The sequence below is a fragment of the Lepus europaeus genome, chromosome 6, assembly GCF_033115175.1.
Source record: "Lepus europaeus isolate LE1 chromosome 6, mLepTim1.pri, whole genome shotgun sequence".
Lineage (NCBI taxonomy): Eukaryota > Metazoa > Chordata > Mammalia > Lagomorpha > Leporidae > Lepus > Lepus europaeus.
In genome coordinates, this window is record NC_084832.1 from 14,725,915 (window position 1) to 14,870,093 (window position 144,179).

Here is a 144,179-nt window from a genome sequence, read left to right on the forward strand (position 1 = left end):
AGTGGGGGAAGGACTTTCTTCTAGGTATTCCTATATGTGATGTGGGATTCCAAGTGGTGGCTTAACCTATTGCATCACAGTGCTCAACCCTATGAACTGGTGCTTTAACTGCTAGGCTAAATGCCTTTCTCCACATCCTGGCTCTTCTTAGCTACTCTGGATATCAACTATTTGTATGCTCATTCATTCATTCATGAATGCCTACTGTGTGCCCAACACTGTCTCCTGACAGGTACATTGGTGAGCAAACTAGAACAATCTCTGTTCCCATCCAGCTTGCATTCTCATACAGGGAGACTGTCACAAGACAACATGAACCATAAAGACGCTGGATTATTAATTTTTATGATTGACATATGGTGTTGCTGGTGCTGCTCTCTTCTGAATGGAGCATAAGAATCCTCCACATACTCCCGAGTCACCTCTTGGGTTGACAATGCTTCATTACACTGTAGCTAAACAGCATCTGCTGAAGTTGACTATGGCAAAAATAATCATATTACCATTTGGCGTTCTGATATGACTAGTAAACTGGTCATAAAATAGATTCAGGATGTGATTGTGCATATCCATGAGAGTACGGATTCTAAGACATATCGTTGGACTTTGAAAAATTGATAACAAATGATATCAAATAAAAAGGCATTTTTATAGGAAAATTTGATTGAAGTTCCCTGGTTAGTCATTTAAACCAAATTTACTCCAAAAAATAGCAGTCTGGATGGTTAATGGGTCTGGTATGGTATGGTTAGGAGGAAAACCTCCAGTGTTCTCTAGCGGGATCTGGTTATGGCTGACAACAATTCACTGACTATTTCAAAGCAGCTAATAGAGAAGCTTCTTAATGTTCCCAACATGAAGGAATGATTAGTGCCTAAGGGGAAAGCTATGCCTGACTTGATTCTTGCACAATGCATACATGTGTGGAATGTGTCATTGTACCTTACATGTATGTGTAATTGCTATGTGTCCAATAAAAACAAAAATGTATTAAAACACACAATTCTTTGGAAAATATAAAATTTAATAAAGAAATGCATAACGTTACTAGTTAAGAATTATAATAATGAGTCTGTGTTTTGATGTGTCACTGTTGACAGTTTTTAAGCTGCAGCTCACCCTCTACCCTTGAACCCTACATCCAGGCAATCCGATGAGAAAGCCCAGCGTTCCCTCCCTTGGTGCTGGCCGGAGGATCCAGCCAGCTCCTCACTCCAGCCCCATTTCCTGCTACAATAAAAACCGTATCTCCCTTCTGGCCCTCTGAGGCTACTCTTGGGCCAACTTGGAAGGCCCACCCTGCTCAGCCCAGAAAGCCTCCCAATGTAAGAGACCTTTTCATGCCCTCTTGGCGTGTGTATGGCATCACTATTCTTGACATCCAAACCAAATTTGGGTGGGCATACAGCTTTTGTCTCTAGAGTGGCTACAAGAATTTTCCAGAGATCTGCAGATGAAATCGCCTCCCTATTGTTTACACTGTATGGAGGCCAACTAATATTTGGCGTAATGGCTTATTTGTAGCAACTCTGGCAGGAAAATAGTTATCGCAACTGTCTGCCAGCCATTTCCTCTCCAGCCTCACCCCTGGAGCAGCGATGTGCTTGGCTAAGCCATATGCATGCGTCTGTTTCTTGAGGTCCAGACCTCCCTTTAGTCCTGCCAAGAATATCCAATCCATGTACGGCCTCAACTTCTCTCCTGAACCAGAAGTTTGATCCTGTGGCCTCGGCCTCACCACTGCCGGGATGGTGGGGCGATGGCCTTCTATGACAAGAAGCACCGGAAGCGAGTTTTGGTGAACACGTCCTCTTATTAACAATCAAGCCCACTTTTTAAAGGGCAGGCAGAGGGGGCGTAGCTGGTTCAGGGCAACATGAATTCTATAGGGTTAAGCCAGTATTGGCACTGCTATGCTTCTCCAATCAGCTTGAAGGTCATGTAGCCTACGTAGCTTTCCAGGTGATCCTAATGGGCCTGGGCCCCACCAGGAGCTGTTTACCTGATTGGTAATTACAAGGCCTTTCAACAGGGAGCAGGGGTGGGGGAAATGTGCCTGCAGCTCCTGCTGCCTGGCAGCAGTCGGGCCATCCCGGGAGACATGGTGTGCCATGCCCTCCTAATCTCCTGCATGTGCTAGGCAGGCAGTCTCCCAGCCAGGCGCAGGATCACCCACATGATCCAAAGCCTTCTTTTATTGGAGAAGGGAGTTTAAATTTTCCCAAGTTGTGTTCTTCTCCTCATTGCTCTAAGAACACATTGGGTGTTTGTTCATGGAATGATTGCCTAAGTGCATGGTCCCTGGCCAGATGTTGTCATCTCACCTTTCAGAAAAAAACCTCCCTGGACGTTGATGTCTGTCCCAAGCAAGCATGGCCACCATGTGCCTTTGGGCACAGCAAGCTGGACTTACCCTACCTAGAGTCCAGGTCTACATTTTTGCAACTTCCTCAGCCTCAACTTTCTCTGTATTGGTTTCTGGATATCTCCTGTCCTCACACGTGGACACCCCCTGCCCCAGCCCCCCGAAAGCACCCATGAACATAGACACTTCATTGTAGCTGTGTTGCCCTTATCTTAGTGTGCCTCCTCATTATGTCTGATAAGCATTTTATGTATGGATTGAGAATTTTTTTTGTTGTTTCTCTTGACTAATTCCTTATGTCATGATTCTGCAATATGTTTACCTACTAGTTGGTTAAAGCATTGCCAAAATATACTTCCTCATCAAAGTTGTCTCCATGCTGGATGTTTTCCTTAGTGTATGCCAGTGGGGCTTGTCTCTTGAGGGGTATGATACTAAGAGCCCTTGTAGGGTCCCAAATGTTCCCTAACTTCCCCAGAGTGTGCCATTATTGCGTTGTCATTCATATTGAATACGTATTGCTGTGTAACTAATTATCCCATGACTTAGAGATATCACTCAGTAGGTGTTTATCACCTCATAAAGTTTCTGGTGTGCAGAAATTCAGAACAGCTTAGCTGGGTGTCCCTGGTTCAGCATCCTCCTTTGCTTAAAATTTGACCAGTGCATATGCCAGAGTCTGCCCCTGGAAGCTCTTCTTTTCCACCCAAGCCATGCCACAGGCTGCAGTAGAACTGAAGGATTAGCTACCCTGGACTTGCCAGTCAGCTATGATGAGCTGGGGGTGGGATCCTGGGTTGTAGGTGACGGGGTGTGGGCCAGACTATTTTCTAACAGGAAAGACATCTCCAGAATTTCTCTGAATCCACTAGGATGGTCTTTGAAGGGATAACATAAGAGAGATAGGATGGAAGAAAGAAACAAACTAGACTATTTGACTTTTTCTTTGAAGCCCAGTGGGACCTCCACCTTCACAGTTGGTGGACATCTGGATTGCAGCACCAGACTATGGCCAGAAGAGGGCAGGCTTCTGTGAGCCAGACACCGACAGTTAACAGAATAGAGGAGGAACACAGAATCAAAACTTCAGAGTTGAAAGGAATCTGAAAAAGATAGCAATTAAAATTTTCTTATTTCACAGATGATAAAACCGAGACCCAGAGCAGTGAAAGTGGCTTGTCCAAGTTCTCTCAGCCTGCTGGTGCAGAGTTGGGATTTGAACTCCTAGCAACCTCTCTACTTTTTTCATTACATTATTTTTTAAAAACCAGAATTGCTTGAGAAGTTAGTCAAGGCTCTTAGCTTGTTGGCTTATCCCATTGCACTATATTTTTAAATTCTTTTTTCACCTTAAAAATTCCACAGCCATTGTTTGTTATAAAGCTGAAAGCTGAGCCCGGTGATGAGCTCATCGGTAGGATTTCTGGTAGTGAGCATGGGCACCAGGGCCCCCAAACTCTCTGGACTCCCAGTGGTGGGGGTCGGCTACCAGCAGGGTCTGGTCGTACTGGGTGAGGGTGGCTTTGGTCTCCTTCCTGGAAGCCTCACCCGCATGCTTCTGTTTATGGGCCATCAGGGCTTTGGAGATGGACTGGTGGACAATGTGGATCTGAGGTATGGGATCACTGCTCTTCACTAGGATACAGATGACCAGGCCAGCAAACTGCTGCAGTCCCAGAAGCAGAATGATTTCCAGTAGCTTGTACTGCAGCGTGGGCAGCTCAGTGACCTCCAGGGATCTGGCATTTAAGGCTGTTGTCCAGTTGGCCGTCTGTTGTCCAGACGGCTGTGGCTGTCTCCTTGTATCTGAAGACCAGCACAGAGGGTAGCTGGCCCTCGGACCTCATGACTGCAGATGTAGGCCAGAGATCCTCACCACAAGGGGCTGCAACCAGAAAGGCTGGTTCACTTCATGTTAAAAGATTAGGTTGATTTCATTATTTCTTACATCTGAGAACAAGGATAATACAATTTTTGATATTTTGACTGAAGTAATTTTAAAACGCTATTATTTTGCTTAAATATACACAAACATTAAGCTAGAGATGACATTTTTATGTTTATAGGTCTTCTAAAATGATTCATTAAAATGAAATTCTCAAATGATTCATTAAAATGAAATTCATTAAAATGACACAGAAGTTGGCAAGCTGACATCAGTTGGATCTGGGAGATGGTGTTGTTTGCTACAACTACATTGCTATTCACCACTTGAAATTGGTAATAAGTTTACCATGCCTATAACTCCGTAGGCTGTGTGGTTAATCAAATTTCCCGGCATTTTATTCTTCCCAAGCCATGACAAACCTCCATTTGCATAGTGAGTCGATTTGGTACAGTTTATTCTCATTTAGTGGTAATACTTCATTTACACACTAATCTCATTATCCTCATAAGCTGGATAGTTCTACTTTATCCCCAACATAACTGTAAACATAAATGCAGGGGTTGGTGTTGTGGCACAGTAGGTTAAACTATTGCCTGCAGCACCAGCATCTCGAATGCCAGTTCAAGTCCTGGCTGCGCCACTTCTGATCCAGGTCCCTGTTAATGTGCCTGAGAAAGCAGCAGAAGATGGCCCAAAGTACTTGGGTCCCTGCCTCCATGCGGTACTTGGATGGAGTTCCAGGCTCCTGATCTTGTCCTGGTGCAGTACCAGTCATTGTGGCCATTTGGGGGACTGAACCAACAGAGGGAAGATTGCTCTCTCTCTCTCTCTCTCTCTCTCCCCCTCTTTCTCTGTAATTCTGCTTTTCAAATAAGTCAGTAAATCTTAAAAAAACCACAAATGCAAGCACAATGAGATCTGATTGATTATAAGATTGATTAATCGAAGCACTGACATGAACTCTCTACCTGCCTTCCAAAATCAGAATTTGCAGCTCCATGAAAATAGATTTACAAACCCTTGGGCATCCTCAGGTTGCAATTGGAGGGACTGCTGCTAATGTGCTTGGCTTTAGTCCTGGTAGTATGTTCTAGACAGAATGTTGTATGTTGTTTGAACAAGTCTTACCTTCATTGCAAATGGAATGAGAAGGCCCATTAACATTTGTGCAACCATCAGTGGAACAGCTCATTAACAAATGCACAGAGAACAACAGCCATCATCTTTTCAGCTTTTCTCATGTCGCCCAGGCTTAGGGCATACATTGTAGTAAGCAGCAAACTCCCGACAGCAGGCTGGGTCTCCCAGACAGCTCAACTGCAGGCTGGAGTGTTTGGCACAGGGCACTGGCTTTGACCTTGTAGTGACTCAGCCCAGCTGGGAAACTGAATATGAAGTATGACTTGATTCCAACCAGATGCTCAGTGTGACCTGTGCTTCAAGCCCAGCGAGCTGTAGTTAATAATCGATGCCTTTCAGATGAACCTAACTGCAAGTGTCCAGCCTGAGTAGACTTGCAAGACTTGGTGTAAGCTAATTATTGGTATAAAAACATCAGGCTGCAAGAGCTGTGTCCACCTCCAGGCCACACGTCAAGAACAGAATCTAGGAAACCAACGGCAACTTGGTTCCCCTTGACCAGAAACCATCATTTTACAGTGTATAGGCGTATCAGAACATCAAATGGGAAAGCTTAACTTCTTTATCAGCAACACCTCAACAAATCTGGTTATTATTATTATTATTATTATTTTACAAAAAAAATCGGAATGGGATTTGTGCCTAAGCCTGATTATGGTCCTTCTGCTGGAAGCTGGGATGATGCCTTGACCAACCAGTGGGTGGAAGCAGGAACATAACGTCTCCATCTCCTTGTAACTTTGGTGGAGAAAAGAGGCAAATAAGGGGTTGAAATGGAATTAATTAAGCACAACACATTTCAGTGGACAATTTAAAGGCATGAAAGTTTGAGAAGTTTAGAGGAACACTTTAGATATACACCCTATCTCTGCCTATTGAAATCTTTTGCCTCCTTTTGGGCTTATCTCCAAAGCTACTTTTCTGTGATGCCTTCCAGATTCCCATCAGGTAGGTCTCAGCCATCCCCCAAGTCCCTTGACCTTGACCTCCCTTGAGTCACTGCTTTGCTTTGTGCTATGTTTACCAGGTGACATCCTCCTGAAATGCTTTACAGTTGTCCCCTCTTATCTGCAATTTTGCTTCATGTGTTTCAGTTACTTGTGGTCAGCCATGATCCTAAAACATTAAATAGAAGTTTCCAGAAAGAAGCAATTCGTAAGTTTTAAGTGACTTGCGTTATACTATACTGTTATACTGTTCTGTTTTCATATCACTTATTAATATTATTCTTTTACTGTCCAATTTATGAATTAAATTGTTAAAAAAGCTATTTATTTATTTATTTCAAAGTCAGAGTTACAGAGAGAGAGATAGGGAGAGACAGAGATCTTTCACCTGGCGGTTCACTTACCAGATGGCCGCAATAGCTAGGGCTCAGCCAAATACAAGCCAGGAGTCAAGAGCTTCATCCAGGTCTCCAACATGGGTGGCAGGGACCCAACACTTGAACCATTTTCTGCTGCTTTTCCCAGACCATTAGCAGGGAGCTGGATCAGAAGTAGAGCAGCCAGCACTTGAACTGGTGCGTGAATGGGATGCTGGTATTGCAGGCAGTGACTTTACCCACTATGCCCCAATTTCAGCTCCACGAATTATTATTATTATTTTATCATAAATGAGCATGTATGGGTGATCACAGAGCACAGCTAGGGTTTGGTGCTATCCACAGTATTATGTATCCATTGGTGGTCTTGGGATGTATCCCCTGGAGAGAAGGGGGACCTGCTCTATATTTCTTACGAGGCATCACTTATCATCAGAGTGCTTTGCAGGTGACAGGAACTTGAGAACTGATTAGATCACATGAAACTAAATAATTGCCAAATGTTTGTGACAAAATAACCTCAGCCAGGGATAGTTTCGTTTTCTTAGTGAGGTTCAGAAATGAGATATCGTCCCAGATGGTGTTGGGCTCTCAGGGCAGGCGAAAGAGGAAACAGTTTCAGTCTCTACCTGTGTGTGATGATGCAGGCAGAGAGCTGCTTCCAGGATCTATCAAGATTCTGCCAAGAAAGCTGAAAACAACGCTTTGATTTTTAGGAGCAAGGTGCACCTTGAGAAAGGATTTATCAGACATTTGGTTACAGGCTCTAGGACTGCTGGTTCCCCCCCATGACTGTCAAGGAGGGATCCTCTTTCTCTGACCAGGGACACCTGCACTTGCTTTTTGTAGTGGGTCCTCTTGGTGACAACTTCTCTGGGAATGTTGATGGACAGGGGACCTCACAGCAGCCACATCTCCAGGAGGGATGGTCCATGTCAGGACAACAAGCAGCCTGCCGTGCAACCACAAAGGCACTACCACGAGATGAAACTGACTCTCTGGATGAGCTGTGGAGTTGGAAATGATTGTTACCTTCTGATTTCTCTGCTCCTTCTGCCTCTCCATTTCTGACCTTGCAGACTTGTGAATGGAGTTAATCAAAGCTCTTGATTGCAGGAGAAGGCTCTGATTAAGATTTAATAGCCAATCACTGCTAGAGAGCTCCTTGCCAACAGGCTCTGGGCAGGCCAAGGTTCGTGCTCAATGTGTGTCACAGGCGTGACAATCTTCACAGCCAGGGTTATTACCCTCCCAGATGTCAGGTGTGCAATAATGAACACCCATTTCCTTCCAAGAAGGACTTGAAAATCAGGTAAGTGATTTTCCTGGGCAAGGGTGGGGAGTGAGAGTAGGAGGGAGAAGAAGGAAGTCTCTAGGTAGAACCTCACCAATCTGGGCACTGGCTTGGACCTTAGAGGTCCCATTCAAGTGATTCACTCATTAAGCCAATATCTGTTGACTGTCTGTCATGTGTTAGACACTGAGAATGCAACAGTGAACAAATCAGAACAAAAAAAATCAGCTCTCCTGGGGTTTATATTCTAGAAGAGGAAGACTGATGGCAAACCCATGTGCAACTAACTCATGCAATTTAACGGAAAGTGACTTGTGATATAGAAGAAATAAAATAGGAAAGGGAGCCAAGAATAGTGTGCTGGGTGTGAGAAAGGCTGCCTTTTCAGATAGGGTAGTCTTCCTGCACAAGGAGCTACACAGAACTTGTTGGACACTCTTGTGTCAGAGAACTCACAATATCATTAGGAGACCTCTTTCATTTTGGGGGGGAGGGTTTTTTGTACAAGTCTCTTATTGCATTGAATCTGCTTTTTGCATAACTGGCACCCACGTGTTCTGAGCTAGCAAAATAGTACAATGGACAGTCCGTGGAACAGTGGGGTTTCTCAGTCCATTTTCCACACCTGTAACAAAATACCTGAGGCTGAGAGTTTTATAAAGCAGGGAGGTTTATGTGGCTCACAGTTGGAGAGGCTGGCGGTTCCAGATTGTGTGGTTTGGTAGATTTGGCTTCTGGTGAGGGCTCACTTGACTGTGTCACATCATTACCAATGCCTCACAGCAGAAGCATGTGCAGGACAGAGAGATCACACGGCAGGGCAAGGAGCCTGAGACTGGGAAGTGCTCCATTTGCTCTTTTATAATAAGTTGCTTTTATGAAAGCTAACTCAGAGTCTCAAGAGAACCATCTCAACTCCACCCAAGGGCAGAGCTCCCAGTAGTCTAATGTCTCACCTCTTGAAAGTTCTTCCACCTCCCAGTGTTGCCACCCTGAGGACCAATCTTCCTATATAGGAGCCCTTGGGACACCCAGGTAAATCCCACCCAAACCAGAGCAGGGGTTAGGATCATAGGCGCTGGGCCAGATTGCCTGTGTTTGAGTCTAGTCTTGCCATTGACCATCTTGGGCAAGTTGAGGCTCTTTCGTACCTCAGTTTTCCCATGTGAATGATAATGATACCCCTATTGATAGTGGTGATGATGATGGTACTGACTGTCTCATGGGATAGGTTAGGAGGATTCCCTGAGTGGTTTAGACCAGCGTTTGACACAGAGCATGCATGGTAAAGCATCTTTTATTATCATTCTGAGAATGTTATGAAAATTAAATGACATAAAGCTTGGAAGTATCTAGCACACACCTTCATGAGGAGGGATTCACTGGATATCCTTCTTTCTCCACCCGAATCCTTAGTCTTTTCCTTTCTATCTTCTGTTCCTTTACTCCTAGACTTTCTACTTTACAAAAGGTTAGCTACCATTTCACCTCTAAGAAGCGGAAGTTGTACAGATCTTTGCAGATTTGTCAGGAAGCTAATGAAGTAGGAACTTCTAAATCCCTTGCTTGCTGAGGCCCTTCTGAAGGAAGAGCCCATCTCATGGTTGTGGTTTTGAAAAATCTGCAAAAGTAAGATGCTTCTATGTTTTTCTCTTTTTAAAGAAAACCCTCCAGCTTGTCTAAATATCAGCCCCCACAGAATCTGGTTTTATTCCTATTGTTAGGTAGTTGTTTCATATATTAAAATTTAGAAAAAAAAACCAGAAATGACCCATAACTCCAGTTTCCCAGGAAAAACATCATTAATGTTAACAAAAGGCAAAATTAAAACAATACAGGCACAAAGTTCAGACAATACAAATACTCCATGAAAACACAGTAGTCTTTCTAATCTTGCTCTGAGTCCTAGAAGGTATTGTTCTTATAAATAACTACTCATTATTTCTTATCTAAACAGCAGAAAAGCATGCATATGCTAGTGCAATTTGAATATGCACTTTAAAGCTCCTTAATTTTACTTTGCATTATTACAACACTTGCTTTTTTTGTAGCTTACATGTAGGAGACATCTCCACCTTTGTAAATATAAACATGGAGCAGCCTCATTCTCTTTATCACCTGCTTGTGTTTCATGTTGTAATTTATTAAATCCATGATTGACTGAGGTAGAAATCATTTTCATTTCTCCTATTAAAATAATGATGTAGTGGATATTTTTTACTAAGTTGTAAATTCATAAGGTAGAGAAGCATGAAAATCTAACCCATAAGGAGAAAAAAAAATCAATTAATTGAAACTAACCCTGAACTGACATAAATGTTAAATTTAGCAGACGAGAGCATTAAAATAGTTGAAATTGTGTCCCACACGTTCAAGGAGCTAAGGGAAGGATTGGATGTGTTAAATTGAGACCTGTGAAAGATAAACAGATACAAATCAAAATATCTGGAGATGGAAATGACCACCTCTGAGACCACCTCCTCGGCAGACACTGAGGAATTAACTTGAGATAACACAAGGACAAACCTAAGGAGTCTGAAGACAGCACAGAATGCAGGCTGAGGAACGTGCAGACTGGAATAAGATAGCAGACAGTTAACAAACTGGGGGGCAACTTCATAAACTCATAGTAATGCACCTGGAGTCTCTAAAGGAAAAATAGGAATGTCTATGTGTCTGTCTGTGCGTGTGTTTGTGTGTAAATATTTAAAGAAAAATGGCTGAAAAATTTCCAAATTTGATGCAAACTACTAAACTAGAGATTCAAGTTGCTCACTAAACTCCAAGCATGAGAAACATGAAAACTATATTAAGAAGCATCATAAAAGGTACAGAACAGATGATAAAGAGACAATCCTGAAAGCAATCAGAGGGCAGAGGATGACGTTTTATGCACGGAAGAACAAAGACATCAGCATATCGTCCTCAGAAACAAAGTGGTGGATTTGGTGGAGCAACAACAATAAAGCAGTGAAAGAGCAAAACAGATTTCACTTTGGAATTTTATCCCCAGAAAATAGTTTTTCATGAATGAAGGCAAAATGAAGCATTTTTGAGACAAGCCAAAGCTGAAAGACTTCATGAGCTGCCGACTTCACCTTCAAGGAATGTGAAAGGGAGTCCTTCAAGCAGAAGGGCAATGCTGCCAGAGAGGACATGGAAGCCGAGACCTACATAAAGGCGAAGAAAGCTCTGACATGATGACGACGTGGGTGCAAACACAACAATCCTCCCTCCTCCTCCCCCCCCCTTCTTCAGATTTATTTATTTATTTGAAAGTCAGAGTTACACACAGAGAGAAGGAGAGGCGGGGAGGGGGAGAGAGAGAGAGAGAGAGAGAGAGAGAAAGGTCTTCCGTCCACTGGTTCACTCCCCAATTGGCTGCAAGGCCAGAGCTGCACTGATCTGAAGCCAGGAGCCAGGAGCTTCTTTTATGGGTCTCCTACATGGGTTCAGGGGCCCAAAGTCTTGGGCCATCTTCTATTGCTTTCTCAGGCCACACTAGAGAGCTAGATTGGAAGTGGAGCAGCCAGAAGTCGAACTGGTGCCCATATGGGATGCCAGCACTGCAGGCGGCAGCTTTACCTGCTACGCTACAGCAGGTAGCCCAAATCCTCTCTTATTTAAATCTCTTCAGGATATAATTTCTAGTTTAAGGAAAAATATTAACAATGTACATTTTTTAAAGAATGGGTAGAAAAAACTATATGAGAGAAGTAGCACAGTCCAGGAGAGGGAAAAATGTAAGCGTCTGTTGTTGCAAGGTCCTCATAACACTTCTGAAGTGGCACAATATTAAGATTATTTTTAAAAAGATTGTGATAAGCCCTAGTCCAAGTGATCAATTTCAGTTCACAATTGATCACACTGATAGGTCTAAGAGTCAAAGGGATCACACAAACAAGACTAATGTCTGCTAATACTAACTGATAAAATCAAAAAGGGAGAGAATGATCCAATATGGGAAGTGGGAGACACAGCAGACTCATAGAATGGCAAATGTCCTAAATAGCACTCTGGCCTCAGAATCAGCCCTTAAGGCATTCGGATCTGGCTGAAGAGCCTATGAGAGTATTTTAGGCATGGAAAGCCAGACACTCTGGAACAACAACAACAAAAAAATCCTAAATGAAAGATCTCAGCGAGTGTGATCCCAGTGGAAAGAACGGGGCCATCAAAGAAGGAAGTACCTTTCTCTGAAGGGAGGAGAGAACTTCCACTTTGACTATGACCCTGTTGGAATAAGATTGAAGTCGGCGAACCCTAAAGGCTTCCATAGCCTCGGCAACTCATGACTAGAGCCTAGGGAGATTACTGACGCCATAAACAAGAGTGTTAAATTGTTAAATCAACATAAAGAGTCACTGTGTACTTACGTCCCATGTGGGATCTGTCCTTAATGGGTTGTCCAATGTGAAGTAATGATATAGCTAGTACTGAAACAGTGGGTGCAAACTGATGAAATCTTTACTTAGTATATACTGAATCGATCTTCTGTATATAAAGATAATTGAAAATGAAAAAAAAAAAAAAACCTTGGGGTTAAATTGGAAATTACATAGAAAATTAATCAATTTTTTAAAAAAAATATCATGTAGGATCTCTGTCATTAATGTGCTGTACACTGTTATTTAATGCTATAACTAGTACTCCAACAGTATTTTTCACTTTGTGTTGCTATGTGAGGGCAAACTGTTGAAATCTTTGCATTATATATACTAAATTGATTTTCTGTATATAAAGAGAATTGAAAATGAATCTTGATGTGAATGGAAGGGGAGAGCGAGCGGGAAAGGGGAGGGTTGTGGGTGGGAGGGAAGTTATGGGGGGGGAGCCATTGTAATCCATAAGCTGTACTTTGGAAATTTATATTCATTAAATAAAAGATAAAAAAGATTGTGATAAGCCAAAAACATACATACTATAAATCCTTAAAGTAATGGCTAAAATCACAAAACAAAGATCTATAGCTAATAAGCAAATAAAAGAGCAAAAGTAATAAAGATAAATAAAGAGGAAAACAGAAATAGGAAATAATTAATAGATCAAATAGAAAGCAAATAGCGAGATGGGAGATTAAAACTAATCATATAAAGAAGCACATTAAATATAATGTTTAATCTCCAATTAAAAGGCAGATCTTTTCAGATTAGTTTAGAGAAAACCCACAAACTCCATCAGTATTTAGACAAGGCCATAAGCAAAGAGGAAGTTCTCTCCTCCCTTCAGAAATAAGTAAATTCTTTTTTGATGGCCACTTCTTTCCACTGGGGTCTGACTCACCGACACTCTTCATGTAGGACATTTTTTTTTTTGCCAGAATGTCTTGGCTTTCCATGCCTGAAATGCTCTTGTGGGCTTTTCAGCCAGACCAGGAAGCCTTAAGGGGTGATTCTGAGTTCTTATACTCAAATAAACTTATCCTTTAATTCCATTTTTCCATGAAAAAAAATTTTTTTAGTTTAAAAACTTTGTATGTATGTATGTATTTTCATTTTATTTGAGAGGCAGAGAGAGTCAGAGACAGATCCATCATCTGCTGTTTTACTCCCCAAATGCCCTCAACAGTCAAGGCTGGTCCAGGCCCAACCAGGAGGCAGGAACTCCATTCAGGTCTCCCATAGGTACTTGCGCCATCATCAGCTGCCTTTCCACCATGCCCATTCTCATGAAGCTGGATAGCAAGTGAAGCTGGGACTTTAACCATGCATCCAACAGGATATGAGCATCCCAAGAGGCATCTCAATTACTGCACCAACCATCTACTCTCCATGACCTTGTTGAAGTACCCACATTTGAAAAACATATATAGCTAGCATTTAAAAAATTATTTGAGGGGCTGAGAGAGATAGTAGAGAGAGCAAGTGCCATCTCCCATCCAGTGGATTACTTCCCAAATGCCAGCAATGGCTGAGTCAGGCTGAAACTAGGAGCCAAGAACTCAGTCCAGCTCTCCCAAGTGGATGACAGGAACCCAATTAGTAATCAATCACAGCTTCCTTCCAGGGTCTGTATTAGCAGGAAACTGGAGTCAGGAGCCAAAACTAGGTATTGTACTCTAACAATCTGGGACATGGGCATCCTAACTGCTGTCTTAATCAGCCAGCTGAATGCCCACTCCTAACCATCACTGTTGATGGAGAGGATTCAGTGTTTCTCCTTAAGAGAAGGAAAAGACACATGTCTGCTGCCATCACATCTTTTCAATATTTTGTTGGGATCTAGCCAGTGCAATCAGACAAGAAAAAAAGGCACTAGATTGTTGCTGTGGATTCTTTCTGAGAGGAGGAGCATGGAGGGGGCAAGAAGCACAGAGTCACCACACAGACCCCAGGAGTAGAGTAGGGTGAAAGCGGGCCAGAGGCGAGCAGCCTGCAGACTCGTTTATTTCAGTTGGTACAGCAGCTTATATAGCGAAAGCAGCCAATCCAGTCAAGGGGCAGTTTGTGCCCTAACCAATCACAGCCCATTGACAGGCAGGCTCGGTTGCCAGGTGGTTTTCCAGGTGGTTTTCAAAGCCATTCCTGAGTAACTGATGCTCACTTGCCAGCGGCCATCTTGGCATGGCCTTCTCATTGCACCACAGTAGATTAGAAGGGAAAAAGTAAAACTCTTTGTTTGCAAATGATATGGTCATTTATGTAAAAACTTCTTAGAATGTACAAAACAGCTACTAGAACTAATAGAACTAATAGAAAAGTTGTACAAGATCAATATATGAAAATTAACTGTATTTCTCTAAACTAAGAATGAATAATCCCAAACTGAGACATAAAATAAATTAGAATAAAAATGTTAAATACTTAGAGATAAATATGACAAAAGACATGAAAAGTATACCATGTTCCTGAGAAACATAATTAAAGGAGACCTCCATAAATGTGTATGTGGCTCACCAGATGCAATATTAGGATGTCAGTTCCTGCCAAATTTACCTATAGATTTAACACAATCCCAAACAAATAACAGCATCATTTAAAAAAAAGGTTTGCTTATTTGAACGTCAGACTTACAAAGAGAAAGGGAGAGAGGGAGAGAGGGAGAGATGGAGAGAGGGAGAGAGGGAGGGAGGGAGAGAGAGAGATCCTCCATCCACTGGTTCACTTCCCAGATGGTCACAACAGCCAGAGCTGGGCAGGCCAAATCCAGGAGTCAGGTCTTCCAAGTGGATGGCAGAGGCCCAAGCACTTGAGCCATCTTCTGCTTTCCCCAGGCCATCAGCAGGGAGCTGATTACAGATGGGACATCTGGGTCTTGAGCCCATATAGGATGCTGGCATTGCAGGTGGTGGCTTTAACCCGCTATACCACAACTCTGGCCCTGGCATGATTTTTTATAGGAATATACAGCCTGATTCTAAGATTTTTATGCAAAGGATCTAAAATAGGCAGAGTGACTCTGACAAAGAACAAAGGTAGAAGGGTAGTGCCACCTGATTCAAGAGTTATTATAAAATTATGGCACAGAGTCAGTGAGAACTGATGCAAAGATAGGGAAATCAAAACAATAGAAGAGGGAGTCCAGAATTAGATCCCTATCCACATGGACATTTGTTAGCAAGGAGAGTGCAAACGCGAACCAGAGCAGAGAAGGTAATGTTGCCAAGATTTGGTGTTGCACAGCAGACTCATAGAATAGCAGATGTCCTAAACAGCACTCTGGCCTCAGAATCAGCCCTTCAGGCATTCGGATCTGGCTGAAGAGACCATGAGAGTATTTTAGGCGTGGAAAGCCAAGACACTCTGGCAAAAAAAAAAAAAAAAAAGGGACCTAAATGAAAGATCTCTGTGAGTGAGATCTCAGTGGAAAGAATGGGCCATCAAAGAAGGAGGTACCTTTCATGAAGGGAGGATTGAACCTCCACTTTGACTATGACCTTGTCTAAATAAGATCGAAGTTGGCGAACTCAAAAGGCTTCCATAGCCTTGGCAACTCATGACAAGAGCCTAGGGAGATTACTGACGCCATAAACAAGAGTGTCAGTTTGTTAAGTCAACAACAGGAGTCACTGTGCACTTACTCTTCATGTAGGATCTCTGTCCTAAATGTGTTGTTCAATGTGAATTAATGCTATAACTTGTACTAAAACATTATTTTACAATTTATGTTCTGTGTGGGTGCAAACTGTTGAAATCTTTACTTAATATATACTGAATTGATCTTCTGTATAAAAAGATAATTGAAAATGAATCTTGATGTGAATGGAATGGGAGAGGGAGCGGGAGATGGGAGGGTTGCGGGCAGGAGGGAAGTTAACGGGGGTGGGGAGAAAGCCACTGACAAAGAAAAGAAAGGTCTGGTGTTGCAACACTTGCGTATCTGTGGATTAAAACTGAATTTCTCCCCTTAGCCCTGTGCATGCTCCCACAAGCTCTGACCACCTTGGTCTCCCTGGGCTGTCTCCTCAGTTAAGGGAGGCCACTGGGTTCCACCTGTCTCACTCTCCCTACACTGGAGCTGGGGACTTTCTCCCGGCTGGAAGCGAGGCCACCTCCAGGCTCATTTAATTTTCTCCCCTGCTGCCATGGACCAATGCCTTTCCAAGCTTTCTGTCCAGTGTCTTGAAAACTATTGTTATGTATTTTGTCTCCTTCCTTTTCTAGTTTTAAGTTAGAAGAGGTGATAGCTATGTGCAGTGTTACTTCACTATGGTCAAAAGTAGAAGTCTTTTTTTTTCTTTTTTTTTTTCTTTTTAAAGATGATTTAGGAGGGTCAGCACTGTGGCGCAGTGGGTTAAAGCCCCAGCCTGCAGTGCCAGCATCCTATATGGGCGCCGGTTCTAGTCCTGGCTGCTCCTCTTCCGATCCATCTCTCTGCTATGACCTAGGAAAGCAGTAGAAGATGGCCCAAGTCCTTGGGCCCCTGCACCCATGTAGGAAACCTGGAAGAAGCTCCCGGCTCCTGGTTTCGGATCAGTGCAGCTCTGGCTGTTGCGGCAATCTGGGGAGTGAACCAGCGGATGGAAGACCTCTGTCTCTGTCTCTACCTCTCTCTGTAACTCTTTCAAATAAATAAAAAGAAATATTTTTAAAAAATAAAAGATGATTTAGGGGCTGGTGCTGTGGCTCAGCAGGTTAAGTAGCTGCCTGCAGTGCTGGCATCCCATATTGGGGCCAGTTCAAATCCTGGCTGCTCCACTTCTGATCCAGCTCCCTGCTAATGCACCTGGGAAAGCAGTAGAAGATGGCCCAAGTGCTTGGGCCCCTGCACCCATATGGGAGACCCAGAAGAAGCCCCTGGTTTCAGACAGGTTTAGCCCTGGCTGCTGTGGACATTTGGGGAGTGAACCAGCAGATGGAAGATTCCCTCTCCTTCTCTCCCTCTCTCTGTAACTGCCTTTCAAATAAATAAATCTTTTACAAAAAACATAATTCAAAAATGTTCCTACCGTATTCTCTTGAAAGGTAAAAATACTATTGGAATTCAACCTTTGAAAATGGTAAAGAATTCTCCTTGGAAACCCCCAGGATTGGCGCTTTTTCCAGGAAGAGTCAGTTCGATCCCCACAAAAATTAGCTTACTCAATGATATGGTGTTGTAAATGCAATATTTCTATCTGTAACAACATCAGTTTTGGTAACTTCAGTTTCTCATGTGTGCACACACTTCACCAATGTTTTCTTTTTTTATTAGTTTTTATTTTTTTAAGAAAACTTTTATTTAATAAATACAAATTTTGAAAGTACAACTTTTGGATTATAGCAGTTTTTCCCCCCATATCCACCCTCCCACCTGCAATCCATCCCATCTCCTACTCCCTCTCCCACCCATTTTTCACTAAGATTAATTTTTAATTATCTTTATATACAGAAGATCAACTTAGTATAACTAAGTAAAGATTTCAACAGATTGCACCCACAAAGACACACAAAGTATGAAGTACTGTTTGAGTACTAGTTTTACTGTTAATTTGTGTAGTGCAACACATTAAGGACAGAGATCCTACATGGGGAGTAGGTGCAAAGTGAATCCTGTTGTCGATTTAACAATTGGTATTCTTATTTATGACAGTAGTAATCACTCGAGACTCTTGTCATGAGCTGCTGAGGCTATGGAAGCCTCTTGAATTCACACACTCCGACCTTATTTAGACAAGGCCATAATCAAAGTGGAAGTTCTCTCCTCCCTTCAGAGAAAGGTACCTCATTTGATGGCCCATTCTTTCCATTGGGATCTCACTCACAGAGATCTTTCATTTAGGTTATTATTTGACACAGTGTCTTGGCTTTCCATACATGAGAAACTCTCATGGACTTTTTAGCCAGATTGGAATGCCTTAAGGGCTAATTTTGAGGCCAGAGTGCTGTTTAGGGCATTTGCCATTCTCTGAGTCTGCTGTGTATCCTGCTTCCCATGTTGGGTTGTTCTCTCCTTTTTAATTCTATCAATTTTTATTAGCGGACATTTTTGGTCTTATTTATGTGATCCCTTTGACACTTAATCCTATCTTTGTGATCAATTATGAACTGAAACTGATCACTTTAACTAGTAAGATGGCATTGGTACATGCCAACATAATGGGATTTGGAGTCTCATGGCATGTTTCTAGCTCTACCTTTAGGGGTAAGACCAAGTGAGTGTGTGCTGAACTGTACATCACCTCCCTCTCTTATTACCATTCTTATTTTTAAGAGGGATTAATTTTCAGTTAACTTTAAACTCCTAAGAATAATTGTGTGTTGATTAAAGAGGTCAACCAATAGTATTAAGTAGAACAAAAAAATAGTAAAAGGTATAAAGTAGTAAGTTGTTCCCCTACAGGACAAGGGCTGATCATGTTTTTCAAAGTGTCAGTTTCACTTCTACAGGTTTCCTTTTAGGTGCTCAGTTAGTTGTCAAAGATCAGGGAGAACATATGATATTTGTCCCTTTGGGACTGGCTTTTTCACTCAGCATGATGTTTTCCAGATTCCTCCATTTTGTTGCAAATGACTGAGTTTCATTTTTTTTAACCACTGTGTAGTATTCTATAGAGTACATATCCCATAATTCCTTTATCCAGTCTTCAGTTGATGGGCATTTAGGTGGTTTCCATGTCTTAGCTATCGTGAATTGAGATGCAATAAATATTTAGGTGCAGACAGCTCTTTTATCTGCCAATTTAATTTCCCTTGGGTAAATTCCGAGGAGTGGGATGGCTGGGTCATGTGGTAGGGCTATATTCAGGTTTCTGAGGAATCTCCAAACTGTCTTCCATAGCGGTTTTACCAGTGTGCATTTCCACCAACAGTGAATTAGTGTGCCTGTTCCCCACAACCTCGCCAGCATCTGTTGTTAGTTGATTTCTGTATGTAAGCTATTCTAACTGGGATTCACCCATGTTTTAAAATTTACCTTGACAATAGAGAGTTAAGCACTAACTAAAGACTTTAAAGTCTTTATTTTTTTTCTGTGTCTGTGGTTCCAATTCTCTTTTTTTCTTTCTTTCCTCTTTTTCCTTTTATTAAAAAAAAAAAACCCAAATTAGGGGCAGATGCTACAGCACAGCGATTTAAACCCCAGCTTGGGGCACTTGCATCCCATGTCAGAGCACTGGCTTGATTCCTGGCTACTCTGCTTCTGATCCAGCTCTACTAATGTGCCTGGGAAGTACTTGAGTCCCTGCTACCCAAGTGGGTGACTCAGCTGGAATTCCTGGCTCCTGGCTTTGGACAGCCTACCCCTGGCTGCTGTGGGTATTTGGGGAGTGAATCAGGGGTATATTTCTCTCTGTCCCTCCCTCGCTCTTACTCTGCCTTTAAAATAAATAAATAAATGTTTAAAACATTTAGCCAAATTAGTGCTTTATTTTTATTAAAGGAAATCATAGCTCTTGCATATGTTTATTAATTATGATTTATGTCTTTTATAATTTATTATTTCATGTTTTTATTATTTTTTCTTTTTGCATTGCCTTGCTTTTTAAAAAATAGCTTCTTGTGTCAAATTCTTAATTTATTTGTTTATGTTCTTTCTTGTTTACTAGGTATGTCTTTCCAATATCAATATATGCATGGTGCAAATGAGTGCTAAAACAAGAAGTAATTTGCTCACAGCTATCAGATTTGCCAAAAGTGCCATTCAAGTTTGGCATAATTAAATGCATATGTTAAGATTTCTTCCTTCAGGATTTCAGAGCCAAAGAATCTACAAACAAAACAAATGTATGAAGCATATAACCCAATTTGATGTAAAGCAGGATTTGTTGCTGTAAAAATTAAGAGCACTCATACCATTATTATTATTTTTGTGTCTACAAGAGTCTTTTAGGTATCTTGGAGTCGAGTTACTCTTTTGTAAGGGAAGTAATTTATGTGTGTGGCTAAATCCATAGGCATTTCTCTGGGAAGAGTTTTGGAAGGTCCTTTTATTTTAGACTGTCTAGTGAGCCAGAGCCTTAGGGAAAGAGATTGAAGTAATTTATGTAAAGAAATCAATGCTCTCCTGGGTGGTAAGGAATTGGGATCTCAACACTTTGCCTTGTGGATTAGTTTGCTAAGGTTGCTATAACAAAGCACCACGTACTAGGTCACTTCAATAGCAGACAACTAGGGCACTTCTCCTGTCTAGAGGCCGGAAGTCTGGTACCAAGGCGTTGGCAGGTGCATACTGTGGGAGAATCCATTCTATGCCTCTGGTGCTGTGGGAGAATCCATTCTATGCCTCTGGTGCTGTGGGAGAATCCATTCTATGCCTCTCTCTTAGATGCTGGTGATTTGCTGGAAAATTTCAGCAATCCTTGGCTAATCAGAGCATCATTCTTTGTCTTTATTGATCTTATCAGCACCTTATCTTCACACAGCTTTCACTCTGTGTGAATCTGCCCAAATTTCTCCTTTCTCTGAGGGTACCATACAGGCTGGATGAGGGGCTCACCTTACTTCAGTATGACCTCATCATGAGTGAGTACATCTTCAATGATCTATTTCCAAATAAGATCTCTTTCTGTGGTACTTGGGGTTGTAATTTCAATACATGAATTTTTGGGGGACAAAATTCAACTGACAATACCCTAGGAGTCAGAGTTCAGAGGAAACTTTTGCAGTAGCAGCAATGTTTGAGGCCCATCTTCAGGATAGGCTCTGGTAATAAAGTTATTACAAGGGAAGAAACAGAGGACTAGTGGAATGATGACATCCCAGAGTGGGAAAGAGAAAAGGGAGGACAGTGGCCCTGGGCTGGAGGTGTAAATGTTGACAGGTTCTGACCTCAATTTCCTGAAACCAAGCCCATGTTCAAAGTCCTATTGTGACTTGAAAAAGCTGTCAACTCACTAGAAATTCCCGGCTAATTTGGCGCTTGGGTCCGTGCATTGCTCCCGTGGTAGCAGTTACATAGGAGAGACTTAGGCATGGTTATGCATCACCCTTGGAGAGGAAGTGTACTTTCACCACTCACTTGCTAAAACTCTGTCACAAGCCACCCCAAAAGTTACTTCATGACTCTTTGGCTTGTTAGGTTGGCCAGGGCTCATTTGGAAGATTCTTCTGCCTGGTCTTTCCTGTGTTATTTGATGTTCTTTGTTATTATTTTTTACTTAGGGCATACAAGTTTCATGTATTTCACATACACAGATTTAGGAGCATAGTGACGCTTCCCACTGTACCCCCCCCGCCCCGCGCATGCTCCCACACTTCTTCCTCCTCCCTCTCCTATTCCCACTCTTTATAAAGATCTATTTTCAGTTGACTTTAAGGATTGCCTTCCTCCAGTTTCCAATGCTATTTTCTTCATTTCCATGTGAGACCTCATCAGAGTGGCCTTTACTGTCCATATTTCTACGAAATTTCTGTTCACAACTACCCAGATGTTCTATAGGCAGATGGGGCTTCCTCTAATAGCTCCCTTGTTCTGAGCTTTCTGCAACATCTTACGTGTTTATGTGGTCCTTTGCTGGCATGCACTCCAAAACCCTTCAGCCTCTACCCATTACTCATTTCCAAAGCTTCCGCCACATTTTTAGGTGCTTATTATAGAAACACTGCCATTCTCCTACATCAATTTTCGTCTTAGCCCATCCAGGCTGCTATAACAAAAGTATTATAAACTGGATGGTTTATAAACAATAGAAATGTATTTCCCACACTTCTAGAGGATAAGAAGCCAGAGATCAAGGCATCAGCAGATTTAGTGTCCGGTGATTTAGTGTCCTAACTGGTGCCTTGTTGTGTGCTCACATGGTGTAAGGGGCTAGCTCGCTTTCTGAGGTCTCTTTTACATGGGCATTGATCCCTTCCTGAGTGCTTCACCTTCATGAAGGAACCAGCTCCCGAGGGTCTCACCTCTTAATACTTCCGCATTAAGAGTCAACAAATGAATTTAGGGAGGACTCAAACATTCACAGCACAACAGCATGGGTCAGCTGGTCTCACATGGTCTCACATGGTCTTTCTTTTTTTAAATTAGTATAAAAATTTATTTTCTGTTATTTGTGATTTGACAAACATGGTAGTTCTCATTCCAATACTTTTTTGAAGAGGGAAATAAGAAACTTCCTGTTAGATCAAAATTTCACGAACCATTAATTTGCTTTCCAGCACCAATATTTCAGTACATCTTTTTGTTAGATATTCCCAGCTTTTTGTACTCAGGAACAGTATTTCAAAGTAACACAAGAAATAGGATATGAGTATGCCCTACATACATGGATGGAAGGCTACATAGAAAGGAGAACTTGTTTGCAAATTACACACGGTCTTTTTTAATGATGGTTTGCTCTAGTAACGCAGGCAATTGAGCTATGTTTGTCCAGCATCTGACCAGCTTTCCCAGGCTCTCTGGGAACTGTGTTTCGGATGCAGCAAGAAATGACAAAGCCAAATAAGAAAGTACTTTTTAGGTATCCACTGCATCTGTGAACCAAAGACTCACACAGCCAAGGCCAGATTCAAGGGATGGAGAAATACTGAGTCTATCCCATTTATGGGAAGAGATGCAAGGAATTCGTGGCCAATATTCATAATTTAACCCAAGTTTGTTTAGCAGAGCATGCTGATGGGAGTGAGCCCTGAACCAGGGAAGGGTTAGTGTTCTCATGACTGAAGATAACACTGGTTATTTATTACCAAGGTCGTTCATCTGAAGCCATTTAGGGGAGTTTGGGGACCATTTTCCCCCAAACCTTCAGATCCTCTATACCTCTTAGGAATCTGTGAGCAACTGGGGGAGTGATCCGTGCCACCTACAGAGTCACCCCACCCCCATCCCTTGTGACGTTTTTCAGAAATTGCTCTTTTCCTCCCAACTCCTCGATTCTTCCCTGGTTCTTCTGCTGTCTGTAGCTGCATCTCTTTCATTGGGGATGTTTTGCAGCTTTGATGTGAGGCCTCAGAAAGAGACACCACTATTGATGGATGCAGAGGCGTCCAGACTAAGAACACATCTACCTGCTTGCCTAGGGGAAATGCCATAGCTTTCCATCTTTCTAGACTCCTACAGGAGCAAGAAAAACATCACAAATTAATATCTCAATAAATTATCCTGCTACATTTGTTTACCCATTAAATGTTGGAACTGTTTGTCTTCCTTTTAAATTACTCCTGAGCTCTATAGAACACAGTATTTTGTCTTATAAAATTTATCATCATGAAATTGCTTGTCGCTGCTCTTCCAGAAATGTCAGGTTTCTGAGTTGGCAAATGGAGTACCACAATAGAACAACTTTTCTTTATGATGTATGTAGAACTCTATTATTTGGATGAAATATCCATTAGTAAACACAGGTGCCTACACAGACACATAAACATTAAAGAATGCTTTTAATGTTTTGATGGAAAATACAAAGGGAGTTTCAGTTTATATCCTTTTATATATGATTTTTTCCCCTGTAAATCTAGAGATACTACCATACATACTCTTCAAAATCCAGAGCAAGTCCCAATCCCCTTCTCTTGGATTCTAGCTGTGCAAAGTGTTTATAGTGGGCAGGGCCACCATGAGCAGGTGCAGGTCTCCGAGTCTGCAGGGGTTGTCTTTCAGGATGGATGGATGTACTTTTTTAATTCTCCAGTGTTAGCTGAGAGAGGTAGAAATTGGGTCAAACAAGTGAGTGTTTGCAGGTTTATGAATTTATATTTGTGTGTTCAATACAGCTGGATTTTTTGGGCTGGTATCAATGCCCAATTCTCTTCTCTTTGCAGGGTGAATGTTAAGAGAGTTGGGACAGTGTCTCATTAAGCACTGTGCCTGCAGGCTGCTCAGTCAATGAACCACCATTCAGAACACTAAGCTGGACCCTGTGTGTTATGTGGGCATGCAGTGTAAATAGAGCAGCTATCACCAACAGGCTAATGACAATCTATTGATTGGTATCAAAACCATAGCTGGCCAGGTACCATCCTCATCAGTGCGGGCTATCAGTCTCCTTAGTAAAGACCTCCCTCCCTCGCTGCTTCTTCCCTCTCTACCTCCTCTTTACCCTCTCATGATCCCTCCATTCTTCTTCTCCATGCAAAGGTCACATCAAAACAAATCCTCAGGAAGGAAGTATTTGAGAATCCTCCACTGGGACTTACAATCCAGTGAAGAGGTTTGAGCCTGTTGGGTTCCTTGTCAACACACAAACCACTGCCAACAGATATCTAGGAGCTTGCACAGTCAGATACTTAAATGAATCAGACCCACCTAGCTTCTGACAAGGTCTAAGATGCATTGGAAAGGCAGAATATGCCAGTGCATGTCTGAAGGACGTCACAAGGTTTTGTGTCTTGGAGCTTGCGTTATTGAAAAAAACGCAATATAAAAATATTAATCTGCACAGATACATAGTCTGTCTTGTGTCATGGGCTCAGTGTTTTTGAGCTTTGGCAGACAACTCTTCCTGTGAACTATTCTAAAATAGCAACTCATAGGGCGGGTTTTTGGCACAGCAGCTAAGATGCTGTTTGGAACACCCACATCCCATATTGGAGTGCTGGGTTGGAGTCTCGGCTCTGTTCCTGATTCCAGCTTCTTGCTAATGTGTACCCTGGGAGGCAGCAGGTGATGGCTCAAGAAATTGCATTCCTGCCACCCATATCGGTGATCTGGAGTGAGTTCGCAGCTCTTAGTTTGGGCCTGGCTTCATTCCAGATATTGTGGGCATTTGGGTAATGAACCTGTGTAATTTGGATCTAGGTGAATAAACGTGTATTTGGGAGAGAGAGTGAAAAACTTGTCTATTTGTTGGCTTTTTTGGCACTACTATGAAATACCTAAAGCACTAACTTTTTAAAGAGAAAAGCTTTATTTATCTTACAGTTTTGCAAGTTCCTGTTCAAGACTGGTGGCCCCAATGGTTTGCCTCTGTAAGGGTGGTAGATGGTGGAGTATATGCAGAGGAAGGATCACAGGGTGAGCAGGAGGCAGAGAGAGTGGTTGGCCTCAAATTGAGGCTTTTACAACAACCCTCTTTTTTTTTTTAAATTTATTTGACATATAGTTAGACAGTGAGAGACAGAGAGAAAGATCTTCCTTCCATTGGTTTACTCCCCAAGTGGCCGCTAAGGCTGGAACTATGCCAATCCAAAGCCAGGAGCCAGGTGCTTCCTCCTGGTCTCCCATGCAGGTGCAGGCGCCCAAGCACTTGGGCCATCCTCCACTGCCCTCCTGGGCCATAGCAGAGAGCTGGACTGGAAGAGGAGCAGCCGGGACTAGAACCTGGTGTCCATATGGAATGCCAGCGCTTCAGGCTGAGGATTAACCAAGTGAGCCACGGCGCTGGCTCCACAACAACCCTCTTATGAGAACAACTTCCTGACACCTCATTGGGGAATGACCTAAGGACCTCCCATCAGGCACACCTCTGAAACACCATAATCTGATTAAGGGATTAAAGTTCCATCTTCTTGGAACCGTTAGAGTATGACTTTGAGGTTTAAAGGCCTATGTGAGTTTGGGAGCCAAGTCCTATTCAAAATACAGTGCTGTGGGTTGGTTCTTGAGCCATTTCTTCCCTCCCCTTGCTGGTAGTGCAGTCTCCGAAAGAATACTTCCTCTCCCACCCATTTCTTCTCCCTTCCCTGCCCTGATTGCTTTTGCTTCTTCTCATTTTCCTATCTAACACCCTCTCCAGCTCTCAATGACCTTTAATTGCTTTTCCCCATGAGTGGGAAGTGTGATCAGAGTTGCATAAGGTGGTGGGGGAAACCTGTGTGCTTTGTCCCTTAAGGAGAGTCCATGGTTGCCTTTCCACCAGGCAAATACACTGTCAGCAGGTGGGGCACCCACAGCCCTCCCCACCTCCCCGCCCAAACTTTTGGATTCAGATGTAGAAAAGATGAGAAGTTCTGGTCTCCAATCTCAGGCTAGTTAAGTTCTGGAGAGTGAAGGAAGCTCTGGGTAAGGCAGTGCTGGGGAAGGTTCTCTGGGGAGGGCACATTTGAGCAGAGTGCAATGTGTCATCAGATACTGAGTTAAGCTTCAAACATTGTTTATACCTTGTCTGGTGACCAGAGATCACTGATCATCTATGAGCTCACTTTCTGTCAAAGAGGAAGAGGAGAGTAGTAACTCACTTAAGGCTCCACTGGGAGGAAGTAGCAGAACAGTTAGAACACAGACCTTATCAGCGTGATTTCTGGACTCAGCCTCAGGGTTTCCGTTGCTCCAGGGTTAGTTCATCCAGTCCTTTGACTTTTGAAGTGCAGGGAAGGTTCAAACTGGAGCGCTGTTTCCATCAATGCCTTCACTCCTGGGGAACTCAGAGCAACACGGGCGCTCATGGCATGATTCTTCTTCTCAAAATTTAATTTGCCTGGGTGCATTTATTAAAAACACTTGTGGTGATCAGGGGTCAGTCTTTAATTTCAAAAAGCAAACACACATGCACATATGTTAGATCTCCTTTCTTGCATCTGCCGTGTTGAGTCAGGTGCAGTGTGTTGGCCCTGCCAACAGAGAAAAAGAAAAACGCTGGGGGCTGCAAGTAGCAAAGGTAAGGACCTCAACATAACCAAGCATGGGCCAAAATAAACACTCATTCAGAGATCACAGAGCTTTTGAAAATATTCTAGACACCTATGAGGATATAGGAGACCAAAACAAGCTCAAACTGAGTTTCTTTCTCTACCATCAGGATGTACTTTTGACACCAGGTGTGTGTGCACACCCTCCCTCCCCCCAAGCAGGTAACGCTGCAGCAGTGGACAGCAGCTCTGTGTTTCCTAATTTGGTTCACCCCTCTCTCCCTGGGGATGGCAACAGATCCCTCAGTCTCCAAGATCGCTCCGCCTTTTAGATACCAAGTCCCAGGTTGTTTGACCTGTCCTTCTGACTGGTTATAAATCAAGATGCCTGTGACCTCCTCCTTGGATTTGCTGGAGCAACTCAAACACATTTCCTGGTTTCTTACAAAGGACACAGATAAAGTGGGAAGGGGTGTTGGGCTTCCATGTCCTCTAGCCCACATCACCCTGCAGGAACTTGCACATGCTCAGCTATCCAAAGGCTCTCAGAAGTTGATCCTTTTGGGTTTTCTGGAGGCTTCGTTATAATGACAAGGTGGATTACATCATTGACCATTGGTGATCAACTGAAACTCCTACTAATCTTGATCTTTCTGGTGAGCAGCTCTATCCTGAAGCTACTAGGGGTTGCCAGCCAATAGCCAACTCATGAGCATCCAAAAAGACATTTGCTTCAGAGCACCCAAGGATTATATATATACCAGGAAATGGGGACTAAGAATATATATATATATATATATATATATATATATATATATATTATAAGCATCATAATCTATAAAACAAATGTCATAGGAATGAATGAGCTTGAGAGTTCTAGCCACATGTGAGGGTCAGTTAAGCAGCCATGCCCCACAGTGGCTAGGTCTAAGATCTCAGAATTTGCTGTGTAAATGATTGAGGTAAGAGTTGGGAAATCATTATGGAACAGTAATTTCTAAGCAATACAGGGGGTGGTGGTGGTCATCTGGGCAGCACTTTCTGAGAGTGCTTCCCTTCCTGCCCAAACGTTCACTGGGAGGGACCCAGCAAAGCAGAAAGCGCCACAGGGTAGCACCTTGCAGTGCACGGAAATAGGACCGGGCATCAGTGCAGCCCACAGTTCTCTTCATTTTCTACTGGTTGGAGTGAGACAGAGAGAGGATTAAAAGGGGTAAAACCAGAAAGAGAGAAGGAAAAGATCTGGTTCTCAGCTGACAAACACTTAGGAGGAACTGGCAGTAAAGCATAGTTTTACCTACATATCATGTGTTCAGTATATAAGCCAACACAAAAACACATGTTTAAATTGTCTCTGAAATCTGTGCTCAGTTTATTCATAACATTTTGGATCTTCTCAGTAATCATATTCTTTCATTCTTAATTCATTCGTTCAGTTCCTAGATGTTCCAGTCATTCTAGTGGGCATTGGATGTATAAAGATCCTACAACACAGAGCCATCTGCAAGAAGCCCATAGAACAGTGGAGGAAACAGTTCTTTGAACAAGCAGTCATAAGGCAATCACAGGACCACGAAAGACCCAGAATGGACAAAGTGGTACTGACCTAAGTGAATGAATGAATGAATGAATGAAGCTGGAAGCATCAGAGTACCTGATTGCAAAGCATGCTTCAAAGTCATAGTAATTAAAACATCTGGTGGTGTCATAAAAACTGACACATAGATCAATGGAACAGAATGGGAAACACAGCAATTAATCCACACACAAATAGTCAACTGACGTTTGACAAAAGTGCCAAAAATATACACTGGAGAAAGGAGAGTCTTTTCAATAAATGGTGAAACTGGATCTACATATATAGAAGACTGAAATTCAATTCCTCCCTTTCACCAGTTAGAAAAATAAGCTCAAGATGGATCAAAAACCTAAATGTAAGGCCTGAAGCTATGAAATTGCTAGAAGAAAACATAAGGGAACCACTTCAGTGTAGGTAATAATTTTCTTCATAAGACTCCAAAAGCACAGGCAGCAAAAACAAAACTGGACAAACGGGATTCTATCAAACTCAGAAGCTTCTTTACAACAAAGGAAACAATCAATAGAGTGAAGAGACATCTGAGAAAATGGGATAAAATAGTTGCAAGCTATTTATCAGAGAAGGATTAAAATCCGGATTGTATTGGCAACACAAAAAAGCTCAACAACAACAACAAAAATCAAACTAATTCAGTTAATAAATGAGCAATCGACTTGAATGGACAGTTCTCAAAAGAGGAAATACAAGTGGTCAAAAAATAATGAAAAAATGCTTAATATCACTAGCTGTCAGGGGAAATGAAAACCATATTCACAATGAGATATTGCATCATCCTGTGAGAGTGCCTGTTAAAAAAGGCAGAAAGTAACAAGTACTGGCTTTCGTGGAGAAAGGCAAGCTCGTATATATTGTTAGTGGGAATGTTAGATAGTACGGCCACTAAGGAAAGCAGTATGGAGAGTTATTAAATAAAATAAATAGGGGCTGGTGTTGGGGTGCAGCAGGCTAAACTGCAGCTTGCAAAGCTGGCATCCATATCTGAGTCCCCGTTCAAGTCCTGGCCACTCTGCTTCTGATCCAATTTCCTGGTAAGATGCCTGGGAAGACAGTGGAAGATGGCCCATGCACTTGGGCCCCTGCTACCCACATGGGAGATCAGGAGGGAGTTCCTGGTTCCTGGTTTTGGCCTGGCGCAGCTCTGTATATTGTGGTCATTTGGGGGAGTGAACCAGTGGATAGAAAAATCTCTCTCCCTCTCTATCACTCTGCTTTTCATCCATGCTGCCACAAGAACCACACAAAGAATCCATGCAGTCCTTGGTGTGAACACGTATTCTGCAGCAATGACCCTCACCAGGGAATCAGGGAGCCCTGAGCATGTGGAGCCACTTCCAGTGACTGCCTAAAGTCCCAGCCACACCCTGCACTTTCCCACTCAGCCACAGTATTTTCACAGTCATGGCACACGAGGCTCCCACAGTCACGAGTATCTAGTCCCCTGTCAATTCTCCTAGCCAGACTCAGGCATTTCTTCTCAGCTGGTTGCTAAGTGTGCAGACATGAGCTGGCCTAGCTGCTACTTATGTTCAAAATGGTGCCCACCCCCCTCAGCTAGTTACAGGATGCTGGTGCTGGATGGTCAGGGAAAGCAAAATGTGTCCTCTTTTTTCCCCTTTAGTTTGGCAGGTACACTGTCCCTACAGGGCTTCAAGCCAGGTCCATGCCAGATTCTTCCCATGGCTTTATCACCAGTGGCTTGGGTGCTACAGTCTGGTCTCATCTCACTCCAAAGCTGGCGCTGAGGCTCTCGGTTGCTGGGGTCCTGAGCTTCGCACGTCCACACCCTCTACGTAAGTCCACAGTGTCCCCCCAATTAGTGTGGAGTTTCCCCTGCTGTTGCCGTTTTCTCCATAACCCTTCCCTGCGATTGCACTCTCTCCACTTTTTAAAAACTATCTTCCCCTAGACTAGAGCAGTCAGCTCACACTCTACTCTGCCATCTTGAGAAACCCACCAGCACAGAAACGAACTTAAAAGACTGAATAGCAAGCTGCCAGGTGAAAGGGGTGGGTTATCAAAATGGCATTTTCAGTGGTGGATGGACAGCAAATGTATCAAGATGAGAAGCAGCTAGTGAGTGAGCCATTGGGTGAGGCTTGACAGAAGAGCTTGAAGCCAGAACTAGAGAGATGGATCTACTATGACATGACTAGCAGAGGGCTTGGGGATGCATACTAACTCACAGAGACAAACCAGCTAGGTGTCCTGTTTTCCTGCAGAGTAAAACCACTTCAGTTCCAAGCTTGAACATCTGAGAGGAACAAATAACCTAGTGTCTCTACCCTGTCCCTGACTGCCTTGAGCTCTGATGGTGGGGCCAGTGACTTTGTTTCATGAAATTGGTCTCTTGATTGGGAGGAACCCCTGTTCTGCCTAGAGAGATGCACCCTGCTTCTGGGCTGCTCAAGTTTCCTCCTTGAGAAATTGAAGGTAGATCTATACTCTAAGATTTCTCCTTTTTAAAGGAAAATGGTTTTGTCTCCTTCATCCTTACATGAAAGTTCACAGCCAATGCTAATTACAGAGAATATTTAAGCATCATCGAAGGTCATAATCATGTCCTGTTGCCTGGAAATTTTTGTATCTTTGAATTTTCTCACAGTAGGAACTTTGCTAATGAAAAGACCATCACTCAGCCACTTTGTTGTATAAAATCTGGCTTGGAAGGTAAGAAGCACATAAAAGCTTCCTGGTGTTCCATGCTCAGTCATCAGAAGGTCTGGCACACTTTTGTATAAAGTTTTCCACTCTAGGTGGATATTTCAAAAAGCTCTTTTAAAGGGGGAGGCTGTCCCAGAAGTGTGTGGCCAGAAACATGCAATGATTTATTCTGGCTAATTAAGAAGATTTTGTTTTAATGTACACTCACCTTTTACATAACCTTTACAAACTCTGGTGCTTCTAGGCCAGATGTCATCCTGGGAGGATCTTTAAATTGAAGAATATGTGTAACCTCTTTCTTTTAGGTTTATTTAAAATTAAGCTTGAAGTAAAATATTATAGCTGAATGACACTAAAATTTAATGATCCTTGTGTTCACATAACTGATTTAAAATGAGATTTGAACTATATGTTAAATATCCTAATTATAAATACCATACATCTTTTTCTGAGGACAGAAGAACTGGCTTGTGATCCAGGTAGTCTTCTCCATATTTTTTTGTGTTTCAAAAATTATATTATTGTATCTGTATGAAGGCAGCATTTATATTTAGAGTCTAGTACCCCATATTCAGAAGAATTAAGTGGCCCATACACATATGTAGTTGGAAATACGTAAGATTTTCTCTTGGGCCTGAGAATAGTTGATGACAAAGGTCGCATAAGACACCAGCACCCCCATTTCTGCAGCACACTTTACTGCCATTTACCTTCATGTAGCACCTGCCGGGGCGGAGCTGAGCTCTCAGCACTGGAGGAGAGTCTGCTGAGTTTGAATGCGTCCCTCCAAAATTCATGTTGTTTAGGCTCAACTCTGGTGGTATTAAGAGGCTGGGCTTTGGGGGAAGTGATTTAGTCATGATTAATGACTGTCAGAGGGCAGAAGGAAGTTGCAGTCACTGCCTTCTTGTCATGTGGGGCTGCTGATATGAGAAGACACCATCGAAGCAGCAGGTCCTCACCAGACACCAACCTGTGGGTGCCTTCATCTCAGACTTCCCCAGCCCCTAGGACTGTGAGAAATGAAGTTCTAGTCCTTAAAAATTACTGTCTCTTGGGTATTTTATTGCATCAGCACTGTTGAACTAAGGCAGTTGGCTACTACTCATGAGGAACCACGAGTCTAATGGCAGAGACAAGTGTATAAGTATGGTAAATGCTGGAACAGGGGTATGAAGAGGGTGCTGGGACAGCTCAGCAGAGAAGCTTGAGAAATATTCTTTAAAACCATTTTAATCTGGAATCTGGAGGGTGAGCAAGAACTCACAGTGAAGAAGAAAAAGAAGCCTATTGCAGTAGAAGAAAACCTTGGATAAAGGAAGACGTGAGGTCTGAATGCAGGCAGCACTTCTGAGGACAGCTGGAAGCTCAGTATGATCAGAGCATGATACTCAGTGGCAATGGCTGGGATTAGACCAGAGTGGTAGGTGAGGGATGGATGGGGAAGAATTCCGCTTGAACAATGTGTGTAATCAGTGTAGGTATCTTGATCAGATCTGTTGGTTTGGATCATAGGGAAAATATTCGAGAAAAAGAGCTCCAGGAAGGCCACAAGAAGTGGTTCAGGAAAGACACAAGAGGAGCCTGAAATGGAAATGTAATGATGGCAATGGAAAAAAAAGAATGGGCCAAAGAGAACTAGGACCAGAAACCCATAACTGGGATTTTCAGCTGGATTTGGGGGGAAAAATTCAAGGATGAGACCTCCTTTGGGGCATGGTATCTCAGGAGAATGAATTGTGTTCTCCACCTTCCACCAAACTTTTATGTTGAAACCATGATGTGCAACATAACTGTATTTAAAAGTAAGTCCTTCAGGAGGTAACTGAAGAAAAATGAAGTCATAAGTATGGGATCCTAATTCAACAAGATTAGTGTCTTTACAAGAAGAGACATTGGAAGACTCCTCCCTCACCCCAACCATGTGAGGACACAACGAGAAGGCAACAGCCTGCAAGGCAGCCAGAGAGCTCTCACCAGAAGCCAAACTGGTTGGCACTTGATTTTGACTTCCTAGCCTCCAGCACTATAAGAAAAATAATTTCTGTTGTTTAAGGCACCCAGCCCATGATATTTCATAGTGACCATTCAAGCTGACTAACGAAGACTTTGATACCAAGAGATAGGATGCTGCTGTAATAAATACTAAGAAATATGGCAGTGCCTTTGGAACTGAGTAATGGGTAGAAATTGGAGAAGCTTTTGAGATGTATGATAAGATAAAATTATATTTCTATAAACAGAATATTAGCAGTAATGTAGACATTAAATGCCATTCTTGTAAAGCCTCCAATGGGAATAAGAAAAGGGTATTGGAAACTGGAGGAAAGATAAACCTTGTGAGAAAGTAGCAAAGATCTCAACTAAATTGTGCTCTAGTATTTATGGAAGGTAGAACTTGCAAATGATGGAACTGGCTCTTTAGTTGAGAAGATTGCTAAGCAAAGTGTTAAAGGAATGACTTCGCTCATCCCGGCGGCTTGTAGTAAAATATAAGAGAAAGATGAATTGAAGAAGCAATTGTTGAACAAAGTGGAACCAGAATATACAGATTTCAAAAATCCTCAGTGCATCCATACAGCAAAATGTCAGGAAGCCTATTCTGGAGAGAACATTAAGGGTGTGACTGGGCAATCACTCCATAAAAATGTTATCCAGTATAGTGGTGGTAATTAGCCATCTCAGCAGAAGTCGGGAATGGAGATGGGGTTATAACAGCAGAAACATTACCAGTTCAAACAATGCATGGCAGAGAAGGTGGAACAGAGTGAACAAAGGCTGTCAGGTTTCTTAGGACACGACTACAAAGCTTCCTAGCTATGAATGTGTGCTATTCAAGAAAAGGGAAGAATGTCCCCAAAGCTGAATGAAACATCAGCAGTGCTGCCACCCCACCACAGGGCCAGGGAACAAGCCTCTTATTTCCTTGGTTTCAGGGTGCAGGACCCTTGCAGAGAGCCACAGGGGCTGGCCAACTGCACAGAAGTGTGGGGGTGATGCTCTCACCTAGCAATCCTGGAAGGGAAGACATTGGCCAAAGAGGTCTTGTGAAATTTGCCTTGCTAGGTCTCAGATTTGCCTGGGAACTTGTCCCTTTCTTATTTCCTATTTATTTCTTCTGGAATGTTAATGCCTACCCTATCACTGTCCTGTTATTGTATTTTGAAAGCACAAAACTTTTTGGATTCACAGTTAATAACTGAAGAAGAATTTTGCCTCAAGATAAGTTGGACCCCAAGTATCTCTCATACTTGATAAAGATGAGACTTCAGTCATTTAATCTTTATTTATTCTATTTGCTTCATGGCACACACATGGGCAGAGGAACGAGAGACAGAGAATGAGAGAGAGGCAAAAGAGACAAACAGATTTTCCATCATGGTTCACTCCCCAAACACCTGCAACTGCCAGGGCTGGGCCAGGCTGAAGCCAGGAGCCAAAAATACAGTCTGGGTCTCTCATGTGGGAATCAGCAACACAAGTACTTGAGCTATCATCTGCCACATCCCAAGAGAGCACATTGGCAGGAAGCTGGAATCAGAAGCAGTGCTTGACCCCAGGCACTGCAATACAGGATGTGGGGTGTCTCAAGTGGTGTCTTAATCTTTACACAAAATACCTGCCACTGGACTTCAGATTGTAGAGTTGATGCTGGAAAGAGTTAAGACTTTGGACACTAGCCTATTTGAATGAATGGATTTTGCATATGAGAGGGACATAAATTTGGGGAGCTATGGGAAGAATACTGTGGACTGTGTCCCCCAGATTCGTGTGTTAAAGCCATAAGCTTTAATGTGATATATTTAGAGATGGGCCTTCAGGAAGTAATTAAGGTGAAATGAGATCATAGGGGTGGAACCCTCATCTGAAAGCCTTCATGTCCTTAACTAAGAGACCAGAGCTTTCTTTGTGTGCTCATCCTGAAGAAAGGGAAGATGAGGGCACAGCAAGATGGTGGCCATCTGCCAGCCAGCAAGGGGACCCTCACCAGAAACCACATTGGCCAGCACCTTGATCTTGTACTTTCTAGCCTCCAAAACCATGAGAAAATAAATTTTAGTTGTTTAGGTCACCCAGTCTCTGGTGTTTTATTAAGAGAGCTTGTGTGGGCTAAGAGCCATTAATTTCTATAAAAAACGGACAAATGTTTTTTGCTGTTTCATTTATTTTCAGTTTGGTTTTGAGCAAGTCAAGGGTGAGATGTTCAGAAGACAGACAGGAAGAGATGTCCAGCTGGCAGCTGGGTTTACTGAATAGGAGCAATGGGGAGCAGTCGGGGCAGGAAAGAGTTTAGAGTGTTCTCATCACAGATGAGGCAGGAGCTGAGAGTGGGGAGCCTGGACAAGGAAAGAGCATGCAACAATTAAGAGAAGACGGAGCAAAGAAGTTGGGAAATTCAGTCACTTACTAATGAGCAGGAGAAGCAGCCAGAGAAAGACTCACAAACGAGAAAGCCACTGGGTCTGGGGGTTGAGGCTCATCCATAGTGTCATAGGTGGGAGGAGACTCAGCAGGCTGAAGACCAACATGCAGAGCTCTGAGCTGGTAATTAGGAGATAATGGTTAGGAATCACGCCAGTGACTAATATGGGGAGAAGTTAGGTTCAATGGGTTGAGCCATGCTTGGGAATGAAGAAAGAATGAATATTGCTAAGATTGCTATAGTCAGCTCTAGCTGCTCTCACAGAGTATCATGCACTGGGTGACTGACAAACAACAGATACTGGCTTCTCACGGTTCTGGAGGTTGGAAGTCTGAGCTCACAGAGCCAGCAAGGGTAGGCTCTGGTGAGGGCTCTTGTCTGGGTTGCAGGCCACTGACTTCTTGCTGTATCCTTCCTGGTGGAATGAGAACTGGAGAGCTCTCTGGGGTGTCTTGTATGAGGGCATTATTCCCATTCATGAAGGCTCCCTGTTGTGACCTAATCACTTGCAAAGGCCCTACCTCAATACCACCACATTGCAGATTGCAGTTTCAACAGAGGGATTTTGGGAGGACATCACGTGGTGTCCATGATAATTTTAGGATGTTTGCCTATAAGAACATGGGAGATGTGGAGAGTGCTTAAGGGGAAGCAAACTTGAGACATGTCATTTCCTTCTTTCATGTTTCTCAAACTTCACATTTATTGCTGTTTCTACACTAAGGGATCGTAGATACCTAAAGAAGCATGTTGTACTCTCCCCTTATGCAAATTATCCATTTTGTTATTTTAGATTTCCAGGTGTCTGTTTAAGTGCCCGATGCGAGCAAATTCCCTGTGCCCTTTCCCATGGACTCTTCACCTCCTTGTTTCCATTCTTTCCTCCTGATGAGCATCATATTTTCACTAAGTGTAAGGATTTCCAGATAGAGGTTAGAGATGTGTGTGTGTGTGTGTGAGAGAGAGAGAGAGAGATCTCCAAAAAGCTTATATAAACTGTGTATTATGGCAAAACTATGCATATACCTCAAAAGTTTTGCACCAAAATAAACATCTTTTAACCCAATTGTCCATGAACATTTTGAAATACACTTTGTGTGTATGTGTGAATGTATGTGCAAGTGTGTATGAGTGTGACCATCAGTGTATGTACCCATGTGAATGACTCTGTATAGGTGACTGTGTGAGTGTAAAAAAGTGTGAGTGTGGCTGGTGTGTATGAATGAGTGTACGTAAGTAGGGCACAGAAAGTGTCTTGATGTACAATACAATTCTAGAGTCCTGTATTTTGTGGATAGTGGCAGACAGTATCATGCTTTTATGTTAAATATATTTTACTATAATAACAGTCTAAAGTAAAAAATAAATTTACCCACTGAGACAATTATCATGGCTATCCTTCTTCCAACTTCAGATTAGTTAGAATGGAAAACACTGAAGGAACATTTGTGTGCTCTTTTTTCTCACTGTCTGCCTTACACTTACCAAGAGCAAATTTAGGCATACATGTATGAATCTTTCAATCTTGGATACTGGCAGTCCAATGGGATATGATGTGGGCCTGTATTTCAAACTGCCTCACAGTTGAAGCTAAAAAGAATTATGTATTAGAATCTTTTTCTTGGGACATCAAAATAATGTGTTAATTTAGGAGAAAAATGATTCATATGTGACCTTGTCCAATATTTGACTTTTTAAACACCACACATAGCATTTATCTATTTTTTAGCCTCACTGCAAAATGGCTGTATTGAGCAAGGATAAAAGACTTCCAGCTGGGATAACTATCCTATAATTAGTGATGCATTTTTAAAAGAAAAACCAGAAATTATTGAAGACAGTTGATGTAAAAATCTCTATGTTTCTAAAGTATATGTGTTTCTAGCATGACAGATTTAGCCCTGTGGATGCAGTGCTACACACACACACACACACACACATACACATGCTAGTTACTCTTGCCAGAATATTTAAGGAAAGCAAGTAGTTTTCTTTCTGCTGATTTTCATCGAATTTTCTGGAAATAAGATCCTTAGTCTTAGAAATTTCTGTGTACAATATGAGATGATTGTATCATACTGGTGTGATACGATGGCTACAGTCACAGGAATTCTCCAATGAAGCTGAAATTAGCCCCCCCCCCCCTTACCAAGGCAATTCCATTCCTCCTTCCTCAGTGTTTCCAGAACATTCCGCCTGGATCTTTTTGTGGCATTTTCTGTGTTGTACGGTAATCACGAGTCTGGATGTTGTTCTTCCTATCAGATGATGGACAGGCACACTGGACGTGGCTCTCATCATCATCTTAGGGAGATTTGAAAAATACTGATAAGTGAGTCCACATGACAATTTGGTTTCTCTGAGACTCAGATGCCAAAACAGGATTAGACCAATAGGACCCTGATGTAGGGAAAGGTCCAAGGAAATGAAGTGGGGAAGTGCAGAGCTGGAACAGCCATCAGAGCTTGATAAGGTCTGACCCCTGTGAAGGGAGTGGAGGCGGAGGAGTGTGAAATGTGGAGAAACCCTCTGCGGCACTGGGCAAGTCCTAAAGATAGGGGCAGTGCAGGGTTCCCAGCTCTGCCCAGAGATGCAAGTCACCTACCTGGGGAAATATGTTGGATCATGGGAAATAAACTCACCCTAACTGTGAAGATACTGCAGTTACAAGTATGCCTCTTAGATTGTAGTCCATGTTGCGACAGCCTCTGGCCCTCCTGCCAGCTGCTGTCTTGCAGCAAATGACAGCAGCAGTCAGCAATCCCCTACTGTCCTGTCCCGCCTACCACTCCCTTGCAGTTATTTAACACATCTAACTCTGATCTCTCTCTCTCTCTCTCTCTCTCTTGCTCAGACTGCTCTAGTGAATTCTGTCACCAACCATGGGAATAGCTTTAGCGGTTGTTTCCTGTGACTTGGAGGAGGACCCTCAAATCACGATGCAGTTCTGAGAACCCCAGCATAGGCTGATGGGAAGCTCCGGACAAAAAAGGCCTATCAGGAGATTCCTGCATCCAGCAAAAACTAGTATCCATAGTGCTCAGTCATGAGCTGGGAACTCTCTGTGTGTGTGTGCATGTGCGTGTGCGTGTGTGTGTGTGTGCATGCCACGAGTGACCAAATGTCCCCGTTTGCCTGGGTCAGGGTCTGGGACCTTCATTGCTAAAATTTGGAATGTCTGGGTAAACCAGGACAAGCTGGTTACCCTAGTGTGGCCGCGACACAGATGCAAGGTGGAACTGCCAGTGCAGCCAGCAACTGGGGCCACCAGGCTGCTCTGATGAGTTGTTCCACTCAGGATCTTTTGAAGGTGAGCTGACTGGCACCTTCATACCTGCTCCTGCCCTCATGAGTCTACTGGTCAGGTAGATAACTAGGCATGAGCAACTGGGAAGAAGCCACAAAACCATCACCCAGAGGAGGGACCAGGGATGCTGCTGTCTGCTGGGACCCACCCAAGGCCACTTAGCTTATGGTTTAACATGTGGTTGAAGGGTCCTGATAAAAGGGGAGCTTAGCCATACCAGAAATGTCTGGTTTGTAGCCACATGTACAGAGAGTCCAAAGCTATGCAACTCCCAGATGTCAATCATGTATGTCAATCATAATCATCATGGCCACATCACTAGTCAATGCTCCTCACACTTTAGGGATAAGAGCCCTGAACCAGGAAGAAAGGGTGCCATGTGCTCTCTACTGCCTGTTCCTCCCTTGGAATGTATTTCAATAAACTTTGCTTTAGTCTCCTACCTTTATCTCTGAACTGTAATTAATTACTCCATTGGTGAAAAGAAACCAAGGCAAGGTGGCCACTGCTGGTGACTCTCCCAATCTGACCAATTCTCCAGATGTCTGAACACCAGCAGGATGAGCAGCAGTTCATTTCCATCCCAGAGTAGTGTCAGATGCCACAGTTAAGGGGCTTAGTCCCATAAGACTGCCCTCACTTCAGGTGCCAGCTGGGAGGAGGGTCACCCGGTGGTCCACACAGACTGCCTGGACCACTGCAATTCTAAGGATTCCCACGCTTCCCACCCCTTCCACTCCAATGACTCACTAGAAGGCCGAAACGGACTGAGAGTAGAATATTGTTGTAAAGGATTCAACTCAGGCACAGCCAGAACTCAGGAAAGAAGCGCAGGGCAGGGAGTCCATAGGGAAGGGATGTGCAGAGCTCCCCTGGCTGGTCAGGACAGGTGTACAGCCCTCCCAGGCTCAGCTGTGCGTCAGCCTAGAGGCTTCCTGATCTCACTGTCCAAGAGTTTGTAATGGAGCCCGATCTCCAAGCCACTTACCCAATAGGAGAGGAGGACAGTGGTGAGAGGCGAGGCTGAAGTTCCCATCCTCTAAAGCACAGATTGGCTCCTTCCAGTGTCCAGCCCAACCCTGAATCTACCTAGGAGCCTTGCTTTGAGTCACCTCATGAGCACAGCTCAGGTATGGTCCAAAGGGCTCGTTATGAATACCAGAGACATTCCTCCCTTCCTCTCACTCAGGAGATTCCAAGCCTTTTTGGAGTTTGTGCCAGCAAATGAGGCCAAAAAATCAATGATGCTTGTTTTATGCCACAGCCACCACAACCAGAAGTTCTGTTTGAAGCGACTGGGGGTGGAGCAGGAGCCTGGGCATCTGCATTTAGAAAAATCACCACCCCAAAGACCCCAGACTTGAGGTCACCAGAAGCCGCTCTCTGAGCAAGTGCCATGTTAAGGGGCTTGCTTTGGAGGAGCAATGGCAAAAGAGGGGAGACTTCAGGCAGGTGGCCCGGGGCTGGGTCCAGATGAGTGGACTGGTTCCTGGACTGGGTGCTGCGTGCTTAGGTTGCCTGCCTGTGATGAGCTACGTGGCTGCAGCCAGGGTCCTGGAGTCCTGAGGCAGCAGACTGACACTGCCTGTAGCCTCAGCATAGATGGTTATGTGATGGAAAGACAGGCATAGGAGCCTGGATCTTTATTCCATACCCTGGCGTGTTGATGTGGGAGAAGACTTCTTTGGCAGACTCTGGCTTTTTGGTTACATAATCCCAGCAATGGGAAGCAGTTGGTATGCCTGGTGCCACCATCCTGCTGTGCTGTCCATGGTCTTTGCTTTTAAACTTGTGGCTCCAGGAGGCTTAAGATGTTGGAAGTCAAATAGAAGGAAAAACGCAGCAAAAATGTCCTGAGGAAGGAACTCAGTCTACACAAACAACATGTAAATGCCATGGTCTCCTCTCTAGTTTTCCAGGACGCTGTAACCAGCTGGTTTACCCAACAGAGATTTACTGACTCACAGTTCGAAGGCCTAAAGTCCAGTCAGCAGGTGGGTTCCTTCTGAGGGCTATGAGGGAAGATCTGTGCTGGTAGACGGCCACCTTCTCCCTGTGTGTCTTCATATAACCACGCATGGGGCTCTGAGTTCTAATTTTCCTTTTATCAGAACACTGGATTAGGGCCCATCTTCATGACTTCCTCTTACCTAATTACACTGATAATGACTCCACCTCCAGATAAAGTCTTATTCTGGGGTACTGAGGGTTAGGAGTTCAACAGACAAATTTTGTGGGGAACACAATTCAGTTCACAATGATCTCTTAAACAATAATTTTGTTTCTGTGTTTCTTTCTGGTTACACATCAGAAGAGAGCAACATGCTGGTAATGACAAAATCCCAGATTATAGACCTGACGAGTTGTCGTCTTTGGCATTGGGCTATTTATCTGGTGCGTGGCTTTGATGCTATTGTGATTTGCTTGTGGATTTGTGAAGGTATCACAGCACTCTTGTGTTCTAACAAGCCCCAAATGGCCCAGGGAAGCAATGCCATCAAGATGAGATATACCAAACTCGATAGTTCAGAGGCAAAAGACTTTGATCTGGATCATACCAGTTCCTTTCATGAGTGAATTAGTTTGAAAAATAATTTTTAAAAATACTAAAATGTCTGCCCAGGCCTCATTAGTGGGACTTTCACCAGGGTAATTGCAGTTTAGATGGCCACTGAAGCGTTCTCTCTGTGAAATGGGTTTTGCTTTGAAACTGAAATGATTTAAAAATGATTTTTTCTTTTTTGTAAAACAATTGGCTACTGAATTTATTTTTTTAAGATTTATTTATTTTACTTGAAAGTCAGAGTTACACAGAGAGAGATGGAGAGGCAGAGAGAGAGAGGTCTTCTGTTCGCTGGTTCACTTTCCAATTGGCTGCAATGGCTGACGCTGCTCCAATCCGAAGCCAGGAGCCAGGAGCTTCTTCAGGGTCTCCCATATGGGTGCAGGGGCCCAAGGGCTTGGGCCATCTTCTACCGCTTTCCCAGGCCATAGCAGAGAGCTAGAATGGAATTGGAGCAGCCGGAACTTGAACCGGAGCCCATATGGGATGCTGGCACTGCAGTTGGCAGCTTTACCTGCTGTGCCACAGTGCCAGCCCCTAAAAATGATTTTTTCTAAGCCAGAACATGCAACGGACCTGTATGTTGGCCTCAGAAGCTATTCCTGTTCTTTATGGAGCGCCAAGTTCTTGTAAGAGCTGATGCTCAAGTGCATTGCACATTGGACAAGGATGATCTTATTCTCAGACTTGTTGACTGTAACAGGTGGAAAAGATGTCTCCATAGTGATCAGATACAGCAGCTAGGATTATTGCTAAGAATGAGCCTAAGGATGTAAACTGTGTGCCTTCTCTTTAGCAAGAGCAGCCAATGACAGAAATTTCATTTCAGCCAGTTATTCCCAAGAGAGAACAAATATTTGTAATCCAATCAAAGAAATCCAAGAATAGCAAAGAATCTGAAAGCAGCATCCGGGAAGCTCATGAGGAATGTGACACAATGACCCTGAAATGGGGATTGCTCTATTGAGCAATATCCTAAGCAAAGAGGCTCCTACCGTCATAATCATTACTGCTGCCTATAAATCACTTTGCAGTATACAAAACGCTTTCAAATATGTGATCCTATGTCCTTTCTCAGAGCCACTGTGAGGTGGGCAGGAGAGAAATGATCTTCGTTGGCCATTGAGGAAATAGTTTTATGAGAAAAAGTGAATTGTCTGAAGTCACGGGGGAGGGAGTGGATAGAGACAGGCCTCAGTCATCTTATTTTTTAATTTTATTAAATGGTGCAGTGCTTCATTCAAGTAGAAGGGGGTACAACAAACACATTTACAGCTCAAAGAATGATGATAAAATGAACACCATGTACTCACCACTTGGGTTAAGAAATAGAACATTCCTGGTCCCAGTCCAGTAGAGACCCCATTTGCTCATCTCTAAGTGCATTGCTCTCCTTCCCCCAGGGGTAATGAAAACCTTGACTTTTATGCTGGTCAATACTCTTTTGATTTTCTTTATAAAGTTATCAAGCAAGTGTGATCTACCGCAATATATTATTTATTTTGAAAGACTGAGTAGTGTGTACCTTTTGCCATGTGAGGAAATCACGATGCTGCAAGATGAGGGCTCCTGGGAGAGAATAGGCTGATGTCTGGGTTGCAGTTGGGCTTCAGCTTTCCTAAGAGCTTCCAAAAGCCCCCTGGGGAAGTTGAGGTAGGCAGCAAGTGAGGCCTGGGGACTTGGGGCCCAGGACAGCTGGAACCCCTGGCAGGGCTGCTGTGGGGAGCACGTTTTAGAATCTGCAGCAGAAATGCAGGCAGAGCCATTGGCTGCCCTGTATTTTTGCTTCTGAGCTTTCACTGTGGACTGTTTCTGCCAGTCAAGGTGGTCCACAGACAAACTGCAGGGTAAATGAGTGTCCCCAGGGGTCTAAGCAGCATTTTTAAAGAGAGAGCAGAAAGTCACACCCGAGTGCCCAGAAAGAAGCTGTGTTTATGAGCTTGGGTTCTGTAGTCAGCCTTTCTAGGTCTTTCCTCTTCACCACCATTTTGCTTAGATGAAAAATGATAAAAATAGTCATCACAATAACATCTACTTAGTAAGATTCCTTAAAAAATAAATGTGCTAGTATTTGTAAAGAACTTAAAACGTTGTCTTGCATATGCTACAAAACCAGATGTACTTGTGTGCCTGTTCATGCCTGCATTCGTGTTTAACCAATCTGTGCTGGGGTCGTGGAGCTGTTCCCGGCTCAGAGTAGAGAGCAGCGATGTCTGGATTATGAGCATTCCCAGAGTGTGACTTCTGTGTCACAGTGCCCCAGGCTGCACTGCTGTTCACAGGGCTCTGTGTCTATCGCCCTCCTGAAGAGCCCCACTGCCTACGTGCTATCTCCTGGGTTTATTTCTTTGCTTTATCAGATCATCTTATCCAGGGGCTTCTAAGAATGAGTACCTGGAGGTAGATTTTGAGACATTGCATTTGAAACGCATTTGACATTCACAGTAAATTAATAATTTGACCCATGCAGACTTCTAAATTATAAATCATAGTAATTCTTTTCTTTTAGAAAATTTAAAAGTAATTTTTAAAGATTATTTATTTATTTGAAAGTCAGAGTTTACAGAGAGAGAGAGAGAGGGAGGGAGGGAGGGAGGGAAGGAGGAAAGATGGGGGAAAGAGAGAGAGAGAGAATTTTCCATCCCCTGGTTTACTCTCCAAATGGCTGCAACAGCTGGAGGTGGGCTGATCTGAAGCCAGGATCTAGGACCTTCTTCCAGGTCTCCCACATGAGAAACAGGAGCCCAAGGATTTAGGTCATCTTTCATTACTTTCCCTGGGTGCATTAGTAGGGAGCCAGGACACGAACTGGTGCCCACATGGGATGCTCATGTCGCAGGCGGAAGCTTAATCTGCTCGGCCTTAACGCTGGCCCCTTCCTTTAGAATTTGGAGGCATTGCACCACTGTCCATTGTCTTCTTCCAGGTTACTGTAGAGAGAATTCTGAAGCCATTTGATTTGGATTCTGAGTATGTGATCTAGTTTTTTTCTCTGTAGACTTCTGAGACCTGTTACTCTATCTTCTGAAATCTCTCGGTGATGTTCCTTGTCGTAGGTGCGTTTTTAACGTTCTCGGTATGTGGGGGCTGAATCCTTGGACTCTGAAAATCCATACTCTGGGTTCTGGTTATTTTCTTGCAGAATTTCATGGGTGATTTCCTCCCCATTCCTTTTTTCTCTTCTCTCTTCTGAAATGTCTTTTTATTTGAGACTTCCTCAATTTTATCTCCCAACACTTCAACTGAGATTTTAATCTGCACTATCCTGTTTGTAATTTCCAAGAGACATGTTTGCTTGTTTCCTGAATTTTTCATCTCCTCCTCCTCCTGTTTCCTGAATCTTCTTTTTTTTTTCTTTATTATTATTTTTTGACAGGCAGAGTTAGACAGTGTGAGAGAGAGACAGAGAGAAAGGTCTTCCTTCCATTGGTTCACCCCCAAAATGGCCGCTATGGCTGGGGCGCTGTGGCTGGCACACTGCGCCGATCCGAAGCCAGGAGCCAGGCGCCTCCTCCTGGTCTCCCATGTGGGTGCAGGGCCCAAGCACTTGGGCCATCCTCCACTGCCCTCCCGGGCCACAGCAGAGAGCTGGACTGGAAGAAGAGCAACCGGGACAGAATCCGGCGCCCCAACCGGGACTAGAACCAGGGTGCCAGAGCCGCAGGTGGAGGATTAGCCTAGTGAGCTGTGGCGCCGGCCATTTCCTGAATTTTCTATCTCTTCCTCCTCCTCTTCCTCCTTCTTTTAAAAAAATGACATCTTGTCATTGTTTCTGGATGCAAAATTTCATTTCAGTGAGAAGATTAAAGCTCATGCAGATTTTTTTTTCTTTCTGAACAGTGTCTGGAGGCCTCCCAGCTAATAATTTTCATAATGGGAACTCAAACTCAGGCAGTTTGAGCTCAGAGCTTGCCCTCTTGACCAATGTACTGCAATGGTTTTACTTAAATAAACCTTGGATTCTGGCCAGGCTAAGAAGGCTGATTCAACAACACAAGCATCACTTTTTTTTTGCCTTTCAAAAGCCCCACAAATTCAATAATAGCAACACAATATAGGAAATCAAGTTTTAAAAGAAACCAATAAAGAAATTTACATAAAAGTCTTTAACACAGTGCATGGCACACAACAGATACATAATAAATGTTATAAATAATAAAATAACTGAAAGAATACTTCTCAAAATTATTCCTAATATGTTATATATGACTTAGGAGCTTCCTGTACTTAGCCAGGCTCCTGTTTCCAAATACAAATGTTAAAAAAGAAAAGATTTTGTCATGTTATTTTAATGATTTTACAATTTTGGGGTTGAATTAATTTTTATTCTACAAAAAATATGATATAACACAAAGAGAAAAGAAATGTATTATATATTTATATATTATATTATATATAATACATTATATATTTATATAAAAATTATATATGTTATATAAATATATATGTTATGCAATTTAATGAGGGACAACATATTTTACAACCTTATATGGCTGAGTTAAACTTGAAAACTCCCACAGAAAACACTAAAACAACATGAAGGCAGCACATAAATCATTATATTGAAATATAATAACTGTATTAGGGCAAAATTTAAAAATGACAACAAATGTATATAAAACACTGATAAAACAACAACAAAGTACTGACTGGGGATATTCTAAAGATGAAGTGTCAATCTATGCCTTCAAGAAAATTATTAGGAGGGCTGGCATTGTGGTGCAGCAAGTAAAGCTGCTGCCGGAAACACCAGCATCCCACATGGACCCTGGTTTGATTCCTGGATGCTCCATTTCCAATAAAGCTCCCTGCTAATGCGCTTGGAAAGCAGCAGAAGATGGCTCAAGTGCTTGGGCCCCTGCACCCATGTGGGAGATGTTGAAGAAGCTCCTGGCTCCTGGCTTCTGCCTGACCCAACCAGCCCTGGTTGTTGTAGCCATTTGGGGAGTGAAGCAGTGGGTGGAAGATTCTCTCTCTCTCTCTCTCTCTCTGTAACTCTGCCTTCCAATCAAATTAAAAAGTAACTTATTAGGGGTAACAGATATTGACCAGTCAGCTACAAATCAAAGTAGAGCTGAATGTGAGTTTAGTGGAAGTACAAGCAAAGTGCAGAAGGAATAATTGAAGCTAACCAAGAGAGTGGCAGAGGCTTCACAGATGCGAAAAAATTCAAACCTGGCCGGCGCCGTGGTTCAACAGGCTAATCCTCCGCCTTGCGGCGCCGGCACACCGGGTTCTAGTCCCGGTCGGGGCACCGATCCTGTCCCGGTTGCCCCTCTTCCAGGCCAGCTCTCTGCTGTGGCCAGGGAGTGCAGTGGAGGATGGCCCAAGTGTTTGGGCTCTGCACCCCAGGGGAGACCAGGATAAGCACCTGGCTCCTGCCATCGGAACAGCGCGGTGCGCCGGCCGCAGCGCGCTACCGCGGCGGCCATTGGAGGGTGAACCAACGGCAAAAGGAAGACCTTTCTCTCTGTCTCTCTCTCACTGTCCACTCTGCCTGTCAAAAAAAAAAAAAAAAAAATTCAAACCTGCTTGTTCCAAGTCCTATCTGGCTTTCACTGGACTATCCATCTTTACCTCTTACCGTATGACAGGGTAATGAGTTTAAATGTTAAGTGTTCTTTTTTTTTTTCTTCAAAGATCTATTTATTTAAAAGGCAGAATTGAACAGAGATGAGGGAGACAGACAGAGAGAGGTCTTCTATCCACTGGTTCACTCCCCAAATGATTGCAACAGCCAGGACTTGGCTGGACTGAAGGTAGGATCCAAGAGCTTCTTCAGGGTCTCCCACGTGGGTGCAGGGGCCCAAGCACTTGGGCCATCTTCCACTGCTTTCTCAGGTGCATTAGCAGGGAGCTGTATCAGAAGAGTAGCAGCTGGGACTTGAACCAGTGCCCATATGGGATGCCAGCTCTGCAGGCAGTGGCTTAACCAGCTATTCCATAGTGCTGGTTCCTCAAAAATATTTTTGAACTGGGCTACATATTTGTCTTTGTTGTGGATGAGTCTAGAGACTAAACAAAAAGCAAAGTTCTAGAGTTTCCGAGAAGGTATTTATCTGTATTTGACATCAATTATAAAATTGTGCTTTCTTCCTACTGAACATGCTCACCCTAATGTGTTCAGAATGTAGATGCTCTGAGGAAGGAATATGGGAGAACTAGATCATATTAGAAACCATGACTTCATTCTAGGATTCACATAAGAGAATTGAAGGTTCAGATTCAACAATCAATCATCTTACAACATATGCAGAATGTATACCACTGGTCACGTTTCCATTTACGGGACCAACACCCTGTGCAATGCAGGCAGTTCTTTCCTGCCATGAACTTAGCCTACTATGTCCATAGTCGTCAAAGTGGAGCCCTGCTTTCTGTAAGAGTTCAGCATGCATGAGAAGGTCCTAAAAGATGCACGCCTATACCTGGAGAAATGTTGAAGAAAATTATATGTGGCTGAAAGAGCCTTGAGAAGAACAGATCCCAGGCCAGTAACAGGTGACTTCATAAAGTAGCCATCCTGGCAGACCAGTTTGAGTTTTCAGGGACATTGTGGCAAGCCTGATTGACGGAGGGGAATGTCAAGGATGTAGACCCTGCAAACATTTCAGTTTTGTGGTTGCAACAGCACTCGTCGGGAAATGGAAGGTAAGCTGCTTTAGGGGCTCACAAGTTTGGGTGGTGCAGAGATGAAGGCATACCTCCTTCCCTGAGCTCTGGTTTTAATTCTGCCTGGGAGGTTGGTCTCACTCCCATCACAGCATGGGCAAGGGAGAAAAAGCTACACACAGCACAGGTTGTTGTGATGTCCAGGGTGTCCACAAGGACTAGGAGGCTGCAGGATGTAACAGCAATACTTACTGTTTACACAGTGCTCTTGACAATTACAAAGCACCTTGCATGAAAAATAGCAGTTGGAGGATGTGTGTGTGCATGTCTGTGTGCGTGTGTGTGTGTGTGTGTGTAGGGGGAGGTACAGAGAGCAGCGGCAACACTGGCACCCTGAACGAATTGCCTTTCAATCCTCATATATTTAACGAGGTTGTTTTCTGTGCCTAGCAGAGCTCTGTGCTACAAAGACTGGACTAATCAAAGAAATTTAAGCATTGCCCTTCTGAAGGGTGTTATGATAACTGAACTAGCTTGGTGGGAGGCTCTTAGTGTCATAGGTGGTTATGTTTGCACCAGATTCAACTGAGATGAATGGAAGAAACTTCCCTGTTTTCAGGCATGCAGTGCCCACCCTAAATATTCCACCTGTCTGTCAGCTTCAGTTGGATTTAAAGTTTTCCACGTGGTTGTTCCTTAAGAAGAGCAGTAATGCTTTTTTCTCTGTCTTTGTGTTCCTGGCACCTACCAGCATGGCACCTGACAAATTGGGCGAGAGACCTTGAGGTAGGGAGGGAGGCAAAGTGCTGTGATCAGGAAACTAATGAGGACCAGTGAGTCCTCAGGGCTGAGTGCGGCAGAGGGGAAGGAAATCAGGGAAGGTGTGACTAGGGTGCTGCTAGTAAAATGACAATTCTAGCAGCGATGACAGTTACAGGAGCGAGAATCCAAACATTAAAAGCACTCTGAGATCAAGACTTGGAGAGCTCGATAAAGAGGACCTGGGAGGGAATTAGGATAAGCAGGTCCCAGATTCTGCCAAGTGCCCTGGACAGTGTTCTGGGGGCCCTTAAGAAACTGCCTCTGCCCCTCTTCCCGTCCTCCAACAAGAATGGCACTTGGAATCTGGTGGGAACACCAAGTAGCCCAACGTCATTTCTAAAATTATCTTCTGTCTCTGTTCCCTGGCCTTCTTATCACTTGTAATATTCCCATAAAGGCAAAATTGGGAGAGGAATGATTAGCCTGTGCTGACTTCTGTGTTAGTTTTATTTCTTCAAGAACCCCAATGTTTCTTTTTTGACAGTCTTTCGGTGTCTTATTTACAGCAGGTGCTTCAAGAACTCTGCACTGAGAACCTGTCTGTGTGTCCAGTGGAAATGCTACAAGATCATCCTACATTCTGGCTCCTTTTAGGTTGAGTGGCATCTGTAGGGAAACTGTGCTTTGTATGAGTCTCCTTTGGTGCTTTGGTGTTCTGCTGCTGGGGTAGTCGCCTCTCTGGATGGAGCTGGGGGGGAGGAATAGCAAAAAGGCAGTTCTAAGGACGTCAATAACCTTGGTTCAGAGAATTGGATTTAAGGTAGGTATTGAGTAAGGGATACTGGCTGAGGACCAGGGCTGGAGGATAAGCTAAGCTTAGAGCAGAGGGGGAAGGAGGATGTGGCCAAGAGGCTGTGTTAGTGAGCAAGTCAGTGGAGAGTGGTCTGCACTGTTCCAGGGATGTGGTCCCTGTGGTTACTGTGAGCTGTGCTTCTGGTCCCCATCTAAGCAAGGGTGTACATTTCCAGACAGACGATGGTCTCACACTGGATGTCCATTGGAGACAATAGACTTGAATGATTTTGCAAAATCTCCACTTTTGTTTTGATTCCTGCCTGAAAACAGCCATTTAACTTGCTCATCCAGAGAAACAAAAAACCATTTCAGAATAGGAAACATCACCCTGAGCACGGAGAACAGCCATTTGGAAACCTCCAGTGCTCGGTGCAGGGCGGCATGCTGTTTTCAGGAAGAGTTCATTTGGTGTCTATTGAAGTCACAACCAAATATACACCTGTCGCTAAGTACCCTTCTACTTTTGTCCATGAAGATGCAGAGAATGTTCTTGAAGGGAAAGAAAGAGCTTTGCTCTGATGTTGCCTAGCAACCAGTAACGTTTTTTTCCCTCTTTGTTGTTTTTAAAGATTCCACATCCTGTTAAATTAATCTGGATTTGAGGCTCAAGGTTCCTGTTTATTCTTGATGGTTGGGTTCTGTACACAAAGAAGAGGGACATGGTTTCATTAGGGCATCTAACTGGGATGCAGAGTCTGGGAGCAGTTGTCATCAACTTGAGGAAGATGAACAAATTGGGAGGAGAGGAACCCTTGGGGATAAGCTACACCTGTGTCCTCCCAGGTGGTGACCTGCTTCTCTGTCCTCTACTGAAAGGTGAACACTGGGACTTTCTTCCTTCCTGACCCCAATCCATCTTTATCAGCCCAGTGTACATTTTGTGTTCATCTTCAGCTGACTACTTCCTTTGCTTAAGATTTGGTTTGGCAGTGCCTGTCTTGACTCCTCTTTGAGTAACAAAGTATGGTCCTGGACAGTTCAGGGTTCTGTTCCTATATCTGCTATGAACTTGCTGATGGAAACTGAGCAAGTTGCTTAGTGTTTTAGGATAGGTTAAACCACACTGCAGGAACAAATAAATCCCAGGATCTCCATGGCTTTATAACACAAAGGTTAGTTTTTTGTTTCTGTGAAACTTGATGTGTGTTGGACAGCTCTCCAGAACAGCTTTCCTCCAAGGGACGATTCAGAGATTCCAATTGTGGTCCTGCTGGGCTTCCATAATCTCAACATGGGGGTCAAGAAAGATAAAGAGAGAGGGAGATATCAGCTCTTCACTATGTCAGTCATGAAGGAACACATGTCTTCTTTTCATAGGGTATGGGCCAGAACTTGGTATGTGGCTGCAGCATTGGGAGACAGGGTCTAGGCAATGAAGAACATCTGGAATATTCAGTGAGCAGCAGCTCATCTGTCTCTGTCACTCTGGGTATTCTTGAGCTTCAGTGTGGTCATCTGCAAAATGACAGGGTTGGGCTGGACAATTCCTAAAGACCCTTTTGTAGCAGTGAAGATCTTGAAGACGCTGAGTCATTACCACCAGATTCCAGACTGAGTATACAAACTTCTCCAAGCATAGTTCTATTTTTAAAATGAATAGTTAGCATTACCTTCACCCACTCACTGTATTGTCTTTTATTGAACAGTCTCATTTCTTTCACCATAAAAATGAGTTCCTATTTTTAGAAAAATCAGACCAAGTAGAAAAATGTATTTCTATAGGTTAGGCCTCTTACAGAAAAAATACTTAGTTGGAAGGACTTAAGAAAATTCTTGTAATTTATTGTGCTAGCTACTTCTCAAGCAGATGATAGCAAAAAAAATGCACACAGTATTCATATACAACTCATTTTTCACAAGAGAAAACATACTTGGCTTTCTATACTAAATGATTATAAAGTTATATCTCAGTTGGTACTTACTTTTTTAGACGAGTAAGCAATTGTAAATGACCAGATACAAGGGAAATAACATTCAAATTTACTTCTTCTTTTGAGTGACAAGCCCCAGAAAAATCTATAAATAAACACCTTAGCTTCAATCCTGTTCTTTGATAAGTGAGATTTCTGGCAGCTTGGTGAAGGACTGTGAACATTCATTTATTTGCTTATGATGGTCAGCCACCTTGCCCTGATAGAGAATGAACCCATAAGCCCAGGTTGTACATGTGATTCAGTTCCATGCCGTGTCTGCAATCATTTTTGTTCTATGGACAGATGAAAACATTTTTCTGTACTCCTATTTTGGAGGATTACTCTTTAATTAGTACATTCAAATCAAAAGGCTCCCAGACATATTCTTCTATTTTTGGATTTTTAGTAGAGTTGATTTTGATTGTGCTATCTGCATTTTTAAAAACTCCATAAATCAGGGCTGGTGTTGTGGAGCAATGAGTCAAGCTGCTGCTTGCAATAGCTGGTTTTGGTCCTGGGCATTTCACTCTGATCCAGCTTCCTGCCAATGCACCTGGGAAGGCAGCAGATGACGCTGCGAGTACTTGGGTCCCTGCCATCCAAGTGGGACACCTGGATAGAATTCCTGGCTCCTGACTTTGGCCTGGCCCAGACATGGATGTTGTGGCCATTTGAGGAGTAAAGTAGTAGATGGAACATCTATCTATCTTTGTCTCTCATCTTTTCTCTGTCATTCTGGCTTTCTAATAAGTAAATCTTAAATAAAATAGTTTGTAAAAATGTTCCACAAATTTTCTGTATTCTGGAATAAGCTGTTTCTTATTGTCAATTCCTCTGGTTGTTGATTGCAAGTCATTTGACTCTTATCAAGATACAGGATCTATGCCCCAGCTTGTCCAATCTGAACAGACTTATATTGCTCTGGTCAACACTTGAAGAGTATGGCCAAAACGATGCAGTGTGGCTTCTAAAGTCTGGTTCTAAAAGACCATGCTCCTTATGCCTTACCCACTGGAACACTTGATCTTGGAGCCCTGAGCTTCCAAGGAAGAAGTCTGAGTGCTTCAATGCCGCCGTATTGTGATGCTTCCATGTACAGAGGCCATATATAGAGACACTGGCCAGTGATCCCAGCGTAGCCTGAATCTTTGAATCATCTCATCCCAGGTGCCAGGCTTGCGAATGCAGAAACCTCCAAATGATTCCACCCATCAGCCACTTAAGTCTTTCAGGGAAAGGCTCCAGATAGAGTGGGTACACACAAAGCTTCCCAACTTGCCCTGTCTGAATTCCTGAGCCATAGACTCCATAAATATAATAAAATAGTGTTGCCAAGATAGATAGTATCTCCACTGTCAGTGAATTTACATGATGCATTTTCATGCTTTTGTCCAGGTATAATAAGAAGGCTTTAACATATCCAGTAGCAAAATATCTACATTTAAGTAGTCATTTCTTTCCACAAGACTGTGTTCAAAAACATAATTTGTTTGATTACTTGCTTCTCAACTGCACAAAACACTAATACTTAAGGACATGGACTGTACACTTGCATATCTGTGTGCTCAGAGTCTGGCACTCAGGAGGTATTTTAGAACATGCTAATTGATTGAAAAAACAGATATCAACCCAATATTGACAGATGCCATAAATTGTTAAGTGATTTTTCATATTAACCAGAGTGATTAAGAATGTAAATAATGAGATTAAAGAATATTGTCCAATTAATAGATACCAAGGATTAGTAGACTGTGGCCTATAGGAAAAAGTCACCCAACTATCTATTTTAGTAAATGAAGTTTTATTGAAACACAACCACACCCATTCATGTATGTAGTGCCTGTAACTGCTTTTGTGCCATGATGGCAGAAGAAAGTAGCTGTGACAGACTGGGTGGCCTACAAAGCCTAAAATATTATCAGGGCTTTTCCAGAAAAACTTTATCAACCTCTGAGTTAGCCATCCAGATTGTTAACCTAGTAGCTTACAGAAGCCCTGAGAGTCAGTATAGACAACTGTAAGTCTTAGACTCTGAGCATCAGAATTGCTTGGGCCCCACCCCAGAGCATCTGACTCAGTAGACTAAGGGTACTATCTGAGAGTTTGTATTTGACTAGGTTCCCGAGTGACGCTGATGCTGCTGGTCTGGAGACAATACTTGGAGAAACAATGGAGTATTAGAAATATCCATCAGGAGAGCAATATACAGTTCTACTCTTGGCTGCTCAGACTTTCTAGCTGACTGATCTTGAGAGGGGATTCAGTTTTCTCTCTCGTGAAATATGGAGATCAGCCCACAGCAGGCCTTTCAACTAGTGCGTCAACATGTAGAGAGCTAGGAAAGCCTATGTCAGTAGCCTCCTGCCATAAGTAACCTCTTCTATTTATACCAGACTGCTTTATAAATACTGTCATTTTTATTTTTATATGTGTGTTATGATCCAAAAGAAACTACTAGGAAATGTTGGCCAAGAAGACTTTTAAGATTTTTTTAATCTCTAAATGGCCAGTATCATATTGAATGGGGAAAAGTTGGAGGCATTTCCATTGAAAACTGGCACCAGACAGGGATGCCCACTCTCACCATTGCTATTCAATATAGTCCTAGAAGTGTTAGCCAGGGCCATCAGACAAGAAAAAGAAATTAAAGGAATACAAATGGGAAAGGAGAAAGTTAAACTATCCCTATTTGCAGATGACATGATACTGTATATAGGGGACACAGTAAAGTAGCAGGATGCAAAGTCAACGCTCAGAAATCAACAGCCTTTGTATACACAGATAATGTCAGGGCCGAGGAAGAACTTCTAAGATCAATCCCATTCATGATAGCCACAAAAACAATAAAGTACCTTGGAATAAATTTAACCAAGGATGTCAAAGACCTCTACGATGAAAATTACAAAACACTAAAGAAAGAAATAGAAGACGACACAAAAAAATGGAAAAACCTGCCATGCTCATGGATTGGAAGAATCAATATCATCAAAATGTCTATTCTCCCAAAAGCAATTTACAAGTTCAATGCAATACCAAACAAAATACCAAAGTCATTCTTCAAAGACCTAGAAAAAATGATGCTGAAATTCATATGGAGAAACAGGAGACCGAGAATAGCTAAAGCAATTCTTTATAATAAAAACAAGGCCGGAGGCATCACAATTCCAGACTTCAAGACATACTACAGGGCAGTTATAATCAAAACAGCCTGGTACTGGTACAAAAACAGATGGATAGACCAATGGAACAGAATAGAAACACCGGAGATCAATCCAAACATCTATAACCAACTCATCATATTCAACAAAGGACCTAAAACCAACCCCTGGAACAAGGACAGCCTCTTCAACAAATGGTACTGGGAAAACTGGATGTCCACATGTTGAAGTATACAAAAATCCACTCAACATGGATCAAAGAGCAGAGATGCGCCACGACACCATGAAACTAATTGAGAGCGTAGGGGAAACCCTTCAAGATACTGGAACAGGCGAAGAATTCCTGGAGAAGACCCCAGAGGCACGGGTAATCAGAGATAAAATAAACAAATGGGATTACCTCAAATTGAAGAGTTTCTTTACAGCAAAGGAAACAGTCAGGAAAGTGAAGAGGCAACCAACAGAATGGGAGACGTTATTTGCAAATGACACAACAGATAAAGGATTAACAACTAGAATCTATAAAATGATCAAAAAACACCACAAAATCAAAATAAACAACCCAGTAAAAAACTGGACCAAGGACCTTAACAGACATTTTTCAAATGAGGAAATCCAAATGGCCAACAGACACATGAAAAAATGCTCAGGATCCCTAGCCATCAGGGAAATGCAGATCAAAACCACAATGAGGTTTCATCTCACTCTGGTTAGATTGGCTAACATACAGAAATCAACCAACAACAGATGCTGGCGAGGATGTGGGGTAAAAGGAACACTAATCCACTGTTGGTGGGAATGCAAACTGGTAAAGCCACTATGGAAGACAGTCTGGAGATTGCTCAGAAACCTGAATATAACCCTACCATACAACCATACAACCCAGCCATCCCACTCCTTGGAATTTACCCAAATGGAATTAAAGGGGAGAAAAAAAGAGCCATTTGCACCTCAATATTTGTTGCAGCTCAATTCACAATAGCTAAGACATGGAATCAACCTAAATGTCCATCAACGGATGACTGGATAAAGAAACTATGGGATATGTACTCCAACAAGTATGGCAGTTAGCCCACATCATGCAGATGTGGTGTTGCTTTTCTTCCTTATAAAGCAGATTCTATAGATGCTTTCCCAGATGGTTGCTTACTTTTATTTTTCAGACAGAATAGTTGCCTGATAACCTATCCTAAAACACATTTGACACTTCCTAGGCACATCCTTGATGCTGGGAGCTGCATGGGATTGAGTCCTTCTGTTCTTTAATAAGACCATCTATATGCCAGAAATGCCAGAAAGTGAAGCCGTACAAGAGATCTTCAAAAATTTCATGACAATGCATATTAGATAAAAGTTAAGCATAGATTTTAGGTTTTTTTTGTACTAAAAAACTTACCTTTTAAATCCACTTTCTATGCACTTTTTGAAGTACCTTGTATTAAGTTGCCTACCTCTTCCTATTCTTCTCTATTCCAACATAAAAAAATTGCTCAAAATCGGTCAAAGACCTTAATCTACAACCCAATACCATTAATTTATTAGTGAACATTGGGAAAACTCCAAGACATTGGCATAGGTGGATAGTTCTTGGAAAAGACCCCAGAGGCACAGACAACCAAAGCCAAAATTGACAAATGGCATTACATCAAATTTAGAAGCTTCTGAACTGCAAAAGAAACACTCAGCAAAGTGAAGAGTCAGCCAACAGAATGTGAATGGGAGAAATTATTTGCAAACTATGCAACTGATAAAGGATTAATAATCAGAATCTATGAATAGCTCAAAAAACTCAACAAAAACAAAGCAAAAAAAACTAGTTAAGAAATGGGCAAAGGATTTAAACAGGCATTTTTCAAAAGAGGAAATCCAAATGGCCAACAGACACATGAAAAAATGCTTAGGATCACTCTCTCTTCTTCCCCCTCCCCCATTACAATGGCTTTCAAACAGAAATCAACAAACAACAAATGTTGGCGAGGATGTGGAGAAAAAGGTATCCTCATCCATTGTTTGTGGGAATATAAACTGGTACAGCCACTATGGAAGACAGTATAGAGATACATCAGAAATCTGGATATAGACCCACCATATGACCCAGACATTCCACTCCTGGGAATTTACCTGAGGGATATGAAATCAGCATTTGAAAGAGTTATCTGTATGCCTATGTTTATTGCAGCTCAGTACACTATATCTAAGACATGGAATAAAGCCAAATGCCTGTCGACTGAAGACTGGATAAAGAAATCATGGCATATATACACCATGGAATACTACACAGCAGTAGAAAAAATGAAGTCCTCTTGTTTGCAACAAAATGGATGTAACTGCAAAACATTATACTTGGTGAAATAAGCCAGTCCTCAAAGGACAAATACAATATGTTCTCTCTGATCTGCAGTAACTGGTAGAATGCCTAAAGGTAATCTAAGGAAGTGAAGTTGACACTTTGAGATGAGATGATTTTGAACAGCCCTTGTCTCAACTGTTGAGGAACAGTTTAACAAGTTTTTTTCATACAATTTTTGAACTCTTTACTTAGTATAAAATTAATTTAAAATAGATCTTAGTAAAAATAAGAATGGGAATAGGAGAGGGAGGAGAAAGAAGGGTGGGAGTGCAGGCAGGGTAGAAAGGATCACTATGTTCCCAATTTTGTATTTATGAAATGCATGAAGTTTATATACCTTAAATAAAAGGTTTCTGGGGGAAAAAAGACAAAAATTCTTCTCCTAGCCTTACTAGCTCTCTCTTATATGTTGTTTAGTCAGTATAAATATTGGTTAAATGAATGAATAAACAGATAGCATAGCATGATGCACATAGGGCCATAAATGATCACATATAACTACTCATTACTGCTTATAACATAGGTGTATGCTCTCTATCTATACATACATGCATGAATACATGAACACATACATGTATATGTATGCAGACATATATGTTCATATACATACTTTGCTAAAGTCACTGCTATGCCGAATCAACATCATAGTTATGCCAAAGCAATTTGGAGTGTACTGAACACCTACTAGACTCAAGTTGCTGCAAGATGTCGTATAGGAAATTTAGACACAGCTATTATTTTCAAGCTTCCAACTTTCTTCCATAATTATTCTTTGGAAAACTAACTGAAGGGAGATGTAGGTGAAAACTCTTTTAGGAGAGACCATCTTTTTGGTTTATGGTCTTTCTGTCAAGTGCCTCCGAAGGATATCAAAATGGAAATAATTTGTTCCATGCTGAGCATGAGTCATTGTCTGGTGAAGTGGGCACTGTGAATTCTAGAGGCTGCACAGCTAGAGCAAAATTTATGAAAGTGGGAAGTCAAGGTTGGAAGGAAGCCCGCCTTTAAGGCACACAGTGTACCTTTCTGCACTGAAAAACTCTGATTTTGGTGTTGCCATGGGTTGAAAAGGTCTTTTCTTCTAATTTCTGGCATTACAGCTTCACTTCTGCAGGAATTTGCACATCTGCTCTCTGGAACCAAATGATTTGCCACCTAAGCTTAACCAGATACGATCAGCATTAAATAACTGATTTCACAAATATCTACTGAATGTCTGTTATATAATAGATGTTGATATAGGAAGATCTAATTCTCACCCTCAGACAGGTGGAGGAGAAAACTCCATAAACCCTGTGATCTTGAAAAAATATGGGGCAGCTAACTCCCTGCTTAGCCAAGGCAACCTTCATGGGGAAAACACACTTGAGACTGGGCATCTGAAAGGTTATTAGTATTTTGTGATCCTTTAGACTGGCTCCCAAAACATAGTGAATTTTTTGGATTAAAATCAAAGCCTGGTAAATAAGACAGAGAATGGAGATTGCTATTTCCCATTATGACTACATTTTAATGGGCTTTGTCTTGTTAATGTGAAAGGAATATCCTGTTGAATACATCCTGAGTGAGGATATGTCCAGATGGGGCTGAAGCAGTGCCAGGGATTCAAGGGGCAAGACACGAGTCACTCTGTCCAGCAGAGGGAGGAAAATTAGGAGCTGAGGACGTAATGTGGAAGAGAGACAGCAGGGTTGAGAGGACATCAGAAGCCAGGTAGAGGATGCAGAAGGGGATTCTAAGTGGCCTAGAGCGGCCAGTGGACAAGAATCCTTAGTCACCAAGTGGGCTAATGATATAAGGCATGGCTGTCCAGTGTTCCATTGGAAGTTGCCTGTGTGGTTGAGATCATCACTGGGTCTTCTTAATCTGCCTTTAAACCTGATATGTACATGCAGATTCACTGGGTAAGAGGAAGTTTTGTTGGAAACTCAACGAGCTGCATTCTGTGGCTGATTCTTTGTGTTGCAGAAGAAAAAGTGTGAGCACCAAGCCAACGTCTTTTGAAAGGAAGTGAATTCACAGGTGAATGGTCCTCCAACACAGGTGGATGAAGACCATCAGCTCCTCTGGAATTTGAGAAAACCTTGGCAAGAGATTTACACTTCAGCCAGGAATGAGGGTTCATAGCATGCTTTTCTATTGGAGAGGGGTGACTGTCACTAGAAATTCTACTAGAAACAACAGAATTCACTACACAGTTCTACCTTTTTTTTGCTGGTACCTTATGTAATCATATATATATATATAATATATATTATATATAAATATTATTTGACAGGTAGAGTTATAGACAGGGAGAGAGACAGACAGAGAGAAAGGTCTTCCCTCCATTGGTTCACTCCCCAAATAGCCGCTACAGCTGGCGCTGCGCCGATCCAAAACCAGGACAGGGTGCTTCTTCCTGGTCTCCCATGCTGGTGCAGGGGCCCAAGCACCTGGGCCATCCTCCACTGCCCTCCCAGGCCACAGCAGGGAGATGGACTGGAAGAGGAGCAACTGGGACTAGAACCTGGTGCCCATATGGGATGAGGCGCTGCAGGCAGAAGATTAACTTAGTGAACCATGGCGCCGGCCCCCATGTAATCATAATTTCTTAGTGATATTTTATTGGATACCATCAAAATCTTGACACAACTGGTAGATTTTCTGAAGCTAAGATACAAATTATACTGGAGCACATGAATTTTTTTACTTTATTCTGCTAATATACGTTTTGGAATGAGTTGAGGCATACAAATAAGTGAGCAAACATAAGAACATTTACAAATTAGCTTCTTTTGAGACATTTACTTTGACAGTGTTGATTAATTGAATGGGTTATGATGTGAATTTCTCCTATCTTTGGCCAAATGCACTGATTTTGTCAAGCATGATTTATTGTAGCCTTTAAATTTGTAAATATCTTTCATATTGGAAATTGCTGTATTTGGCAATGTGTTGCTTAATTATAAATTAGGAATTAGTTTCTATCAACTTGATCAAGTGTTGGAGGAGGTCCAATTATTTGTCTTCTGAAAAACAACACAAAATATTTTGTAGAGGTGAAATATGAACTTCACAACAGAACATTTATTGAAGGACTACCACATGCTAAGAATTGCTCCAGGGCATGAGGGAGGAATAGATATTGATTGTCTTCGTGAGGTGGTCACTCAGAAACACGACCAATGAGTGATAATCAGCAGTAAGTTTAAGTCAAATGAAAGTAGAGGCATTTACTATGCATGGTTCTAAGGGAGTTGAGAAAAATTTTGACTGGTGTGGTAGGAGATAGTTCTTAGATTTTTAAAAAATATTTGAGAGAGAAGCAGAGAGCTTTCATTCTTTGGTTCACTTCCCAAATGCCCCCCAATGGCTGCAGTCGGGGCAGCACCAACTCCAGAAGCTAGGAACACAATTCAAGTCTCCCACATGTGTGGCAGGAACCCAATTACTTGAGCCATCATTTGCTGCCTCCAAGGGTCTTCATTGACAGGAAGTTAGAGTCAGGAGTCAGATCTGGGAACCGAACCCAGGTATTCTGATGTGGGATGTGGGTGTCTTAACTACTGAGCTAAATGCTCACCTTAAATATTGTGTGTTTTAAAAAAATCTTTGATGGAGCCAGCACTGTTGTTTAGCAGGTAAAGCTGCTGCCTGCAGTGACAGCATCCCATATGGGCACCAGTTTGAATCCAGGCTGCTCCACTTCTGATCCAGCTCTCTGCTATGGCCTGGGAAAGCAGTGGAAGATGACCCAAGTCCTTGGGCCCCTGCACCCATGTGGGAGACCAGGAAGAGGCTCCTGGTTCCTGGCTTCGGATTGGTGCAGCTCCAGCCATTGCAGCCATCCAGGGAGTAAGCCAGTGGATGCAAGACCTCTGTATTTCTGCCTCTCCTCTCTGTGTAACTCTGACTTTCAAATAAATAAATAAATCTTTTTAAAAAAATCTTTCATTTCCCCAATATTCTCTAGTAATTTGATGTTTTCACATTGCAATTTAGGTCTCCAGTGCATTTTGAGTGGATTTTTGTGTAAGGTGTGAGGTAGGGGTCTTGTTTCATGCTTTTGCATGGGAGATCCAGTTTTCCTATCACCATTTGTTGAAGAGACTGTCTTGGTTCCAGACTTTCGTGCCTGATGGCTCTGGTTAGAACTTCCAGGAATATATTAAATAGCAATGGTGAGACTGCATAGGGGATAACTTCTTGGGAAAAACCCCAGAAGTACAGGCAATCAAAAACTAACAAGTGGAATTACATCAAACTGAGAAGCTTCTTCAAAGCAAAGTGAAGATGCAACCGACAGAATGGAAGAAAATGATTGCAAAATAGGAAACTGACAAAGGATTAACTTCCAGAATATATAAAGAGCTCATGAAACTAAACAACCACAAAACAAACAACCTAGACAAGAAATGGGCAAAGGACCTGAACAGACATTTTTCAAGAGACTAAATTCAAGTGGCCAATAGACACATGAAAAAATGCTCAGGATCGTTAGCTGTCAGGGAATAGCAAATCAAAACCACAAGGAAGTTTCACCTCACCCCAATTAGAATGGACCTCATATAGAAATCAACAAATAACAAATGCTGGCGAGGATTTGGGGAGAAGGGTACCTTGGGAATGTAAACTAGTATAGCCACTGTGGAAGATAATATGGACATATCTCAAAAAGCTGAATATAGACCTACCATATGACCCAGCCATCCCACTACTGGGAATTTACCCAAAGGAAATGAAATCAACATATAAAAGAGTGATCTGTACCCCCATGTTCATCTCAGCTCAATTTACAATAGCTAAGATATGGAATCACTCAGATGCCCATTGACTGAAGACTAAGAAATTACAGAATATATATATATATATATATATATATATACACACACACACATATATACATATATATATATATACACACACACACACATACATACATACCATGGAATACTACACAGCAGGAAAAATGAAATCTTTTCATTTGCAAGAAAATGGATGCAACTGGAAACCATTATACTTAGTGAAATAAGGCAGGCACAAAAAGACATATACTGTATGGTCTCTCTCATCCATGGTAACTGATAGAGTACCTAAAATGTAATCTATAGGAGCGAAATTGTCACTTTGAGATGCATTGATTTTGAACAGCCCTTCCCTTGATTGTTGAGAAACAATTATTTGTTTTTATGTCTGGTTTTGCTTTTTCCATCATACTAACTGGTGAACTATCTACTTAATGTAGGTTTAATTTTATGAGTACAAAAATTAACTGAAAAATTGAATTCTCTAAAAATAAGAATGGGAAAGGAAGATGGAGGAGGAAGAAAGGCGGGAGTATGGGTGGGAGGGAGGTAGAGGGGAAAGAAGCTTCATGTTCCCAAATCTGTATATATCAAATGCATGAAGTTGTATTCCTTAAACAAAATAAAATAATAAAAAAATCTTTGGCTCACCCAGGTTCTTAATGGATTCTTTCAAGTTTTCTTAGTTGTAGGTTTTTCATTAAGAATTATAATCTGTTTTAAGTAATGAACTTAATTTTAATGAAGAAGGAGAAGGGAATAAAATATGTGAGAGCAAAGGTAATAAGCTAGTGGTTCCAAGGTACAGGGAGGCGACCAGTATGGGTGGAATTCAAGGACTAGGTGCTCTGTACTCCAGTCACAAAGCTTGATCCATCAAGCTCTTTTGTGCCTCATTGCCATGTCCATATTAGTCTCTGGGCCTGAGATGCTCTGCTCCTCCATTTAGCATAGGCAACTCCAACATGTCCTTTGGCTTGCAATCTTCAGTCAGCACAAGTTTATAAGAGCAGGAGATAGGTGAGCATCTATTATTTGACTAAAGGTCCCTTAGTAACATATTATAAAGGGTTAATTTATATCTTCCAGTAATGGTGGATCTGATTACCATCAAGGCCAACATTAATATCTTTGGCCAAGGCAATCCAGTCAATTCAATTAACTTCACTAATTCAGTTTTAGAATGCCGCTGGTTCTTTCAACCTTCCAGAAAAATTGAGGATGATCGGGACAATAGTAGTGCTATTTATGTTTGTAAAACTTCATTAACTGTATGATAGCTTGTGCAGTGAAGTGAGCACCTCTGTCTGGGACATTTCTCCAGGAGTGTACCATGAAGGAGATGTATTTTCTAATAGCCACTTAGGGACTGCTACAGCATCAGCCTTCTTGTGCGGGAAAGCGTCTCCCCAGCCACAGAATACACAGACTATTGCAAGAATGTTTTGATATTCCACTGAGGATGGCAATTGAGCAAAAGCAAGTGTAAGTGTCATGGAGATCAGAATTTTTAATGAATGCAGGGTTTTTAATAATTGTCTCAGAAAGCACTAGGCCCTCCATTAATATACATTTAACATTACATTTGCATTCTTTCCAATATCAAGTTCATCTTATCCCAGTCTCCTGCATATAGTACTATTTATTAAATAGATGTCATAGATCATTTGACTTCGATCAGTCTTATAGAGTTTATTAAATTTGAGCATTCTTACAGTTTCAGTGCTAGCTTATTTATTATGAAAATTTGCTCAGGCATGTACCTAGTGTTCAATTAATTCTTGTTCTTATTGTTGGGTTGGCTTTTTTTTTTTTTTTTTTTTTGACAGGCAGAGTGGACAGTGAGAGAGAGAGACAGAGAGAAAGGTCTTCCTTTGCCGTTGGTTCACCCTGCAATGGCTGCCACACCGCGCTGATCCGAAGCCAGGAGCCAGGTGCTTCTCCTGGTCTCCCATGGGGTGCAGGGCCCAAGTACCTGGGCCATCCTCCACTGCACTCCCGGGCCACAGCAGAGAGCTGGCCTGGAAGAGGGGCAACCGGGACAGAATCCGGCGCCCCAACTTGGATTAGAGCCCGGTGTGCCAGCACCACTAGGCGGAGGATTAGCTTGTTGAGCCGCAGCGCTGGCCGGGTTGGCATTTTTATGAAGTAATCAGCTTCTTGATCAGAGTACTGAGAATTCTTACCCAGGTCTATGGGATGGTCTTGAAGTTATCAGAAACTTGTACTTGTCAGAGTCACTTCCATGAATCTCCTTGAAGATGAAATGCTTTAGGTCTAATAGTTGCTTGCAATAGCTCTCAGGAAAGAAGAAGAGTGAAACAATTAACTGTTTGTGGATGGCGAAACTTAAAATGGTTGCAGTAAAGATCTGGTAAGAGTTTATTACTTTGCAATAGACAACAAATTTTGCTCTTTATGCAATACACACAATTTTAGATATTAACTGGAATTATGACTGATAGGATTATATAAGAACTGTCAGATTTCTGGGGACTCATACAATTTTATAAATTTCTGAAATATATTTACAACATACTCATACAATATGACTTAAAGAATGGTTAGCATCATTTCTTATTTGACAACGATTTCAATTAAAATTAACATATTTAAAAGTCTAATTAGTTTAATAACTTCTGCTTTTAAGAGCGAGCAAATTCTTTTGAGGTATTTCATAGACCCATCTGTAAGCTCATCCAAATTACTATAAAATTAAAAGGCCTTAATTTAGGATTTGATTTTGGGAAGTTGCCAAAAGTTTTGAAACATTCTATTAAATAGGATCACAGATCACTGTGATGCAGTATTTATTCATTTAACCAGAGTGATAATTAAGAGGTTTCAAAGGCAAATATAGAAAGCCATATCACTGCAGGAAAAAATGTAACTCTTAATAGAGAGGATGCAGGGCCGGCGCCATGGCTCACTCCGTTAATCCTCCACCTGCAGTGCCGGCATCCCATATGGGCACCGGATTCTGTCCCGGTTGCCCCTCTTCCTGGCCAGCTCTCTGCTGTGGCCCGGGAGTGCAGTGGAGGATGGCCCAGTGCTTGGGCCCTGCACCCCATGGGAGACCAGGAGAAGCACCTGGCTCCTGGCTTCGGATCAGCAAGGTGCGCCGGCCGCAGCGGCCATTTGGGGGGTGAACCAACGGAAGGAAAACCTTCTCTCTGACTCTCTCTCACACTAACTCTGCCTGCAAAAAAAAAAAAAAAAAAGGATTCAGTTTTAGTGAGCAATCCAATTCTTGATAAAGACAATGTGATTCTTGATAAAGACAATGTGAAACAGAAATTATCATGAAAGTATCTTGACAAAACACAGAATCTTTGTTTCCTAGATTGATTCCTTAAAAAGTAAAGAAAAACCTGCTAAAATTTCTTAAAAGAAGGCCAATACTTCAATAAATCTTATTTTTAATAGAGAGGACTAAATTCTAGATTTACACCAGTGTACTTTTGATATCAGTGATCAAATTTTCAAAATTCTAATTCCCTTCAAGTCTTCATTAGCTTGAGCACACATAAAATTCCACCCCGAAGATTCCTTTCCCACAAAACTTGTATAACTTCCGTGTATCCACTCTGTTTTTCATTGCTTTTCCCCTTTTTAATTGTGGAACAATCAGTACATTGTAAGACAAGTTACTCTCTTTTTCCCTTAACAAAACAAACAAAACAGCTCTTCTTTTTTATAGCTTTGCTTAGCAAAGCACATCTTACCATCCTTCAATATTTGCATGTAGTATTGTTTTATTATTTCTAATAATTTTAGATATGTACCTATTAAATAGAATGCTTAACCCATAATTTCCAGTAAAAACTAGACAGCAAGCAGCTGTAAAACGCCTGTCAGACACTGACATTCTACAACTTAAGACCATTTCATAATTCTAGAAGCATCTGCTTCCTTACAGTACAAGTTTTCAATGTGGCACAGCACACGTTTCCTGGACGATCCAGCTGTCTCCGATCTCTCTGTGATAAGAAACTCGAGGGGAGGCACAATTTTACGTCTATGAGATTGAATCTCACACTATATTAAGGTTTGTTTTAGGCTAGGCCTGGGAATTAGATTGTTCCGTACACATTTCCCTCAGCATCAACTTTCTGCCCTTGATGATAAGAATGTTAAACTTTTGAGCATAGAGAAAATAGCTTTCACATGGGAATTTTATATTGTTTACACCAAGTTATTTATAATTATTTTTAACAATTATGTTTGGAATTCTGCTGAAAATGAGACATTAAACAGTTAGCTATCATCTTCAGTTATTTTCCTTGCCAAAGAATTTTATAATACATACACGAGGCCGGCGCCGCGGCTCACTTGGCTAATCCTCCACCTGCTGCGCCGGCACCCCGGGTTCTAGTCTCGGTGAGGGTACCGGATTCTGTCCCGGTTGCTCCTCTTCCAGTCCAGCTCTCTGCTGTGGCCTGGGAAGGCAGTGGGGATAGCCCAAGCGCCTGGACTCTGCACCCGCATGGGAGACCAGGGGGAAGCACCTGGCTCCCGGCTTTGGATCAGCGCAGCGCACCAACCGTAGTGGCCATTTTGGGGGTGAACCAATGGAAAGGAAGACCTTTCTCTCTATCTCTCTCTCACTATCTAACTCTGCCTGTCAAAAAAAAAATACATACACGAAATGAGCTTGTTTTACAGGCAAACCTAGGTGGGAAAATTCATACATTTGTATTATACTTAACGCTAACAACTGCAAAGACATGCCTTTTTAAACCAAGCCAACAAACGCCAACTGGTTTTTATTTACCAAAGACTATCCCAGATCATGTGAACTTGGGCTACTTTCTATCTATCAGAGTATGAGGATTACTTAATCTCTATAAGCACTTATTTTTATAAGCTGATTAAGCAAAACTATTTCATAAATTGATTATGTTAATGCCATCTAGAGGTAGAAAAATATCCTATATACATTCATACAGAGCAATGAAATACACATGCATACAGAAGCAGATCTTACAGCTTGAATTAAGAAAATTTAACCATATGTCAGGTCAAATAATACAAAGTTTATTAATTTGCTAAAGAATATCTGAATCCAAAATTTTTTTCTGCTAATGAGTGTGATTACTCATCCAGATGGCTAAGGCTTCATGTTAATATTTGTGTAAAAGACTTTTAAGATTTCTCATTTGCATTTTGTAAAGCGTCTTTCAGAAAGTCAGTTGCTGATTCATTTGGTTTCTTAGAAACCTCTGCATGCCAATCCAAAATACGTCTCACTGTTTTTGAGACATTTTTGGACTGTTTTTCTAATGCGCCTCATAAGTTGAAACTTCCCCACTGGGACCACTATAATTTTAAGTTGTTCTTAATAAGGTTAGCCCATCTTTCCTAAAAAACACAGGTTCTGGGCCCATAATTTTTGGGCATAAAACTGGCTGCAACATGGGCTTCCAGACCCCTGGAATCCCATACTCTAGATATAGAAGAACATATTTTCAAGTGGTACCTACCTGAGGTCTGCCTAGCCCAGCTCAGTTACTTATCATATCCAAACCTATTCTGAACCTTATTTAATTACATAATTGCTTAAATCAAGTGGGAGAGCTTGAAACACAAATTCCTGGAGTTGACTCCAAGAGGGAACCCACCTACCCTCTACTGTGATAAAAGAGCAGTGGGCCCAAGAGGCTTGTGGGTCACCACTGCGTGGTCATCCCTGGAGGTCTCCTTCAGATCCCACTGCTGACATCCAAGAATCAAAACTGGAGATAAATTCACCTGGACAGAGTTTATTTGAGCAAAGAGTAATTCAGAAACCAGGCTGCGCTCAGAACTAGAGAAGTTCAGAGAGCTCTGATCAGCAGCACCAGCAATGACCGTTCAGAATGTGAACTTGGACACCAGGTAGAGAAAGGTGACTGCTGCAGCCTCACTTTGGCATAGTCTGAACAGCTGGGTTCCTGGTGAAAGCTTGGCTATTTGTGATAGACTGAAACCTGGTTATCTGTTACAAAAAACAACTAAGTTAGGGTTTGGTTGGTTTATGTGTATATGAGGTTATAATGTTAAATAGGAGCCCAGTGCCTCTGGCTGTTGGCTTCCTGATTGTTTTGCTGTAACAGAGCACATGTGTGGCCCAGGGGCCTCTGCTGACCTCCCTCTGTGCTCCTTGATGGCAACTGATAGACTCTCAACCTCTCTACCAGATTCAGCGGAGGAGCTGCCTGTTAGGGAGGAGGCTTACGACTGTGGACAAAATTTATCTGTAGGCCGGCGCCGTGGCTTAACAGGCTAATCCTCCACCTTGTGGCGCTGGCACACCGGGTTCTAGTCCTGGTTGGGGCGCCGGATTCTATCCTGGTTGCCCCTCTTCCAGGCCAGCTCTCTGCTGTGGCCCGGGAGTGCAGTGGAGGATGGCCCAAGTGCTTGGGCCCTGCACCCGCATGGGAGACCAGGAGAGGCACCTGGCTCCTGGCTTCCGATCAGCGAGATGCGCCGGCCGTAGCAGCCATTGGAGGGTGAACCAATGGCAAAAAGGAAGACCTTTCTCTCTGTCTCTCTCTCTCACTATCCACTCTGCCTGTCCAAAAAAAAAAAAAATTTTTTTTTTCTGTAAGATGAGGATGATTGTAATACAGGTGCTCCTCGACTTATGATGGGGTTATGTCCTGATAAACTCATCCCAAGTTCAAATATTGACGGTGTGGTGACTGTACCGAGCCTAGCCATACAGAACCCTGTAGGTTCTGTACTGAGCATTTCTCTTGGCTTCATGCGGTGGACTGGGAGCTACAGATCACTGCTACTGCCCAGCATTTTGAGAGAATATCTTATCACCTATCACTAGCCCAGGAAAAGATCAAAATTCAAAGGACAGTTTCTACTACGTGTATATAGCTTTCACACCATTGTAAAGCCAGAAACCTCAAAAGTGAACTGTCATAAATTGGGGACCTCCTGCGTAGGATAAAAATGAAATAGTACACGTGAAACTGTTAAGCGCATGCTGTCTAATTAATGTTATCATTATTTAAAAAGTTCAGGGGTTTATTTTCATTTTATTTGAAAGGAAGAGAGGGAGGAAGAGGGCATTCCCACCCACTGGTTCCCTTCCTAAACACCCACAACAACCAGGGAAGGGGCAGGCTAAGGGTAGAAGCTCAGAATCCAGTGTAGGTTTTCCATGTGGGTGACAGAGACCCAAGTACTGGAGCTATCACTCGCTGCCTCCCAGAGTCCACCCAGTGGGAATTTGGACTGGAGGCAGTGAAGACGGACTCAATACACACATTCTGATAAAGGATGTAGGTGCTCCAGTGACATCGTAATCACAATGCCAAATGTCCACCTCTGTTATTAATTTATATATATTTTTGGATTAAAAGAGCTGCATCCTACAGGAGGAACAAAGAAACTTGATTCTTAGATGCATGTGAGAGTATGAACAAAAAGATCTCACAAACACAGCCAGTGAATGTGTGTGTGTGTGGTAAGAAGTTTAACTGTTGGGGGCTGGCGCTGTAGCACAGCAGGTAAAGCCACTGCCTGCAGTGCTGGCATCCCATATGGGCGCCAGTTCGAGTACCAACTGTTCCACTTCCCATCTAGCTCTCTGCTATGGCCTGAAAGCAGTAGAAGATGGCCCAAAGACTTGGGCCCCTGCACCCATGTGGGAGACCTGGAAGAAGCTCCTGGCTCCTGGCTTCGGATCAACGAAGCTCTGGCCATTGTGGCCATCTGGGGAGTGAACCAGCAGATGGAAGACCTCTCTTTCTCTCTCTCTTTCTCTCTTTCTCTCTCTCTCTCTCTCTCTCTCGGCCTCTGCCTCTCTATAACTCTGCCTTTCAAATAAATAATTCTTAAAAAAGGAGAAGTGTAATAGCTCTGGAAAATTATCTGTTGTTGTTTTGTAAAACTGAACCATTGTTAACCCTAGATAGAGAAATTCCACTCCTAGTTAATTATCCAAGTGCAGCTCATGTTCTTGCCCGCCATGAAACATGTACAAGGATGTTCACAGATGTTTTATCTGTAAGACCAAAGAAAAAATCTGGCAATAATAGTGGATATTCTAATTGTATTCCTGACTATATGTGTGTTTCTTAAGTAAGTATGAGAATAGATCTGGATTGAGACAGTTTATTTATCATATTAAGTGGCTATTCATCTATTTCTTTTTTATTAAGGAGATTAAAGTATTTGTTGATAGAATTTACTCACTACATTTGCTGCATCATTCATGAAAATTATTTGATCATAACTAGGTAACTAGATTATTAATTGTGTTAGCATATGACACAGTGAAGCATAAATAGATTTCATTTAATATAAGCTTTACAATTCTGGAATATACTTTATTAGCACAGGTGTGTTATCCAATTATATCAGGATATTATTTGCTAATAGTTTATTAAATATTTTTTATTAATATTTACAAAGAAATTTGACATGTACTTGACTTTTCCTGTTAAATATTTGCTGAATTCCAATGTTGATATTACTTCATTAAAAATATTTAGGTTTCGTTCTCTTTTCATGCTCTGAACCAGTTCAGATGATGTTAGAAGTACGTGTTTAAATATTTGTTGAAATTCCTCTGTGAAACTGTCTGAGCCCATTGCTTTTTTAAGGGTGAAAGTGGTTAAAAATAGCTCTTTGGTAGTTTCTCTATTTTTTTCCTAAAATTTGGCCTATTGAGATTTACTGTCGGGTAAATTGTAAAATTTTTTCTAGAAAATTATATATTTTATTTAGCATTTCAAATTTACTTGCAGAGTTGAGCAAAGAAGTCTATATAATTGGTGCAATTTTCTGTAGTTCTAGTTATTTCTTCTCCTTAAGAAAAAAAATTGCCTCTTTGTGGTTCCTTTTGCCATAGATTGTTGCTATGTAACAAACTATTCTGCATCTCAGTGGTTTAAAACCTCAAGCACTTATTTCTTGCTTGCCAATCTACAGGTTTGCTGCAACCCAGCTCCGGTAGGCTGAACTGCCACTGCCCAGTTCCACACTCCACATGTCTCCTATCCTCTCCAGCCCAGAGGTCACCTGAGGTCATGCTGCACAAGATGAGTGGCAGGAACACAGGAGGACAAAGGACACATATGATGGCTCTGAAGTCATCCAACCTCGTATTTACCCACTGTCATTTATGGCTACCTTTTCCATTGGCCAATGCAAGTCATGTGGCAAAATCAACATCAATGATGAGAACAAATATACTCTTTTCACTATACTTGGGGTTACTTTAACATCTCAGGACAATAAAAGAGCAGCTGTATAACTCTGAGTGGGCATTAAGAATTGAGGAAAGATTCATTCTACTGCAGTTCACTGTTTAATTTTTTTTAACAGACCAACAAACTACTCAAAACTTGCTATAGTCTCACCCAATTTTGCTATCAGGGATCTCATTTCTTTCAGTTGGTTCCTCTTGGCTGGGAAAACTATGAAATTATTTTATTTAAGGAGGGAGGAAGGCAAGCACTCCCATCCACTGGTTCACTCCACAAATGTCAGCAATGGCCATGGGGCTTGGCCAAGCTCAAGCTGGAATCTAGAAACTCCATCCAGATGGCAGGGATCTGATTACTGGAGCCATCACCTGCTGCTCCTAGGGTGTGCATTAGCAGACATTTGGAGTTTGGTGTGGAGCTGGACCTTGAATCTTGTCACTTTGGGCAGGTAAACTAGTAGGCCAAATGCCTACCCCAGGACTGTGAATTTAAAGAAAAACTATTTTCCCTTACTTATCCAATATACATGGATCCAGCAGGGCCAGGCTAACCTCCACAAGTGCACCCATTTGGGAAGAGGATAAAGCAGCACGTGGCCATCCGTGGTTTGCAGCGATACTCACATCCTATGTGCAGATGGTGTCTGGTCCTTTATCTTGGGAGTAGTATTAGCCTAATTATTTTCTTGTTACCCTGAGAGTAGTTCTCTACTTTATTGTTCACTATGGCTCTGGACTGCATTCTCTGGAAGATCCATTCCTCATCATCATTATATTCCTTAGGCACTTATAAAGCACACATCAGAGAATATGCTCTCTCAGTTCTCTCAGTAGAAAAGCTCAGGCGATGAAAAGGCTTTTACATCTTAAACAGTTACAGTCTTAACCTTGGCAGGCAGCACTTTAAACAGGCCAGCTCAGTATGTTCTAAAGAGAAGAAATGAAATGGAAACATCTACTTATCAATAATTCTAGTACATAATTAAAAGACTGTAGCCAGCGCCGCGGCTCACTAGGCTAATCCTCCGCCTTGCGGTGCCGGCACACCGGGTTCTAGTCCCGGTCGGGGCACCGGATTCTGTCCCGGTTGCCCCTCTTCCAGGCCAGCTCTCTGCTGTGGCCAGGGAGTGCAGTGGAGGATGGCCCAAGTGCTTGGGTCCTGCACCCCATGGGAGACCAGGAGAAGCCCCTGGCTCCTGCCATTGGATCAGTGCGGTGCGCCGGCCGCAGCACGCCGGCCGTGGCGGCCATTGGAGGGTGAACCAACGGCAAAAGGAAGACCTTTCTCTCTGTCTCTCTCTCTCACTGTCCACTCTGCCTGTCCAAAAAAAAAAAAAAAAAAAAAAAAAGACTGAAAACAAAGAGCCCATATGAATTGGAAATTTTCAAATTATCTCAAAGAATTTTTGTTGCAAACCTTTGTAATCAAAATAAAATTTTAAAACTATTTCCAGCAATTCTGATGTACACAGGCATTTCTTTCCTTCCTTCCTTCTTTCCTTCCTTCCTTCCTTCCTTCCTTCCTTCCTTCCTTCTCTTTCTTCCTTTCTTTTTTTTATTTTAGCCCCCACATATAAGGGATAACAGGTGGTATGTGCGTTTCTTTGTTTATACATTTGTCAAGACAATGCTTAAATGTTATGCTACTAGAGTTTTAATGACCTGTGATTACTTTAAAATTTACTATATATGTGTGAAATGGTCATTTTCCCATTCAATTTTTTTATAGTCATTGTCTATATTCCCATTAAACTTGTGTTTTTGCTTTGTACTTGCTAAACTTCTTACTTGGTGGAGTAGTAAGCCTTTTTACTGTAATAGTAAATTAAAATATTTATCTCAAAAGCAAAAAAAGTCAGTAAGAAAGGAGGAAGAAAGAAGAGTGGGAGAGAGAAAGGGCAAGGAGGGTGGAAGGAGGAAGGGAACATCAATATGCTGTTAGAATTGTATTTATAAACCATATTGAATCTGTTAAAAACTAATTAAAATAAAAATTAAAAATTAAAGAAAGCTAATCACTAAGAAGAAAATTTATAATTTTACAATATTTAAATGCATGATAATAAAATCACTGTTTATCTATGTTCTACCTACAGGATCCTCAGTAGAGCCCTTTACCTGCATAAAATGAGTCCAAAAACATCTATGAATATAGTATTTTGATTTCCTCCCAGTATTCATAAATAATCCTAGAGAGAAGCATATCTCAAAAAGAAGTATGGCTGTGACTATGGACCCCACAGTTACCAAATATTCAGAAAACACATGAATTTTTTGAGAGACTTGGATCCTGGCTTATGGTCTATGAATATTTGCTGCATTTTCTTGGTTCATACACTTAAACACCATTGTATCTTCTTTTCAGATTGTTCTTTTATCCTCAGTGGTTTTTTTGTCCCAAATTCAATATTGGTTTCAATTTTGCAGGAAATCAAAATTGTAAAAAAATAAATAAATAAATAAAAGAAAGAAAGAAAAATTGTGACCCTGACCTGCTCTTCTACTATCTTTATTCTTTAGTTTCCATACTTTCTGAATCACTTTGCTGTAGGTGTGCTTGTACACAGCATAGAGTTGAGATTTGCTTTGGATTGCAATCTGAAAAATGTTTTTAAAAGTGAGCTTTCACTCTGTTCTCAGAATCAGCCCTTAAGGCATTCTGGTCTGGCTGAAAAGCCCATGAGAGCATTTCAGGCATGGAAAGCTAAGAAACTGTGGCAAAAAAGTGTCCTAAGTGAAGGACCTTTGTGGGTGAGACCTCAGTGGAAAGAAGTGGTCATCAAAGAAGGATGTACTTTTCTCTGAAGGGAGGTGAGAATTTCCACTGTGTTTATGGCCTTGTCTAAATACTGACAGAGTGTGTGGATTTGAAAGGCTTCCATAGCCAAGCAGCTCATGTCAAGAGCCTTGGGTGATCAGTGAGTGTTAATTGTTAAATTAACAACTAGAGTCATTGTGCACTAACTTCCCATGCAGGACCTCTGTCCTCAAAGAGTTATATTATAATTATGTATCATCCTTGGGTGTTTATTTAAATTTAATTAAGGTTCTAAAAAAAGAAAGTCAAATTAACTTCAAGATGCAATGACTTTGAACAACCCTTGTCTCGACAGTTGAGGAACTTTTTTTTTTTGGTTGTTGTTTTGTTTTATTTTATTTTGTTTTCCATACACATTGTTGAATTCTTCACTTAGTACAACATTGGTCTTCTGTGTATAAAGCTAATTGAAAATGGATCTTAGTGGAGAAAGGGACTGGGAATGGGAGAGGGAGGAGGAGGAGGGTTGGAAGAGTGGATGGGAGGGCAGGTATGGTGGAAAGAATCACTATATTCCTAAAGTTGTACTTATGAAATGTATGAAGTCTGTATTCCTTAAATAAAAGGTTTCTTGGCAGGGAAAATCAATTTTTTTAAAAAAGTGAGCTTTCCTATTTATATTTATTAACATAGCAGATATGCTTGAAAAAGGTGTGTGTGTGTGTGTGTGTGTGAGAGAGAGAGAGAGAGAGAGAGAGGAGATAGAGGGAGAGAGATCTTCCATCTGCTGGTTCACTCCCCAGATGACTGCAAAGGCCAGGGCTAAGCCAGGCTGATGTCAGGAGCAGGAGCTTCATCTGGGTCTCCCACATGGGTGAAGGGATCCAAACAGCTTCCATTGCTTTTCCCAGGCGATCAGCAGGAACCTGGATCAGAAGTGGAACAGCCAGGACACCAACTAGTGCCCATAAGGAATTCCAGCATTGTGGCATTGATGGCTTAACCTGCTACACTGTAACACCAGCCCCCAAGGTTTTCCTAAATAAAAAGAAAAATTCTGGGGGTGTTTTGGCACAATACATTAAGCAATTGTTTGAGATGCTAGCATCCCATATCAGAGTGCCTGACGTAGAGGCTCCCCTCTGCTTCCAACCCAGCTCCCTGCTAATGTGCCTGAAAGACAGCAAATGATGGCCCCAATGCTTGACTTCCTGCCACCCACCTGGAAGACCTGGATGAATTTCCTGGCTTTGGCCTGGCCCAGTCCTGCCCATTGTGGATGTTTGGGGAGTGAGCCAGCAGATGGAAGATCGATCTCTGTCTTTGTCTCTCCTCTTTTTTTCTCTCTGTGTCTGTGTTTTTCTGTCACTCTACCTTTTAAATAAATAAAAATTAAAAAAATAAATTCTTGGATGTCCTAAATTTAGTGACAGAGGCTATAGGATGGAGAGGGGAAGAGATGAAGGCAGTTGATCCATTAACAGCTGTGGGTAGACACCAACAGAAGACTTCCATGTTTCCAAATGTCTGTTAACACCGTGATTCAAGCCTTGGCAGCCACCCAGACTCTGGCACTTCTTCCTTTTGTCTAAGCCATCCAGACCTTAACCCAACCTATCCAGGAGCAGCAAGCACTTCTTCAGGTGAATTGTCCTATCTCCAAATGCTCCCACTTTCTGTTATCCTGCCCTCTTTGTATAGCCAATATAAGTACAACTTCAAGAGTTTATGCTTTCCTACCCCAAGTTTTCATTATAACAGTGCTCTTTGCCTTCAAGTCTGGTGAATACCTTTCTAATTGCTCTTTAGCCCTGCTACTAGTAGACCCAGGAGCTTATCACAGGATCCAATCCCCCCCCCCCCTTTTTTTGGGCTGGCATCTGCAATGCCCCAATACACCCTTTTAATTCAGAGAACTCCTAGTCTCAAGAGTTTTGATTGCATAGCTTACATCCTTAAGCATGATTCAAATGTTCATTTGTCTTATAATTTTTAAAATGAAGGTATTATAAATGACATGTGGAAGACCTTTGATGATATTGGAGAAAGTTGAAGCCAATTTCATATCAATAGGCCTTGATTTACCTGGTTTAATCAATATCTCCAAAGTTTTATGCCATGAATGATAATTTATACCATGAATATTATTTAATTGTGTGAGAAGTTTGTTTTAATGTTCCATGAAAGGAGGGTTATTAGGTTTTCATCAAGAATTACCCCCTTGATTAAACTATTATTATTCAGGAGAAAATAAAATTAGGCCTGAGTCATTTTGAATATACTAATGTAACTCTTTATAAATATTAGCAGTTTCTTTAGTTGATGCAGTTTTATTGAAATATCAAATTGTAGTAGAAATTTATTGAAGGATTTTTATATTAAAATTGTTCTGATTTTTAAAAAATTTATTTGTATTTATTTGAAAGAGAGAGAGAGAGAGAGAGAGAATCTTCTACCCACTGGTTCACTCTCCATGTATTTGCAATAGCTATGGCTGGACCAGGCCAAATGCCCCAGGAACTTGGAACTCGACCCAAGTCTTCCATGTGAGTGCCAGGGACCCAACTACCTGAGCCACCAGTGCTGCCTCCGGGGGCAGACATTAGCAGGAAGCTGGAATTGGAACTGGAGGAAGGGCCAAGTCCAGGCACTCTGATGAGTGACGCAGGTGCCCTCAGCAGCTCCTTCATTGTTGCACCATACACCTGCCCCTACTGTGATTCTTACCTAGGATTTGGGGGTGCAGGGTTCTCAGAGTTTCTTTGTTTCATGCTCTTCAAAGGAAAAAATTGTTTGAAATTGAGGAGCGTCACAGCATATTTAATAAAATAATTTTCCATAATTGACATCTGTCCTTTTCCACTTGAGGATATTTCTGCTTACTGTGAGAATAACTGCAAAACAAAGCAACAATTGCCATCTCCAAACCTTATTGTGGTTTAAAAAATCTGTACACAAACTTTTTGACACTGGTTCCTCTAAGGGGTGGAGTTTAGTGCTCCTCCCTTTGATACAGGTTGGACTTGAGTCCAATGACTAGATCATGACGGATATGATAGTGTGCAGATTCCAAAAACAGGTAAAGAATAATCATTGTGTCTCCATCCTCTTTTAAAATGATTTTTTTTTTAATTTGAAAGGCAGAATTAGAGAGAGAGAGAGAGAGAGAGAAAGAGATCTTCCATCCACTGATTCACTCCCCAGATGGCCACCACGACTGGGCCTGGGCCAAGTAAAAGCCATGAGCCTGGAGCTTCCTCCGTCTCCCATGTGGTGCAGGGGTCCAAGCATTTGAGCCATTCTCCACTGCCTTCCTAGGCATATTAGCAAGGAGCTGGATCAGAAGTGGAGCAGCTGGGTCTTAAACCAGCACCAATATGGGATGCTGGCATTGTTGCAATTGACAGCTTAACTCTGTGCCACAAGCTGGCCCTGTGTCTTTGTCCTTAATCTCCCTTTTGAAGGCTCTATCTGCGGGGGAGGCCAGCTGCCACGCTGTGAGGACGCTGGAGCAGTCCTGGAGAGCACTGATGTGAAAAGCAGCTGAGTCTGCTGACAGCAGCAAGAAACCCAGCCCTTCTTCCGGAAGCCGAGAGGGATCTCTCCTGGAGGCAGATTCTCCAGCCTTTCTTGAGCCTGGCGGTGACAACAGCCTCAGATGGTGCCTTGACTGTGAGCTCATTGGAGACCTTGAGCCAAACCACCCAGATAAGCCACACCTGAATTCCTGATCTATAGCGCCTGTCACATAACAAATACTTGCTTTAAGTCCGTAAGTTCCTAGGTAATGTGTTACATAGCAATAGACAGATACAAAAACTTAGTGCAGAGATCTGGCTTTGTGGACCATTGTGGCACAGTGGGTTAAGCCTGTGCTTACAACATCGGTATCCCATATCAGAGTGCTGATTGAGCCCTAGCTGCTCCACTTCCAATCCAGCCCTCTGCTAAGGTGTATGGGAAAGAAGCAGAAGATGGCCTAAGTGCTTGGGGTCCACGTGGGAGGCCCGGATAGGGTTTTTGGCTCCTAGCTTTGGCCCTGGCCCAGCCCTGACTACTGTAGCCATTTGAGAAATGAACCAGAGGTTGGAAGATTTCTTTCTCTGTCTCCACCAGTCTCTCTGTCACTCTGCCTTTCAAATAAATAGAAATAAATCTTAGAAAAAAATCCAAAAAAGCTTACTGTGGCCAATTTCACACCCTCTGTGTGAACACTGGCCTTGTATCTATATTCCATAGATTACAAAGAAGCCAGCCTAAGATTCATCTCTTGTTTGTTTACATTTTAATTTTTTATTTCAAAGATCTTAATAAAACTCTAACTCCTTAATAGTTGATAATAAAGAAAAATATGAAAGCTTTAAAATTTTTTGGATCTGATGGAAGAAAAAGAACAATTTTTTTTTCTCCAATTAAATTGAGTCTGCTGTTCAGGTAAGGGATATCAAGAGCCTAAATGGCTTTTGGCAAATATTTCCAGAAAAAGAGCGACTGAAATGGAAACTCCTGTGTTCCTCATGTCGTAAAAATGCTAATAACTAAGAAATCAACAACAACACAACAACAAATTCTGTGAACTTATCATCTAATACTCTGGCTAAGAACTTGCCAGAAAAATCCTGAGCGGGGTTAGTGCCCCTTCACCTCCTTCATCGTGTGAGGACAGGGAGACGCTGCAGACTGTGAACCAGGGAGTGAGCCTGAACTGCTCTGAATCTGATGTCACCTTGGTCTTGGACGTTCCAATATTCCAAAGTGTGAGAAGGAAAGCTCTATTACTTATAAGCTGCCCAGTTTATGGTAGTCTGTTAAAGTCATCTGAATGGAGACAGATACAGCCTCTGTCTTCTTTCTACTTCATTCCCACTTTCTTGATGCCTTTTTCTGCACCTCCAGGTTTAGGCACAGAGGTGGTGGAAAAGGGCAGAGTCTTACACAATCAGATCTGCCCTGGTGGCTGAGCTGGGAGAGAAGGCTGCAGTGCAGCAAGACAGTGCCTGCCTGTGGTGGGAATGAGGGCAGCTTCGCAGAGTGGCTCGGCAGACACCGTGCAAGGTAGCTGGGTCTGAGTCATCATGAAAGACCTTGCCTGTAGAGATGTGCCCAACAGGATGGGAATTCTGTTGTAGGTAGAGGCTGAGGAGGGCTTCTGTCAGGCTAGCCAGAACAGTAGGGCCAGACATTGGTCAGTAGGAAGTCCCCAGTGAGGAGTCCTGCCCAGGTGTTCCACTAAAAAGACACAGCGTTTGGGTTTATGTCAACCCTGGGGGACACCAATGCCAGATGACATCAGCATGAGTTGGGTAAATATGGGTTCCTTCCCCATCCTGTCCTGTAGACACAGTTGTAGGCAGGTGGAAGATGGAGTCAAAGGTGGCAAATACTGGAGGAGTATTGCCGCTTGCCTGACACAGGTTTCTTCAGATTGGGCCGGGCCTGAGGTTCAGTAGGAGAAGCTGCGCTGCTTTGGTTGAGAGTCTGATGCTTAAAGACTGAGCTGGACTTTTCAAGCCATCAAAGCGGGATGTTTGTTAATATCTGAAAGTGATTTGCAAAATATCATCTGATTGACGCATTGCCTAGGTGTGATGAGACAGCACGACTGAAAGTCATGGGCACTTTGCAGGTGCTCGACCACTGGGAGGTGTTCTTATTGGCCTCTTAGTGTCTTGATTATCATACAGAATTCTCTCTTGCTCAGCCCTGGAGTGGAAACATCCCTTGTGGAAAAAGCAGGGTGAGAGACTCGCGAGGCACTTTTGTCCAGCTGTTCGAGTTCCTCTACGAAGGTGCAGATAAATACTCGGTAATTCCCATGTATTTAATAAAATATGCTCAATTAAAACTTAATGTGATTTCAGTGATAATTTCCTCTTGGCTAAGCTGAAATAATGAGGGAAAATGAGGTGGGTCAGGTATGCTACTAAATCCAACTCTAGAAGCCTAGGCAAGGGTGAGCTGAGAAGTGGCCGGCTGGAGAGACTGCTCCATTTTCAAGCTTCGTGAGAGGACTGTAAGGGAGACATGAAGAAGGGCAGGGGTCAGAGTGAGCGTCCCCATCCTCCCAGGGTTCTTGCTGCTCAGGTACACTTATTGCTGCCTTTGTGAGGTGCACTTGCTCCAAGCTGGATATGATGCCTATGAAGGAAGCAGGTGAGCAGATTAAATGCTTACTAATCCTCCTCCAGGACGTTACTTACCTGTGAGGACTGCATTTTGCTGCTATTTTTGTTGTGAACACATTTTTGTTTCAGAACAACTTTCCATTTACAGAATTATTGTGAAGGTACCAGCGTCCTCATCAACCTCACATGCAGTCTCCCTTCTGGCTAACATCTTGACTTTAGCATTACATTTCTGACAATGAATGAGCCAATATTTACACATTATCATTAAGTAAAGTCCACATTTTGTTGAGATTTCTTCAATTTTTCCCTAATGTCCTTTTTCTGTCCAGGACACTATACAATGTTTGATAATGGCGCTCTTATGGGGACCCAATTTTATCAATCATAAAAAAAAAAATCATAGTGCTTATGTACAATTCCTTTTACCTTTGTTCTGATGGATTTTACTTATTTTCCAAGTTAGTTACATCTGCACCTTGTTTCCCTATCACTTTTTTTTTTTTGACAGGCAGAGTTAGACAGTGAGAGAGAGAGAGAGAGAGAGAAAGGTCTTCCTTCCGTTGGTTCATCCCCCAAATGGCTACTACAGCCGGCGCGCTGTGCCGATCCAAAACCAGGAGCCAGGTGCTTCCTCCTGGTCTCCCATGCGGGGGCAGGGCCCAAACACTTGGGCCATCCTCCACTGCCTTCCCAGGCTGCAGCAGAGAGCTGGACTGGAAGAGAAGCAACCGGGACAGAACTGGTGCCCCAACCAGGACTAGAACCTGGAGTATCGGCACCGCAGGCAGAGGATTAGCCTAGTGAGCCGTGGCGCCATCCTCCCTATCACTTTCAGTGAGGGTTGTTTAAATAATTTATAATGTAGTTGGATCCTTTTGTTGAATTCTTCATTCTATCCTATTATAGATTAGGACATAATCAAAGGTAGCTATTGCTAACATTTTTTTTAATGGTTGACTAACAGTCATGGTTTAATGGCCTGTAATTTACATAGGCAACTGCCTATTGCTAAATATGTTGCCAACTGTCTTTTATGATCTGTTATAAATATTGTGGTCAATCATCCTTACATATTAACCTTTGTGCACACTATTTTATTATGTGAAACCTCTATAGATAATTAAAACACTCAATGGAAGAGTCTGAAACATTTTAAGGCACATAATTTTTCAAATTGCCCTCTGAAAGCTATAAACTTCCCCAGAACTAAATGAGAAGTCTGGAAAGAATGAAAATCATGATTTAAAAATGATTTTTTTTCTAGATTATATATGAAAAAAAGCCCTGTATCTTTTACTATAATGTACAAGGTTGGTATTTTTCATCATTTCTTCTTCTTTCTGGCTTATCTCACATGTCCCTTATGTAGTTTTCTTTTGAGTCAAAGCTCTGTTTTCCATGTGTGCTCAGCCGAACACCCTCCACGCCCCACCCCTGCCTTACTAGCAATGCTCGACATTCCCAGTTGGTGAGACTTCCTAAGGATCTTGCTTTCTGAATGAAGACGCTGAAGGGGATTCCCTATTCCTTCTGACCATTTTCCTCTCTATCTGCTCCCAGACACAGGATTTAATTCCTCTGTGGCTATGATTATCAAGAAGTTATATCGGTTGCTTTATTCTCTTTGAAGTGCTGTAGATGCTTGAAGATGCCTTGCATGTAATCGTTCTCCTGGAAATCTTCAGATGGAACAAGGGGTTTGCATTTGCAACAATCATGTCTGTGTGCACTGCAGAGGATTCTTCTCTGCCAACCTACACAGGGCAGTTTTTATCCTCAGAAACATTGCTCGCCTCAAGCAATACTTCTAAATCAGAGACTTTCTGATGCGTCTCTCAAGGAGGTCTACCGCAGGCTGAGTCAGGGACTTCTTTTTCTCAGTTGGATCGTATGGTGTCCAATTCTTGGAGTTCCCGTGGTTTTGTCCTACTGGCTTTTTGGTTCTTTCAACCTGGAGACTTGAACATGGTACTAGTCCATGGGAGATGACAGAGACCACCACACGGCTGGCTGGTGGCAGCTGTCAGGACCCCTGCTACCTACAGTGTAGGCTTGGACAAGCTACACACTTTCCAAGCTTCAAGAAAGATGGTTGGTGAGGCAGACAAGGGAACTGAACAAGGCGATTGCTCAACCTCAAGGATTCTTCTGGCTCTGTGTCTGATTTGACTCGGTTTCATGTTCACACATCAAATATCTGGAAGGTACCAGAAAGACCCAATCTAAAGACTACAATTCTATTCCTGAACTTCTTCCCCCTTGGAAAGGTCATGTCCATGCCCCAAACCTCCCCTTCCTCCCCTCCCCACTCATCTATGGAGCCAGAGCAAGAGGCCAGCAGCGATTCTCTAGACACAGCAGACTTTCTGCTTCACCCCTCATATTCTTTCTTGCTAAATTTAGCAATCTCTTTTTTTTTCTTTCCTGAAAAGGAGCTATGAGAAAAAAAATCACTCTTATCCTCAAACTCCAATTATGCTTTGAACAGAAAAATGTTCAGAACTTGGAAATGCTACATTTTCCAAGAATTTAAATGCAGAGCAGAATCACCGAATGGCTACTTCATTACTTTAATTTTATTGCATTTAGTGCTAATTTAAAACAGAAGCCGGTGGAGCAGAGGGGATGGGGATGGCAATGAAGCTGGGAGGTATGAGCCTGGGAAAGCAGGCAGCATCCCTCGCCTCCCCCTTCCCTTGGTGACTCGATCCTTCTTCCTTGTCCAGTGCCCAGGTTTCTTAGCATCTGCTTTGGTAATTGCAAGGGATCCACTAGCCTAAATTCATCATCTTTTCCCGAGTCAAACTGGCCACCTCTCTTGTTGATATTACTTGCCCCTTTAAGTGGAGCTCGGAGTCTGTGTGTGGCACAAATGCAATCGGATTCACTAGCAGGATGTAGTGGCTGCAAGCAATGAGGTGCAGCCCATGGTGCCGGAGGATTTGTGAGCATCGTCAACCACACACTTCACTTGGCTCCTTGACTGCCACTGTCTGTTTTCTGCCTGTTCCTTGCCCTTCAGAAGCCCCATGAGCCCTGGAGCTTCTTGGAGTTTCAGGTGTTACTGAGAACTTCCTGGCATGAACATGAGACCCGGGAGACGTGGGCTTGGCGGTGTGGCTGAGCTTTGCAATGCTCCTTGCTGCACTTCAGGAGCTGATGTGGAAAGACTTGATGCAAACCAATGTTTCACTCAAGAATCAAGAGGGGAGGGGACTAAAACAGGCAGAGTCCACAGTCCTCTGTCCAGCAGGATACCCAAGGGTCTTTCTACACAGCTTTCAGCACTCAGTGAAACGCAAGGCTACTGATGAGTTTAATTTAATTTCTCATGGAATTTTCAAGATAGGAGCAAGAAATGCAAGAGGACCCCGTGCCTGCCTGGCCTATGATGGGTGGGCAAACATTACCATAGTGTACCCTTGCTTCCCTGTATTCTTACTGCTGAGAAGGGAGTGATGAGCTCAGAAAGGTATCTCAAGCTCTTGAGCTTTGTTGAATCTTCAGGTTCTTTTTTTTTTTTTAAGATTTATTTTATTTATTTGAAAGAGAGTTACAGAGAGAAGTAGAGACAGAGAGAGAGGTCTTCCATCTAGTGGTTCACTCCCCAGATGGCCACAATGGCTGGAGCTGTGCCAATCCGAAGCCAGGAGCCAGGAGCTTCTTCCAGGTCTCCCACATGGATGCAGGGGCCCAAGGACTTGGGCCATCCTCTATTGCTTTCCCAGGCCATAGCAGAGAGCTGGATCAGAAGAGGAGCAGCCAGGACTACAACGGGTGCCCATATGGGATGCCGGTGCTTCAGGCTAGGGCATAAACCCACTGTGTCACAATGCTGGCCCCAAATCTTCAGGTTTTTGTAACGCAGAGATGAATGGAAATCAGAAGAACAGGAGCCAGAGTTTCCAGGGTCACCTGTAAGCCTTGGTGGGTGGGCTGGGGGGAGCAGTAAACCTCCATTCTACCGTCCTTTCATAACAGATCCCTTCAGACAAGGGTCCACCAAAGGGGATTCTGATGACGACCCTGGGACCAAATATGCTCAGTAAATAAGCCAGACCCTCAAAACAAATATATATGTTTGCTCTGATTTGAGATAGCTAATATATGGAGTACCAAAAAATCTGAGTGGATTTGACATCTTGTGATTTGATTATTGATTATAGCCCTTGTCCATACTCGTGTAGAAGAGTGGTCTTTCTGCTTTTTACTGGATGCATTATTTAGTGGACCACGAAGCCTGTGGTTATAAAGTAAACTGAGGCCGGCGCCGTGGCTCACTAGGCTAATCCTCTGCCTGCGGCGCCGGCACACTGGGTTCTAGTCGGTTGGGGTGCCGGATTCTGTCCCGGTTGCCCCTCTTCCAGTCCAGCTCTCTGCTGTGGCCCTGGAGTGCAGTGGAGGATGGCCCAGGTCCCTGGGCCCTGCATCAGCATGGGAGACCAGGAGAGGCACCTGGCTCTAGCTTCAGATCAGCGCGGTGCACCGGCCGCAGCAGCCATTGGGAGGTGAACCAATGGAAAAGGAAGACCTTTCTCTCTGTCTCTCTCTGTCCACTCTGCCTGTCAAAAAATTTTTTTAAAAAAGTAAACTGAAAGTATATTAGTGCAAAAATTAATAGAAAAGGAAAGAGGAGCGAGGGAAGTGTCAATTCTTAGAATTATATGTAAGAAACACACAAAATCTGTTTTCTTTATATTAATAAAAAATAAAAGCATATTAACAAACATTAATTTTTAAAATAAATGCATTAGAATATATAGGACAATTCTACTCTCAACCACAACAAATTTAATTGTAGTAAATATGAAAGATTCTCCAGGGGTGAAAGTTCCTGATGTGATGAGGACTTGGGAGCACCAGAGTTTCACCAACCTGTCACAAACAGCCACGCCCCTCCCTGGACCTTCTCATTTTGAAATATCAAGTCTGAAATCCTGATTTTGGGGAGATTGTTTTATGGGCTCCACTAAGATTGCTTTCTTTTTCTTTCTTTTTTTTTAATGTTTTTTTTTTCTTTACAGGCAGAGTGGACAGTGAGAGAGAGACAGAGAGAAAGGTCTTCCTTTGCCATTGGTTCACCCTCCAATGGCCGTCGCGGCTGGCGCCCTGCGGCTGGCGCACCACGCTGATCCGATGGCAGAAGCCAGGTGCTTCTCCTGGTCTCCCATGGGGTGCAGGGCCCAAGCACTTGGGCCATCCTCCACTGCCTTCCCGGGCCACAGCAGAGAGCTGGCATGGAAGAGGGGCAACCGGGACAGAATCCGGTGCCCTGACCGGGACTAGAACCCGGTGTGCTGGCGCCACAAGGCGGAGGATTAGCCTAGTGAGCCGCGGCACTGGCTCTAAGATTGCTTTCAACCTGTGTGAGGAGACCCAGCAAGGCGGAGACAAGCACCAAGCAGATCTGGATTCATTTTTCACACAAACTTTGTTTTTTTAAAACCAGAGTCTTCACTTACAGATAAGTAGGATAAATGATCTTTCATGGCTGTGATGAACGTGGAAACTTAGAAACCACCAATCTGTATTCCAGGGCAAAGGGGAGATAAAAGCTTTGAGGAGCTTTGCTCCCGATGAACACGGTGTCTGTAGCCATCACAGGGCAGGACGCCTTCCAGGGCTCTCAGGAAGTGGCCAGCAGTGTACAATGCAGTGGCCACCACCCTGTGAGGTCAGACCGAGTGTGCTCAGTCCCAGGGATTTCTAGGCTAAGACGCTCAGGGAGATGGATAATCAGATGAGAGCTTTAAGTGTTAACCGCCAGAATGGAGAGCTAGTGACCAAGAAGTGAAAAACTGGGAAGAGAACACTGAAGGTGCCTTACCTTAAAGTGGCCGCTCTGTGGCTCAGAGCAGACGGCTGCAGGATTTCTGTTGGGCCTCGGGTGAGTCATGTTCATCAGACTGATGCACTGAGGAATCCAGCAAGGGGAACCCCATCAGGGGAAAGCAGGCCTGTGTCCCTCCAGGAAGGTGATGACCACGTTTGACCACATGTCCAGTATCGACTGTAGGCAGTGAGCATGATCCTCTCTGCTTTATGTGAAATCCATTCAGCCTATCAAAATGAGTATTTTGATTGGCTTGTTATGGAGGACTCATAATATATTTGAGTTACTATAGTCTCAAAAAACCTTTTATTCAGAGTTTTAAAAAATCTCTTGAATAAGAACATGCATGATAAGTTGCATGAACCTTATCACTCATTGCTGTGAAAAAAGTGTGCTATTCAACAGTTACCTCCATCATATCACCCCATTGGACATCTTTCCCTGTCCTCCACTGTATTGGAATAGTCAGGAACTCATTTCAAATGATACTGACGTGTGTTTTCTCCAGCACCTACAGCAAATGGTCCTAACAGAGTTGGTAGCTCATGGAGAAACTCTGGGAGGCTAGCTGCTCCAGACATTCGAGGTCAGCTGTAGAATGTTGTGTTGTCACCATTTTCAGTGGTCCACCTTCTTTATATGGGGTTACTGATGAGAAAGCCATTGAGACTTTGTATGTTTGAAAGATATTTCCCCTGGGCAGAGAATTCCAGGTTGACAGGTTTTTTTCCTGGGGTGGCATGCTACATTTCATGCTCCACTGTCATCTTGCATGCATTGCTTCTGATCAGCAATCTTCTGTCATCAGTAACATTGTTCCTTCATATTTAACCTATCTATTTTTTCTCTAGCTGCTTTTTAATTTTTTTGTATATTATCTGTTTTAAGCAATTGGATTATGATGAAACTTGATGTTTATTTTACTTGAGATTCACTGAAATTCTTGTATCTATGGATTTATACTTTTTATTAAATTTGGAAAATCATTAGCCTTATGCTTACATTTTTTAATCCTTCCCCTCTTTGGAGATTCTAAACTTATATTAGGCTACTTGAAATTGTCTAACAGTTCACGGTTACTTACTAATTTTTAAAAGATGGTTTTCTTTATGATTTATTTATCTACTTGAGAGGCACAGTTACAGAGACACACACATACACAGATCTTCCATATGCTAGTTCATTTTCCAAATGGCCACAACAGCCTCTGTCAGGCTGATCTGAAGCCAGGAGCCAGGAGCTTCTTTTGGATCACTCACATGGGTGCAGGGACCCAAGCACTTGGGCCATCTTCTGCTACTTTCCCAGGCTATTAGCAGGGACCTGGATTGGAAGTAGAGCAACTGGAACTCCACTTCCCATATGGAATGCCAGCACCACAGGCAGAGGCTTAACCTACTACACCACAGTCCCAAAAGATGGGTTTCTTGATGTTCCATTTTGGGATATTTTATTGCTGCTTCAAGTTATTAGTCTTTTCTTCTTTGAAGTTTAGTTTCCTTGGAATCCCATCCAGCAAGGTTTCCATCTAAGACATCGTGTTTTTGCCTGTTAGAATTTAGTTGGCCTTTTTACTTTTGTATCATCTACATCTCTACTTAATTTTTTGAACACATGGAATACTGTTAATAAAAAGTGTTTAATGTTTGCCTGCCTAATATTGTATCTGTGTCAACCCTGGTTCAGATATGATAGATGAATTCATTGCCACATTGTAGGTTGTATCTTCCTACTTTTTGCATGCCTGGCAATTTCTGTTTGGATTCCAGACACTGTGGGCGTTGCCTTTCTTTTATTCCTATGGATATTCCTGAGTTCTGTTTGGGGGTCTTCTTGAGTTATTGGCAAACAGTCTGAATCTTTCAGGTCTTGATTTCAGGGGGAACCTGAGCAGCATTTGGACCAGGACAGGGTTTCCAACTGCGATTCTGTACCAGACAATCCTTTTCTGGAGGGTATTTGGCAGCTTCCTTGTTTCTTTTCTTTCTTTCTTTTTTTTTTTTTTTTTGACAGGCAGAGTGGATAGTGAGAGAGAGAGAGACAGAGAGAAAGGTCTTCCCTTTTGCCGTTGGTTCACCCTCCAATGGCCGCTGTGGCCGGCTCATCGCGCTGATCCGAAGCCAGGAGCCAGGTGCTTCTCCTGGTCTCCCATGGGGTGCAGGGCCCAAGCACTTGAGCCATCCTCTACTGCACTCCCAGGCCATAGCAGGGAGCTGGCCTGGAAGAGGGGCAACCGGGACATAATCCAGCGCCCTGACCGGGACTAGAACCCGGTGTGCCGGCGCCGCTAGGTGGAGGATTAGCCTGTTAAGTCATGGTGCCGGCCAGTTTCCTTGTTTCTACCTTCTGGATGCCACTAGCAGCCCCCGTAAGCCATGCCAATGAAAAAATGAATCCAGACAATGACCAATGTCCTCTGGGTATAAAATTATTCCAAGTTGAGAACTGGTTATACAGGGTTAATTTTACCCCACCACCTAGACAGGGCCTTTCTGAATATTCTTCAAAAGTCCTATGAAGTTTCATAGTCTGACTGGTAGAAAAAGGCCCTCTGTGTGTGTGTGTGTGTGGTACCTGCTGTAATTCTTAAAGGGAGTCTTTCCTTAGCATCAGTGGGTTTCCTCACATGTGCATGCTGCCCAGCACTCTTCCAAACAATTCAGAGGGCTCCTCCGAAGATCTCAAGAGGTCTCTTGTTAAAAAAGTATTTATTTATTTATTTATTTATTTATATATTGGAAAGGAAGAAAGAACAGACAGACACAGATCTTCCATCTACCAATTCATTCCCTAAATGTTTGCCAAAGCTGGGGTTGAGCCAGGCTAAAGCCAGGAGCCTGAAACCCAAACCAGGTTTCCCACTTAGACAGCAGGAACCCAAGCCCTGGGGTCATCATCTACTGCCTCCCAGGTGTGCATCAACATGAAGCTCAAAGATCTCTGTCAACTCTTCTCCTCTGCCAGTTCCATCTATGATCTCCTGAGATCCCCAACTTAATCTTCTCTATCAAGGGAATCTGTTGGTTTCTGTTCGGGTCCCCTAGACCTGTGCTGCAACTCAGAGGTTCTCTCAAGGCATAGCTTGGGAAGTCACAGAATTTACTTTGTTTCCTGTCTCTCAGTGTTCGCCAATATCCACTGTTCTTTGATAGTTACTGTATCAAAACAATTACTTTTATGTAGTTTTTTCAGATTTTTGTTTATTTTAAGTAGGACAATAAATCTAATTAGATAAGATGTTAAATCACTGTTATTGCATCTTGGTTTTAAAAATTATACAATTAAATGATAGAAAACTAAAAAAAAAGAAGATAAATACGAATCACTGAGAAGTAGTCATTATTGACATTTTGATATGCTTCCTTTTACTGGTGGACACCATCATTCTCATTGAATCCTCACTAATGCTGAGTATTATACTATAAAAATATTCTGCTAATTTAATAGGTAGAATAGTATCTATATTTTATTTTAAACTTTTGCATGTATTTATTCACTAGGTAGAGTTGGATTTTTATGTTTAGTTATGTTATTTACAAGATATAGGAGCTCTTAATATATTGAAGATACTAATCCTTTGTCAATCATGTTAGATTGACAATTCCCCCAGTTCATAGATGACACTTAACTTTTACTTTTGATTTTTTTGATAAATAAATTTAAAAATGTAATATAGTCAAATATACTGATCTTTTCTTTTGCAATTATACTCCTGAAGCATTTATGTTCAAATAATGATTTCTGTCCACAAGTCAAATAAATATTTACTTGTATTTTCTTCAGGTTTTTTCTTCTAGCGATTTAATTAGAATTCTAGTCACCCTCACCTGGCTACTCTTTACATCAGTGTCTGGAGTGCTGAGGCAAGAACCTCAATGAATTTTTTCCCCAAATAATTACTTGATTTTCCAATACCTTTTATGGAATAGCTCATTCTTTGCTGCCTGGATTTTCTCATATATGAGTATCTTGAGTTAATATTTAGCCAGAGTGGGGGTGGTGCTTTACGTCTGGAGCATCCCTTTTGTTTCCTGGGTCTGAGCTAAGCAACCCTTTTCAGATCTAAGACATTTCTTTTACTCCCACGTTTCTCTTTAAGAGTGTGTTCTACAGAATCTCTTCCCTCTATCTTAGCCAAGAGCTTCTGGTGCACGCAGGGTGTGGACATTCAGAAGTGCCATAATGAGAACTGTTTGTAGCAGCCATTGAGTCTCAGACACTTTGATCCTCATCATTTTTTGTAGGATTAATAAAACAGCCTGCCATACATGACAGTGCTTTCATACCAGTGTATATGTTCACACACACACACACACACACATACACACACACAGCCTTATGCAATCTTGTCAACTTATCACCCTCTCTGCCTGCCACTCTTTATCAGAAGAGCCAAAGTAGGGAGAAGGTGAGAAGAGAGATTGCTGGTGCATATGCAACTGTCACAATCTAAATATAGGTCAGACGAGTGACTAAACATCATCTCTACAAAACCATCCCTCCTCTGCACATTTTCTCATATCTGCATCTCTAATCTGCTCCAAGCTTCTTGACTAATGTTGCCTTTCAATTTTCTACCTTTCTGATTATCTCCTCCCAGCAGGAATATGTAAAACTTTTCAAAAAGAGATAGCAGTTATAGAACTGTTCACACTCCAATATTTTATTCCTTCATGTGCATGGCAGCACTGAACTCATGCATGTTCCAGCGACATCTTTAGCCAATGAAATATGAGTGGAAGATGAACCAGATCTTGTGTTATTTGACGCAGACTTTGCTGACATTCTTGATGGCTGGCAGTTCTAACAGCTTGGGTCCCGGCATGAACACAGTCCCCAGAAAATAATGAAGAACATGGTGTGTAAGTGAGAAGTAAATCTTTGTTATCTGAAGCCACTGGGGGTTTGGAGAATGTTGGTTCCATGAAACACCTGATCTAATTTGAGTGACAGATGAAGAGACTTCCACAAGTCAGTGGGAAAATGGAATTAAAAAATGGGTTTATTTTGTTGCAAAAAATGGAAATGCATGGTGTATTCATAAAACACATTTTCCATGAACTTTCTGAACACTCCTCATATTGTATAAACACTGTATTTTCAAAATGAAAGGATGGGGCATGTGGTTTGTGAAACAAGTGAATGTATGTGTCCTGGGACCCTGTTAGCATTTTCATCTCCTAAGGAAGTGGATGGGGTAGTCAAGGAAGCCAGAGGGTGGTTTCCTCCTTCCCCATGCAATCAATGGAGCTGAGAGAGATCCCAGCTCAAGAGTGACACTAGCAGAAATAAGTATTTAAAACAGAAACTGTCTTTGTATCTTGGATGCAAAACAGCATAGGTGCTTTTCTTGGTGTGGCTGGCTAGGAGGGAAATCAGCTGTGTCTCCTGGCTTCCTCTGTCAGTCCAGTCTTCATGATAGACACTTGGAATGTGTGTACTGGGGTTAATTCATGTTCTGTTTTCAAATGATGCTGCAATGTTGCCCACCTCCCCAGCAGGTGTTCTGTGAAAATAGGAAAGGAAATGAAGAAATTCCAAGCAGATACTTAATCAATGATAAGTGTTAGCATTTTCACATTTTGTCTCAGGTCTAAAGCCAGGATCAGCATATTTAATTCGAGCTTCAATTGGGTCTTTGTAATATGAGAGTCTTTGCCATCTGTTCCTCTGTTTGCTTTGATATAGCCAATAACCTTCTTAGGTATGTTCTTCAGCCCAGCTGGCTGAATGGGTGGTTGTTTCTTATTTTAATTAGTTGTTTTCATGGGTTTTTCATACTCTGGATTTGAGACAATTACAATGTGCCCCATTGATTCTAGAGATTATATTCTAATGCTTTTGGCCTTTTCCCTCACATCACCCCTGTCATATCTGCAGATAAGCCTCATTGATGGGCACTAATTAGGTGGAAGTTCAATGTGAATTAGCTAGTCAGTTTTTAAAGAAATGTATTGTAAATGCAAACAGCAACTCAAACTAAAATTTCTCAAAATTCTCAGAAGACTTGCAGCTCCTGCTGAGCTGCTGTGTTTATGCACAAACAGTGATTGGGCTAAACTCTAAAAATGCTGTGTTCTCCTCTAGAGATTGACTGTGCTCTTGCAGTCACTGTCAGTGACTAATCAGATGCTGGACAGATCCTCTTTGCAAGAAGACACAGAGAGGCAAATGGAAGCCTTTGGTCTATTCCTGAAGTAGCAACCCTCCCTCTCTCCTCTGATCGAAGAATAAATCTGTACCTTAACAGCAGCATGAATGGTTCTGCTAAGATGTTTTTGCTTGTGTGTCTGTCTCCCTGTTAGAATGTGACCACCTTGAAGAGGAGGACTGTGCCTCATTCTTCCTTATGTCTTTGGGGTCCAAGATGGGTGCCCCCAAATACTTAAACTTTTTAAATTTATTAATTCATTTTTTACTTATTCAAAAGAGGGTGGAGGAGGGACAGAGAGAGGGAGGGAGAGAGGGAGAGGGAGAGGGAGAGAAGAGAGAGAGAGAGAGAGAGAGAAATCTTCCATCCTCTGGTTTGCTCCCGATTCCCACAGTGGCTGGGGCTGGAGCCAGGAAATCAGTTCACATCTGAGTGGCCAGGGTGGCAAGGATCTAACTACTTGAGCCATTCCCTACTGTATCGTGGGATACTCACTAGCAGGAAGCTGTACTGATGAGCAGAACCAGGATTGAAACCCTGGCACTCTGATATGGGATGCTGGCAACTAAGAGACATCTTACCCCTTGTGCCAAATGCTTGCCCACTGAAGGGTTTAATAAATGAAATCTAGCATAAAAATACTGTTTCAGTACCAGTCATAGCATCACTTGGCTTTAAACGACACATTAGGGACAGATCCCACATGGGGTGTAAGTACACAGTGACTCCTGTTGCTGACTTAACAATTTGACACTCCTGTTCATGGCATCAGTAATCTCCCTAGGCTCTAGTCATGAGTTGCCAGGGCTATGGAAGCCTTTAGAGTTCGCTGACTTTGATCTTATTCCGATAGGGTCATAGTCAAAGTGGAGGTTCTCTCCTCCCTTCGGAGAAGGGTACCTCCTTCTTTGATGGCCCCGTTCTTTCCACTGGGATCTCACTCACAGAGATCATTCATTTAGGTCTTTTTTTTTTTTTTCCATGGTATCTTGGCTTTCCATGCCTGCTATACTCTCATGGGCTCTTCAGCCAGATCTGAATGCCTTGAGGGCTGATTCTGAGGCCAGGGTGTTGTTTAGGACATCTGCCATCCTATGAGTCTGCTGTGTATCCCACTTCCCATGTTGGATCTTTCTCTCCCTTTTTGATTCTATCAGTTAGTATTAGCAGATACTTGTCTTGTTTGTGTGATCTCTTTGACTCTTAGGGCTATCAGAGCTATCAATTGTGAGCTGAAATTGATCACTTGGACTAGTGCGATGGCATTGGTACATGCCATCCTGATGGGATTGTGTTGGAATCCCCTGGCACATTTCCAACTCCACCATTTGCGGCCAGTCCGATTGAGCATGTTCCAAATTGTTCCTCTCCTCCCTCTCTTTTTCCACTCTTAGATTTAACAGGGATCTCTTTTCAGTTAAATTTAAACACCTAAGAATAATTGTGTGTTAATTACTGAGTTCAACCAACAGTACTAGAACAACAACAATAACAGCAAATACCAAAAAGGATAAAATATTACATTGTACATCTAAAGTCAGGACAGGAGATGATCAGTTCATTGTTGCTTATAGTGTTCATTTAATAGGTTTCCCCTTTGGCGCTCAGTTGTCACCGATCAGGGAAAACAAATGATATTTTTCTCTTTGGGACTGGCTTAATTCACTCAGCATGATGTTTTCCAGATTGCTCCATCTTGTTGCAAATGACTGGGTTTCGTTGTTTCTTACTGCTGCATAGTATTCTATGGAGTACTGGCATAGAAAATTAATTAATTTGAAAAAAATTTTTGTAGGATCTCTGTCTTTAATGTGCTGTACATTGCGATTTAATGCTATAATTAGTAATCCAATGGTAGTTTTTTCACTTGATGTTGCTATGTGGGCAAAATGTTGAAATCTTTACCTAATGTATACTAAACTGATCTTCTGTATATAAAGAGAATTGAAAATGAATCCTTACACGAATGGAGGGAGAGGGGGAGCGGGAGGGGGGAGGGTTGCGGGCGGGAGGGAAGTTATGCGAGGGGGGAAGCCATTGTAACCCATAAACTATACTTTGGAAATTTATATTCATTAAATAAAAGTTTAATAAAAAAAAAAAAAAAAAAAAAAAAAAATAAATAAATGAAATCTAGCACCAGTCTCTTGATGGTCTACAGTCAGAGACACATGTTTTTGACACCTTTCAACTTCCTCGCTCTTCATGTTCCCCACAGTCACACAGTGTCATCAAAATATCTATGTGTTGAGGGAAATTGACTTAATATACTAATGCATACTTAAGATGTTAGTGGCTGTTAAATCTTGGAGAATTTGCATGTAACTTTTTCAAATAACAAACACGAGCTGGAGTCAGGAACTTTTATTGATTACCCTCCATATCACTCCTGTGAGTTCTCCATTTACTCTTTTTGGCTCAGGTTCTACTCACTCTTGGTGTTACTTGGGTACTCTCTTCTTGTGCCTTGAGAATGTCTTGATATGAAACGTTCATATAAAGGAGAAGGGCTATGGTTGTCCATGTAGAAAGACATTTCTTAGCTACATAGTCCAGTCCTTAAAACCGTGGGCTACAAATATTCACTAAACCAAGCTGAGAGTATTTAATTCCCCCAAGAAGAGAGGACTTTGCATGTTTGTCACACAGTAAGGCTATGGGGGAAGATACCCTTCGTGGACAGAGAAACTGGAGCTTAAGGTGACCATTTCCACCTATGGCCAGAGCCCCCTGACAGGTTCCTGTGACATTTGTATTGACCAAGAATGCTGGCTTGTCTCTTTGGCTCACGACTAACTTAAGTAAGATCTCCCCTGCAGAGAAGTCAGTTTCTCGGCATCTCCTTCCCCTCAGTGGTCCTGGGCTAGAATCTGTGCAAGGGATGCAAGCATGTGAGACTTGGGAGTCAGTCGTAGGCACTTGTAAGATCCAGAGCAGGTTTCCAGGAAATGTTAGAGCAGTGGTTCTCAAACATTAGCTGCCACAGGAGCACCCAGACATGGATCCAGCCCACAGAGTCTCTGATTCAATAGATCTAGAATAAAGTCCTCCAGGCTCACCTTTGGGAAAATTTCCAAATGATGTTGATGTTGCTGATCCTCACACCACACTCTGAAAACCAAAGCTTTAGAGAAGTAACTCAGTGCTTCCTGAGCCTTAAGACGCATCGTATGTGGAACACAGAGCACAGCATCTATTTTCCTAAGTAAATTGACCAATACATTTGGTATGAGCAAGTAGGAGAGCTCCCTGAGTGCTGAAGATCAAAGAAGGGAATCCAATCAGCCAGAATTTGTTGCTAGGACCCATGTGGCTTCAAGCTCTGGGTCATAGGCAAGGCCCACGCAACCCTGCTGTCTTCAGCTTTCATGGGGGAATGGACACCTGGGCTTTTGGTGTCTGGACACTTTTGATACTTTGCTCAGAACCACTCCAAAGCTCTGTGGGAAATGCCAGGGCTAGGCCAAACCTCCCGGTCCTATCCCTGGAAGGCAGCTCAGCAAGTTGCCCTGAAACACAGCTGACAGTTTACCTGCCATGACGTGGGCATGCGTATGCCCAGCGGCAGACAGCATGATTTCCAGATTACTGTTGCAATGTGCAGACGGCACCTGCAAACAGCTGCATATAAATAAGAAGCTTCCAGGCAGGTTTGCAAGCTACTTAGGGTATTTTTTTTTTTAATTTGACAGACTTAGACAGTGAGAGAGAGAGAGAGAGAGAGAGAGAGAGAGAAAGAAAGAAAAAAAGAAAGTTATTCCTTCTGTTGGTTCACCCCCCAAATGGGCCGCCACTGCCGGAGTTACACCGATCCAAAGCCAGGAGCCAGGTGCTTCCTCCTGGTCTCCCACGCGGGTGCAGGGCCCAAGCACCTGGGCCATCCTCCACTGGCTTCCCAGGCCACAGCAGAGAGCTGGACTGGAAGAGGAGCAATCGGGACTAGAACCCAGTGCCCATATGGGATGCCAATGCCGCAGGTGGAGGATTAACCAAGTGAGACACAGTGCCGGCCTTTCCTAGGGTATTTCTTCTTTTTTTTTTCTTTTTGACAGGCAGAGTGGACAGTGAGAGAGAGAGACAGAGAGAAAGGTCTTCCTTTGCCGTTGGTTCACCCTCCAATGGCCGCTGCGGGCGGCGCACCGTGCTGAGCCGAAGGCAGGATCCAGGTGCTTATCCTGGTCTCCCATGGGGTGCAGGGCCCAAGGACTTGAGCCATCCTCCACTGCCTTCCCGGGCCACAGCAGAGAGCTGGCCTGGAAGAGGGGCAACCGGGACAGAATCCGGCGCCCCGACCGGGACTAGAACCCGGTGTGCCGGCGCCACTAGGCGGAGGATTAGCCTGTTGAGCCACGGTGATGGCCTTTTCCTAGGGTATTTCAAGAGCTGCTCCTCTGGCAGGTAGAGGAGCCCAAGCCCCATGTGGAGGGGGCTGCTGACCTCAAATGGCTGCACCTTATGGAAAAGGTTATCAGCATAACCCGGGCATGCAGGCTGCTCTGCACACTGCCCGGGCCTCAGGTGGCCCATTATCTACTCATCATGATCTCATGGACTCTGTAGGTGGCCTTTTCTGACAAAGAAATGAATATTGAGAGATGAGTAGGCTTAAATGATATGATCAAGATCAACTCCAGTCAGCAGGAGAGTCAGGGCGACAGGGAGCTCTGCTTCTGAGTGGTGGGGAGCTCTCCTTCCACTTCCAGCCTTGGAAACCATAGGTCTCCTCTGTTGAGTTACTGAGGTTAACGTCTGATTCTTATTTTTTTGTCATTTCAAATCTTGGAATAATCACAGATTCACAGGAAGCTGCACACATGGTACAGAGAGGGCCCATGTATCCGTCCCTTTGTTCCCCCCAATCGACATCATCTTACATAACCACAGTGCAAGATCAAAAACAGGACATATTGTCATTAAAGGAGCAGTTTCTCACATAAAAGCCCTCCAGACCTTAAGATATTGTGCTCAGAAAATCTAATCATCACCATTTTTTCATTATTAACTTGATGAGTTCCCTGACTGTTTCAGAACAGGTGACATGAGATGACCCTGCTGGGAGGTACATTTCACAGTCCCTTCACAGACAAACCCCTAGATTCGCATCCAGGTCTTCCCAGCTCACCTCGTGCCTCATGTCTCCTCCATGAAGACCCCTGGGCTTTACAGATGTTTTACTAAAGACAACTTCTGAGGATGTTAGCAACTAGATCAAACAACAGAGACCTTTCTGGAAATGTCTGTGTAGGACAAGGAACAGCTTATAGCCAGGGAGATCTGAGTTGAATCCTTAAGTGCTTCAAATGGTTTATGAGGAAATGGAATTATAAGGGAAATTTATTTTGAAGTTTTTGAAATCCATGGATAATATGCATTCCCATGAACTTTTTGAGAATCTGTTATGTGCATGGGTTTCAAAAATGTTTTCACTAAAATAGGTTTGTTTTTTTCCCATTTTCCACGAACTTTTTGAAGTACTCTGGAATAATCAGTCATGCTTCCATTATTGATTTTTTTTTCTAGCATTGTCTTAAAGCACTAAGTAAAATTACGATAATTTCTTGTGATTGAACTTTTTATGCCAACTGGATCAGAGAGTCCTAAATCACAGTGCCTTGCACCTTTTTACATTTTCCTCTATGGCTTGATGATTAGATCTGGAAACATTGCCAAGGCTCTTGAAAAACAGGTAAACTGACTTCAAAACACTAAAATTCAATGACTATGCAAGGCATAATCTGCCAATTTGTAGTTATTAAAGAAATTAAATGCCTTGGTAAGCAAAAGCAGGTGTGTTCTCTTACAAGAAGAACGTGAATGTTAATTTGGAGTTTAGTAATCAGTGTAATATTGTCCGCCTTGAAGCTATTTACTTGCACGTTAGGTTTGCATACTGAGAACTCCAACATGAATACATTTAAAGATCTCAGATGCGCCACACTTGATGGGTTTCAGTTCGCTCTGAGGATTCTATTCCTGAAGATAAGCACGGTCTTTGTAGTTATTATGTGCTAGCAGGAAGAGATTAAAAACAACTGTTATGGCCTGACTATCTGTGTTCCTCCAACATTCATATGTTGAAATCTAAAGTGATGCTACCAAGAGGTGGGGCCGTTGTGGGGTGATTAGGTCATGAGGGTAGAGGCCTCATGAATAGGATTAGTACTGTATAAAAGACACCCATTGAGCTCTCCTCCTCTCCCTCACCTTGTGAGGAGACAACCAGAAAGTCAGCTGTCTACAGCCCTGAAATGCTCATCAGCAGAAGCTGAGCTGACCACGCTGGCTTCTTGACCTTGAACTTCCAGCCTCCAGAACTGCAGAGATGCAGGGACCAGTGCCTTCTCTTCTCTCAATGATGCTAGTTTTTCTCTTGCTCAGGCAACTGGTGAACAACGCAGTGAATGTTACTCTGGTACAGCTACCTAGGCTAAGACAACAGCTATTCTAACTTTGAAAAAAAATATGCTGGAAGCGTTTTTGTTTTTGTTTTTTAAGGGAAGAATATAATTTAGTTCCTGTGCTCTAAATAATCATAGGACTTGTGCATACAAATGCTGTGCATATTTGTTGAGCAGATGGGAGCTACGCCAGGGTGAGCCCTGTGTAGGAGAAGGCTGCCTTCTTTATTCACTTAGGGTTGTGGCTTGGAATGCCTTTGTGTTTCAGGGTTGTAGGTGGAAACAACAGTGCCAGGAAAAAGGGTGATTGGCAATGAACAAGTAGGTGATAGAAATACATTAAAGTCAGATATTTCCATCAAAACCAGGCTATTTATGTTTAGGCTTAGCAATGATCTTCCATTTACCACACAGGGCTTTGGGGTTCAGGTAGCACACAGAAAACACCTGTGTGTCTGCAGACAGACGCTGTCAGCACAAGTCTTCAATCACAGTTAAGGTCAATATTGTAAACATTTTCTTGATAGCATTTATAATAGCTGGCATCTGTGGTGGTGGCTGCTAGCTTGCCTGCCTTTTTTACCCATTCAAAAAGAATTTTCTCAGCAGGGCTAAAGTTAGTAGGCAAGTGTCAGCAGCCTGAGGTTGCACACAATTGTGTTTTGTTAGTGTCCTTGGAGCTGTTGGTTATTACTCAACTTTTTCAACTAGCAATATGATTTCCAACATCAATAACAATCCTTCGTAGAAAGAAGTAATCATAATATTGATGTCTCAGACTCCCCACATTTCAATGCTGAGGGTACCCAAGCAATTGCACAAAATTTAACTTTCCTGGTTATACAAATTGCAAAGCTGAGGATAGATCGTGATTCTCCTACATGGACTCAAAACTGCCCCTCCCCCGTATATGTGCAGTGATTCCTGTAAGATTATGAAATACAGTGAACTGATGCTTTACCAGTGACTTTAAGGGTAATCTAAGGGATTGCTGTGTCGTTTGTCCATTTGAGGGTGGAAAGGTGCTCTCATAACTCTTCTGGTCCTTGACAGCTAACTTACACCCAAATAAATGAAGATAATGCTCTCTCTGCTTAGTGGTGTCATTGTGATTCTCAAGAAGGGAAATGCTTTGGCCTCCACGTTTTAAATAGGCCTGGTCCTGCTGTCACATTCGTCTGGGTGGTGGCTACTGCTTTCTGATGCACCTGAAAACACCATCACAGCCAGCTCAGCTCATTGGCGACCTGGTATTGCTGGACCCGTCATAGGATGGCAGGAGGATGCGGGCTGATGTGAGGACAACGGCTCCATCATCAGACTACTGAGTCATACCACATGTGCAGCAAAGCTCGGTTTCACTTTCCTGCCCTTCTCCAAACAATTATTCCATTAAATACAGTAGGCATCCGGAGAATGCCATAAAATGGTCAGTGGCTCTCTCTGGGCTTGGATCAGTCTGCCTCTGGGTAGCCCTCTGAGACTCAGCAGTGTGGAGAAGCTGCTGTTCTCTCAGTGTGCCCTGACCACATGGTACCCCAGAACTTATCTCTAAATGCTGGTGTACCCCAGAACTTATCTCTAAATAATGGTGTCCTTTCAAAAGTCAGGAAGAGGTGTGTTGTCTAGAGTCACGATGGATCATACACTTGGCAAGGTGGCTATAACGCCATGTTTCTGGTGACCCTAAGTGTCTGCTGTATAATGAGGCACAGGAGACTTAAAGGGACAGAACATGGTGGTGCATGTATTTGGTGTCTTTGGGGGACCTTTCTTCTTTTCATTGCATCATCTGTGGGGCCTCTGGTGAAATTCACCTCCCTCATTTGTTTTTATGTATGCATTTCTCCTCTTCATTTGTTTGTTATATATGTAATTCACTTCCTGATTTGTTTGTTAAATATGCATTTGCCAAAATATCTGGCAGAACTGAGTCTGGTTTACTTCTTATGTTGTAACCAAAAGGATCTCGGAACAAAGTCCCATGCTTAGGTTGTAGATGTGAGAACAGTAGGCATTCCCAAGAGTGCTCTCTGTTCCCTCCTGGGTGTCCAGTAAAGATCACATGACATCAAGACAATGGGCCTCATGGCACCAGGGGCATTGGGGTTTGGTTTTGTTAGACTGTCTTTCCTTTTTCAGCTTCCACCCAGAGATAAGCCATCTGTGGAACAGAGATCTAGAAAACTTGTCACCAGGTCATATGTTTATTTGGGGGGCCACTGGCTTCCTGTGGCCTGACTACTTGTCCCCCAGCTTCCTCTAGAACTACATGCATATAGTCCCAGTTAGCCCGGGACCTGGTGGGTGCCTGTCCTCAGGTGGGCTCCTTCTGTGAGGCCATTTGTTTGCCCAGGTGAGGGCCATCTAGGCTTAATTAAAATCCTGCCACATCACCCAGGCTGTTCTGAGTAAGTGAAAAACTAGCATCATTGAGAGAAGAGAAGGCACTGGTCCCTGCATCTCTGCTTATCTTAGGGAGGCATACTTAGGCAGGACATTGTTCCAATGGGTGGACCCTCAGCTCTAGAGCAGTCCCCTTATAACAGCACAACTGCATGTCAGGGTGGGAAAATGCAAGTTGCCCAGTGGCAAAAACTCAGAAGCATTTGGGAATGTTAGCAGCCACCACCTCGGGACGGGACAGGCTTGCAGGGTGTGGTATGGCTTCCTTCCAGGGGGAGGAAATGACTGTTCCCTGGGAAGCTTAGCCTCATGCAATCCCTTCTGCTGATTCCAGCTGGCTCAGAGCCCAGACCACCCAGAGAGAGCTCCTAGGGTTACATTCAGACAGTTTTGGTCCTCACCCCCTGGAGCAGGCTGGCCACGTTTTAACAACAAAGACAAAGAGTAGGGCAGGAAGGCAAGGATGCCTGCGGCCCAAGTTCATTTTATTTGTCTAGTTTTATGCTATTTTCTCTATAAATCAAGCTGAAAAAAGGCCACTAAAGGAAAGAAAAATTGCAAAGCACTGCAAGATTTGTGATCACCTGGAAGACTGTGTAATAATTTTAGGTCACTGACTCGCAAATACTTGCTGAGCAACTACCATGGGTAATTATGCCAGGTCCTGGGTTAACAGAGTCTCTGGCCTTAAGGAGTTCCCAATCCAGGGAACCTGAGAGATACAATGAATATTCATGACTGATGACCAATGATGCAGAATTTCATAGAGTGAATTGTAGGGTAGGAGTGGTAGAAGAAGAAGAAATATTACATTAGGTGCAACTATCCTTTTTAGGGTGTAGTGTAGGAACTCTGCTTAGATCAACATAATGGAAGCATCTATGTGTTGGTTCTAGCCATGTGATGTGGTGAGTTGGAGGGGACTTGTGCCAGCCCCAGAGGGCCAATGCTTAAGTTTTCAGGAATTTATGAGCCAGTTGTTAAACATAGACATTATAAAAAACTAATTTATATAAACTTAAAATAAAAAAATTATACTAAAAATGAAGATGTAATAGTTAATATTTACCACTTCCTAAGCATTTTAGTGAATCTTATTTTTTAAAAACATTACCCCAAAGGCAGAGTGGCACAGAGGGAAAGACCAGGCATACAAGGATTTTCCATCCACAGGTTCATTCTCCCAAATGTCTGCAACAGCTGAAGCTAGGCCGTGCCAAAGCCAGGAGTGGGGAACTCAATCCAGGTCTTCCGTATAGGTGGCAAGGACCCAAGTACTTGAGCCGTCATCTACTGCCTTGCATAATGCATCACCTGTATTAGCAGGAAGCTGGAATTGGGAGTGGAACCAGACCTTAAACCTAAGCACTCTGCTGACATGGGATGTGGGTGTCTAGGTAATGTCTTAACTGATACATCACATTCCTGCCCTGTGCTCTTACCTTTATTCGTGCTCTTGAGGTTATTTACATCAATTTCATCTCTGTTGGGAATACTGTGTAATCCTGTGCCACTGCCCGTGTCTTCCTGTCTGCATTCAGTGATGACACACTGGTAGCCTTCATGTGGCATCGACATCATAGAAGTCAGCAGAAGCTGCTGAATTAGAGCTGACTTTACTCCCAAAACTAAAAACTCAGCTTAATGATACAGTTAATTCAAGGGTGACTATAGCTTAACAGAAAATCACCCATCAGATTTAATAATACAATTATTGGGAAAAAAGTGGATTGGAATTATGATGTTCCATTTGTCAAGTTCTGATCAATTTGCAAGTTTAAGTTACCTAAAGGTACAAGGTGTGACAGTTATGTATCAACTTGACTGGGCCACAGGATGCCTAGAAAGCTGGTAAAATGTTGTGCTTAGCTTTGCCTTTGAGGATGTTTCTGGAAGGAATTAGCATTGGAAACAGTGACCTGAGAAAGCATATGGCCCCTCCCAATGTGGTGAGCATCATCCAATTCATGGAGAGACTATAGAGAACAAAAAGACAGAAGAAGGGTGGGAGGCACCCTAAAATGGGAAACCACACTGTGAAGGATGCACATAGCATCCACGGCACCAATTCTCAGTATCTGGTGGAGAAGATCTATGAGTCAAACTAGAATGGAGGTCAATCAAGCCATGGAGTTAAGGTTTGTAGGTGTTGTTTATGGTGGCAACATAAAACCAACTCCTTTTCTATATTTAACCTTGAAGATGCTTCAGATTCAGCCTGGGGAGGATATCATTGTAGAGTTTTTAAAAAATGAAGATTTTGCCAGCGCTGTGGCTCAATAGGCTAATCCTCTACCTGCAGCACCGGCACACTGGGTTCTAGTCCCAGTCGGGGCACTGGATTCTGTCCCGGTTGCTCCTCTTCCAGTCCAGCTCTCTGCTGTGTCCTGGGAGTGCAGTGGAGGATGGACCAAGTGCTTGGGCCCTGCACCTGCATGGGAGACCAGGAGAAGCACCTGGCTCCTGGCTTCGGATCAGCGTGGTGCGCTGGCCACAGCGACCATTGCGGGGTGAACCAATGGAAAAGGAAGACCTTTCTCTCTGTCTCTCTGTCTCTCTCTCTCACTGTCTAACTCTGCCTGTCAAAAAAAAAAAATGAAGATTTCAAGTATGTTTGTACATTGGGGACACTTTACATGAGGCCGACAGGCATTGCGATTGATTGCTACAAGTACTTGGAGCCTTTATATAACAACTATTGAAAAATCAAGAGCCAGAACCAAAATGAGATGTTTGAACTAAAGTGTGTAGATGAGTTTATTGATGAACTGCTACACAGCGACAATCTGGGATACTGTTCTGCCTGGGCTACAGAAACGCTATGTAGTAGAGGAAGCTGAGCAGTGGGGCCTTGGGTTAGTGCTCTAGAAGAGGACATGGGTGGCCGGCGCCGTGGCTCAATAGGCTAATCCTCTGCCTGCGGCGCCAGCACACTGGGTTCTAGTCCCGGTTGGGGCGCTGGATTCTGTCCCAGTTGCCCCTCTTCCAGTCTAGCTCTCTGCTGTGGCCCGGGAGTGCAGTGGAGGATGGCCCAAGTCCTTGTGCCCTGCACCTGTATGGGAGACCAGGAGAAGCACCTGGCTCCTGGCTTCGGATCAGTGCGGTGCGCCGGTCACAGTGCGCCAGCCGCAGCAGCCATTGGAGGGTGAACCAATGGTAAAGGAAGAACTTTCTCTCTGTCTCTCTCTCTCACTATCCACTCTGCCTGTCAAAAAAAGAGATAAAAATAAAATTAAAAAAAAAGAGGACATGGGTGACATGGAGTCCAGTGAAGAGGAAGAAAAGGAAGATGAGAAGTTGGAAGGACTGCCACCAGCTGATCACGGCCGGCGGTGCTACCAAGACGTACATAAGCCCCGTTGCTCTTCTACACTGGGCTCCAGGAGAAATAGGAGTCAATCTCCCAAACAGAGAAGCCCATCCCCTTGCAGAGAAAGGCTTTGCATTAAGAGTCCCAGACGTCACTGCAGGAGGTCTAGACATCCACAGCACAGTCCCGCTCCAAATCCCCAGGTCATCATCATAGTCACAGACACAGGAGCCACTCAAAGTCTCCTGAAAGATCTAAGAAAAGCCACAAGAAGAGCTGGAGAGGGAGTGAGTACTGGATTCAACTTGGTTTTAGTACAAATGGCCTCCTCTGCATAGGAGGGCATAAGGATTAAGACCTGCTATAAGAATATTTTAGATTTTTCTTACCAAGTTTCTCCATTTTTTTTTTTAATGAAAGAGGTGTTGAGTTTTGTATATCTTTGAATCATAACCAGTATCTTTGAAGGGTGATGTTTCTTAAGGTCAGTGTTTGACCTGCCAATCATGATTGTATTCATATTTAGAAAAGTAGAAAGAATTTAGGGGTTGGAGATATGAATGACAAAGAAAGGTTGACCCTATCCTTTTCTGTTACTAACTGCAGAATACCCATTTTTCTGTAGTTTATTTTTGGGTTGCTCTATCATTGTAACTGCTTTGAGAATTCTAGAGTTGGTGTTGCTATAATTATTTAAAGTTCAAATCAGTATAACAGAGCAGCTTCTTTTGTCTAGCAGCAGCAAGTAGTGATGAACAAGAAAACGGGGTAGCAGCGATTTTGCAAGGACAGAACACATTCAAACACGAGGCTTCTTCTGGACCATTTAATCTGGCATCACTGAACAGTTGAACAGACACTATGCTACATGCAGCACATTTTATGGTGTCATTTGTTCTTCCCCACAAACCAGATTGAGGTGTTTCAACCTTTACCCTACATTGAAGAGGAGGGCAACAAGATTCAAATGGATTTGATGGAAAATAGCTAACATTGTGCATGGCTTTTCTTTTTTTTTTTTTTTGACAGGCAGAGTGGACAGTGAGAGAGAGACAGAGAGAAAGGTCTTCCTTTTGCCGTTGGTTCACCCTCCAATGGCTGCCGCGGTAGGCGCGCTGCAGCCGGTGCACCGCGCTGATCTGATGGCAGGAGCCAGGTGCTTATCCTGGTCACCCATGGGGTGCAGGGCCCAAGCACTTGGGCCATCCTCCACTGCACTCCCTGGCCACAGCAGAGAGCTGGCTTGGAAGAGGGGCAACCGGGACAGGATCGGTGCCCCGACCGGGAATAGAACCCGGTGTGCCGGCGCCGCAAGGCGGAGGATTAGCCTAGTAAGCCGCGGCGCCGGCCTGTGCATGGCTTTTACCTGAATTGTGAGACACAGATGCCATTCACCAATGACAAATGTAGAAAATACAACAGGAAGAGACAGTTTTTAGAGGGGCAGGAAATGAGGGCTCTGGTAGTAGAGAAGACGATGCATTCAGTTTAACCAGTTGTCACATGAGACAGCTATGGAATGGCATGGGGGAAAGTGACTGAGTGGCATCCGGCTACCATAGTCTGCCACGCAAGAACTGTGGTCACAAGCTGCCTTACGGGATCTAGCTTCTTGGAAAGTCACATCTGTTTCAGGATACACAACTTGTTGTTTACGTTGAACTGAAGGGACTTTTGCAGCAATATTAAATCAGCTTTTAATCTAAAAAAATAAAGAAGGGTAGGTTTACTCTGACTGCTTGAACTGGGATATGGATCTCCCTTGTCCTTCCTGGTCCTGGATCCCTGGCCTATATAAATGGACTGGAATCTTTATGTGCCATCAGCTCCTTGACTCTCAGCCACCAAGCTACACCATTGGCTTTCCTGGGTCTCCTGAACACAGGGGACAGAACATGGGGCTACTCAGCCACCACAGTCATATGTGCCAATACCTCATAATAAGTGTCTATCATCTATCTATCATCTATCTAGTCTATCTATATGTATATCTAGTCTATATATCAAATGTCTATACCTCTATCAATTACCTATATTTCTGCCCAATCTATCATCTATCTATTGTTTCTGTGGGAAGCCTTGACTAAAGAGTTTGGCAAAGATCAATGAAAACATTCTGTGATAATTAGCTATATAGAATGTATGAGGAGTCTTTAAAAATTCATAAAAATGCATACTATGAAGAAACTGCATGGATCTCAAATTTTTACTGCAAAATAAACTCACCTTTTAATTTCATTTTACATAAACTTTTTGAAGTACCTTCATCCAATGAGTACTACTACTAGCAAAATATGCACTGCACTTTTTATATTTTTAAAATTTATAATAAAGATACATGTGGGCATGTTTCTTTTTTGGGAGAGCCAGTTTACTGTACATGGACTTACTATACATTTTCTGTCACTGAAGGTTGCTAGCAAAAGAGAGGCTGTTCGGTCTCCCTCAGGAAGTCACCTCCTGCTGAGAAGCCACCTGCTGCTGGAACCCTGTCTTGACTGCTGTCTTGACTGCTATTCCAACGATGCCCCTTTTCAGCATGAATCAGCCTGAGCGATCATCACCCAGTTCCCCTACCAGAAGTTAGGGTCCATTTCTCTGGGGGAGGGAATGTGACTAGGACCCATTCTGGGGAGTGGGAAGGGAACATGAGGAGTCAGATGAGTGAATAGGCAGTCAGTGGAAATTGGAGTGCAGAGTGCTTGCTTTCCCCACTGGTTGACTTTAGCAAGGTCAAAAGTGCCTGCCTGCCCACTCCTTGAAAGCTTCCAGTTTTACCAAAAGAATAGCAAGGGAGTGGTGATCCCATCCTCCTGAGCTCACAGTTTACGGTAATCAAGTTACCTATCCCGAGGCGGCAAGATGGCGGAATAGGCAGGGAGCACACTTAGTCCGGGGGGAGAGAAACTTTAATATAAGTGGAGATACTGCAGGGTCAAGGAAGAGTAGGGGATGAAACAGCAGAGGAAACTCTTCCGGAACTAGTGATTCACAGTGGACCTGCGTGGAGAGCGTGGGAGCCCAAGTTCGGGACACCAGCGGCAGACTCAACGCACCAGCGCTGGAACGCGAGGTGAGCCGAACCTCCATAGCCCGAGACACCAGCGGGCAAGCGGAAAGAGGAGGCTAGAGGGAACGAGGCTTGAAACTCCGTGGGGAAAAGTTCACCAGGCTAACTAGAAGAGAGAGAAAAAAAATTAAAAAAGTGACTGATACGGACACAAGTTTCTCTCTCTCCGCTCACCACTCAAAGGCGAGCAAGACAGAGCAGGCGCCATTTTGGACATACGTCATAAGCAGGGCGACCTCAGGTCTGCACCAGCCCTGAGCCTAGCAGAAAAACCTGACTCTGTGGGGAGGGGTGAAATAACAGGAGATTAGCATCTAACTTGGCAACCCAGCGGGAGACTGCAGGAGAATTGGAGCCCACACTGAGGGCAGCAGAGATTCCCTGTGTGGTCCTTGGGAAAGAGCTTCCGATCTCTGGCTCCTGTGGGTATATCATTTGCCTGCTAACTACCTCCAATTACGTTCAGCTGTGCGGAATTACTTCCCTTTTAAATCAAAAAAAGAAAGAGAGATTTACCACACCTAACCTGGGAGTGTCATCCTTGACACACCCTCAACCCTGAGGAACCAAACACAGCTCTCAGTCCACACTCATCTCAAGCCTCTAAGGCTCCACTGAAAGCAGACAGTCCACTTAATATAGAGCCATAGTGTAACAAGAAAAAACACCACAGTGAAGAAACCAAATATCTCCAACATGCCAAACAACAAACGCAAAAACCAAGCTAACAAGAACAAGGAAGAAACTATGACCCCCCCAAATGAAAAAGACACCCCAATTCAAGATTATGAAGATGATGAGATCGAAAAAATGCAAGAAGCGGATCTCAAAAAATTGATAAGAACATTAAGAAGTTCTCAAAAACAAATTCTTGAACTACAGAAATCCTTCATGGACAAGATAGAAAATCTCTCTCGTGAAAGTGAAATATTAAGGAGGAATCAAAATGAAATGAAACAACTAGTGGAACAAGAAACTGTGATAGTGACTAGAAATCATAATGAAATGAAGAGTTCAATAGATCAAATGACAAACACATTAGAGAGCCTTAAAAACAGAATGGGCGAAGCAGAAGAGAGAATATCAGACTTAGAAGACAGAGAACAGGAAAGGAAACAGGCAAACCAAAGAAAAGAAGAAGAAATTAGATATCTAAAAAATATTGTCAGGAATCTACAGGATACTATTAAAAAACCCAACATTCGGGTTCTAGGAGTTCCTGAAGGCATGGAGAGGGAGAAAGGATTAGAAGGCATTTTCAGTGAGATACTAGCAGAAAATTTCCCAGGTTTGGAGAAGGACAGAGGCATCTTAGTACAGGAAGCTTATAGAACCCCTAATAAACATGACAAAAAGAGATCCTCACCACGACATGTTGTAATCAAACTCACCACAGTGAAACATAAAGAAAAGATCCTAAAAGGTGCAAGAGAGAAACGTCAGATCACTCTTAGAGGATCTCCAATTAGACTCACAGCAGACTTCTCATCAGAAACCCTACAAGCTAGAAGGGAATGGCGAGACATAGCCCAGGTACTAAGAGAGAAAAACTGCCAGCCCAGAATACTATATCCTGCAAAACTCTCATTTGTGAATGAAGGTGAAATTAAGACTTTTCATAGCAAACAGAAACTGAAAGAATTTGTTGCCACTCATCCTGCCCTGCAAAAGATGCTTAAAGATGTGTTACACACAGAAACACAGAAACATGGTCACCAATATGAAAGAAGGTAAAGGAAGGAAACCTCACAGCAAAAGATCACAGGAAGCTCCATTTCTCTTTGACATAGAATTAAACTCTGATGCTCTGTTAAAGCAATGTGTTAAAATAATCTATTATGTTCTCTTGATGTCTGCTAAATTCTAATTGTTCAAAAACAGCTGAATTTTTATTAAGAGCTATGGGTTATTTAAATATGTGCTTTTTTCAAAAATTTGAATAATCACCTTGTAACAATGATCAAATTTGGTCTACGTTATGTCATGATTTTAAGAAATCTTATTTCAACCAGATATTTTGGATTTTGAGCCTTCTTGGCATTCTTGACAGGCATTCAAAAAATCAAAGTTTCAAACAACCTGGTCTCTAAAATTTCCAGTAAATCCTGGACTTTGGTTTTTCCAGTTTGGGCCCAACTGAAAAAATCGAAGGACCTATGTCTCTCATCTTATAGAGACACCAACTAATCAGTCTATTTGGAGTATATTAGAAGGACTGTCAAGATGTGATATGGTACCAGACTTTAAGTTTCTATAATGGAAAATGCTATTAATACAAATGTTTGAGAATTAAAAAGTCTAATGATCTTGTGTTACTAGACATGATAGTTATCTTAATGAGAAAGCCCCAGAGGCCTAAAGGGTTAAATACTTGTAAAATCCTACAGGTGCTTTCAAAAATACTGTGAAGTAAGCAAGTGCCTCTTGTTGGTTGATGAGTTTATAATTTTAAACATGGCGACTTAAAGTCTTTTGTCATCCACAGTTATATATGATCTGCTGCTCATAAAACTAAAGCGTTGTTGGTTCTGTGTTTAGCTGTCCTCCTATAGGTTCCTATGGACTTTTTCCAGCCACTTTTATTGTATTCAGTACTTTGGGATGGCTCTGTAAACAGATGAAGCCAATAATGTATTAACAGTACCAACTGAGAGAAAGTATGGTTAACTGAGGTTACTAAAAAGAAAAAGCAATTCAAATCAATTGGCAATCTACAAAAAGAGTTAAAGATTTTAAAAGCTATTATTAAAATTGCTATATTGGTCTATTATGCTATATTATATGTGTGTACATATTGTATGTCCACATGGGGAAATTTTATTAAGAGTTTTATTTTAAATGGCTTATAGATAAGATTGTCCATAAATTTAAGCTGCTAAAATCAATCAAAGATACATTTTAATTTGTGGGACCTGAATCTGTGTATCATATGTTTTAGACTTGTTGGTAGAAAGAAATTAAAAACATTTTAGATGGTTGTGCTTAAGTTTACTGGCTAAACAAACTACACCATGTTAGATATTTAAAACGTGTTTTCAAATACATGATTCTTAAAATTTATAGAAGGCATTGGACCTTCTGGTAAATGTTTTCTTAAGTTGTTATCTAATGGTTGAAACGGTTTGCTAAGTATTCATGTGATATTGCTATTGTCAGCAAGCGATCTAGGACTTGCTCCCTCATTTCTCTATTCTAAGCCCAACTTGTTCTTTCATTTCTCTATTCTCTTCAAGGTAGGAAACTAATTCTATTATGAAGGAATCTGTAGGATGCACAATTTAATCTTTAGACCTTATAAAAGAGATGGCTAACATTTTTCTGCAATAGCATAGCCAAAATAAGAACTCAAATAATAATCTCATAGCTAGATTCACTTCGCCATCAGCAAAGTATACAGTAAGTAGAAAAAACCTCCCTTTCAGACCAAAGGGAAAGAAAGTTTTAAAGTGAGAATATAATTTTCCTCATGGGCATTGTCTACCTTAGAAAAACTACTACAGAACATGCCTGTGACTATAGACTTGTAGTTCAGGCCACCGAAGATTAGAGATGGGACAAGGGCACTCCCTTGACTTGCATCCTCTGGTCTGCTTTAACACAAACCAGGAGGAAAAGAAAGCTAGGCATCAGAAGCAATGGGTGGCAGGCCTATTAATGGCTGATCTGTACAGTGATCTGCCCTCAAGGAGACCCAACAGGCCAGTCCACTGCAGTGGCTTTCAATGTGGTAAGCCTGGGCTTCAGCAGAAGTCAGCTTGTGAAGAGCCCTGGCAGCTCTGCCAAGAGTTGGATCACTGGAAATGGACCTGCCCTGGAGTCGAAGGATGCCCAGGTCAGAGCCACAGATCTTATTGGCTCTAAGCTGAAAAGCCCTTCACTCAGCCCAACTTCCAAAGTGACCACTGCAGCTGAGGGGATGGTCAAGTAGGGTCAGCAACATTGCAGGCAGAACTGTAAATTTCTTGTTAGAGATGCCCCCTGCCTTTACCTGGCCAGCTCTCCTCCCAGGCCAGCCAAGTAATGAAAGTCAACAGAGTGCCTTCCCCTAGGAGGTTCACACCTCCCTTAGGATATACCCCATGTGAAGAGATAGATAGGTCTGGGCCTCTTAACTTACAAGGCCTAAAGCCCACCAGATTATTATCAAGCCCCTTTTATCAGGTTCTATTTGCCTCTCAATCAGAAAACTTAATTGTAGCTTAGATAGCACCTTTCTTAGCTCCTCTAATAATGACTCTGTCCTTTGTTCTAGGCCCTGTCTAGTGCACTTGGGCCTCATTCCTTTGTAATCATAACCTCTACTCTACCACCAATGACTCTACTCCCAACATGTGTGTACTGATGGTCCTCTTCCCCACTTAATGCTGTATAATTGTTCAAACCTGGTAAATGCCACTCTTAGGATCATTGGTTACTATCCTCACTCTGTCTTTTATGACCTTGTCTAAATATGATCAGAGTCGGCAAACTTGGAAGGCTTCCATAGCCTTGGCAACTCATGACGACAGCCTAGGATGGTTACTGGCGCCATAAACTAGAGTGTCAATTTGTTGGGTCAACAACAGGAGCCACTGTGCACTTGCTCCTCATGTGGGATCTCTGTCCTTAATGTGCTGTACATTGTGATTTAATGCTATAACTAGTACTCAAACAGTATGTTTCACTTTGTGTTTCTATGTGGGTGCAAACTGTTGAAATCTTTATACTAAATTGATCTTCTGTATATAAGGAGAATTGAAAATGAATCTTGGTGCAAATGCAAGGGGAGCGGGAGCGGGAGAGGGGAGGGTTGCGGGTGGGAGGGAAGTTATGGGGGGCGGGAAGCCATTGTAATCCATAAGCTGTACACTGGAAATTTATATTCATTAAATAAAAGTTAAAAAAAAAATAAAAAAAAAAAAAGTTACCTATCCCACCCTTTGGATGGCTCTTTGTTTTATCATGAGCAAGCCAGATGGAATAAGACTGCAATCAGGTCTTTTGATGGGTTTTGTCTCGGCTTTGTAACTGAAGGTCACCCTGATTGTCAAGTTTTTTTTTTTTTCTCCAAAATTGTGATTAAAAACCCCACTATCACCTGTATCTTAATTTGATCAGTACTCAATATACATATTTTATATACATGCATGCCATAAATATGTACAATTTTTACATGTTAATACAAATTAATAAAATGTGGGGTATAAGTAGAGGAAAACATAAAAAATTGTCACACAGAAAGGAATTTTCCCTTTTTTCTCCTCTTACACCATGCCTCTGTCACTCTCACCAAACAATTTCAAAGAACCTCTACATCTTACTACTTAAACATCTTTCTCACATGTGCCCTCCTCTCCTTCCTGTAATTTGCATTGGTTCAGACATTTCCTATTCTACCTGGACTCCTAGGATGGATTTTTAACTGCTAACTCTGCCTTCAGGTCTTGTTCCAATTCACTCAGGCTGCCAGAGTCCTCTTAAAAATACTACCTGATCATTTTCTCCCTAGCTTAAAGCCTTTCAAAACCAGCCCATTTCCTAGAATAAAATATTAATCCTCTTTAGAATGGAATTATTAAAAGAAAAATGTCAACAAATTAAATTGAGCAGAGTTTGGGCAAAGAACAATTCATGGATTGGGCAGCACCCCAAACTGGTTCAGAGAGCTCCACCCAGCATGTGGGCAGGCAGAATATGTGAGCAGAAAAAGGAAGTGGCACCTGAAAATAGCTTGATGTGTTACAGCTCTGTGCTTGTCTTATCTGGTCATGTCTGAGAGGTTTGCAGTAGGTGATTGGCTGACAGCTTGGCTGCAATGGTTGGCTGAGGCTGGACTACTTGTTAAAGAGTAGACCTATAGTCTTAAGTTAGGTTGCAGGTTGTTTCCACATTGAGTTACATTACAGTCCATTCTGCACAGAGGCAAATTTTGGCCGAACTTAATTTAATTTAGCCAAATGCTTTTGCTGACCCAGCCCCCGCTTCCCTAACCCCTGTCTCTTGCAACTTGGTTAGACAAACTTTAGACTTCACCATGCTGAACTGGTAAATTGCCCCAGTTCACTTATCTGCATTGTGCCTGCTTCACGGCATACCCTGGTCTTCCTTGAATGTCCTTCCTGGAATACTCCTCATTTTCTGAGATTCCGTATGAGTTCCTTCTGCTATGAAATCTCAGATCTCCCCAAGCAGAGTGGCTCATTTCCTTCTTTGGGGACTCAAGGACTTTTAGAGCATCCTTCCAGGCTGGCATCCATCACACGGGGTTGCAGTCAGCCTTTTGCTGTTTCGTCTCACCAACTAGATCCAGTGGTCCATCTTTATTCCCGGTGACAGACTAATTGTTTTGTATGGTGCCTGGGACCCGGAGGTCGGGAACGGATGCTGAGTGAATGAATATGATCTGGCTGATTCATTTAGAAAATACCCTGGTTGAACTCTGTGGGCCAGTTGTATTGTCAAGTCACTAGTTAGTTTTCAGGGAGAGGTTATTTACCAAACCCTGAGGTCCTTATTTCCTTACTTTATAAATGAGCAAACTGAGATGCAGGTGAGTGAATTTACCAAACAGTATCCAATTAGATCTTCCCACAACGATCGTGAACCTGTACCCTTTATTACTCCCCCAAACTGTGATATCTAAAGGGTAGATGTAATACTGGGAATAAAAGATCAAATTTTAGGGCTGGTAGCTATTACAATGTAAGCTTTCGTTTAACTTATTGATCTTCAGGGGCTTAATTTGCAACATAGCACAATTTCATCCCTTTTTTAGCAAAGAAATATTTGTTGGTAAAAGTCAGTTGTTAACAAAATCGAATAGAAAGGTAAGGACATTTTCTTCAGAAGCTTATCAAGTGCACAAATTGGGTGCCCCTTGGGCCACGTGACTTCTTTACAATTAGAGCTACAGATCTTCACTCAGGCTGGGTTTGCCCTGCCCCCGATGATTGGGGGTGAGGTGCCTGCTAACATTTCAGCTTTCATTTTCTCCCAGGGTAGCTAGCAAAAGATCTGTAAGGGTCACAGCAGCCCTACTTTCACTGTTGTCATCCCTTAGCCTCCCAGCAGCTCTGTAAGGAGGGGAATGCAGGCATTTTATTTCCATTTCACAGATGAGAAAGTGGAGGCTTGACAAGTTCAATGAATCTAAGCTCCATCCCTCACTATTTTGGCATCGGCTTCAATACCGAGCCTTATGAAAGCATTTTCTTTCAGGATGAGTCCCAGAATTTTAGCAAAGATTTGAGAGCCAAGTACAAGAGGAGCATGTCCCTGTGCCTTAGAAGGGAAATGTGCCTGATGTATATTCTTGGCTTGGCATTCTGTGCCTCCTCTGTACTGGCTCGGTTTGCTGGCGACTCCCAGCTTTCAGCATGTTGGTCTGTGGGTGGACGTTGAGATTGACCCAGAGTAAGGACATCTTGGTGTTCACATTTCCTGTCTCCATTTCCTTGCTGACTTCCTTCTGATTAATGGTCAACCCTCCTCCCACCTGTGTTTCTGCCTGCTAGCCAGAGAGGCACTCTCCAACAGGAACCGATTTCCTGCAGTTTTGTAGCTAAAAATACCAATGAGGGAAGTCTTCAATTAATCTCCCTCCTCTCCAGCCTGTGTTGCATGGGTTCTCCGGTTGTGCCCACATGTTAGAGTGGTGTAAGCCTCTGGCCTCCTGTTGAACGTTCTTAAATTGCCAAGGAAAGCGGAGGTTGGGGTGTCCTGGGCAGGGAGGTCCCTCCCCAGGGTCACAACAGGAGCAGACAGGACCTTAGGTTACACTGAAACAGAGTTTAAGTAAGCTACCGCAGGTCTACAGCTGTTTGACATGTCTAAACTCAGGGTTATCTCGGTTCATTTTGCAAGCAGCTGACTTTATTTTTAATTTTATTGTTAAATGTATAAGCACTGATTTAGCAAGCCATTGTTCAGCCTCTAGTAGGCATTCGGAGAGACCCAGGCCTAGGAGGAAACTGTAAGAAAGATGAAGGTGCCACCTTCAAGAAGTTTTCAGTTAAGTGGAACAAGCTTCTCTTTTATTTCTTGTGCTAAAGAAATATAGAGTTGTTGGAAATGAAAGCGTATTTGCCCCCACTCAATCTCAACATAGCAAACTTCCTCTCGTATTTTTGATCTATCAACAGACATTAGACGTGCTTAGGTTTTTTTCTCAACCATAAATTATTTATATAATCCAAGTCTTAAAGCAGTGCTTACTTCACTACAATTGTCTTTTTAACAAAAAGTGCTCAGGTCCAGTAGATCAACTGTAACCATCAGCACCTTGTACTTGAGAACAAACAATGCCAGGCCACCCTCTGTGTGTGTCAGTAGGTGGCAGTCTGGCTTTGCACACATTGGGAGCCCAGACTTGAGTGGCATTCAGAAAGCCCTATGTAGTGCAAATCCCCATCATCAGGTTTTCCAGATCTTTTGGACTTAAAAGCAATAGGTTCTCTAAACCTGAAAATGTAAATATTTTTTGTGTGACTGAGCCATTTTGCAAAACTCTTAGTTTGTCTTCACTGAACTCTGGGAGGAAACTTACTGGGAGGCAGATCTGTCACTGTTGCGCTCTGCAGTCAACTCCACTTTGTTCATAGATCCATACCTGTTGGAAACCCTTTCAGTTCTAACATACCTGGACCAGGTTCCTGAAACAGGCTTGTAGCTCTTACTTGCCTGGCTGGCTTCTCCTAAACTCTTGCTCAGAGAATTCAGTCGGCCATGCCCTGCTCAGCAGTTCTCCATCTCCCTAAGATACCGTTAGACTGTAGGTCTCCAACACAAACTTGTCAGTTGAATGATCAATAACATGGAGAGGATTTGTGGTAATGACAGCTGACAAGTCCCTGTGAATTATCCATGAAAAACTTGTTTGCTGGGAAAATAGTCCCTAATGATGAAATTATGTGAATCCTGTGGAATTAGAGAACCAAAACCAAAACACTCAAAGACTCATGAATTGTACCATTGTCTAGATCCAGTAGTAGCATAGCGCATTCCATTCATTGCATCAGGTTCTGCAGAATCTCTGGAAATTCTGAGTTCATGGTAATCTTGAGTTGCTCTACTTACCAGAAAAATAAGACAGCCTTTCTTCAGACATTTTTATCATACTTTAGATATTTAACATTTGGCATTTTAATTTATTTAAATTGGTTGATTAACTAGATAAGTTTTACTCTATTTGGGGATCTAACTGATTTGGTTCCTTTGACTAAATGAGTTTTACTCTATTTTTAAGCTTCATATGGAAGTAAGGAATTGATGGAATTATCTAACTACTTTGTTCATCACAAGATGTTGCTTCAAATTCCTCTTTTTCAGGAGTTGAGTAGCTAGTGCTAAATAAGACTTTAGGAGGCACTAGGAGCTCTTTACATGAAGCTGCTTTTCATTTCTTTGATGTCAAAGATGAACACCCGTGTCCTGGAATTACACTTGGACTGCAAGGAGGCTGTCCCATCTGCTGGTGTCCAGGAGGGCACCCACCCTGAGTCCCTCCTCCATGCCTGGCCTCTGAAGCTCCACCCTTGAAGATGACCATGACAGACAGTCAGCCTTTAAAAACTCACATCCATGCATCTATTTCTACAGGTCATACATTAAAATCTGGGGGGCAGTTACACTGATTTTCCAAGCAAGAAGGTCATCTAGGTGTCCCATCAGAAAGGTGCCTAAGTGAGCACATTCAGGGGACAGTTGTGTGACGGTATTAGGGGTTATGGGTGGGGCTCTAAGAAAGGCTTGTAGAGGTGGATGACCACACCCTATCCAGGGCTGCCAAGGCTCTCTAGGACCTGGCTGCCTCTCCAGTCTCGTGTCCCATCAGTCTCACCTTGGCCTTCGGGACTTTCCTTCTGAGCACATCATCCTCTTTCCCGCCTTGGGGTGATGACAGTGGCTGTTTCTGGAACATTCTTCCCAAGGCCATCTCATGGCTAGTTTCCTTATCCACAGCTCACCTCCGATCTGTCTCGAGAGACCTCCCTTCATCAGCCAGCCTCATGTCCTCCTTCCCCTGCCCCGTGTCTTTCCCGGTCACCCCCTGTTCTGTTACCCCAGATTTTTTTCTTTCGAGCATCTTCACTCTCAAATTACCTCGTTTGCTCAGTTGAGTGCTCAGTTATTTTCTGCCTTCTCTCACTAGACTTTTATCATGATGATGATGATGATGATGATGAAGATGATGATGAGGCTTTTGTGTTTGAATAGGTGACTTTTGTTTGCCTAATGTTGGGTCCACTTAGTCTCTTGGAAATAATATACCATTGATTAGGAACTCAGTGAAGGTTGATTGAATGAATGAATTGATGGGTAAAAAAAAAGAATAAAATGTAAACTTATTACTTCAATACATAGGCCTGTCTGTTGGAATCAGTGACATGAGACTGTCAAGAACTGTGAAGGATGTGAGATTTTATCCTACTTGCAAGCTAACAGTTTACTGCCACAATTTTATGTGTACTGGCAGAAGATTTAAATCTTCAAAGTATGAGGTAAAGGTCAGTTTACTGTTTATCATGGCAGTGGTGGCCAAAGCATCAGTATTTGGTGCAGCTCCCCAAGCCCAGATTTCCACAGGGGAATATAAAGAGTACACGGTGGCCAGCGCCGCGGCTCACTAGGCTAATCCTCTGCCTGCGGTGCTGGCACCCCGGGTTCTAGTCCAGGTTGGGGCGCCAGATTCTGTCCCAGTTGCTCCTCTTCCAGTCAAGCTCTCTGCTGTGGCCAGGGAAGGCAGTGGAGGATGGCCCAAGTGCTTGGGCCCTGTACCTGCATGGGAGACCAGGAGGAAGCACCTGGCTCCTGGCTTCTAATAGGCGCAATGCACCAGCTGCAACGCGCCGGTGTAGTGGCCACTTTGGGGGTGAACCAATGGCAAAAGGAAGACCTTTCTCTCTCTCTCTCTCTCTCTCTCTCTTTCTCACTGTCTAACTCTGCCTGTCAAAAAATAAAAAATAAAAGAGTACATGGTAACATCTGCACATGTAGTGGGAGCATTACAGGAGAGGAACTCTAAACTCAGGGAACCCAAATGTTTTATAATGGGCAGCCAGCCTGCCTGACCACTGCCCTGAAGGGAGACATTATCTTTATCATATTGAACAAAAACAGATGAAAAAACATGGCAAGGATGATGGATGATAGAATAAAAATTTCACAAAATGTCAGATTTGATTAGAGAACTGTGAATGGAAATGTAAGCGATCAATGTAAAGTCTGATTTTATACTTGAAAAAAATAAACCCCCCAAATGTAAAAAAACACTTCTGTTTCCAAATCAAGGTATATTGTGGCTCTTCTGTATTTACTATGTAACTCTTCTAATCTGGAGAATTCTTTTTAGTTTGGGAGTTTCATTGGAAGAGAGACATTTATAAACTTGCTAAGGGGAATCTGGAAGAAAGGACCTGGAATGTGTAACTTTTTTTTGGAAAAGAGAACACTAGGAGAATTAAGGAAATAACATTTATTGATTATATATTCTACTTTAGGGAGCTTACCCATCTGTCTTTATGTATTTGGAGGTTATCAGCTGAAGGAGAGGAGGTGGGAACTTGTGTGGCTTCAGACAGCTGCCATACCTGTGGCATTATCATAGCTGCCATTCACTGCATGCCTACTGTGATAGATACACTGCAATATGTCCTCCAACAATGCAACAACGACCAGCCCTGACTATGTGATAGACATCATGTCAGACACTTCATTTGGATGATTTTACTTAATCTTTCCAGCGATCTTTAGAGGACGGTACTAATTTTTTTCCCATTTAACAATGAGGAAAGTGGGTCTGAGAGAGATATGGTTACGAAGTGGATTTTGGCTCGGTATGGAGAAGAACCCTTTCACTATTAAAACTGCCTCAAATGGGCCAGGCCATGCTGTAAGACATGAGGTTATTGCCCTTGGTGCTAATCAAGAATTGTCTCCTTTTGATCAAGGATGCTACTGGACATTGATGTTCAGATACAGGAAGGTGACTTCAGGGAAGTGTTTTAAGTGGGAAGGGGGAAGAGGTGGGGTGTGTTCTGTCCCTGCAGGAAGAAGGTGAGACAGAGAGCAGGCACCGAAGCACGTTGGAGGCTGGTTTGTGCAATGAGCTTTGCCCTAAGGCAGACCAGAGAGACTGCCTGGTGAGTGTCCCCCTCTGCTAGTCCTTCCATAGCCCACCTGTCCTGCCCCCAGCGGTGTCTAACTTGGCAGTGGCTGTGGCTGTGCGTGTGCTGATAATGACAATGTGCACCTCACATGTTGGGGAGTTCTGTTTTGCCCTCAATTGACTCCCCACCACAGGCGAGATTGTAGGGGTGAGAAAGTCCAGGCACCTACTGAAAGCTTTAATATTGCCATTCACCAAGTTTCTGGTGGACCACACATACCTTCAATAGCCCATCACGCCTTTGGCAGAGGAATCTGCTCAGTCTGTGCTTCTGAATTGTCCCAATCCCCATGTAAGAGTCCCTCTGGGAAGCACTGCTTGTTGGTTCCAGTTTCAGCTTTGAGAACTTTGTGGTGAGTGTTTGATTTATCTTGCACTTGTTTCTGTGACTTGGTGTCTACTACTGTGCAAAAATCACTAAAAACGTACAGACTAAAGCAACATTTGTTTACTAGCTCATAGTTCTGTAGACCAGAAGTTTGAGTGGGATTAGCTGGTTTTTCTTCTTAGGATTTCACGAGGCAAGTCAAAATCAGAGTATTGGCTGGACTGGTCTCTTATTTGGACATTTCGGGACAGAATTTGCTTCTAGGCTCATTTGGTTTGAGGCAGATGCTATCTTCTAAAAGTTTGCACCCCTGCAAAATTTCGTATGTAGAAATCCTAACCCGTGAAGTGATGGTATTAGGAGGTGAGAAGTTTGAAGAGGTGATTGGGTAATGAGGGTGGAACCCTCCTGGGTTGGATTAGTGCCTTTATATAAGAGACCTGAGGGAACATATTTGTCCCTTCTGCCATGTGAGGATCCTGTGAGAAGGTATCAGCTAGGAGAAAACTGTCTACACCAGATATCAAATCTACTGGTGTCCTTTTCTTGGCCTTCCTAGCCTCCAGAACTGTGAAAAAGAAATTTCTGTGGTTTATAAGCCACCCAGTTGACTACATTTTGCTCTAGAAACCTGGCCAGGCCAACACAGAATTTGATTCGTTGTGACTGTGGGGTGAGATGCCCATTCCCTTGCTGGCTGTTAGTTGGGGATCACCCTCAGCTCTTAGAGGTCACCTATACTCTGTGCCTTTGACCCCCTTCACGCGAGCCCTTTTCATGTGCTTGGAATTGCTCTGAGGTCTTCTGCCATCACTCTAAGGAAGCTCTACTTTACAGGGCTCTATGATTAGATTAGCTTCAACTGAATAACTCCAAGTCAACCAAAAACTTGCTTTTTCCAAATGACGTAATACACATAATCACAGTGTTGATGTGTCAACATATCTCAGGTCCCACCAAACTCAAAGGGGAAAGGTTTATACAAAGGTGAAAGTCATTATTTATTCTGCAGTTCTACCTACTGCATTTGTCTTCTCGTGTCTGATTGAATGTTAGCAAGAGTGCAAGAATACTGCTACCTAACCATTCTTTGAAAGTCTGGGCCTGAAAAAACAATCTAAATGAAAGATCCTGGTGAACAAGACCCCAGCAGAAGGAACAGGCCATCAAGGAGTGAGGCGCCTTTCTCTGAAGGGAGGAAGGAACCTCCACTGTGATAACGGCCTTGACTAAACAAGTTCAGAGTCGGTGAACTTAAGGGACTTCCATAGCCTAGACAGCTCATAGCAAGAGTCTCGGGTGATTGCTGACATCATAAATAAGAGTGCCAATTGTTAAATCAACAATGGGAGTCACTGGGTACATGCTCCCCACGTAGGATCTCTGTCCTTAATGTGTTTTACTATGAAACTTAAAAACACTACTAGTCGAACAATACCCTATACCTTGTGTGGTTGTGTGAGTGCAGCCTATGGAAATCCTTGCTTAGTATATACTAAGTTGATCTTCAGTATATGAAGGTAACTGAAAATGAAACTCGATGAAGGGCGGGATGGGAGAGGGAGTGGGAGAGGGGAGGGCCTCGGGAGGGAGGGAGGTTGGAGGGGGGAAGCCACAACAATACAAAAGTTCCACTTTGTAAATTCACATTTATTAAATAAAAAATAATAACTATATAACAAACAAAAAATAAAAGAAAAAAAAGAACTTAATACTTTACCCTTTTAGTATTTTTTATGTTCTACTTAAAACTATTGGTTGAACTCTGTAATTAATACACAATTATTCTTAGGTGTTTAATTAATGCTATAACTAGTACTCAAACAGTATTTTTTTTCATTTATTAAACTTTTATTTAATGAATATAAATTTCCAAAGTACAGCTTATGGGTTACAATGGCTTCCCCCCTCCCATAACTTCCCTCCCACCCGCAACCCTCCCCTTTCCCTCTCCCTCTCCCTTTCCATTCACATCAAGATTCATTTTCAATTCTCTTTATATACAGAAGATCAGTTTAGTATATATTAGGTAAAGATTTCAACAGTTTGCCCCCATATAGCAACACAAAGTGAAAAAAAAACTGTTGGAGTACTAGTTATAGCATTAAATAAGAGTGTACAGCACATTAAAGACAGAGATCCTACATAATTTTTTAAAAAAATTAATTAATTTTCTATGCCATTTCCAATTTAACACCAGGTTTTTATTTTTATTTCCAATTATCTTTATATACAGAAGATCGATTCAGTATATAATTAGTAAAGATCTCATCAGTTTGTACCCACACAGAAACACAAAGTGTAAAAATACTCTTTCAGTATTAGTTATAGCATCACTGCACATTGGACAACACATTAAGGACAGATCCCACATGGGATGTAAGTACACAGTGACTCCTGTTGCTGACTTAACAATTTGACACTCAAATAGTATTTTACACTTTGTGTTTCTGTGTGGGTGCAAACTGTTGAAATGTTTACTTAATATGTGCTAAATTGATCTTCTGTATTTAAAGATAATTGAAAATTAATCTTGATGTGAATGGAAGAGGAGAGGGGGTGGGAGAGGGGAGTGTTGTGGGTGGGAGGGAAGTTATGGGGGGGGGGCTATTGTAATCCATAAGCTGTACTTTGGAAATTTATGTTCATTAAATAAAATTTTTAAAAAAGAGAGTATAATTACATATTGACACAATTAAAAAAAAATAAAAAGAAAGTCTGGGCCTGAACAACAGAGACTGAATTATTACCAGAGTAGTCATACTGTGTTAATGTAAACTAGGGGGCATGTCTCTCTGTGTTTGTTTGGGAGTAGGTAGTTATAGTCTCCAGTATCCAAGATGTGTGTGAGGATAAATGGCTTTGGTTTCTTTTGGAAATTGTAGTTCATTTATATAATTCCAAAACATAGACATTTTAAAAGAAATTTGAAAGAAAATCAAAATTTCCCAGAGTTTAAATTTGGGGTGTCTTTGTCTATGTATGTATTCTCCAATATTGTATTATGAGCACTTTTTTTGTCATTAATTGCTCCTCACAAATACAATTTCAATGGGTATACATAGTGTTGTATCCTTTAGGTATGACATGGTATTTTTTCTGCTATTTCCTATTATTGGGTATTTAAGTAATTGCGTTCAACAATTTGTTGTAAAATACATCTTTGTACTTTTATGACTGATCTCTAGATGTGGGATTTTTTTGTGTTAAAGAGTATGAAAAATTTTAAAGCTTCTTACATATACTCACCAAATTTGTCTCAATGAAGATTATACCAATTATATTACCTTCAAGAGAATATGAGCAATCTTATCTCACTGTAATCTTTCCTCCCATTAATTATTTAACCATCATCAGTCAATTTGATAGCATGTTGAACTCTGTGAACTTGCCAACATCTGATCACTTTATGGCCCACAGAAACATTAGTTTCATGTAGTTCAACCTAAAATATTAATGATAAGGATTAAAATCCCGGAAAACACTTTCTGAGCCCATACTTTCCTAGTTGTGGATGAAGAAACACGTGTGTATCCAGGCAGTGGAGGCCAGAGGCTATGTGTCACTTCCTCGGATTATTTTCAGGGAATTGGTTTGGGCCCAAGCAGGCTCCACCTGTGGTGGATGCCTTTGCAGATTTAGGTATCATTTACAGTTATCTGTCCAAAGGGACTGGTTTTTTGGAAACTGGAAAGCAATTGTATTGTCAGCTTTCTGTGCTATAGTGAGATACCCAGTATGTGGTGCTAGCCCCAGTGAGGCCCCTCTGGCTGCATCACCTCTTGACAGAAGGCATCATGGTGGGAGGATCTTTAAGAGGGAGAGACACATGGTAAGACAGGAAAAGAGAGAGAGAGAGACAGAGAGAGAGAGAGAGAGAGACTGAGGCTAGCTGCAGTCCCAGGAGAACTATATCAATCCCTTCTGAGGGCACACCCCCAGTGACCTAAGGATGTCCCACTAAGCCCATCTCTTAAAGGCCCACCACCTCTTTTTTTTTTTAAGATTTATTTTATTTTATTTGAAAGACAGAGTTAGAGAGAGGTAGAGACAGAGACAGACGTCTTCCATCTGCTGGTTCACTCCCCAGATGGCTGCAATGGTCGGAGCTGCACCAATCTGAAGGCAGGAGCCAGGAGCTTCTTCTGGGTCTCCTACATGGGTGCAGGGGCCCAAGGACTTGGGCCATCTTCTACTTCCTTCCCAGGCCATAACAGAGAGCTGTATCGGAAGTGGAGTGGCCAGGACTAGAACCGGCGCCATATGGGATGTGGGCGCTTCAGGTCAGGGCTTTAACCCGCTGCACTACAGCGCCGGGTCCGGCCCACCACCTCTTAATATCACCACACTGAGAACCAAGCTTGCAAACACATCTGTCCTGTTGGGACACATTTAGGCCACATCCAAATCATAGCAGTGATTCATTTTACAAGAATTCTTTCCAGGTTGTTGTCATTGTCCTTTTCTATATAGGAAATGAGCATTGGAGCAACTTGAGGATTTGCCATCACTAGTAAAATCGAGAAAGAAATCATTACAAACAATCACTTCAACATTTTAAAATATTTTCTTAATTCACAGAACACTTGTTTCAGCCAAATTTTGATGACGTCAGTGATGTTCTGCCCCCAGCTGATCCCTGAGAATGAGACAGAAGGAAGCCGCTGAAGGGCTGAGTAGTTAGTTGGCGTTTCTGCCCGTCTGTTTCATTCCAAGAAAAATTTCTGTTGCTACAGTATTCTCCTGCAGTACCCCATGCCCTTGAGGACATTTGGTTACTTAGCAGGCTGACAGTTTAAACACAAGGCCGGAATTTGCAAATCCATAATCATTTTCTGAAGGTAGGTGGGGCTTTGCATTGGCTTGACTCTACCTCTGCGAAGTGGTCTCTAGTGCTGGTGGCCTGATGGCTGGTCCCCAGCTTTCTCTTTTGTGGAGCATAGTTGAGGGCTTGCAGCTTAATGATTGCAGGTAAATATGGCAGTGGCTAGGAGGCCCCTGGGTGGACAGGCGTGGGAGAGAAAACCCTGAGCTCTTCTCAGAGCAGCATGTGGCTGAGTCAGGAGCAGCCCCCGGGTGGCGGTGACTCATTGTCCTGCAAGCTGGGGCTGCTACCTCAGGGGCACGTGGAGAAGTCACGGGCATTTCTCAGAGGACTGCTGCTGCCCCATCGCCTCAGACTATTTTTGAACTTAGTGCTTCTGTCAGGAATTCCTTCCGCTAACAACAGAAGCTCTATCCTGCCTATCTCTCTGCGGGCATTTGAAGCCAGCCAGTGAAGCCCTGAAATGGAAAGCAGACATGAGTTTATTCAGATTTTTAGGTGATTCAGTATCAACCTCATATCTAGATCTTTGGGGAGCATTTCTCTCTTTTGGGGGTGAAAATGGGCTTGGCAATGGTGGGGAATGGGAAGGTAGTATTGTGGATCAAGGCCCTTCTTCATTATGATATGCTTTTTAACTATTTGGAGTAGGTGGTGGATGTTAAAAATGCAAATTCTAGGGGCAGGTGGTGTTGTGGTGTAGCAGGGCAGGCATCCCATATCAGAATTCTGGTTTGGGTCCCAGACGCTCCACTTTCCTTCCAGCTTCCTGCTGTTGCACCTAGGAAAGCAGAGAAAGATGGCCCAAGTGCTTGTGTCTCTGGTCACCCATGTGGGAAATGCAGATGGTGTTCCTGGTTCCTGACTTTGGTCTGGCTCAGCCCTGGCTGTTGTGGCCATATGGTATGTGAATCAGCAGATGGAAGATTCCCCCCCTTCCCATTATCTGGTATTCTACCTTTCAAATAAATTGCTAAAATAAATCCTTTAAAGATGCAAATTCAAATTCAGTAGGTCTGGGTTGGGACCTGAGAATCCATATTTCTCAAGTGGTCCAGGACCACAGTGTGGATTTTTACCTTTGCTTGAACATATGGATCATCCTGGTGGGATTAAAAAATGACCAAAATCCAGGTTCCATCTCAGTTCAACTAACTCAGAATATATCTATCTATTGAGATAGATATATGTCTACCCATGACGATTTCCTCCTACACATTGATTTTGGCCACATCTGGACACACTGTGGGCTTCATAATCAGCTGCCATGGCTTAAGCTCTTCCCTCAGCTATGCCATTTCCTTCTACCGATCTTTTCTCAGATGCCCAGGATAGCTTAGGTGTAGCCATTGCCACCCTTCAAGACTGATTTCACACTCCAGTTCTTCTAAAATTCCCACTCCCTCTCCCTCAGAATCAATCTATGTGTATTGCACACCAGTCTGCTTTGTGTTGGTCATCTTGATCTATGTCACTTTCCTGCTCCATACTGTAATTTCCTTGAGAGTGAAGACCATCTCTTATTTATCTTTCCAGCCCTCCTGGTATTAAATACAACATGCTTTCACATAGGAGAACTCAATGCTGCCCCCTCAGTGGGAAACATGGCTTCTCAGCACTACAGTGAGAAAGGTATCTCTGAAGGGTAGATTATGGCCCATCTTCTGGAGGTATTTTGTGAGAGCAGAGACCAATTCAGGGATGGCTGGACTTGGTAGGTCCAGTATGGAATAACTCTTCCAGTCTGAAGTAACTTCAAAAGGTTCTAGATAAGTCAAGTCAACTTTGGTTTAAATGTAGACTATGTCTACCTGACACTGAGAGCACAAGAAGCTTGCATTTGCTTTCACCTTGGAAAGTTCACCTGCAACCTCAGACTTAACTGAGAATGACTCAGGATGGGGGTGGTTCTGGAAGACAGTTTGTGCTAAGGAACAGGAAAGGTGCTCTGAGGTGGAATGTTTTATCCATATGCCCTTATTTCTCACAATGACCCTATGAGGTGTATGCAATTAGTCACCTAACAATAGAGAAAGTGAAGCTTAGCCAGGTCAGTTATCTGCTGACCCGTGATGTTGACCATGTTTACACCAAACTCAGCCCAACTCCAAAACCAATACTTGCTTTAGAGGAGACATCTGCACTTGTTTTTTGCCCAATCTCCAGCTGAGATTTCCTTTTGATTGAGAGAGAAGATGATGATGCAGCCTACTTCTAAACCTGCTCACTCAACAGGACTGAGTCAATCCCCTTGGAAGCCCTCTTCCTCCTCCCACTGACTCTAGACTGGAAACTCCAAGGGGACAGGGATGGAGAACTTCACTATGTATCTTGCTGTTCAGTAGAATTCAGAAAAGTGCAACGGTTAATTGTACAGACTTAGAAAACAGACTTATCTATTTATCTACTTATTTACTTATTTTAAAGGCAGAATGATGTAACAGAGAGAGAAAGACAGAGATATGGAGATATGGAGGGAGAAGACAGAGATACACACTCTCTCTCTCACACACACTCACACACACACACACACAGAGAGAGAGAGAGAGAGAGAGAGAGATCTTTCGTTCATTGTTTTACTCCCCAAATGGCTACAACAGCCAGGGCTGGGTCAGGCTGAAGCTAAGAGCCAGGAACTCCATCTGGATCTCCCACTTGGGTGGCAGGGGACCAGGCACTTGAGCCATCATCTGCGTTGAGCTTTCCCAGGTATATTAGCAGAAAGCTGAATTGGAAGCAGGGCTGCTGGGACTCCAATCAGGCATGACATGTGGCAACTTAACCTGCTACATCACAACACTGGCCTCTGCAGACTTTGCTGTGTGACACAAGCAGAAGCTCTTGATCTGTCACTCACTAACTTGCAGTCTTGGCAATCTATCTGAATCCCTGAGCCTTGGTTCTTTATATTTTGGGTTGCAGTGAGCATTAAGCAGAGGAAAGTACTTAGCTTATTCCCTCACATGTATTAGACATCCAATAAATTTTGGATGGACCAAATTTTCCCCATTAGTCTGTAGCAGATATGACTCTAGACTCAAACCCACAAACACATTTTGTACTTTTCCACAATTCGGTGCAATCTTAAAATAGGTCCCTATTCTTTTGAGATAAATGGAAATGTTCCATGTGAGTCTCTCATTCCCTTTCACAGCAGGTATATATAGACCCTAGGTAGTGCCAAGGCATCATGGGAATGGAGAACATCTGTTTTTCTCATGGCATCTGTCCACAGGAAAATTTGTTAATCACTGGACCTTACATTGTTGAGCCATGGGTCAGACAATCCCTCCCACGTGTCCTTCTTTCTTCCTGGGGACCTATCTAGACAAAGAGATAAGCTCCTTCACTGTTGGTCTCAACAAGCCTCTGGTGGGTTTAGCTGCTTCCCTGCGATGTCTACCAGGAAGCAAAGCACGAGACCCTTCACCTGGGGCTCGCCAATAGTCTTTATCTCTTGCCTGACTCACTGAAAACAGACATGCTGACGCATACACTCACCATCTGTCTCCCTTGCTCGTCTTTCATGAGTCTGGGGAACAGTTTCATAGTCTGGGAAGGAGAAAACATCCTTTCTTGCCCCTGGCAGGCATTTTGTCCAAGTTTTTCCATCTCTATTAGGGCATCTATGCCTTGAAACGCAAAAGATAAAACATATTTTTCATTCTCTCCTTTCCATAAATTTACATCTTTCCTTGGAGGCAATGAGCTCAAAATGGGTAGATTGGGATATGGGTAGGAGGGAAAGGGGGAAGCCAAGGAGAGCAGTAGATGTGCAGGGGAAACCAGGGGCTATGGCTGGGAGTTCATGTCCCATCGTGGCTCTGCTTGGCTCCCAGTGTTGTCAGGTCAAGCCCTGTCCTTGTCTCTCACCATTCCCATGCCCTTCACCTTTCAGCCTTGCTAGTTCTGTGGGTGTTCTGACGCTCTGTGTGATTAAGGCCTTGTATTCAGGCGCTCCTGTTCCTTTTGCCTTTTTGGTTAGATGGGAAATTCATTTGTAATTCCATACAGAGCTTATCTGCATTCTCAGGCAGTGACTATTATGAAGAGCATTGTGGATTGACTCACAGAGGTAAGCACACGCACACTGCTGCCTTAATTTTCTTTCATTTGTCCTCATTAAGATAAAGAAATGTTTCTAAGTCTCTGTAATCATATGAAACTCTTTCAACATAAATAGTTATCTCACATTACTTGAATGGCATCTGACACAGTCCACGTAAGAAATTCAAGCCTATTAAAACATGGGCTCTGAGAGATCGCATATACAGAAGGCAGATTGCCTGTTTTGAAGTACACCAGCTACAATGTCTTTTTTCCCTTCAGTCATGTGGAATTCAGTCTTTTTTTTTTAATTTTTTTTTTTTTTAATTTTTGACAGGCAGAGTGGACAGTGAGAGAGAGACAGAGAGAAAGGTCTTCCTTTTGCCGTTGGTTCACCCTCCAATGGCCGCCGCGGTAGCACGCTGCGGCCGGCGCACCGCGCTGTTCCGATGGCAGGAGCCAAGTGTTTATCCTGGTCTCCCATGGGGTGCAGGGCCCAAGGACTTGGGCCATCCTCCACTGCACTCCCTGGCCACAGCAGAGAGCTGGCCTGGAAGAGGGGCAACTGGGACAGGATCGGTGCCCCGACCGGGACTGGAACCCGGTGTGCCGGCGCCGCAAGGCGGAGGATTAGCCTGTTGAGCCACGGCGCCGGCTGGAATTCAGTCTTGGACCCCAGGAGAGGCATAAGGCAGGGCATTGTGGGACCTCAATGGAGGGGAGGGCAGCCGGGACTGGGTAGGGAGTCACTTCTCATGTTGGATGGACTTTGGACAAAAACAGGACTTCTGGTTTCTGGTCCATCATAGAAGGAGCTTGGCACAACGAGAAAGCATCTGAGCAAACTGAACCTCGCCGACTATTGCTGTATCCATTAGAGAAGTGAGGGCGTGGGGCAGACAATATCCCCCAAATGGAAGATACAGAGACAGAGGGAATAGCAACTTGCCAGATCGGAAGTCCAAGAGCAGAAACTCAGCAAGAAGCAGGATCAGGGCAGGAAAACCTAAACTCTGACCAGGGAGTTTGGGTGGCTTTGTGTGGTTGCGTCTGAGAAATAAAAACTCCAGGGGGTACAGTTTTCTTTTTTTTCTTTAAAGATTTTATTTGTTTACTTGAAGGTCAGAGTTACAGAGGCAGAGGCAGAGAGAGAGAGGGAGGTCTTTCATTCGCTGGTTCACTCCCCAATTAGCCACAACAGGTGGAGCTGTGCTGATCCGAAGCCAAGAGCCCAGAGCTTCCTCCGGGTCTCCCACGAGGGTGCAGGGGCCCAAGGACTTGGGCCATCCTCCACTTTTTTTCCTAGTCTACAGCAGAGAGCTGGATGGGAAGTGGACCAGCCAGGACATGAACAGGTGCCCATATGGGATGCCGGCACTGCAGGTGGAGGCTTTACCTGCTACGCCACAGCATTGGCCCCAGAGGGTACTGTTTTCAAGCAGGAGGTCCTAAACTTCTGTGACTTTTACTTCTGGGAGAACCACAATAATCTCATAGTGAATACTAGGAAGAAGTTCCTTATACATAGGTGTGTGTGTGTGGGGGGGGGATAAATAGCTATTTTGAATGGTACCCAGAAAACTCTGCTTGTACTAGCAAGGTCTGACCTCAAAAGAAGCTGTTTTACTGCAGCCTAACCCTGTAAACTATAATTTTTACCAAAGACTAATTGACACAGGCAAGGATACACGGTCTGTGTATCCCAAACTTTGTTTAAGAAGAGTTTGAGCAGAACAGACACAGGTACATAGACTGGCACCAGAGAGGACAGCCAGGTGGCTGGGATGAAAAAGACAAAGTGAATAAGATGAGCCCAAGATGAGCCTGACAGTAATGTGACTGAGAAAAAAATTAACAGGGCCTGCCACCACGCAAATGTTTGTCAAAGAATCACATGCATTCTTGTAAGATGCTGTCTGGGACAGGGGCCCATGGGACAGTTGCACCGTGCTATGGGAACCTGGGGAATTTGGTAGAATCATGGGGGTCAGAGAAGGCTTTCCTGAGGGAGAGAGGCTTGCGGATGGCCTCAAAGGTGGAATGACTTTTTATATAAAAAGGATGTTTTCCAGGCAGAGGAAATAGAACGAGGACCTGAGAAAGTGCTCCCCAAACATGGAATTAAAAGACAGGTTTGTCTTGGTGCAAAACATTTTGAAATTCATGCATAGTTTTTTCACACGTTGCATTTTCTGTAAACTTTTGGAAGACCTCTGGATGTGCCAAGACCATCAGGTGGGAACAACATGGCAGGAATGAATAACCAAAAAGCCAGGAGTCCAGTCGTCTTGGGTCTGTGAGACATGGTCAGAGAGTCAGGATGGATTCCTCCGGGAGGCTGAAGGGAACTGCAGAGTGACACAGCTGTTCCCCAGTGTCCTGGACCCCCAGGATGCTCAAGTTCTTTATAGAAGATGGTGTCTTATTTCCATATCTGACCCTACACATATCCTCTCATAGACTTCAAGTCATCCCTAGATTACTTACAACACCTAAGACAAGTAAATGCTACTCAATAGCTGTTACACTGTGTTGTTTAGGGAAGGATGACAAGACAAAAAAATCTGCCTATGTTTGGAACAGGTGCAATTTTTCTCTCTGATTATTTTCCATCCAGTGTTGATTAAATCTGCAGAGGTGCAAGCCACAGATGCAGAGGGCTCAGCCCACTTACAAACCAGACAGTGTGTGTGCCGCAGACATTTTCTTTAAACCTTTAGGCAGCTTTATAAAAGTGTAGGTATCACAGACAAATAATATCCAGTCTAAAAATAGCATGAGAACACTGTGGTGTGTACGCGGCTAGGTATGCCAGTTCCATAAATCATGTCTACAGTCTAGCAGGAAGCTCTGTCTGGGCTCTAGAAACTTGATGCAAAGGTTTTAAAGAGATAAGGTGGGAGCTCAGACCAAAGAGTGCCGTGGCCTGAAAGCTGGGAGCCTCTCTCCAGGTGCTGTCTCTGCCGTGGGCTTCTTTACCTGTTTGCCTGGGTATCTGTCAGTTTTCTCATATTTAAAGTAGGAATGACACTTTCTGGTCTGGGTGTGGTGAAAACCTCCAAGTGAACATGTGGCACGCAGGTCTGTGGGAAGGTGGCATCACCATGGGAAAGGCTGCCGGATCTCTCATCCCCGGAACCCATCTCACTGAACCCGCGCCTGGAGTATCCCCATGTGCTGGACACTAGGAGCACTGTGGTGCGTGCAAATGCACGGTCCAGGTTGTACACTCAGGGGGTCTCCCTCCCCCCGTCTGGCTGATGTCACTTGATTGGCATCGATAGCCCTGCATGATAAGTGCTGGGGCCCAGAGAGAGAACAGTTTTCCTTCTTTCATGGCTCTCAGAGGTCACTGAGAAAGGAATTTAATCAACAGCAGAGGGCTTTATGAAATAGGAATAAAGGAGAAGGCTGGGGAAGCCAACTAGGTGAGGTGGGCTCAGAAGAGCTTCTTGAAAGGAGGAGAAGTGGAGTGATTAGAAAATGATATAATTAATATTTGATGCCCTGGTACTTTTGCAATAACTCTACATATGGAGGTACTTCAAAAAGCTGTTGGAAATATATTATAAGAAAAATTACTTGGGTACAAGAATTTTTGAAATCCTTGCATAATTCGTCATAACACACACTTTTGACAAACTTCTTGAAGATCCCTCCTGAAATCCTTGTCTTCCGTGAAATCTGGGGTTGAAAATCATTGTGCACCAAAGACTGGTCCTTTGCAGCACCAATCCCTGGGATTCATACCTGGATTGTTTCTAATAATGACCCGTTTCATCAATGGGACACCTGTCATCCAGGGTGAAATTTTCTTCATCACATTTTCTCGTCATGGAGAGAATGTCTTTATAGCTCCTTCCTCTGCATTGTGGCTTCCCAAATAGGCATAAAAGTGGTGGTTTATGAAGTCACTTGCCCAGTCACACTTACACTAAAATCACTTCTACAGTGTTTTAAGCTTTTTCCTTAATTCAAAGAAAGCTTGCTTGCTTGATTGCATGGAAAAAAAACCAATATACCCAGAAAATGAGAGAAGAAACAACAAATTTTCTGGATTATGAGAACTTCATTCTCCCATTTCTCAATTAAATAGATGCTAACTTGTGTTAGAGAAATAGGCATTATGGGGTCGGTGCTGTGGTGTAGGGGGTTAAGCTGCCACCTGCAATCCTGGCATCCCATATGGTGGCTGGTTGGTGTCCCAGCTGCTCCACTTTTGATCCAGCTTCATGCTAGTGGCCTGGGAAAGCAGTGGAGCCCAAGTGCTTCTGTCCCTGTCACCCATGTGGGAGCCCCAGATAAAGCTCCTGGCTCCTCTTTTTGACCTGGTCATTGTGGATATCTGGGAAGTGAACCAGTGGATGGAAGATCCCTCTTCTCTCTCTCTCTCTCTCTCTCTCTCTCTCTCTTTCAAGTGAATAAATAAATCTTTGAGAGAGAGAGAGAGCGAGAGAGAGAGAGAGAGAATCTAGGCATTGTAGCAGAATAAGTTCCAAAGCATTTCATAGAACAAGGGCATTGGAAACTTGTTCATTGAAGCAAATGGTGATGTCTTCACAGTATGAAACCAGACCGATAATGTACACTGTGGCAACAAATGCACAAGCCTTTGGGAAACTCTTCACTTTGAAATGCTTTCAGAGGCTGCGGTGCCTGCCTTACCAACCTCACCGATCCCTGCGTTGAAGCACCCTCAGAGTGACTATATTTAGAGATAGGACCTTTATAGAAGTAATTAAGGTTAAATGAGGCCTTAAAGGTAGGGGCTTGATCTGATAGTGTCCTTATAAGAAAAGGCTCCAGAGTAGATTTTCTCTCTCTCTCTCTCTCTCTCTCTCTCTCTCTCATCCTTCCTAGCTCTCTCAGACACAACAAGCACATGACTGCCTGCAAACCAGGAAGAGGGTCCTCACCTGAACTTTACCATACTGGCATCTTGATTTTGGACCTTCCATGCCTGGAAGAATTTCTGTTCAGTCAGATAGTTAAGCCTTGAGTCTTGTCATGGCAGCTCAAGCTGACTCATACAGGGCCCTTATACAGCTGTAAAATATCCTCAGGATAGCAAATCTTTGCCTTAAGTGGCACATGTTACCTTGGGAAGCAGCCAAATGTTGCTTGAAGCCAAGGCTTTGGAACAAAATAGTTGTGGGAACAGAATGAGCACATGCTTCCAGAATACAGCAGGAATGAAGTGCATTCTAAACGGAAGGCTCGCTTTGCAGTGGGTTGGATTTGCTGGTGATCACCAAAGCGAGCAGAGGCAGCCTGATTGTCATCCCTGTGCAGTCTCCTGAAAAATCTTGAAGGACAGCTGTCGTTTCCCCCTCAACTGAAAAGAGCAAAGACATATCAATATAGATTCTGGGAAAAACCCCAATTTTATAAAATCATGTAGGGAACCAGACCGGAGGAACCGTGCCCCTAAGATGGCGCCGACTCCCTGCTTCCGGGTTCTTCCTCATCTCAGGGAGTTCCCGCTCTTGCTCGCTCCTTCCCGCCTTAGATTTCCCGCTCTAGCTCGCTCCTTCCCGCCTTGCCACGAGATTGTCCTATCCCCGCGCTTCTAGCCTATCACCTGATTTGTGACGTGTATTGTGCATATAAACCCTTGCTACGCGGGTGTAAGGGAAGTTCCTGCCCAGAAGAGATCGAAGCTGGATCTCCTGCTTGCCGAGCAATAAAGGAACCCCGTGCAAAGTGTTCGGTCTCTGTCTCTTGCTGGACGAGGACGGCGCCGAGCAGCTGGTGGCCCGTACGGGGAACTTCCTCTACGTTGCCCGGTAAGTAGAAGGTAAGCGAGGTCAGTCTTACCGTCTGGGCCCCGCGAGTGAGGTATATCTCGTGGTTGGAGGGTGGACGCACCCTAAGATAGCGGACGTGTTTCCCCGCTTTAAACTGAAAGAATAGCAGACTTGTTCCCCCGCTTTAAACTGAAAATAAGATAGCGGACGTGTCTTCCCGCTTTAAACTGAAAATGGGAAATTCATCTAGCCATTCAATGTTGCTTAATCCGTTAAAAGCATTATTGCGTAGCAAAGGGATTAAGGTTTCTAAGACCACACTTGTCAGGTTCCTTGGAAGTGTTGATTTCTTTGCGCCGTGGCTCACCCACGAGGGCCAAATAACTCTTGAGTCTTGGGAGAAATTAGGAAAGGATCTCCGGCGCACAGTTAACGATCCCCAGGAACCCGATATCGACCCCGTTGTTCTCCCCTTATGGGAACTACTGCGGGCGTGCCTCCAAGAGGAGAGGTCGGTGGGAGCGGACCGCCCGACTCTTACGGCGGTTCGCGAGGCTCTCGAGGAAGTTCGTTCTCAGAGCTCGGACGGCGCCCGGGACCTCATACAATTTAAGGACACGGGATGCCAGACTTCCTCACTGGCCTCAGGCTCCGAATGTGGCTCCGCCTCCTCTGAGTCTGAGGGGGAAGGGGACGGCGATCCTAAATCCCCGCCTCCTACGTATGCGCAGCTGCGGCAAAAGTTAAAAGATGCCTGTTTACGCCCTCTAGTGCCTACGGCTCCTCCTATCGATGTCGTGCCCGCCCATCAGATTAAAGACGCAGCGCCTCCTACTGGCGGTCATGTAGGCGTGCCTCAGCCCCATCTAACACCCGTGCCGCCATGGCCATTAAACGTCCCAAATGTGCCACCTTTTTCAGGCAGACAGTTTCATCAACAAGCCTGGAAACAGTTGCGAACTGGCGCTCCCGCTGCCCCCGCTCAGGCTTACCCTGTTTTGGCTTTGGGCACGCGAGAGGCCCGGCACGAACCATTGGACATGACAGTATTAAAACAACTTAAGGCTGCGGTCCATGACTATGGACCCACAGCCCCATTCACATTGTCACTCCTTGAATCAGTCGGCCAGTCCATTTTAACACCTAGCGACTGGACCCAATTGGCTCGGGCCTGTTTAAGTCCAGGCGGCTTTCTTTTGTGGCAATCTATGAATACAGAGTGCTGTCATGACCAGGCAGATGAAAATGCTGAGGACGGCCACCCTACGTGGAATGCTGATATGCTTTTAGGGCGTGGACCTTATCAGGCTGACCAGACCCAATTCCCTAGACAAGTATACAGGCAAATTTCCAACTGTGCCCAACGTGCGTGGAGGCAGGCGTCCAATCCAAGTGACTCAGCTAGCCACCTCACCAAGATCGTTCAGGGCACGGCCAAACCCTTCGCTGATTTTGTCGCTCGCATACTTGAGGCTGCGTCGCGTATTTTCCCTTCCGAGGTTGACGTTCAGCCACTGGTCAAACAAATTATTTTTAAGCAGGCTAATAAAGAGTGCAAAAACATTCTTCGACAATATAGACATAAATCTCTGGACTCCTGGTTAAAATACTGCAGAGATACCGGTGGGCCACTTACTAATGCGGGCCTAGCTGCGATGCTGGCAAAAGTCAAAAAAAACAGTCCAAAATCTAAATCGACCCGACCCCCCATATCTTCAGGACTTTGCTTCCAATGTCATCAACCGGGTCACAGAAAACGCGATTGCCCCAATCTCAGCCATGGGTATTCCACGGCACAGCCTTCAGGCATAGAGCCTTGTCGCCGTTGCCGCAAGGGCCCTCATAGGGCAGAGGTATGCCGTTCTGCTTTCGATATCGATGGCAACCCACTTACAGGTAGCGCCCAGGGGCCAAAAAACGGCCAGAGGGGGCTCCCCAACCCAGCGAGGAGCCCCCAAAATCAAATCTACTCTCAGGTTCCACCTCCCGTGTCTGCGCTACACCCAGTGCACCCTCAGCCCGTGCCACTCACGGGTCCGCAGGCCTGGACCTCCGCGCCACCTCCCCTCTCCTCTTAACTCCGGAGATGGGGGTACAATTAGTGGAGAGCGACTGCTCCGGTCCTCTGCCCCCGGATTCGGTTGGATTAGTGTTGGGTCGGTCCTCCGCCGCCCTCCGAGGGCTAGCTGTGATCCCCGGGGTAGTTGACTCTGATTTCACTGGTAAAGTAAAGATCATGGTTCAGGCCCCTCAGGGACCTTTAGTAATCAATCCTGGAGACCGTATCGCACAAATGTTATTACTGCCCAGTCTTCACTCTTTAATCCCAGCTAAAAACCACGTTCGCGGCGCTGGTAACTTTGGGTCCTCTGGCATTAATTTTACCGGCTTACATATGCTTTTAAATGAACGTCCCACTTTAGTGTTGCAGATTAATGGCAAGGACATTAAGGGACTTTTAGACACAGGAGCCGACAAATCCATTATAGCAACAAAGGACTGGCCTAGTACATGGCCTACAAATGTGGCGGAACAAACCTTGCAAGGACTTGGTTTTGCTCATTTCCCAAAAATCAGTGCAGCCTTGTTGTCATGGCAGGATAGCGAGGGTCATAGAGGACAGTTTTCTCCATTCATTTTACCTCTACCCATTTCCCTTTGGGGGAGAGACGTCCTGGCCGAAATGGATGTTGCTTTGGTCACCACTTCCCCTGCAGTACGATCTATGCTACAAAATATGGGTTACGTCCCAGGCAAGGGACTCGGTGTCCAGCTCCAGGGCCACCCTTCCCCCATTGAACCAAAACAAAGACCAAGTAAAGTTGGCCTGGGTTTTTCCTAGGGGTCACTGTTTCGCCTCCTAAACCAGTGGAGCCTTTACCCATCTCGTGGCTAACGGACGTACCCGTCTGGGTTCCACAGTGGCCCCTATCTCAGGAGAAACTGGAGGCAGTCAACACTCTGGTCTTGGAGCAGGTCAACGCTGGTCATTTGATCCCATCCACCTCTCCATGGAATACGCCTATTTTTGCCATCCGCAAAAAATTAGGTCAATGGAGACTCTTACATGATCTTAGGGCAGTCAACGCACAGATGCAGCCTATGGGCCCTGTGCAACGTGGTCTTCCTCTGCTTTCGGCACTTCCCAACCAATGGCCTGTTATTGTAATAGATCTTAAGGATTGTTTCTTTTCCATTCCATTGGACAAAAAGGATACCCCACGTTTTGCTTTTACTGTCCCCACCCAGAACCAGGAACAACCGGACAAGCGTTGGGAGTGGACAGTCTTGCCTCAGGGTATGACTAATAGCCCCACCATGTGTCAAGTCTATGTAGCCCAAGTACTAAAACCTCTTAGAGACCGATATTCCGACTGCAGGTGCCTACATTATATGGACGACCTACTGTGTGCAGCCCCCACAGCAGAGAGGCTCCTGGCCTTATACAGTACACTCCAACAAGTGCTGGAAGGGGCAGGGCTGCATATTGCACCTAATAAGGTGCAATTGTCGTCTGTAGTTTCTTATCTTGGGGCTATAGTCGCCCCTACTCAAATTAGACCTCAAAAAATTCAAATAAAAATCAATGCTATCTCCACTCTAAATGACTTACAAAAACTTTTAGGGGATATCAATTGGATTAGGCACTACCTTAACATTCCTAATGCTGCATTGCAGCCCCTCTTTAATATACTTAAAGGAGACCCGGATCTTGCTTCCCCCCGAACCTTCACCTCTGAGGCCAAACAAGCACTGTCAATTGTCAACGATGCCCTTAGTAAAGCTGCCCTAAAACGTTGGGACCCTGCGGGAGACCTTACTCTTTGGGTCCTCGACACCCTTAAACAGCCCACCGCGGTCCTATGGCAGGATGGGCCTCTCCTCTGGATCCATCCCTCAATGTCATCTACTAGATCTATTAGTTACTATCCCGTGGCAGTGGCGGAGATAACTCTCCTAGCCATTCAGAGGGCTATCCAACATTTTGGACGCGAACCATCCACCATTGTTGTCCCCTATTCCATGGAACAGGTACGTGTGCTAATCGCTTGTACTGATGCTTGGGCGGTTTTAGTCTGCTCCACTTCCGCAACTATTACAAACAGAACACCCTCTGATCCTTTGCTAACCTTTGTTCAGTCTCACCCAGTTATTTTTCCAAAGTCCACATCCCAAAAGCCCTTACAGGGAGCCCCAGTAGTGTATACCGACGGTTCTAAAACAGGAGTCGGTGCATATGTTGTTTCAGGATCTGTGCCAAAAACATTCCAATTCGCTACTAACTCCCCCCAGGTAACTGAACTTCTTATAGTTAACCAAGTCTTCTCTGATTTCCCCGGACCTGTCAATATTGTGTCTGATTCACGCTATGTGGTTAATTCTGTGTCTATCCTTGAGGCCGCAGGACTAGTCAATTCTTCATCCTCCGTAGCGACAGTTTTCCTCACCCTGCAAAAATCTATTTGGAATCGGTCTGCTCCTTTCTTTATTACTCATATTAGAGCTCATTCTTCCTTACCTGGACCCATGACCACAGGCAATGCTATAGCTGATCAAGCCACACGCCCCATTTGGATACTCCAATTTTCTTCCCCAGAAGAGCAGGCTATCCAGTTTCATTCAGAGTTCCATGTAAACGCAAAAACCCTTGCCGCCAAATTCGGTCTTTCTCGTGCTGCCGCTCGCGATATTGTTCGCCATTGTGCCGCATGCCCTACTTTAACCCCTGTGCCTTCGGTGGGGGTTAATCCCCGAGGATTACTACCAGGACATATCTGGCAGATGGATGTCACCCACATATCCGAGTTTGGGACCTTAAAGTATGTTCATGTGTCAGTTGACACCTGTTCCCAAGTAATTTTTGCTTCTCTGGAGACGGGTGAGCGTACCACCCATGTCATTAATCACTGCCTTGCTGCATGGGCAGCCTGGGGCAAACCAAAAACTTTAAAAACAGATAATGGTCCTGCATACACAAGTAAATCATTCCAAGATTTCTGCACCCGTATGCAGGTACAACATAAAACTGGAATCCCTTATAACCCTCAGGGACAGGCCATAATTGAAAGGGCTCATCGAACCCTCAAGGCTTTTCTCTTAAAACAAAAGGAGGGAATTGCCACGGGCAAAACCCCTCGAATGCGCCTCTCCCTTGCACTGTTTACTATAAACTTTTTGAATTTGACAGATCATTCTATGTCCCCCGCTGAGAGACACATGTTAAAGGAGCCATCTTCACGAGGCTATGTCCGTTGGAAAGATGTCCTCACGGGAAAGTGGTACGGCCCGGATCCGGTATTATGCTGGAACCGAGGCGCGGTCTGTGTCTTCCCACAGGAATCTGGAAGAGAACCTCTCTGGATACCGGAAAAATTGGTCAGAAAAACAGCCCCGCCGCCGCAAGATACACCTCTATCACCTACGGACGACATCTCCCCCGAGATAACCGAGATTACCACGCTCTCACAGGACGACAAATTGCAACAAAACAACGAGACGTCCCTGTGTACTTCGCTGGGTGAGCTCCTTCATCAACAACAAGTTGGAGAGCGTCAGACATCAGTTCCGCGCGGCAGCGTATGCTGCTCTCCATCACCGTGATCCGGATGCATATGCCATGCTGGCTCGCATGACTTATGACCGGGTCCATACCAGCGATTAAAACCCTCGTCCCCCCATCCCTACTCACGCCTCACATTTGGACAATGCCTCCATCAGGCACACACCTTCCTCGAGTTGTCTTGTTCCCCCTCTCATTCATTGGGCTGTATCACCCATCCCTGACGGGGAGCGAAAACTGGGTATGCGAGACCAAAGGTACTGCAGCAGGAGTCCACCCGGGGGTTCCGGGGGTCCTGGGAGAGCATATGCATATGCATGCAGGTTCAATTCCCAGCCTGCCCCAGCAAAAGGGAATAAAAACTGATCCCTAACGGAGACATCAGGGGTTGTGGCCAGGCCCTTGAAGTTCCGTAACTAACGGATCACAAGCACGCTGGGTATGCACCTCTACTCTCTGCCTAGTAAATATTCTCCCGGCCCTCATGAGCCAGGGCCGTCGGGGATGTGATTTGTGCAAAAACAAAAGGAGGGAGATGTAGGGAACCAGACCGGAGGAACCGTGCCCCTAAGATGGCGCCGACTCCCTGCTTCCGGGTTCTTCCTCATCTCAGGGAGTTCCCGCTCTTGCTCGCTCCTTCCCGCCTTAGATTTCCCGCTCTAGCTCGCTCCTTCCCGCCTTGCCACGAGATTGTCCTATCCCCGCGCTTCTAGCCTATCACCTGATTTGTGACGTGTATTGTGCATATAAACCCTTGCTACGCGGGTGTAAGGGAAGTTCCTGCCCAGAAGAGATCGAAGCTGGATCTCCTGCTTGCCGAGCAATAAAGGAACCCCGTGCAAAGTGTTCGGTCTCTGTCTCTTGCTGGACGAGGACGGCGCCGAGCAAAATCATAAATAAATTTAAAGAATACAAATTTGCTGCCATACCATTTCCAGAGATAACCACTGTGAACGTTTTAGCGATGTCATTGCAGAATGTATCTATACAATCACATACACAAGCTCCTGTATTTTAGACTACAAGGAGAATGGGGCTTTGTATCTTGTCTTATTTCTTTCTAGCATCCTGCATGAGCATCTCATGAGTAGTTCAATATACTTGAAGAAACACAATTAATATATTTGTAATCTTCAATACTATGAATGTACTAATCATTTAAAAATTATCTACTATAGAACATTTGAAAACTTAAAACAGTTAAATTTTACAAATAATAAGATTTTAAACAATATAGGGTTCCACTGATTTGTCCAGTTGCTGTTAATATGTGAGTTACTGAATCTCATTTCAGTTCTAGAAAACTAGATGCACCAATTTCTTCCAGTGGGAAAAATTTTTATTTCTATTTTTAAATTATTTTTCGTTTATTCATTATATTTTAACCATTTACTAAATGGTACTTCAAACTCACATTCCCACCAGGAAAATGTAGGAAAACTACTGATACACATAATGTGATTTTATGCCACAATTGTAGTTATACATCTTGTTCTATTTTCCGATTAGGCATAAATACAAATTCAAGATGGTTTAAAGATATTCATCCAGGTCATTTGCCATAAAATTTATAAAATATGCTTTCCAATAGTTTCTAAAACCACCATTTCATATATTAAAAGGATATTTGCAAGCATCTGATCTCATCCTACATGCAGCTCCATTTCAAACTATCATTTCATGGGCTAATTACAGAATTTTCTGTATTCAAAGAATTATTTTGCAAAACTTGTGATCAATGCTTTTTATTACATAACATTTAGTAGTCATGCTCAATCAACAAGGTCAACAGAAACTTGTAAATATTTTGCTACATTATCTAGTACACTAATACATATATTTTTCAGTGCAGTAACATTGAAATAATTCCTGTGTTCTTTATGCATATGATTTTGCAAACAAGGTAATAACATAGAAATACACAAGAACTTGTTTTCTTAAAGCAGGTAAGATTAACAGAGGTTAAAATTAAGTTTATTGACAAGCCAGAGACTGACCCTGGCCCTAGTATCACCAAACTTAAAGCAGCTCTTGGTCAGAAGAGTACAGTAGAGGGTGCATAAAAGTGATACCTTGTAGTCTCTTTGTGGTCTATTATTTGAGGTGATATTTTTTCTTAGCTTCTAAACTCTATTAACTAATAATAAAAAGTGCCAAGTCAAAATTTAGAACATTCTGATCAAAATGTTCTGAACATACCTTTCAGACCCCTGCTGGTGGTAGTCGGGGCGGGGAACTGCCCCCTGCACATTGGGCACACCTTCCAGTGACTTTCAACATGTTCTTCAGATTTGCTCTGATCCTAGTTGGGAGGGAACATTAACTCACAGAGGGGCACGTCTTGTGAACATCAAAGCTGGAATCAAAGCAAAAGCCTTGTCTGTGCAGTGGGAAGATCTTTAAATAAATGAGAACAGAGTAAGGAATGGATCAGGAGTTTTCAAGTAATCAGCAGATAGGCCATATTTTAGGTTGAATTTTGAAGCAGTCTAAAAAAGTCATGGAAAATGCATATTATGAAAAAACTATGCACAGATAAATTTTTTTGTATCAAAATAAACATCTTCTTTTGAAGACTTATTTCCTTATTTATTTGAAAGGCAGAACAACAGAGAAAGAAGAGATACAGAGGTACAGAGAGAGAGAGAGAGAGAGAGAGGGAGCATTCACCCAATGGTTCACTCCCCAAATGGCTACAATAGCCAGTTCTGGCCCAGGCCCAAACCAGGAGCTAGGAACTCCATCCATGTTTCCCATGTGAGTGACAGGGACTCAAGTACTTGGGTTATCATCCACTGCCTTACTCTGTGCATTAGCAGGAAGCTGGATCAGAAGCAGGGTAGTCAGGGCTTAATTGGTGCTCTGATGTGGGAGGCCAGCATTGCAAGCAGCAGCTTAATCCACTGTGCCACAGTGTCAACCTCAATGAACTTATCTTTCAATTCTAGTATCTTCCCATCAGCCTTTTAAAATAATCTCATACATCACCACAGTGGGCACTTAATCCTAAAATTGGCCACAATTTCCCCAAGTGCCAAAAGGCAACAGAGTGGTCTGATGTCTCAGATCAATGTTCCCTGCTTTTGGTAGTAAGCTACTTAATGCAAAATCCATAGCTCTATAAATCCTAATTTATAGAAATTTCTCCTCTTTTTAATGAGTTAATCACAAAGCTCTTTTACAGCTACATTTCAGCAAAAGAAAGACAAATGATACACACCTTAGTGTTTTCAAACATGGCTGAGTTTTAGTTACTGAAGGAACAACCTTAAAGATGTCTTACACACAGAAACACAGAAACATGGTCACCAATATGAAAGAAGGTAAAGGAAGGAAACCTCACAGCAAAAGATCACAGGAAGCTCAATTTCTCTCTGACATAGAATTAAACTCTGATGCTCTGTTAAAGCAATGTGTTAAAGTAATCTATTATGTTCTCTTGATGTCTGTTACCAGACTTTAAGTTTCTATAATGGAAAATGCTATTAATACAAATGTTTGAGAATTAAAAAGTCTAATGATCTTGTGTTACTAGACATGATAGTTATCTTAATGAGAAAGCCCCAGAGGCTTAAAGGGTTAAATACTTGTAAAATCCTACAGGTGCTTTCAAAAATACTGTGAAGTAAGCAAGTGCCTCTTGTTGGTTGATGAGTTTATAATTTTAAACATGGCGACTTAAAGTCTTTTGTCATCCACAGTTATATATGATCTCCTGCTCATAAAACTAAAGCGTTGTTGGTTCTGTGTTTAGCTGTCCTCCTATAGGTTCCTATGGACTTTTTCCAGCCACTTTTATTGTGTTCAGTACTTTGGGATGGCTCTGTAAACAGATGAAGCCAATAATGTATTAACAGTACCAACTGAGAGAAAGTATGGTTAACTGAGGTTACTAAAAAGAAGAAGCAATTCAAATCAATTGGCAATCTACAAAAAGAGTTAAAGATTTTAAAAGCTATTATTAAAATTGCTATATTGGTCTATTATGCTATATTATATGTGTGTACATATTGTATGTCCACATGGGGAAATTTTATTAAGAGTTTTATTTTAAATGGCTTATAGATAAGATTGTCCATAAATTTAAGCTGCTAAAATCAATCAAAGATACATTTTAATTTGTGTGACCTGAATCTGTGTATCATATGTTTTAGACTTGTTGGTAGAAAGAAACTAAAAACATTTTAGATGGTTGTGCTTAAGTTTACTGGCTAAACAAACTACACCTTGTTAGATATTTAAGAGGTGTTTTCAAATACATGATTCTTAAAATTTATAGAAGGCATTGGACCTTCTGGTAAATGTTTTCTTAAGTTGTTATCTAATGGTTGAAACGGTTTGCTAAGTATTCATGTGATATTGCTATTGTCAGCAAGCGATCTAGGACTTGCTCCCTCATT

The 144,179-nt window shown here is 43.0% G+C and overlaps 1 protein-coding gene and 1 pseudogene across 1 annotated transcript; one reads left to right on the forward strand and one right to left on the reverse strand.

The window, feature by feature from the left end:
• Window positions 1–3,773: 3,773 nt before the first annotated feature.
• LOC133762038 (small ribosomal subunit protein uS9-like) lies at window positions 3,774–102,325 on the reverse strand. Its single transcript, XM_062195155.1, has 2 exons — window positions 102,190–102,325; window positions 3,774–4,171 (listed from the first exon to the last, which is right to left on the reverse strand). Exons 1-2 carry the CDS (start codon window positions 102,323–102,325, stop codon window positions 3,774–3,776), a joined length of 534 nt encoding a protein of 177 aa, XP_062051139.1.
• A 443-nt stretch (window positions 102,326–102,768) lies between these two features.
• LOC133762039 (pre-mRNA-splicing factor 38A-like) lies at window positions 102,769–117,321 on the forward strand (annotated as a pseudogene).
• The last annotated feature ends 26,858 nt before the right edge of the window (window positions 117,322–144,179 follow it).

What these genes read in the sequence shown, in the direction of transcription:
- LOC133762038 (XM_062195155.1), bottom strand. Translation starts at nt 102,325, where the DNA reads ATGTCGATGCCACATGAAGGCTACCAGTGTGTCATCACTGAATGCAGA. An exon ending in CCTCAAGAGCACGAATAAAG is followed by an intron (nt 4,172 to 102,189) that starts GTAAGAGCACAG and finishes GCTGGTCTTCAG; the next exon opens with ATACAAGGAGACAGCCACAG.